Raw genomic sequence first — 144179 nt, forward strand, 5'->3', positions numbered from 1 at the left:
GTCTAATTAGATATTGGTTTTATTCCCACAGTCTGTGTGCCACTATTACCCAGCGTATCTTGCAGGCAGGTTACCATGTACATTGAAGGGTAGCTGTGTTGGTGCTAACATTTTTCCTTTGGTAGCTTGCATGGTATTTTCCAGTACCATGCACTGAACAATAATACAAATAATACATAGCGTTGAAGGCTCTATGTAGGCACCAGCTCAACTTCTTTGTGTTCAATGAGTTGTATAGGTGTTGTAGTGTTGTCTTCAGAAATGAACCTTACCAAGAGTTTGTGGAGAGCAGTCAATATTCTTGGAAATAGCCTGGATTGTTTGGGAGTTCTAATAGGACCCCTTTGGTCAACAACTAGATTAATTGTAACCCATTCCTGGTACTGGAAGCGTCATTTGATGACAAGAGATGATCAAGGAAGGCTCTGTCTCTGCCATATTTTTGCTTATATCATTTAGATGTCTTCATATATGTATATATTTTAGAAATCTTTTACTGTATTGGGTTTCCATATAATCCCTCAGTTGGCCCTTAATTTTAGCTGTCCCTCCCCATATTCACTCCCTAATCCCCTTTCTCTTCTCCATCTCTGATCATGCCACCCCGTCCCCTCCTCATGTAGCCATAACTATCTATTATATTTATTTTTCCTAGCGAGGCCCATCTCTTTTATCTAGTCCTTAGTCTATGCCTAACTTCTGTAGTTATACAGATTGTAGCATGTTTATCAATGACTTAACAGCTAACATCGACATATAAATGAACACATAGCATATTTGTCTTTCTAGGCTGGTTTACCTCCCTCAGTATGATTTTTCCTAGCTCCATTCATTTATCTGCAAATTTCAGTTTTAAACAGATGATTAATATGGTAACTGGAAAAACATTTAAGGAACATATGTCTGCACAATTGAATGGAGCTGCATTGATTGACTGGCTATCTTTGTTGCTATTCTAGTACTGTGATAAAGCACCACAGCCAAGTCAACTTACAGAAGAAAGAGTTTATTTGGGAAATACAGTTCCAGAGGGTTAGGTCTGTAATGAGATTAACAGGCAGCACACATTGAGGTGGGAGCTGAAATTTGAGAGCTGAGTGCTCACATTTTGAAATACAAACAAGAAACCAAGATAGTGCACTGGAAAGAACACATGACTTTTGAAACTTTAAAATCAGACCCCACCAGCATAGTTCCTCCAGCAAGGCCACACCTCTTAGCCTTCCCAAATAGACAGCAACTAAGAGTTAAAGATGCAGGCACCTAAGGATATGGGAAATATCTCATTCAAACCACCACATTGGCTACCAACAGCATTCACTGGCTTGATGGTAACAGCCCAGAACTCCAAATCTAGAAATTAATTGATATGATTACAAAGCAGTTCTGATGAAATTGCAAAGAAAAACATGTAAATCCAGGGCCAAAGGATGATGAGGATCTGAAATTGATAAGGAAAAATGTTGCAACATGGTGAAAATAAGCTGAATATACTGAAAAGGAGTTCTCTGCAAAAGCTGTCAAACAGAAGGTGATTGTCAGAGACAGAAATCTGCAGCTTAGACAAATTCTCCTTTCCAAACAGCAGTTGCTCCACCAGACAGCAGCATTGCCTGAAATACCATCTTATTATGCTTGTTTTGGGAAAGCCTGCTCAAATAAAAGTCCCCATAACAATAGCACATGACAAGTGCTCATTCTCTTTCATATGTGGCTAACAAACAGCTAGAGTCCATGTCCATTGTATAGTCTAAGCAAAAATGTGTCTAGCAAATAAAGTGGAGAAAAATATAATCTAGATATGAGACTTTATAATAAAATGCATAGAGCTTCTTGACCAGTAGTAGTAAGTAACAAATATTCAGATAAATGATAGAAAGTTTCATTCTACTTATATAATAAATTAATTTTAGTTTGATAGGATGTAAAACATATCAACAACATCAAGCTGAACTGTCTCTCACCATGGCTAAATTTTCCAACTTCCTCCATATCTCATTGTGGTATGAGGTACCCACTTGTCATGCATACACACTCAAAGGTTTTAAATTCCAGTCCTGTTCAAATAGTTTGCTTCTGATGTTCTACCACGTACTTTGTGTTTCTGTTCATTCTTTAAAGTCTATGACTTTTGAAATTCTTATGATAATACAAAGAGAAGAAAGAATATTATATAAAAAACCTGTGAGTAGGTTGGGATTCTGAATCTGATTATATTGGGTCAACAGTTGTCCAAAACCCTTAATCAGGAAATCATTCGTAACCACTTTACTTTTCAAATGTGTGTGTGTGTGTGTGCATTGTGTGTGTCTGTATACACCTTTGAAATTCTGTATTTCAAGAATTTGCTCCATCCTCACAAAATAATATACTAAAATAGATCGAAAAAAAATCCTAAGAAGACCTGAAAATATGGGACGCAATGTGTGGTGATTACAAAAAGACCTCTACCATGGATCCAGGTCTTCCTTCTACACCGTGTGGAAGGAAGCCTGATGAAACCCCATATAGCCAGGAGGCAATTAGATAGAAGATAGTTTTCAATGGACACATTGGAAACTGAATTTCAGAGGGGTAAGTATATGGAAAATTAAGAAAATGTTTATCCTTGAGTCCTTGTACATATGCCTGAAGATTAATCAAGGGAGTTTTGCCTGAGACACTTCTGAAAAATTGCCTGTGATGTCCACACAATTGCAGGCCGCTATCTGTGGTCTCCGCTCCACAAAGCACCCTCATTTCACCAGGCTCACCTTGCGCTGAAGTCAGGCCAGCGGGTCTGCTTGGAAAGTAAAGTTTAAGGCTTGACCACAAACATCTGGAGCCACATAAACACGTGCGCGCGCACACACACACATTGTTCAGCTCAGTGGAGTCGTGTAAACACGTGTGCACACTCACTTCGCTCAGTGGGTGCATTTGACCAGGGGGTGGAGGAAAGACGACCTACACAGAATCAGTTTGTTTTCTGAACATTTACATTCCTGGTTTACATTCTGAGTGCTGGGACATTCTAATGTTGAAAATAATCCTGGCCTGGGGCGGGGGTCCATCTGAGGGGAACAAAGCAGAGCGAGCAGATTTCTAACCAGTAATGAGGGTTAGAAGAAAGGAAGTGGTGGACACCTGAAAGTGGGAGCGAGAAAAGGAATCTCAGACTGAAAATATGAACAGGACTCAAATGCTGACTTAAATCGCGAAGCTGACGACGACACAGAGTACAGTCGCCTGTACCTGCTGCCTGCTGCTGAGAGATTCCCTCCTCACTCTCCCCACATTTACCTGTCATCTTGCCTTCTGCTTGCTGGTGAATTGTTAGTTGTTTCAGGAAAGTACATCTCACTGAAAAACTCAGAGCAAAATCCTAAAGTTAAAAGCGGGAAGACAATTTTGGTAAGATTCGATGCTGGGGACAAAGCATGTCTTTCCCGTGCCATTAGCCGGCAGCTGCCTGAAGAGGAGCAGAGAATGAATGGAAACCCCGAGTGTGGGCTGGAGAAGCGGAGAGCCTAGAGGAGAGCTTGCAGGGGGTGGGGGTGGGGTGTTCGTCAGTCTTGCGACCCGCGACGTCACGGATCCTGGGGACTCCTGGAGACTATAAAGCGCGCCTTCCGCGCCGATCTCAGCTCTCTAGCTGCTGCCTGGTAGCTCCTCCCTGGCAGGACCCAAGCTGGAACAGTCCCTGGTTCTTCCCTGCCAGGCAGAGACGCAAACTCCCAGGACTAAGTGTGGCCCCTGCTCCGCATCCTCTGCCCCATCACAGCATCCCAGGAACGGGTACCTTCCCTACTTGCTACCAGGCAGTACCCGAGACCGCCGTGCCCAGGGGTTGGAGAACTTCAGGGGAGCCGGCTCCGGCTGGCAGCGGGAGTGTGGCACGTCCCGGGCTGCAGACTCTGGCCATGGCTTCAGTCCCCACCGCCGAGAGCTGGACCGACGGGGCGGCAGGCGTGGGAACGCAGGCAGAGAACCTGAGCGCTGGGTTGGGGGTCACTGAGTGGCTTGCGCTCCAGGCTGGCAACTTCTCCTCGGCTCTAGGGCTGCCGATGACATCCCAGGCACCTTCCCAGGCCCGGGCCAACCTCACGAACCAGTTTGTGCAGCCGTCCTGGCGGATCGCACTCTGGTCGCTGGCCTATGGCTTGGTGGTGGCTGTGGCAGTCTTTGGAAACCTCATCGTTATCTGGATCATCCTGGCCCACAAGCGCATGAGGACCGTCACCAACTATTTCCTGGTAAACCTAGCTTTCTCCGACGCCTCCATGGCCGCCTTCAACACCTTGGTCAATTTCATCTATGCTCTTAACAGCGAATGGTACTTTGGCGCCAACTACTGCCGCTTCCAGAACTTCTTTCCCATCACAGCGGTGTTTGCCAGCATCTACTCTATGACAGCCATTGCAGTGGACAGGTGAGGGGGAGTGGGGGAGGGGGCGGACCAGGGCAAGAGGAGCAAAATGGGACAAGCAGTCGGTATGGTTGCAAAAGAAATAATGACCCAAGGGGGCTTTAAAAGTGAAGGAACTACGAACCAGTTTCTCCTCCCATGACCCGTGCACTCCAGCCCCATCACCCTGGGATAGGGCACCTAGAGGGACCGCAGAGACAAATGACTACTCATTCTTGGAAATCTCTCATTCCAAGTAAGCAATCAGCTAGAATAACGGAAGTATTGTTTAGAATTTCTGCTCCGTGGAAAATTAATTTTTTGCCTTTCTTTTCTCTGTTGGTCAGTCACTATGCTGGCTTAAGAAAAAAAACAAAACAAAACAAAAAACAAAAACAAAAAACACAAGGAGTCTCCCATCCCCCTGCCATGTTTTTCCAGAGTCTTGGTCTTAATCATTCTCTGTTCTCTAAACCTGCCCCAAAGTCAGCACTCTCCTGTCCTCCCTTCCAGGGTCCAGCAGAAGCAGCAAGACCTTGCTAAAAGTCTTGTCAGTTTCCATGATGTTCCTGGGTAGATTTAACGTCTGGTAATCCAAGGAAGATTCGTGGACCTGGAAGGGTGTAATGAATTTTCAGAATATATAAAACATTAGACACAAAGAATAGGTGGTTCATGGTTCTTTAATACACACACACACACACACAGAGAGAGAGAGAGAGAGAGAGAGAGAGAGAGAGAGAGAGAGAGAGAGAGAGAGAGAGAGAGAGAAAATGTTCTTCACCTAAGGTGGGAACTCTGAAATACGCAATTAAAAGCTTATTAAATCTCAAATATTTGTTATTCTATTCAGGTTTTTACAGATTCCCCATGCTTTTGTTTTTCCTTATAGAACACTAGGAAATATGCGGGCTTGTGGAAACACTGATGAACCCCCTTGTTTGTGAAAGCTGGTAACATTTAAATTCGACACAGCCTACAACCAGGTGATCTTGCATTCGGCTTAGTGATTGGCACTTGCATGAGCTTAATGCTTATTTTAGCAGTCTCAAGATTCTGTGAAAAGGTTGCCTTCTTACCTTAACAAACATATTATAAATACTATTGCTACACTCATTTGATTTTTTGAAATATTGAACAAAGAGGTTTTTAATAGTGTAAAGCTATATACTCTTTCTTATGCGAGGCACACATTGCTAACCTGAAGGAGCAATGGATAGATGTCTCTACGTAGGATAAACAAATGCACATTTTAAAGGTCTTCAGTAGTGTATCATCCCCTTTCCGTCTGGCTCTGATCTTCCACACTTTTCTGCTGGGGATAAAAGTGATTGCAAAGACTGAACAAAATCAGCCCAAAGTTTGAAAAGGTGAAATCCCCCTTCACCTTGCCCCACAGAGACAGAAGTGAATACTTCTTAGGTTTGCATATCATCCTTTGCTGTTTCGTTCTGGTTTCTTTTTAAACAAATCTCTTATGTGTGAGTGTTTAACGTTGTGACGGGGGAAGAGGCGTTGGCATATCATGCCACAGAATGATCATAATCCTTTTGAAGTGCTAACAAGGCAACACACAATTTGATGGAAATTTGAGTATGTGTAAAATTGGTTTCTGAGAAGGAAACAATTTTTTCCAGTTTTATCTAGTCAACATTTCTTAGACAGATTTGGCATTATCTTAACTGATCATGCGAAGCTATTTCATTTTATTGAATGACTTGAAATAATATGACTTTATTACTTATTCTTTCTATTTATTTCATAGGGAGCATCATAAAACTGACTCTAAACAAAAACACAGCAATCTGTTATGAAATTGAAGTGTGCTCTGAAAGTTCATGTATTGCAAATCTCTTGTTTAAGCTGTTATTTAAAATACTCTTATTTGAGCAGATGATTTATTTTAAAACTATACATGTAAAGAAGACCCTATTTGAGATAATTTTTTTGGTCAAGGAGTACAACTCATTAAAATTCTTTTTGCCACTCCATGGATCTTTTCAACAATGATATCTTATCAAACACAGACTGGGAGAACTGACCCTGTAGTGTTTGCGGTCTTACCATAAAGCTTTGCAAGAGCATCATGACTTCTCAGGTTACAATTGCATGGATGTACTGCAGCATGTAGCTGACATCATTACTAACTATATATTTTCACAGAATGCATAGTTTCTGGTATAATTAATGCTTTATTTAAAAAATAACCATAAAATTTAAATTATCTGCAATTGATTCTCATTAATAAAAAAAAAATATGTCACCAGGCATATCCAACCGGTGGCCGTCAGGCTTCATGCATCCCAGGATAGCTGTGTATGGGGCTCAGTGCTTATGTAAATGACAAATAGCATCATATGTATGCGAAAAGGTGGAGCACCCCTGATGTAACTCAAACAACAGTTGTTTCAAGGTGAATGTTCTCTATTGCAATATAATATAAACCGGATTATACGATACCATTCTGAATGGAAAACATACTCACTTCGATCTGTTTCTTTGTCAAAATTAAAAGATCCCCTGAGCGGGGAAGGAGAATGAACTTTGACATAGACTTGTAGCTTTCCATGAGCTGCAGCAAATGTTTGCAAGGCTCCTGCGACTCTTAGAAAACTCAGGCTTGAAAAGGGTTATTCCCTTATGAGGAACTGACAGTAACGGACATACATCTATTCAGTAAAAAGGCATTGTGTGTCTTTGAAAGCCATTCTGTGCTTTCAATTGATCGCTTTATATTTCCATTCCGTAAAGGACTCCACCAAAGACTTGAATGTGAGATCACAGGTTTTAACTTTCTACTGATGTGTGCTGCTTATTACATTATTAAAAATTCCTGAAAGCCTCTCTTGCTGCCTGGAAGGCCGCTTTCCTATCAGCACTGTCATCTGGATACTCAGGCCCCAAACTCAACGTAGAATTGCTGGCCACTACCGTTTCTCCAAATTTGCCTTTCTGCAATAAAACATTTGACTACAACACATATCTTTAAAACGCCAAATTTTCCAAAATCGTGCCAAGAAGCAAAGATTCAAACCACTTCAGTCTGATTGGAACTAGTGCTCCTCCGAGCCTCTAAGCTATCATATCTAGTGGTTAGCTGTGAAGCCTGTAGTGATAGTTAGATCAAGATTGCATTTAGACTGTTAGAATCTAGCACTTATTTATACCACATGTGTTTCATGAAAACACATAGCATGTTCTTCATTACCTGTGTTTCAGTTGAGAATGTCGGAGGTATAGAATCACTAAGAGAACAGTTAATACAAGAAAATGTGATTTTTGTTTAGTTATTGCGTACAGCACTTGATTTAGGGAGATATAAGAAATAAATATTTTCTTCTATTTTCTAGGCATGTAATTTGAAATGAAGTAAGAAGTTCTAGGAAGTTTTATTTTTAAAATATAGTAAAGGGTGATCACAGTGTACATGGCCTAGTTTGAGCAGAATGCTTGAATAACTTTGTAATATTTAATTCACTTATTCTTCCTGATAAACTTTGAAAAGATAATTTCATATGTTTCATGCAACTGCCCCAAAACAAAGTCACAGCAAAGGATACTTTATGTTCTTTAGATTCAGACACATACCAAAATTCATAATTACTGAAAGAAATACTTAAATGAACCAAGAAATAGTGTTTATCTGAATAAGCGAAAAATGAACTTATTTGCTTTCATTTGTTTTTAACAGAGATCTTTGGTTTTCCCATCACATGGTTAATTCATGTAAATTATTCATGAAGTGTTAGAGGGTGCTTCTAAGACACTTTGAACAAATAGAAACTTACAATAATAGAAAAGAGTTGCTCTAAAGAATGACTCTAAAGATATGTTAAAGTTCACATTATTGCTAAAAATAATATATGTTTAATGATTTTGTAAATGTTTCTAGAAATTTTTTTTTTTTTTCGAGACAGGGTTTCTCTGTAGCTTTGGAGCCTGTCCTGGAACTAGCTCTTGTAGACCAGGCTGGTCTCGAACTCACAGAGATCCGCCTGCCTCTGCCTCCCGAGTGCTGGGATTAAAGGCGTGCGCCACCACCGCCCGGCTAGAAATCTTTTTATCTAAATCAAGTTCTCTTTTTATTGGAGTTGAGATCCCTAAGCCGATTTTGCTCTACTCTTGAGGAAAGCCAACATCTCTACAGTTACAGTTCCTTACCATTATTCCAGTTGTACATGACACAGTATTTAGTCCATAGATGAATTTGCTGAAGACAATGTAAAAATCAATCACTTGATATCATTAAATTATTTACGAAATAGTAATAAATCCATGTTTTGGGCAATATTACTTTCAGGAAATATCATAAACCTTTGGCTTTCTTGTTGTTCTTTTATAAAAACTTTAAAAACACTTTTTGTATCTAAAAATTATTTATCTCTAATGATTAACAGTGAAGGTTCTGTTTCAGTGCCATTTGTAAGGTTTATTTTATTTTCAAGTGTTTGTGTGTGTGTACATGATGTAGGTGGGTCTTCTATCAATCTGTTGATTTCATTGGTTAATTAATAAAGAAAACTGCTTGGCCTATTAGGTTAGAAAATAGGTGGGTGGAGTAGACAGAACAGGAAGATGGAAGTGAGGTAGATGGCTCAGTCAGATGCTACGCCTCTCCTAAGTTAGACAGACTGCCACGCCTCTCCTGAGAGAGAGAGATGTGATGAAGCCAGCCACCAGGTCAGATGTGCTGAATCTTTCCCAGTAAGACACCATTCGTGGTGTTACATACATTATTAGATATGGGTTAGTCAAGATGTGAGTAAGAGGCTGGAAATAATGGGCCAGGCAGTATTTAAAAGAATACAATTTGTGTATTGTTATTTCGGGTGAAAGCTAACCATGCGGGAGCCAAGCAGGATGAAAAGCAGGCCCATAGCTCCTCACTACATGTACATGTGTATGTGTGTGACATAGACACATACGGACATGTAGGTGCCCACAGAGGTCAGAGGCAATGAATCCCCTGATTCTGGGAACTAAACGTGGTAGCCACTTGCTGCTAACTCATCTCACCAGTCCCGTTGTTACCAGTTCTTATGAAATTAATCATGAGAACATAATGAAAACAATAATGCATATTTATTCTTAGGTGAATATGTAAGATCAGCACAACTAAGCTAACATCAGAAGTATGTTATATAACTCGGAGAACTTCAGTTGATACCAAGATTATACTGACAACAGGAAGTAAAATATGCCCCCACATAATCTGTAGTAAATAGGTCCCACTGAGGCATTGGACATATAGCTGCGTTTCAATAGGCATGGCTTTCAAAAACAAACCCTTAATATGTAACATGGCATATAAATATAACCCAAAGGTAAAAAGAAAAGAGAGAAGTAGAGCATTTACAAGAGAAGAAATAAAAATGTCTAGCAAACATCAAACTTATCCATTGCTTATACTCAAAATTTCCATTTCCTTATCAGTTATTTGCTCACTGAACTGCAGAAACCTGATTGCTTTTCCTATTCCCATTCAAAGAACCATCGGATCAGTTCCAGCAAGTATGTCAGTTCTCTGACCTTCCAGACCACTCAGTAGGACTCATTTAGGGACTTCTGCCTACAGGCCTCTCTCCAATTTACAGATTATCTGGTCCTTCCTGCCTCCCAGACCTCCTCCCTGGCTGCATTTTTGAAATCCCACTTGCATATTACATTTTAGGTTCTTCAATTCCAAATAAATGAGTCTGTTTTTATTCTTCCTTTTATTTTCTTGTTTGTCCTCAAGTTATCTCATCCAGACCTGGGATTATGTTTATCACTTAGGAACAAAGTGGGGGCTTTGTTTGTCTGTTTGTTTTTATATCAATCTAGTTTTCTTTAGATTATAAGTAGTACACAGATACCATGCAAATGCATATAGGTAAATTAAAACTACTTAAAAACTGAGAGTGGAGAATACTGTGTGTTTACACATACATGCATATCTGTATATATTTATCTCATATATATATATATATATATATATATATATATATATATATATACAAACATGAGACCTGACAGGGATAATGTGGTATTGGCTATCGGAGTAAAGGGTCTTAATGACTTTGGAAACTTCATTATCAAATAATCTATGTCATTCAGCCTCGTTTTTAAGGCATCTTTTCCTAATCTAAGGCCCTAAGCTTCTTGATTGACATATATAAAAGAGGAAACAAGCTGTAAATGGAGGCTGTGCTTTCATTTCCCTGCCACCCAGATCTGAGTAATCACACAAAAACTGTAGTAATGACAACAATGCTTGGCCAAGGGCTCAGGCATATTTCCAGCTAGCTCTTGCATCTTAAACTAACTCATTTCTATTATTTTATATTGTGGTTTGTTACCTCATACTTGCTTCTTGGGTGGCTACATGGCATCTGCCTGACTCTACCTTCTTTCCCCCTGCATTCAGTTTAGTTTTGCTGCCTAGCTATATTCTGCCCTGCCATAGGCCAAAGCAGCTTCTTTACTAACCAACCAATAATAATAAAACATAGTCAGAACATACAGAAGGAAACTGCACATCAACAAACTAGTATCATGGCGTACATTGTCTATACACACAGTACACCTATCTTAAGTGCTAAAGAATATCTAATACTTAGTTTTGAGAAATGCATTGTATGGATCAAAAAAGCACTATCTTTTACCAAAATTATCACTAATAGAAAATAAGTTCTCTACAGATTTTTTTTTGTTTTTTTCGAGACAGGGTTTCCCTGTAGTTTCTAGAGCCTGTCCTGGAACTAGCTCTTGTAGACCAGGCTGGCCTCAAACTCAGAGATCCGCCTGCCTCTGCCTCCCAAGTGCTGGGATTAAAGGCTTGCACCACCACTGCCCAGCTTCTCTACAGATTTTTAACTAGCATCTATGTGACTGGACAAAGGCATGCATAGCATCAAGCAGAACTCAGTGAAAAGCTCTCGAGGTATTGTTTTTATGTGTGAGCAATTTCTGGGTGGTCTCATCTGACTCAACGGCAAATGCAAGAAAGATAAAATACTGTTTTCTCTAGAAATATTTGTCTTGCCTTCAGTTTGAACACAGCATAACAAGCAGGAAAAAAAAAATAAAGTTGTCGTGCTTGGACAAAGCTTTCCAAGTCCTCTTCACTCCGGTCGCCATCTGTCATCCTGATGCATCCACTTTCCACTGTACAGTCAGACTCTCCTTAGAACCACTAGTTCAGAATTAACAATACAGAGACTTATTATTAGTTATGAAAGCTAAGCCTGATCTTAGCTTAGGCTTTTTCCAGACTAGTTCTGATAAATTAACCTGTTTCTATTGGTCTACATTTGGCCACATGACTCAGTTACTTCTCCTCTGTACAGTGTGTCTGACTTCCTTAGTGTCTCGCTGGTACCTCTCATGCTGCTGGATTCATCCCTCTCTTTGCCCAGAAGTTTCACCTGTTCTCTCCTGCCCAGCTATTGGCCAATTAGCTCTTTATTAAACCAATCACAGTAACACATCTTCACTGTGTAAACAAATATTCCACAACACCACTGTAGTATTTAAATTTATTGTTTCCATAGATCATTTAAAGAATCACATGCACAGTGAAAAATAATTTTGTGTGTGTGTGTGTGTGTGTGTGTGTGTGTACACATGCATACATACATGTGTGCACTTCTTTTCTTTGCAACATATTTTCCCTCAGTCTATAGTTCATACTGGCCAGGATCTTAGTATATCATCCATGGCAGACTTCAACTTCTGATAATCTTCCTAATTCAGTCTTTCACATGCCAAAATTCTTGCCATACACTACCAGACCTAAGGGGGAAAAAGCTCTTAATTCCTACTCTCTGTATACATGTTATCTTTCTGCATGTTTTTGGCCTATGTTTCTGTCTTTTACCTTCCCTCTCTCCCATCACCTTCTTTCTACAGTGTATGCACTTGAATGGAGTGAATCTACATGCATTGTATGTATGCATACACGTGGATATTTTCATTTAATTTAATTATTATAAGATTATCACACTGTTGTATCATCTTTAAATAAATCTGCTGCTTTATTAGATATGCAATACAATTTTGGTTTCAAAATATAAAAAGTTTCTTTATATTATTAAATTTTGCTTTAATTTTTATTTGTATAGATTATGCATGTATTTGAGGTAAAACTCACAAAACAAGTGATTCACAAACTTAAAATACCATTTCCAAACCTCTTTTATGTTCAGGCTATAGATATTCAATTGCATAGATCACAATGTGTCTGGATGTTGAAGACCTTATGATCTCCCATATATTACCTTTCTTCTGATCCCTTTTCCATTTCTGGAAATAATACAAAAAGTCACCCAATTATTAAAATAGCTTACAGTCTATTATATTTTATCCCACTTCCCTCATGTAAGTCACCCTCATGTCTTTTAGTCTACTCCATCAGCCTTCTAGGGGGTCTCTCACATTACATCACAGAATGATGCTTGGGAAATAGTCACAAAAGTGTGCTCCTTATACTGCTGCCTTGGGTCCTTCAGTGATCCTCACTGATTTTATGGAAAGGCTCTTCTAATCTTTGATTCAAAATGCCTAATCTGTTTCACAACTTCAGTTTCTCCTTCTTTTTCAGTGATACCATTGTTTGGCCAACAAAACCTTTAATCATAGTTTTCCTGCTTCAAATTCTCCAATTCTCATCAAATGTACGCTTTCTGTGGGTTGCATTTCAAATGTCATTTTCCAAAAGAAAATGCTTCCCGAACTTTATAACTTAAATTTCATTTTTTTGGCGCACGTCGTCATAACAATTGTCATAAGCTAGGCTTTTTATTCATATTTAAGAATATTTAGTCGATTCCCTCTAACAGTCTTACAGATGCAGTGAAAGCAGGTTCAGTAATCAGCATTATAAGAGCTATAAGTTATAAGAGGAATCAAATCAATGAAGATTAAAACAACTAAATTGCACTAAAAATTAAAATATGAAACTGGCAGAAGGCCATGCATAGTTTCTTACACCTACAATCTCAGCACTTGGAAGGGGAGATATGATTGTTGTGAATTCCAGGTCTGGCTGGGCTGTAGTATGTGAGCCTGGCTCAAAGACAGGAAAGAAAGAACTGACCAGTACACAACAAAGATAGCCTTCTTATACTTATTTCAGTGACGTTACTTTTATTCTGTCTTAAAAGCATCAACTATTATTTCATATACCTTAACCCAACATAAATCATGTATAAATTAGCAAAGATCTTTCAGAAGTGCAGCGCAGTTTGCCAATGCAAACATCATCGCAGGTCCTCTGCAAGAGCAGAAAGAGCTATTAACTGCTGAGCTGTCTCTTCAGCCCCCACGAATAACAATGGACTTCAATAAAAATCCACATTAAAGGATTTTTCTAAACCAAAAGCTCAATAATGCTGCACAAATGAAAATCGCAACAAAAGAGAATAAATAAATACTGGGTCATCTGGAAATGAAAGTCAGTGAAGAAATGAAAACTTCTAAGTTGAAATATAGCCCAGCTCTTCAGTCATAGGGCCATGAATATAATTGTAACAAAGCCATCAAGAGTGTTCAAATTTCTTTTATCCATGGCCCAGAATTACTTTGTTTGCAAATGTCTTCTTATACTGGTTTATTTTTATGTCCTCTGATAACATTCTTTTTAAACTTTTTAATTAATTTAATTGTCACTTACTTATTTAGAGTATGTGAGGTGTGTGTGTGTGAGAGAGAGAGAGACAGAGAGAGAGAGAGAGAGAGAGAGAGAGAGAGAGAGAGAGAGAGAGAGAGAGGACCACTTCTCAGGGTTCAGTTTGGTCATCAGACTTGGTGGTAGGCACCTACACCCATCAAGCCATCACACCTGTGGAGAGCATGGGTAACTGGCAGGACTTTTACTTTCTTATGGATACATTTCTTTTTTTTTTTCAAAAACCTATATTTAAAAGTGAAGGCAAATGCAGCTTTTTATTATCAATAGATGTTTTTCTTCAGATTCACAAGAAACTGAAAGCTCGTGAGCCTTTGCTTTACTCTTTCTGTTGAAAGTTCACTGCTAAAACATCAAGCAGTGGCATTGACTTGCCATAACCCATGACTGTAACAGCAGAGGTTGACCATTTGTGTCCATTCCTACATACTTCTAAATTATGCCATGAAGATAAGTAATGACACATTGTATAGCGTATTCCATTTATTTTTTACAGAGATATGCTTCAACCATCGCCTTAATAATTTTTAGAGGATAATAAAATAAAGACTTAAGGGAAAATTACTACAAACAAAATATGGCAATTTAAATTAAGAAAATTGTTCCACATTCATCATCACCGTCACCATCATCATCATCATCATCATCATCATCATCCTCTCATAACAAGTTGACTACTCATAATGTACAAATGCTTTTTATGTTTGCCAGTTTCGTTCTCTCACTTTCTGCTTCTATTGGCTGCTAATTGGGCACTACTAATGTGTTCCTAGATTTGCTTTGTACACTTTTGAGGCAGTATGTGACTTCATATTGTATAATTTTATTTTATCTTTGATTTACATTCACTAAACTTACCTAACATGGTAGCTTACATTTTTATTAATCCCAGAAATCAGGAGGAGTATGTAGGAGGACCACAATTCCCAGGTCAGCAATGGCTAGGTTGAGCTGGAAGACATTCTCTATTGTATAAGAAGATACCATCTAAACTATCCTCACCAAAAAGAAATCCACTCAAAATTTATTTTGATTGATGTAAAAATCTAGGCTGTTTAATGCATGAATAAGTTCATCAACACCATCATTTCGTAGAATGCTCCATCATTACAAAAGAACTCCCACCTTTGGTCACTTTGTATTCACACCCTCACCCTCTCCTAAACCCTAGCAGTGACTAATCAATCCTCCTTACCACTTGGTCTTCTTGTGAAAAGGTCATATTAACATAAGCATTCAGTATGTGATCTTTGATACTGGGTGCTTTCGCTCCCCAGAACATCTCTGGTATTATTTAATGGCCTGAATAGATCAGAGAGCTGTTCTCACATTCTTCTTTATTGCATCCCATTGTGCAGCTCTCCTGGAGTTTGTTCACCCACTCTCTGTGGGACACTTAGGGTCTCCTAATTTGAAGGAATTATAAAGATATAAATATACACATCTGTGGGCCTTAGTTGGCTATTTGTCGAACAACTCGTGGGCTTTGATCTCTGGGCGATCAGTCCATGTGTCTGTTCCTATGTCATTACCACACTCTGATTCATCTGCACTTTTAACGTGATTTGTAACAAGTCTTTTAATATTTTCAGCTTTTTTATATCTAGAACCTTTGAGTTCCTACATGATTTTAGACCGAGCCTTTATATTAAGGAATTGGACTCGGAGATTTACAAGTATAGTGTTACATGTTCTGACCAATTTTGAGGACTTTGTCAGTTGAAAAGATTGAGCCTTTTGGTCCATATTCATTCCTTATGTTTCAGTTCATTCAAATCTTCTTTAATTACTTTCAGCAGTGCTTTGTAACCTAAGTAAATGATCCCTGCATTTCTTTTTGTTAATGTTTATCTTAAGTATTGTTTTTTAACCATAACCTTAAGTACCATTTCTAAAGTTTGCTTTCAGATATTCCTTAACTGGTCTATATTTGGCATTTGTCTTAATAGTTATTTGGTCTGACATTAGTGTAGTCAGTACAGCTCTTTTTCTTTTTCCTCCTTTAGTCCAGCGTTATCATGGTGTCTCTTTCCCCACTGTTTTACTTTCAACCCACTAGTCTGTATGAGTTTGCTTTTTAGTGCATGTGGATTTGAGATAACATGTGGTGTTACTTTCTTTCAGCCTAAAGACCATCTTTCAGCATTTATCTAAGGTGGGTATGTCTGAGCAAATTCTCTCAGTCTTGTTTAGCTGGGAATTTCCTTAATTTAACTTGCAGCGCAAGGTATGTTTTACATTCAGATATATGATTCTGTTTAGCTTTTTAAAATAAAGCATGAGGTTGAGGTCAAGGTATTTTTTATATATGGATTCCCAATTGTTCCCAAATATTTAGTGAAAAGACTGCCATTTGTCCATTTAATTGCCTTTTCACCTTTGCCAAAAAAAATCAATGAGCCGTATTTTTGGAGGTCTATTTCTGTTCTCTTGATTTTGTTCCATTGATCTTTGTCTGTACCAAATCTTCAGTCTTGATTACTGCAGCACAGACTGGGTCTTAACATCTCGAAGTGTGATTCCTTCTACTTCAATCTTGTTTGCACTTAGTTTTCCATTCTGCTTTTTAACCTTTTCATAAAAGTTTGAGAATGAGCTCATACCGTTAACAACAAACTCCTACCTTTATAACTGCACTGAATCTGTAGGTCAACTTGGAGATTATTAACATTTATCATGCCAAATCTTCCAATGTCTCTTCAGCATATTTAAGACTTTTTAAGATAGCATTTTGTATTTTTCAAGGAATAGATTTTGTATATGTTTTGTTAGATTTGTGAGTGAATGTTTTTAACTTGTGAAATGATATTTGAAGTTTCTGTTTCAATTTGTTTTTTGCTAGCATATAAATATTCTTGGTATTTTCTTTATTGATCTTTGATGATCTGACTAATGAGTTTTGGATTTATTGATATCATTAAAAGTATTAGCGAGAAGAGAGATATTATTTTTTCCCTTGAATGTATGTGTCTGCCAGTCCTTATTTATGTTTTAATTCACCACAAGCCCAATGTTTAACAAAGGTAATAAAAATGGAAATTCCTGTATTATTCTTAGAGTAGTAAAATGTACAGCAATGTATCATTGAACATGTCATAAAATTGATATTCTATAGACTCTTTGAGATTTAAGAAATTATTTTATATTTTAATGTGCTAAAAGTTTAATACATGAGTTTCAAATTTAATTAGATGTTTTCTGTATCACTTTATGTGTTCAAATGGTTAGATTAAATTGATTTTTTAAATAAAGTACCACCCCAAATATTTTATTAGTAGTAAAAGGGACAAAGATGATAGAGTTAATATTTGTATAAATAGAAGATTTATTAGGTTGACTTACAGGATGCAGTCTGGGCATTCCAACAATGGCAAGCCCACTTTGGAGAGGCCCAGAATCTCATAGTTGTTCAGTCTAAAAGGCTGGATGTCTCAGCAGTCCCAATACGGCACTGAAGGCCTGCAGAACTCCTTGGAGCTTCTGGTCCCCAGCCTATGCTGCAGTTCCTAAGTTAGTTCTAATATATGTGAAAGAATGCCATAGCAACAGGATAGATGGACTTGTCAGCAAGAGTAACGGCAAGTGGGCAAAAAGCCAAGTTCTCTTCTTCCGAGTCTTTTCATCTAGGCTGCACCAGAAGACACCCAGATTTAGAGGGGTTTTCTTTTTGTTTTGTTTTGTTTTGTTTTTCGAGACAGGATTTCTCTGTGGCTTTGGAGCCTGTCCTGGAACTAGCTCTTGTAGACCAGGCTGGCCTCAAACTCACAGAGATCCGTCTGCCTCTGCCTCCCGAGTTAGAGGGGTTTTCTTGCTTCAACTATTCAGATAGAGCAACTTCCTCTCAGGTATGCCCAGCATCTTGTTTTTAATTTGCTTATAGATACAGCCAAACCGATAATAAAAATTAGCCATCACAATTAGATATGACAGACATAATATTACCTAAATTGCTCTAAACATTTATTAAATATCCATCTGCAACTTCTGCCATTGTATTGTTCAAGACTGGTGCTGGAAAACTAAGTGGAGCCCAGGTTCGTCATCATCCGTGTGGCTGAACCTGGACTGCCATTTTGTCCACTTGATAGGCATAGGCAAAGCAGAGTGTGGAGCTGTATTTTAAGTGAGGTTTAGGCTTAGGCCTTGTTGAGCTACACATTGTACAAACTAGGAGTTTCCCTTTGGAGAAGCTGAGCTGAACAAGAACCTAGTAGTAGTGCAATAGTCACCACAAGCATCAGGGGCATTTCCACCCTAAGTCTCATATGCTTTGTGTAAAATTAATCTCCCATTCTTGTCCCTGGAAACCACTGATCTGGTCTATTTTCTTATTCTTTCATGTTTTGTTAGTACCATACGGTAATAACAAATCATACAGTATATAGTTTTTTGATTCTGGCCTATTTTTTTTACTCACCCAGCATAAGGCTTGTAAGATTCACTCATGTTTTTACATGTATCAGTTGACTTTTACTGGATACAAACTGTTGATGTATTCATGATCTCTCTTAAGAATATAAACAAAACTAGTATAAGTATTTCAGGATCTGGAGAGATGACTCAGTGGGTAGGACAGCCAACTGCTCTTACAGAGAGCATGGGTTCCATTTCCAACACCCAGATGGCTGCTCACAAATGTTTGTAACTCTAGTCTCAGAGGACCCAATACCTTTTCTTGACCAGGCACATACATTGTGCAAATAAATACATGTAGGCATCTCATACTCGTTAGATAGAAATGACTCTTAAAAAAATAGAATGATTTCTTCTTTCTTGTTCAGTTCACCTTCCTCTCTCCTTCCCTCTTTCTCTACTCTTCCTCCCTTCCTCCCCCTCCTCTCTCTTTCTCCTTTCCCAGTGCTTTTCTAATGAGTCAAATAGTCAATAACCTAGTGTCCTCTTGGAAAGACTTTCCTCCATTGTAATTCAATTACCCTGTAATCTCATTTGCTTAAGAAAAGTTATGAATTTGTAGATTATATGAGATTTTTATATTCAGAGTGTGAGTCATGTTGTTTGTAACTATGTGAAACTGTCTGAAAAAAGTCTTACTCTCAAAAATTGCTAACATTTCCACTGGTGCAAAGGATTCTGGGAGTAGTGCCTAAGAAAGAGGGGAAATTCTCATAAATAACCAGCTCTACATAAATGAAATCTAAAACAACACTAAGTATGGTGTCTTTGAAAAACTCTGTTAAACAGTGAGGCTTACTGGACCCATCCTTACCACGAGGGAAAAGGCACAGGACATGAAAGGCCCTGCTGGGTTTGTAGGATAATGACCTTGCTCTTGTGATTCAAGCTTATATCTAACACATCTGCTCCAGTTTTAAGAAGAGCTAGCTTGCAATTTGAGGTTTTGGTTCTTTGTGTGTTTGGTTAGTTTGTTTGGTATTAGTACAAAGTGAATTTTAGTAAATTTCTTTAAGAAGAAGGCTATGAACACATTGAAGATCCAGTTCAATGTATTTTTTGGATTTTCCTAGAAGCAACTTAAAGATGAAGACTTGAGCTGATATTTTTCATTTGGGAATTTGGTGATCATGCCAAGGGTTAAACACTTTCTCAATAATATTGACCTCATGTGGAAAGGGGACTCTGAAGAAATTAGAAGTAGAGAAAAAATACAAGCTCAGTAAATGCAATGAGACTTTCTTATTGGATGAGAACTAGTTTACAGGTCCTCGTTCAAGGAAGGCAGTTTCATCACAAAAACTACTGAGTCCACTTTTCATTAAAGAAATACTTTAAAGGTGCATAAAAATGCAACCAATAGTAAAAGTACAAAATCTAAAGAGAATATCCACAGTTTCAGAATGGCAATTCTAACTGTGAAGAAGTTCATTGAGATATACATAATACAGAGAAAGTCAGGGTTCCCTCTTGGGATTCTTAGTTTCATCAGCAAAAGAATTTAAAAGAAGGATTCAAATGGAACCACAAAGGTAGTTCCATGAGGGCTTAAAAGAAAAACTGCAAGGCAGACAAGCTGTAAGTCTTTGACTGCTGCCCAAAGGGAAATGGAAGCGGGAAGAAAAAAGCCATAGCATGTAAGCTGGTATGGATGTCACACCCATGGTCCACAAGGAGCCACATGATGGGAAGAAAAGCTTTAGAGAAACAGTGGAGAATCTCAGATTGTTGAAGGTATTGGGGAAAGCTCAAAGAGTAAGGGAAGCCTGGCTATACAAGAGAGAGGGAGAAGAAGGGGTAAAGTTGGGCTTTCTGAATAATTCAGACAGGTAGACCCTTACGTGGCTGAGGTCCATAAGTCGCTGCTGACTGATATTTATTAATATTACTAAATATTAATATTTAGTAATAGTGGTAGCAGTGTAGTAGTAGTGTAGTTGTGCGATAATGGTAGTAATAGTAGTTTAGTAGTAGTTTAGTAGTAGTCTAGCAGTAGTGTAATAGTGTGGTAATTGTAGTAATTAATAGTAGTGTAATAGTAGTGTAGTAGTAGCATGATAGTAGTAGTGTCATAGTAGTAAACAAGTTTTAGGAGCTGGGAGTCTTCCTTAGTGTTATAACTTACACTGAGCATGTACAAAACTCTGGATTTAAACCCCCCAAAACACACAAACACATGCATACACATAGGCAGACTTGAATTCTGAGAATAAACACTGTTTGTTGATGGAACAAGTCTTTGTCAAAGAGATGGGGAGGGAAAAGGAGAAGGAAAGGGAAAAAGGGGGTAGAGAGAGCCATAAATAATTGGAGTTTATTAGGGCTCTGTGTCTAATTTCATAATAGATGTTGGTTTATATTTTGCTATCTTTATCTGGCTTTGGCATCAGGTTAATATTTACCTCAAATATGAATCATAAAGAGCCTCTAGTTTTCAGTTATGCTGCATTTTACCTCATTCAGTGTTATTTTCTTTGGGTGTTTCAGTGTCTAAGAGTGGAACCAAGTACTCCTAGATGGATATTTGGATGTTTAATAAACATGGTTGTCATTTAGAGTGAGTGGTCTATAGTATTAAGGAATTTCTCTATTCCTTCTAAGGAAATATCTGCAATATTTGCTTATTTTTCAAACTTGTCTCCATAGTGATATCACATACTCTGTATAGAATTTTCTGTGTCGCTTGCTCTTCATGGAATTGCCATTGTATTATCATCTTCAGGGATTTTTCCAGAGTCAGCTTTCAGGTTCACTGATTTTATTCAAACTTTATTGATTTCCTTTCTTTTCTCCTGCTGAATTTGCTTTTCTCTTATTGTTCTCTAGTTTCTTAACATTATAGCCTTTATTTAAAGGTTTTAGTTTTACTGTCTCTGATATTAAGCATTTGGTTCTGCTTTTCACCTAAGCGTTACTTTAGGTGATCCCACTGGTTTTTATATTTTTATATACCTGATTCAGTGCAAGATATTCTTTTAGAGTCCTTTGAGAATTCTTTGACCTATCTTGTGGCAGGCAGACTTTAAGATAGTTCTTGTTATCTCTGTCTCCCAGTCATATTCTTTTAAAAAATTATCTACTGGTAAGTGATCGATCTCTGATTCACATCTAACCAATAAAATGTGGCAAATGACATGTTGGGGAATATTATTTTCAGATGTGTGACTTTTGCTTACACTGTGTTTGTTTAACTCCGTGAAACTGTGTTACTGTGCCTGTCTAAAATACTCGATGGCCCTAATAAAGAGATGACTGGCCAATAGGGAGGCAGAAATAAGGATAGATGGGGCTGGCAGGCAGAGAGTATAGATAGAAGGTAAAACAGGGAGGAGAAAGAATGAGGAGCAATCCATGAGAACAAGGAGAGGAGGGCATCAGGGGCCAGTCACCCAGCCACCCAACCACCCAGCCAGCCACAAAGTAAGAATGAAAATAAGATATACAGAAGTAAGAAAACAGTAAAGGCCCAGAGGCAAAAGTTAGGTCAATTTAAGAAAAACTGACAAGAAACAAAACAAGCTAAGGCCAGGCATTAATAAGTAAGAATACGTCTCAATGTGTGATTTATTTGGGAGCTAGGTGGCAAACCCCCAAAAGAGTAAAAAAAAAAAAAATCAAAAAGCAATGACATAAGATTGTTATCATGATAATTATCTCACTTTATAACTCCCACCTCACTGGCAGATGCCCACAACAGTTGCCTTTTTTCTATTGATGACTAAAGAAACAAGTTTTCCATGAAACTTTTGGACACAAGAACATTTTCCTGACACCCTTGCTAGGGTGGACATAGATGCTTTATTAGTCAGTGTCCCAGATGTAAAAAAGCTCTATTTATGTGATCTAAGTAGAAGACAGAGTGACATTTTCCAAGATTTCTGAATGATAGAAATTGTAACTAATTGAACCTGGGTTGTTTATACCACTGAGTTGGTAGTAACAGTTTGTTGCGTGTTACATAGAACTGAGATATAAACCATTGAGTTGGTCCAGTGTGTTGTATAACATATCAACTGGGTTATAGCAGAGTTTTGTGTAACTCCTGAGTTTAGAGATTTTCCTGTATTGTAGCTTCCTAGCATAACGATTGTCATCTTCATCACTACAGTTGTGACTGCTTGAAAATGGCTTTGAGATTGAGTTTGTGCACTGTCAACATTCTGTTTAGGAGGAACAGAGGAGGATTATGGGACCATTTCTTCAGTTTCTCATGCCCTCATAGCCAATTGAATATAACTCCTAATTTCTTGTGACGATGTAGTCATATGGTGACTTTATAAAACTATAAAAGCTGGATACTCTTAGTGCAACACATTGCTTATGTGTTTCTGGTATAAAGAAATTTTCTAAGATGCCTGTTTTATAAAATTATGGAATATACAACTATGTACAATGCATTATATTTGACTACGTTTGTATCTTATATATTTCCCATACTCTAGCCTAGCCTTTTATTCTTGTCTTAGAGTACAATCCTTCTACTGATTAGAAATGTTTATGGGGATGTAGCTTATTGGTAGATTGCTTATATAACAAGGTCCTGGGTTTGAAGTACAGGGAGAAAGAGAAAGAGAGAGAGAGAGAGAGAGAGAGAGAGAGAGAGAGAGAGAGAGAGGAGAATATTGATAGAAAGTTTAAAGTTTTACTGTCATATTGTGCACCAGGCTACCAGACAACAACCTCATATACACATAGGAATCTTTATGGTCTATGTGTAAGCAAGTACACTCTATGATGCCTGGGAATTTGGGAATGGCAAATGCACATTTCAGAAGGCATCCCATGATGATAGGACTCATGACTTTACAAGATGGATGTGTAAAATAAATTTCCAACATTATATTTAGGACATGAGAGAGATAATATTTTGGATAAATTTTGTAACATTGGTAAGTAAATGAAGTAGAAACATCCCTCAGTGTACGAGAAAATAAAGTTTAATGGAAGAGGGGATAGAATATGCAATGTGAGCTCTTCTTCTGTTTTAATGCTGTTACACTCTCAGTTTGGAAAGTTAATTTTAAATATCCTGTTTCATCAGTTTAAAATGCAGACAAAACAGGAGAAACCATTTTTTATGATATTTTATATGCAAGCATAGCAAGAAAACCAATCGATCAAAATAAAACATTTAAGGAAGTGAGAGAATAAGCTTAGAGAGAGAACTACGGAAGCTGCCAACAAATTAAAATCTCTTTACAAGATGTTTTCAGGCTATGGTATCAAACAGGTGGCTAACAGAATAATTGTCGGCTTTCTAATCACTCTATTAACACTAAGTGAGACTATAAATGAGATTCTTTACTCTAGACAGTTAAAAAGATCTTCACATGGTGAGAAAACAAAGCTGGAAAAAATCTATAGCGCTCATCAATAATCTCAGGTAATAGAGCAGTTAAGTAAAATCTGCTGTGAACTGAGAAACCGGCCTTCTAATCAAGGTTCCATTCTTAGCTCCACTGTAGGGAACAAATGAAATGCTATTGTGTGTAGCAATGATGGCATGATCACTGAGTGATGGAGAGAGAGGTGTTCCTTAAGTTACTCTGGAAACCTTCCAATGGACAGTCATGAGGGAATGGGCTTATAATAGAAAACACTTGTCATGCAACCCAAACGGCTTTAAATATTTGATAGACAACAACACCAAAATATTTTCCCATTTTAATATGAATGTCTCAATATTCTATATTATAGAAGATCTGATAATATGGCAGAACTTTCTAGTTAGCCATGGATATATTGCCTCTTCTGTCACTGAAGTCTGTATTTTATCTAAAAAGGCAGAAAGAGGTTGATAAGCAGTGGTCATCAATTTACACAAAAGGATGCTTGTGGGGTTTGTTTGATCCATGCATCCTCCATCTCTGGAAAAGGAGAAAGGCTTGGACATCAAAAGAAAACTTGTGTCAAACTGTGGCTGATTAGCTAAAAGTTTTTAAATGGCTGAATATGGAATACATTTTCTACTGAATCCTTAAGGGAACTTATCAGGCTAATAAATCACCATGGATCGTATTTGCCCGAAGCTTTAAACCCAGAAATATGTAATCAACAATTAAAGATAAAATAGAAAACTAACTGTTTCTTAAGGTATCCTACCACATGGCAGAAAAAGATTTACATTTCCCCAGTTGCTCCATAGTCTTTCCTGAACGCCAGGAGAACAACCTTGAATTCTGCTCTCAAGCACCTGGCTTTGACATACTCTGGCAGCCAAATATATGCACAATTTGAGAAATGTTAGAGAATACTTTCAATTAAAGGGAACAAGAGAGGCAGAAAAGAATATAGTTGATTAGCAATATAATAATGTGTTTCTCCTGGCATGGAACTTAGGATGTTCCACACCTAATTTTATCACTCAGAACTACTCCATATTGAAAAAGAGAAACAGCAATGATAAACTTGCCACCATCAAAACTCTTAATATGGTGGGGTTTTCCTCAACTCCTGAATTCCTTGTGGATTAAATTCACATTCAGTCTCCTACTTAATTCTGTTAAGGAAGAATTTTCATTATAAACTATCATTTTACCTACTCTTAGCATAATCCTCTAGAGTCATCATTACTTTATAGAATTGGGATTGCATAAATTTAAAATCGTATCTTCTAAAGTTTAAAAGCATCTTGTTTTACTGTTGCTAAGCAAGCACAATTCAGTGTTGACAATTCATATTCTATTCTCCCATCCAAATTCCTCCAAACTCACAAGAAAACCCTTGCTGTTGCTGTTATTGGCCATTTTTATATGAGGTTTGAATTTACATCATCCCCCTTCCCGTTGCTCCAGTCAATTCTGCCTGTGTTCCTCACACTCCTAAACTTCAAAACCTCTCATTCTTTAACAATAGTTTTACACACACACACAAACACAAACCTGTTGCAATTTCCAGCTCTTGAAAACAAGACATGATGGTAGTGTGAATGGGTGACTGAGTGGAAGTTTTGAAATTATTTTGTAAAATTTGTGCTATAATCAACTGGAATAGGTCATGAAAATATAACTAAGAAACAAGATCAACCACAGGAACAGCTTCCCCTTTGATCTTTATTATCTGAGTTTTAAGGTTTTTTTTTACTGCTTTCTCCACTTTAACGTTTAAATAAACATTTGTACCATCGCAACTTAAGGACTAATACAATTTGGAAACTCTACTGATAACCTTGATATCTATGAGATTAAGGACAATCTACTGTGACAGCTTCAAGGCTGCTCTTCATTTCAGAAAAGAATTTGGTATATATAGATGTATGTTAAATAAAATTACGAGAATTGACTCCTTCTACACCCAGTGAAATTACAGTGTCTTCAGGTGTAGCATCATTTCCATTGAATTACTGAGCCCTGGAAGTGCTTTTCCATGAAGTCACTGAACACTGGAAGTGCTTGTATTTGTTGCATTCACACTAGTGAGGCCGTTTCCATGAGCCTAAGCACGCATTTCCTACATCCACACTGGTGAGGCCATTCCCATGATCCTAAGCATATATTTGCTGTATCCACACTGGTGAGGCAGTTCCCATGAGCCTAAGCATGCATTTGCTGCATCCACACTACCGAGGCTGTGGATGATTACGAATTTTCCCATGATGCAATAGAAACTCAACTTATTGAATAACATGAAAGCCAAAACTCTATCCAGCTTGACATAGTCACCACAGCTGAATTCTTTTGCTACTTTGACAGTGTGGGCCACAGCCTTTGCACGGGGTTTTCTCTCCTTGTCATGCATCTAGCTATTATCCATGTTACCTAACCCTAATTTTTTATATAAAAAATTAAGCCAGAAGAGGCATAAAAGAAATGATAATTGATGACTGAGAATATAGCTTAGTGGCAGTGAGGCCCATGCTTGACTCTTGGCCCTGACCAAAAAAAAAGGAAGGAAAGGAAGGAAGGAAGGAAGGAAGGAAGGGAGGGAGGGAGGGAGGGAGGGAGAGAGAGAGAGAGAGAGAGAGAGAGAGAGAGAGAGAGAGAGAGAGAGAGAGAGAGATAACAAACTGAGATAACAAGCCTGTATTTTCAGGCATTCAGTAGGTACCTTTTCAGTTCCATCCAGAATACATTTATGAATTCAGATAGTGTTGTAGGCACAGCACCAAGTAATCAATACTTCTACTTATATGGTTTCCATTGATCCTTACTGCACCCCTAAGGTGTGGATGTTCCTATTTCTATTTTTAAAATAATGAGGCTGAGTTCCAAATGGTTAAGCAAGTCTCAGAATAGGATTTAACCCTAGATCTGCCGATGCCTGAGACAGTGCCACAGTTCTCCATCTGCGCTACCTGTAAAAGCAAAATCCTTATCAATTTAAGTTCTAAAACTCATCCATTAAAGCACCTTTGAAGTTCCATTTTCAATTCCAATAGTGAAGGAAATGACAGGACACTCTTCTTTTTTTCACCTAGGTATATGGCCATTATCAACCCTTTGAAACCAAGACTGTCTGCCACGGCCACTAAGATTGTCATTGGGAGTATTTGGATTTTGGCATTTCTACTTGCCTTCCCTCAATGTCTTTACTCCAAAATAAAAGTCATGCCAGGACGTACTCTTTGCTATGTGCAGTGGCCAGAGGGTCCCAAGCAACATTTCACGTAAGTCTATTTTCCTTAGTCTAATTTCCTGAGACAATTTTTGACTCAGTCTATCAAACACTTAAGAAAATGAAGATGGGGGGGGATTATGCAGTTATGATCCAGTAATTCACTTCCTATACTACTTGGGCTGCTATACTACTTGGGGAAAGAAATATAAAAATACACTGTGATCTGATATGCTGATTTGGAAAACTACAAGGTTTTTAATTGGAGAAGTGATGACTTCTGTTGGAGAAGCACTAGCATTTCCTAAACAGGGTGGTAAAAGCTGGAAGCAACGTGCCAAGGACAGCAGGGTGTTATTGACTGAGGAGCTAGAAGTGGGAACGAATGCTCAGTGTGTTGATTGCTCTTTTAGGAAGCCTGGCTGCAGTGGAAGGAAGTCCTGGCAGGTGTTTTAATTTTGTTTTGCTTTCATATGTTTGTATTTGTTCATTTCAGCATGAAAAGTTATGACCACTAAATTAAAAAAGAAATAGGTATGCCATTTGATAGAATTGGGATTTCATATTTTAGACCTAACTTGAAAAAAAGTAAAAGAGAAAGCCAATGTAATTGTTTAATTTGATTTTTTTTCTGTTCCTGTAAATTTAAATGAACTTGTTTGTTTTCCTATCATTGATGACATTTAAAAATAATAAATGTTGCCAGGAACTATCAATTTTTTGAGACAAGGTCTCTCTATGTAGTTCTGGCTGGCCTTGAACTCCAAGAAATATGCCTGCCTCTACCTCCCAAGGGGTCAAAGAACTATGCAGCCATGCCTGGCCTGCAGTCACCTCTTCTGAAGTTATTTTATCCAGCTCTGATCTCCCAAAAGTCCAGACGTATTTTTTTAAGGGAGTAAAAAATAGTTTATTCTGGAGCCATTTTGAGTGACCATGACCCATGAACACAGATTTAGGATACTCTAAATTCTATATTCCAATGTGGAAGAAGCTTCATTAAGTTTTATGGAACAGAAAAGGACACAAATCAAGACAACTTTAAAATACATTGGTGGGTACATCAGAGAGATGGATACAGAAAGGTGGGGGAAAGTTTTCTATAGGCCTAAGATGCTATCTGACATCATCCTTAGCTTTCAGGCCGGTGGAAGCTCGTGGCCTGCTAAGTTAATAGATTCCAACTCATTTTCATCTATTGGTAAAAAGATATTAGATCAGAAAGAGGTGGGCAATGAATGTCCGTTCTAGAGGACGAGAACTAGTACAAGACCAGCCATGACTTCTTTTAGGAATCTCCATTTCCAGTTTTCTCTCGGCCAAGTGGGAGGCTCTAATAAAGAGAAGGCAGGCATGGTTATTAATCTGTGCCAATACTACCTATTATTATGAATAATCCTACCTAGAGCATATTATTATTCTGAATCACCTCCCCATTGATTTTAAATCAGTACTTAGCTACCAGGATGAAGATAGGCAAGGAGGTTGAAGATTTCTTGTACGGTGTCCTTCACTCACAGAATCAACTCACCTGGGCTCATAGGGGCTCACAGGGACAGAACTGACAACTAGGTAGCCTGCATGGGACTGCCCTAGGCATGCTGTGTTTGTTTTACAGTTGTGTAGCTTGGTCCTCTTGTGGGACTCCTAACAGCAGGGACAGGGGCTGTTTCCAATGCTTTCCCAGGCTTTTGGGACCCTACTTCTCATACTGGGAGAAATGGAGGGAAGGGAAATTGTGGCTGGGATGTAAAATAAATAATTTTTTTTTAAAAAAAAAGATTTATTTTAGAAGACGAACCACCGTTATAAACTCATTAATTAAAGTCTTCAAAAGACAGTAGAAACCACATAAAATGCAAATATGTGTATAAACCAGAATATTATAGATTATGCTTCCATTTCTCCCTAATGACATCCTTGTTGCTTTCATGGAAAAGTACAGAATCATAAAATTATATTTGGCAATTTGTAAAGCTGTGTGTTTATCACGCATGGTGAGTTTGTTATCTGAGTTAATAAGGCAATCAAACGTACCATGACTGTGGAGAGATGTGTGCAATGTTTTCACAGGGTTTTTCTTTTGGAAATCAAAAGAAGTGCACAATGTGGCTCAGAGTGCCTCTTTTCATGCAGAAGGAAAAGTATTTTATGAATGTCTGATGTCACCAGAATAAATAGAATAGTCTCGTGTGGCATAAACATATCACGGCTGACATATTCTTTCCTTCACCCTTACCTTTTAGGATTCACCTCAATAGTTTAGCTCAGCAATTACTAAATAAAGGACAACAGAGTGGGGGGTATTCACCTTTGGTTCTAAGTGAAGGGACTGTGCATATATTAAGAGAAGACTTCATTTATAAATTTTCATTAATAAGCTACAGGTTGGAAATGAGCAATTAAAACATTTGATACATGACCCTAGGTTACAATGCTTGCATGATATTTTGATAGGTTTGTGAAATGAAGACAGCAAGAAGATGAAAATAACGGTTTGCATTTGTATTATGATTTAAAGCTCAACAAATTCAAAGTCCCGTATGTCTCATTCCAAAGTAGTCTTCAGCATTCATGTGTGTGTGTGTGTGTGTGTGTTTCTCTGCAGGTACCACATCATTGTCATCATCCTGGTGTACTGTTTCCCATTGCTCATTATGGGCGTCACCTACACCATAGTTGGAATTACTCTCTGGGGAGGAGAGATCCCAGGAGACACCTGTGACAAGTACCATGAGCAGCTGAAGGCTAAACGAAAGGTACTGTCCCACCTAACTGCACCTAACTGGTGCAGACTGGGTCCCTTCCGAGAGGGAAGGGAGAACCGACTGGTGTCATTTGATACGATGTACGTTCATATCCCGTTTCAACCTTTCCAAATGCCTTCTGTGTTCTTGTTACATAATCTTTAGGTTGCTGCTGGCCTCCTGCGGACCTCGGCCCTGAAGATCTGCTCGTGTCTGTCTGTCTGTCTGCAGTAGACCTTACATCCTTACAGCTGTTTTGTCGCTCGCCTTTGTGGCTCGTTCTTAGTACTCCCCCCGAAACTGTCAAAGTTTTTCTTAGATGGAATCTAGCTGATATTTATTTCTGCATGTGTAGCTGCTTTTTATGGTGCTCAACCAGAGCTCCTCTGCTGTACTCTGAAATCTGCTCAAACTTGCCTTTATTCCCCGAGTGGCACAGCTTGCTAAAAGTTAAAATAATGGAATTTTCTCCTCCACCCTGTCTCCTGTCCCTCACTCTTCTACCCCCTTCTTCTCCCTCTTCCACCCCCCTTCTTAATCCTCCCCCTCTGTGTTCCTTCCTCCTTCACCTTCTCCTCCTTCCCTCCCTCTGTCCTTTCCCTTCTCTCTTTTACCTTCCCTCCCTCTGTCCCTCCTTCTCTTCCCTTTTCTTTCTTTCTCCTTTGTTTGTTCTTTCCCTTTATCAACAACCTTATACATCTCCTTAAGGAATGAGTATTTCATCAGTGGTATTATACACATCACTGAATGACTTGAAAATTTTGTTTCTGATCATTCACATTAAATATTAAAATTACTCAGAAATAGGCTTTTGGCATCATTTGATAAACATGTCAATCATTGTTATTTATTTCATTTAGGACTTGTGAATATTGGAATATTACCTACCTTATGAGAGTCCCTTTAAAATCTTGCTATCTTAAAACATCTTATCTACTACTGTCTCATTAAAAAAAAATCAATCCAAGTTTTAAAATATCATGTAACAAATTACTCCATTTTGACACCATATCCTTTACTGACAAATGATGCTAAACAAGACACATCACATTAATAATATACACAATCTTTTATATTTGAAATTAGAAAGTAAGACCACTCTATTTCTGACTAGCTACAGATATGAAATATATATAATTTTTTTGAAAAAAATTTCATCTTAAAAATTATATGCCAAAACAAACTATCCCTTTATCAACTGAGAAAAAAAACCTAAGACAGGGAATGTTTCAATGGGATGCTCATAAATCTTGATATTCTTTGAAATCTTTCATTATTATTACTATCATCATCATTATCATTATCATCATTATTGGGGAATACCACTGTGTGTCACAGGCTCTGTATGGGAGTTTAGAGAACAACTTTCAAGAAATCCAAGTGTATTATTATTACATATTTTAATTTTTTCATATACATGTAATATTTTTCTAGGAAAAAATAAAATGTCATACTTGTTCTTTTATTTTAATATAAAGTCTTACTGAGAACAAAACCAAGAGGAAATTTGTCTTTTTTTCTTCTTTACCATTACTGGTAAAAATGAGACATAAAAGTTTCCTCGATTTTATTGTCTACACTTAGTAGTTGGTACAATACCAACCAAATCTGGAACATTACTTTTCTAGAATATTTTAGAAAAGAGGGCACTTAAAAGTTATGATTCATTTATCTATCTCTGAAATAATGTAAAATGACATCCCAATCATACATACTTCATAGTCATATCTTGTCTCAACCCTAGATTTCTTCACAGCTTATCCATGCGTCTAACTCTCTATAGTAATCCTCATTTTACCTAAATCTTAAAGTAAAGACATCTCTTCATTTCTTCTTGTTTTAAAAAATAGCAGCTGAGCCGGGCGGTGGTGGCGCATGCCTTTAATCCCAGCACTCGGGAGGCAGATGCAGGTGGATCTCTGTGAGTTTGAGGCCAGCCTGATCTACAAGAGCTAGTTCCAGGACAGGCTCTAAAGCTACAGAGAAACCCTGTCTCGAAAAATCAAAAAAAAAAAATAGCAGCTGAATTAATTTTTTCTGACACATAATAAATGTGTATACTGTTGACTGACAGGTTTCTTTCTATTCCTTTTTAATGCCTATTCCAAAACTTCCATTTCTCAACAAGTTTAGTGTACTTGCTGTATATACTTGTTTGGAATACATGTTTTGAAATTACATAGAAAATAAATAAATAAATAAATAAATAAATGTGTATATAAGTGTGACTGACTTCTAAAAACATATAGAAATAAACACACCTTAAATATACTTAAATAAAATTAGCTAGCAGGCATGTTGGTTCGTGTAATCGCAGCACTTAGAAAGCTAATGTCAGAAGAAAGCAAATTCAATCCCAGTCTGTCTACAATGAGTTCAAAGACAGAAAAATTTCAAAAGAGAGACTGAGCCATTCTTTCCATCTCTGTCTCTCCTATAATCTTTAGAGTTGTGTGTAAGACATTATATATTTAATCCTTTGAAGGAAAGCCAATACATTGACTTTCTAAGTTTATGGGACCTAGTATGTTCGATACTTTAAATGACAAGAAACTTTTAGGTAAATTGGGATTAACCACCCCTTCTCAGTTTTTACATATATATTACCTAAAGATATAAATTTTTAGAACACTGGCTGTAATCAGCTGTGGGTTAAAGCCATTAGTCTTGGGAAACAAAGTAACACCCTCCCCCCATAAACAACACATCAGGAACATTATAGTGTTGACTCAAAATTGGTCTATGCTTCATGGACCTATGGAATTCAAAAAGATCGAAGGGGCACAGTAATGTCAGAAACTACACCCATAAATCTTCACCATCATGACTGCCTAAAAAATGAGCTAAACAAGGACAATGAAAATAGACATGCTAAGTGGCGGGAGGAAAGCCCAAGAGAGCTCAGTGCCTGAAAGAGGGAGAAATAGTCTTCCCCAGGGAAGAGCACACCAATTGATCATCACATACCAAATGATCAGCCCTAAAAACATAAAAATAACATTTTACAGACTGAACACACACACGCGCGTGCACATGCACGTGCACACACACACATGCACACATATAACAATTAATGAAAAAGACCATGAATTTGCAAGAGAGAAAAGAGGTATGTATGGGAGAGTTTGGAAGTAGGAAAGAGAAGAAGGAATGTATGTATTATATTAATCTCAAAAAATAAAAGACATAATAAAAAGAAGATACAAAAGAGAGCTGAAGAGCACTCTGTATTATTGTCCCAATATTTGAATCACATGTGAAAAACTGGACTTTAATGGAATAAAAGTGTATGAGCAACACAACACATTAATAAATCTTCTTATGTATATTTTACAGTTTCAAAAAATTGATATACCTTATAATGTAATTAGTATGTCTCTAATTATAGTAAATAGTCTGATTTAAAATTTTGTATGTTACACACATATTGGACTCCAGCACTTCAAGGAAAAGTATACTCAGCCAAGAGCAAAATATAAATATCAAACACGTAACAGAATTGCCAAAGTTGACTGCATTTCTTTTTCTGTTTTTACCCTCAATGTCTATTGGTTAAAAATCCTGTCAAAGTTCTTTTTTGAAGAATACAGACTATTTTGCACTCTACTATGATATATAATATTCAATTTAAAACTGAGGTGATATTTTTATAAAGTCTTAAGGAAGATGGCTTTCTTGCTGTATCGCCTTTTGTCAATATGCCATCGGACTACTTCAGTCCTATTGTGAGAATAATATACTACCTGGAAAAGTAAACTGAACCTTGATTACTTTCTTCTACTGACTGGGAGACAGAATCATAGATTTTTGGCTACTGAAATATTAACTAAAATTTCATGTATGAAAACTATTAAAAGTACTTAACTCCAACATAATTCACATCATAAGTACATAACTAAGCTAAAAAATTATCTCTGTGGTACACGTGTGTATGCTTGTTTGGGTGTGAGTATGTGCACCTTGTATGTGCATTGTGACAGTAGAGGTTGTTATCACATCTCTTTTTCTATCACTCTTCACCTTATTTTGGGAGAGACAGAACCTGGAACACTGATTAACTAGACTGTCTGGCCAGTGAACACTAGGATTCTCTTGCCTCTGTTGCCCAAGTCTAGGATTATGGATGGCACATCCACCTGATCCCTTAAGTAGATTGTGGAGCACATTCATCTGGTCCCTTAAGTGGATGGTGAAGCACATCCACCTGACCCCTTATGTGGATGGTGGAGATCCAAACACAGATCTTCATGCTTGTGCAAGAAGCTGCTGAGCCATTGCCCAGACTCTTGGAAGTTTATTTTTTGATTTAATAAAACAACAACACATGGAAATTTAGATATTAAAGGTCTAGTTCTCAAACCACAACCTGACTTAAAAGAACTGTTAGCATTCTAGAATCCTAGTTCATAAGTAGGATCTAGAATGATGTATCCAGTACAATACTACAGCTTCACAAATCCTCTAATAATTCATTTGGCCTTGTGTAAAAAAATATGGAAGGCAACTAACATCTCATATTTAGAGTGTTTTGGTAAATAAATGAAATATGATATTTAATCTTTTGAGCGTCATCATAGTTTTATTCAAGTATCTCTAAAACAACCATGGAAATTGTCTCAGAGTCATTTGTAATGTTTCATTTTTCTGACATGAGATCTTATCTGAAACAAGCTAAATCCTCGAGGCTAAAATTGAATTCATTCACTTTGGAAATAGAGATGTTTGTTTTCAGTCTTTCTCGCATAATATTTTCATAAATAAACCCTACCTTTTCTTTCTAATTTGAATGAGAAAAAAATGTAGTGACATTTTCCTATATGTGACTTTAAGATACTTGGCAGTGACAAGATGCATCCCATAACACACGTGTGACTGAGACAGAGGAATCCTCCTGGAATCTTAGAATTACTGTTTAGAACATTATGCTAATTAGCATTGTGCATGCAGGACCCTTGAGACTCAACTTCCCAAGGTTCTATACCTGGTACCTTTTGCACATCATTTAGTGCAAGACATTAGCTAAGACATTCCCTTCTAATGCTATGTTGTTCTCTTCTTCATGTAGACAGCCTGAATGCTGATGCAGAACTCATACTCATATACAAATATCTGGTTCTAGTAATTTTTTTCTGTTAACTGAATGAGAAATTTTTAGGATTCCTATGAATTTTTATCAAGACAGAATCAAGACAAAAGATATAGGTTTTCCAGACACTAGGTTTCAATAAATGAATTTTAACATGAATAGAAAGGGGAAATGCCCTGAGACATCTTTTGACCATAGGGGCAAAGGCAGCAACCTTAGGAAAGGGTATATTTTACACTTTTCAAATCTAGTGGTACCATCTCTTGCTCTTACTTTAGAAAATACCCATTCAAGCTTGTTGAGCAAAGAAAGTGAAAGTGTATTTCTCTCTCCACATTTTAATTCCCAAGTCATATTTTAGGCTGTTAAATTGAACTTTGGTTTAATAGTTTTTGTCTTTTAACTCCCCAGAAATAACACTGAAAGTAACAAAGTATACTTGTACTATCAAAAAGAGAACTCACCACACATTGTCATCTGTAGTACAGTGCAGCTCATTTTTTTACTCTTTGAGGGCGGCCACCTAGCTCCCAAATAAATACACAGAGTCTTATTCTTACTTATGAATGTCTGGCCTTCATTTGGCTTGTTTCTAGCAAGCTTTTCTTAAATTATCCCATCTACCTTTTTCCTCTGGGCTTTTATCTTTCTCTCTTCTATCTACCTTTTTTCCTTCTTACTCCATGGCTGGTTGTGTGGCTGCATGGCTGGGCCCCTCCTTTTCTCGATCCTCCCTCTTCTCTCTTTTCTTGGGCCTAGATTTCTCCTCCTATTTATTTTCTCTGCCTGCCAGTCTTGTCTATCCTTCTCCTCCCTAGCTATTAGCTGTTCAGATCTTTATTACACCAATCAGGTGTTTTAGGCAAGCAAAGTACACAGCTTTACTGAGTTAAAGAAATGCAATATAAAAAGAAGGTAACACATCTTTGCATCATTACACAAATATTCCACAACATAAGCAAATGTAATACATCTTATGCTAATATTCCACAACAGGAAAGAGAGTAATTGAGCAACTGCTGAAATGCTGGCTTTTTGAATATGCGAGCATCTTTTTATCTGGGTTTTAGCAGTCAGTTCAGTTCTCTATACTTCCGTTTATTTGCTGTAAATTAGGAAAAAAAAAAAAACACTCCATAGACTGACTCCATGGCTTAGAATGTAAAGATACTTGCCACCAAATTTGCCAACCTCAGCTGGATCCCATAAGAGAAAGAGTGTCCACAAGTTGTTCTCTGATCTCCACACATGCAAAATCATATACAAAACTGGGCATATACTCACACAATAAATAAGCTAAATATAATAAAAAGAACTTTTAGGCTATGGTGGTTACCCAGATCCATCTTGTGTTAATATCATGAAGAGTCCCAAGTGCTATGCCTCACAGCACAGTGGTGTGCCTGTGTTGATAACTGTCTTACATTTCTATACCTTCATGCCACATTCCTCCTTATGACCATGCATTTTTATCCAAAAGTTTGTTAAAATACCTGTCTTGTCATTTTTATTAGTTTTTCTTTACAGTAAACATTGTTTTCTGAATATATTTTCTCTTTTGTCATTCCCTACTGGACCCTGAAAAATTGTAGGAATATCCTTTATTATTTTTAATCATAATACAAGGATATGTTGTTAAATATTATATGTCTTAAGTTTTAAGTATATATAATCATATAAGTATATGCCAACTATTTTAAGAGTAAATTTTCTAGGAAAACAAAGTTTAGAGATGAAAGATAACTTTTGAAGTTTCTACCTTGTTTCAAAACATCTCCAACAACAAGAGTAAATATCATAGAAATTTTAGATAGAAAATAATGATTGTTTATCAAATATTTTTCACTCAGTTTTTTATTTTGTTTGGACTGAAGAATCAGTCGGCCATGTCGGAATATATTTGCTTCACATCTTTCTGAAAGTATGCAAATAATTTAATCCAGCAGAGAAAGATGAAACATATGGTTGGCTCTTTTAAAACTGCATTCTTTCGGTGGAAAAGAACCAAAAACAAAGCCACATACATCTAAAGCTACTGGCAGGACTGAATCTCATTACCACTCTCTGTTTTTAATTGAGACAATGAAACTTCAGGACAAATAGCTGTCTGTGCACTCTGGCTAGCTTCCTCTGCTGTGCCTTGTGCTACAGGATGAGATCAGAGAATGCTTTGCCGCTGTGCTGTGCATTGATTGCCAGCACCACATGTCTGAATCCTTTGATTGACTAATCTCCCAGACCTCCTTGGCTGGCAGTGGGAAAGATTCATTTTGGAAAGCCTGGAAACGTTTCTGTGTTTCCTTCAGGTTTTCCATTAATCCTTGAAAAGTAAAAGTGTTTCTTCCTTTATTAAAATGTAAGAAAGAGTAACTCTACTTTAAAAGATGCATATAGGTCTTGACTTCTTAACAGTGATGTGAAAAGATTTCCAGAGATTGTTCTTGGTATCTCACATTTTCAATTACAAGTTCAGGGAAGGCAGAATCAGATCCAGGCGTCATGTATTTCTATCAAAAATAAATCTTAACACATGAGATATATAAAACAGGCATAATTCTCAGTACTTCAGGATATGCTGTAACTGAACACAATGTGTTCTTGTGATGATAAATGAAAATTAAATATAAGCATATATAAGACATAAAAAACTAGTAGTGAGTGATTTATTATCTGCAACATGCAAGAACACAGAAGTTCTTTCCAAAGCAATACTCCCCTTGGACAAAGAAAATATTTACATAGAGACTGGCCTATTCCTAAGTAAGCTCACTTTAAGATCATGGAAATTAAAGTGCTAGGAAGGAAAGTAGCTTTAATGGCTTATTAATACAAAGAGTCAGCACTTAAAAGTGCCTGCCTCATGTAACGGCTAGCAGTAGGTCCTGGGTCATTTTATTCCTCATCCTTGAGCAGGTCATGGATAGTTATCATTCCTATGGGTGATTGGGAGGGATAACTTGCCTCTGGATGACAGGCATGGTTGTGATAGGAATGCCTTACCTCTGGATGATGGGGATTATATAGTAGATTATATAATAGATTATATTATGGATGATAGGTGTGCTCTGTCTTTCTAGTCAGAGGACTGAAATCAAGTTGATACTGACTTGGAAGCTTCATCCCTACCAGCTAACTTTCCTAGTGCTGGAAAGTGCTATCTCTTATTGGAGGAGCAAAACAAACATTATACGTGAGACAAATTTTTCTACCTGATTTCAGCTGGTAGTTAAACCTTGAAAAGGCTAAATTTGAGATTAAAGCTGGGGCAATTCAAAATAGATTGGTGCTCCTGAGAAATTTACATTAATGAAAAATTTTATTAATAAAATATATTAATTATATTACAAGTATAAACATATAAATGATCATTATATCAAAAATATAAAATAGTTGTAATCCTTAATGTATTACATATGTTTTTGCATATGTTTATGTGGATGAGTATATTTGTTTTATCTCTACATGTATGCTTGTGTTCATATATTGTTTGCATGGTACCAAATAGGCTTATAGGTAAGTGAGCACACACATAAATTAACACTGTTAAATTAATCCAAATACTTACAGTCTATATGATTTAAAAATATTTGACAAATAGATTAACTTAGACTTTTTGGGAGAATAAGGATTGATGTGCATGGAAGCTCGCAGTTTCAGTCTCAGATCTCAGGAAGCAGAAGTAGGCAGATCTTCATGAGTTCAAGGTCAGCATGGTCTCCATAGTGAGATCAAGATTAGCCAGGACTACATAGTGAGGCCCTGTCTCCAAAAAAAAATAATAATAATAATCTCCTGACAGCATTGTGATTTCATATGTACATCTGACCTGTTGTGTCCAGAAAATACCTTTTCCTTGTAGCTTGGCTGTGCGTTATTGAGATTATAATATAGCTACATCATTTCACCCGTCCCTCTCCTCCCTCCAAACCCTACCATGTATCCCTTCTTTCTCTCTTTCAAATTTATGGCCTCTGCTTTCATTAATCGTTATTACATATCACATTCACATTTGTTAGCATTTGTTTCGCCTGAGTTTTCGGCCAGTGTATCTGTTTATTAGATACTTAAGTTATTCTGTTCATATCTTTCCATCTTTACAGGAGATCACATCATTTAGAGAAAGAGAAAGGTCTTTTCATAGTAGTTAAAAGAATCATCTTAAGTCTTATTGAGCGGGACTCAGGTAGAGTTCATATGTTAATGGTTAGGCATACATCTCATTATTTTGTTGAGAGACGTCTCACACTGTGACTGTTTCTTTTTGGCTATCCGTGGAAGGAATCAAGGGTCAGCAGAGGTCGGACTCCAGGTGTTCTGGTCCTCCTCATTAAAGTGTGGAATTCTCCAGCAGTGCTGTGACACCTTAAGAAAGTCTGCAGCCAGGGTCTGCAACGGTTAACTGTCTCAGAGTAGAAAGCTCAAAGGCAACAGAAGCCTTGCTCTGAGGCCAAGGAAGCTCAGCATAGCCATTTGTCTTACAGTGACATCCACAATTAACCTGAGCTTCTTAAGCTTTAAAGAGGGAGCAACCTATAATGGTATACTGTAGTCTTATGTTGCTAACATATGTCTGATAATTCAAAATTGTCTTGCTCTTCCTCCTTCAAAATTGCTATTAAAAAATTTAAAACCACATTGGAACATGTAATTTCATATGCAAAAGCTATTAATATGTTATGTAAAATATGCTCTATTGGTTTTTCCTTGGGAAAATGATTAGGTCTAAATTGGAAATTTCTTAAAATGTTTTAAAATATAAATATAAATAAAAATGAATCAAAGTAAGGCTGGAAGGACAAACAAATAGTGAGAAAAATATAGAGTCAAAGAACAAACGTATGTATTTTTAGCAAAGCAATTTTCACAAATACATTTTATACAAATTTTTGTCATAAAATAAGATTTTTGTCTTAAAATAAGAAACAAGGCTTACACCAGTAAAATTTGAGTATAAAAAAGATGCTAATTAGCTGTCCCTGGAGACTTTTCATCTCTGAGTGCTTCTATCCTTTACATCCCATACATCATGGGGCAGTCATGACTTCACTCCCAGTTGCTGGTGTTCCCCTTGGCTGACATGCAGCTAGAAGAAGCAGTATCTGGTCCAGATATTTGGTCCAGTACCCCGAACTCCCCATCAGACAATAAAACTTTGCTTCACATTTAATGAGATTTTTCTCCTGCCTGTGTCATAAGAACTTCTAATACATCATTTCCCAGAACTCTGAGACTAGGCAAATTCAAACAAAATGGGTATTCAGAAAAAGCCTGCAATAAATGCTAAAATGTATGGTTGTCAGCAAGAAGAGTTTTATAATTAATGGCCCACGTCGAGTTGATTATACAGTGGTTTCTTTCTACTGATGCGAAAAGCTCGAGTTCCTTCAGAACTTTGACAAAAATGCTGAAATAATAACCAAACTTAAAGCACCCGAATTAAGAAAAGGGGAGACATCGACTTGCTGTTCAGATTGCAGATGTGCCTTCTTGTGGTCCACGGTGCTGGGACAATCCAGGGACAGACGGAGATTGCTTCTCTCCACTCTACCGGTCTTGCAGTTTACAGTGAAGCCCGAAACAGAGTCCAAAGCTGTGGGGCAGCTAATGGACTCTTTCCTATGGGAAAAGGGACCCAGCTTGACCCAATTATATCAGGTTTTCTTTTTCTCTATCATCGGGTGAATTTTTTATACCTTTTTCTTAAGATAAGCTCTAACTTCTGCATGCCTGCTAAATATGCCAATTTTGTTTTTGGTTATAAGGAGAGGCAAAAACTTGGTAGTTGAAGGAAGTATTCCTCTTTAGAATTTAAAATATGTCCTCTGTCCTGCCAGGGCTCCAGCCCAGTCCTTTGGGCATGATATCACTCTTTACAGTATGTCTCTTATCTCAGGGGAATTAAATAGCATATAGGGAAGAAAGATTTGGTTATGAAAAAATTGCATGACAATTGTTAAATGTTCCCACAGTTTATTAAACTTACTATAAAAAGTTAATCTCCAGATTTGTATTATTCCTATGTATTCAAAATGACAACGGACTGGCTTTGATTTCATAGGAAATAGGTGCGATTTCCTTGACATTAGGAATAAAATGAACGTTGCCTGCAACAAGCAGACACCAGTCACATACGTAAGTCTACCTTGGCCAAGTTGCATCAAAACCTCATAAATATTGGTTAAAATTTTATCTATTGCCCTAAATTACCACTAAAGTTTTACAAAAGTTCACATCTATTTGCATGGTTTGTTTATAAAATTCTGATAGCTGAGATGTTTCCCTTGCCTCTTAATTAAAAACTAATATTTCTTATATTTATGGGTATGTTTTAGTGTTTGACCTCTGTATATTTAAGGAAAGATTAAATTGAGCTAATGACATATCTACTTTGCTACTTTATTACTTTCTTCTTTGGATTCTTAGCAATTTTTAAAAGTGCAATATAATCTCACTATAGTCACAGGCTGTACAATAGACATTAAAAATATATTTTTCTAATTGAAACTTGTGCCTTTGACAAACAAGCTTGTTTCCCAACCCTTCTCACCTCCAGTAACTATTCTACTCTTAACTTCTACAGGTTTAACTTTTGCCCACACAAGTAAGATCATATGATGTTTATCTTTCTGTGCCTTGCTTGTTTAACTTAGTACAGCATTCAATAGTTTAATCCATATTTTCTAAAATAGAAAACATATTTCTTTCAACAAGGTAAAAGTACTCCATTGAGTAAGTGTATTACATTTTTAAAACCATTCATCCAATTAATGTATACATATGTTGACTCCTGATCTTGACAATGTTACAATGTAGGAATTCCAAGAATGCTAATTTCAGTAACTTTGGATATATATATATATGTGTGTGTGTGTGTGTGTGTGTGTGTGTGTGTGTGTGTGTGTTTCTGTGTATATATACATGTATGTGTGGATACATATCTCCAGAAGTGAAATTGCTAAATAATATGACACTACTAACTCTAGCTTAGGGAAGCACCAGTATACCATTTTCTGTAACGGTATACAAATGGACATTCTTGCTGTTAGCATACAGGGTTGACTTATTTCCACACTGTTAATTTTAATTCTTCTGTAATAACAAATGAGGGTCATAGATCACTTTGGATCACTCTGTGTCACATTCACTGGTGATTAATGATGCAGTACATTGTAAGTGAAAAAAACCTACGGCCATCATAAAACTTGATAAGAAATTAGATCAATCATAACAAGAGACTTGAATAAAAACAAATATATGTGTCAGTAGAGGATATAATGAGCTCAGAAATAAACCCACGCTTTTATCATCAATTGATTTCCATGATAAAAATAATGTTCTTTTCAAAACTGACTAATGAAAATTTATCCACATTCCAAAAAACAAAAACAAAACAAAAACCCTGAACTCTTTCACAAAATTAACTGAAAAAAAATAATAAACTCAAAATGGACCAGAAATGTAAGCACAGGACTTGAAACTGAATCTACTAAAAGAATTTGTAGCAAGGAATCTTTGGACAGTTGTTTGGATAACAACTTTTTATTTTCTTCTAAAAATATGTGAAATAAAACCAAAAATGGTCAGGAAGGACTTCACTGAACTAAAGAAGCTCTTGCACAAAGAGGAAAAGGGAGATGAAACTTACACACTGGGTGGACAGATTCACATACTATGGAGATAAAACGTACACACTGGGTGGACAGATTCACATACTATGGAGATGAAACTTACACACTGGGTGGACAGATTCACATACTATGGAGATAAAACGTACACACTGGGTGGACAGATTCACATACTATGGAGATAAAACGTACACACTGGGTGGACAGATTCACATACTATGGAGATGAAACTTACACACTGGGACAGGTCACATACTACATACCTCATAGCCAATTCACATTTGAAAGATGGTAGGATCTCAAACCAGTCAATAACAATTTGACAAATTTCAGCTGAAAACTTGGAGAAAGGCATGAATAAACATTTCCTAAAAGAACACATCTAAATGGGCAAAGATATAAAATGTACATATTTTCACTAATCTTGAGGAAATGATATTCTTCTCTAGTCTTGATAGTCTTTGGATCATGTTTCTCAACTAAATTGATTTTGTTTTTTAATTTATTTTTTATTGCTTTATAAATAATACCATTCAAAATCTCCACTTCCTCCCCTCCTCCCACTTCCCTCCCATTCCCCCACTCACTCTTTCTCATCCCCCTCCAGTCCTAAGAGAGGGCAGGGTACCCTGCCCTGTGGGAAGTCCAAGGCCCTCCCCCCCTCTATCCAGGATTAGAAAGTTATGCATCCAAATAGAATAGGATCCCAAAAAGCCAGTACATGCAGAAGAGACAAATCCCAGTGCCATTACCATTGGCTTCTCAGTCTACCCCAAATGTCAGCCACATTCAGAGGGTCCAGTTTGATCTCATGCTCTTTCAGTCCCAGTCCAGCTGGCTTTGGTGAGCTCCCATTACATCAGGCACACTGTCTCACTGGGTGGACCAACCCCTCGCAGTCCTGACTTCCTTGCTCATATTCTTCCTCCTGCTCTTCAACTGGACCTTGGAAGCTCAGTCCAGTGCTCCCATGTGGGTCTCTGTCTCTATCTTTATCTGTCACCAGACAAAGGTTCTATGGTGACATTCAAGATAGTCATCAGTCTGACTATGGGACAAGGCCAGTTCAGGCACCCTCTCCTCCACTGCCCAGCTGTCCTAGCTGGTGGGAATGCAAACTTGTGCAACCACTTTGGAAATCAGTGTGGTAGTTTCTCAGAAAATTGGGAGTCAGACTACCTCAGGATCCAGCAATACCACTCTTGGGAATATACCCAAGAGATGCCCAATCATACTACAAAAGCATTTGTTCAACTATGTTTATAGCAGCATTATTTGTAATAGCCAGAACCTGGAAACAACCTAGATGCCCCTCAATAGAAGAATGGATAAAGAAAGTGTAACACATCTACACATTAGAGTACTACTCGGGCGTAAAAACAATGACATCTTGAATTTTGCATGCAAATGGATGGAAATAGAAAATACTATCCTCAGTAAAATAACCCAGACCCAAAAATACGAATATGGTATGTACCCACTCATTAGTAGATTCTAGCCATAAACAAAGTACATTGAGCCTATAGTTTGCAATCCTAGAAAAACTAAGTAATAAGGTGAACCCAAAGAAAAACACATATTATCCTCCTGGAAACTGGAAGCAGACAAGATCTCCAGGCAAAAGTTGGGAGCATGGGGGTAGGGGTGGGGTAGGGTGAAGGGGAGAGGGGGAGAGAGAAGTGAGAAGGGGAGGGTTGGAGAGAGCTTGGGTGAGTGGGACGGTTGAGATGGAGGGAGAACTAAACTGATTTTGAAATAATCTTTTTTTTAAAGAAAGGAACTATTGTGACTTCCTTGAATTTCTGATATCAGACACACACCTCTGCTCAGTGTCACACATTAGAGAGAACATGAGCTATGAGTCAGGCAGGATGGTTTCATACTGAATCTTAATCTCTCACCCTCTATTTCTTATTTATAAAATTCTGAAGTGTTCTTTTGCTTACTATTTTTATAATGGTATATGAACAAAATGTGCAAAGCGTTTGATACCTAATGTTCATAATATAGGAATTTTGTCTATCTGCTCCATGTTTGTTCTGTGAAACAAAAATAAACCTGATTATGATTTTTAACTAAAATCGTAGTGGCAGAGCCATCCATATAGCTGCTTTTGCAGGCTTTGCTCCTGTGCCACACTGAGTAGAGCTAGCTCTCCAGCTGCACTTGGGGGTTTTATTTCTGTGCCACACGGGGTACTTCATTTTGTGGTTTAAGTAGACTAAGCATCTGAATGCTAAGAGTCACATGAAAAAAGCAATGGTATTATTTTCATTTTAGAGATGTCTTATTACATGGGTTTTAAAAAAAGCACAGACTGCTGAGTTAAGATTCAAAATTTTAACTAAAGGAGTCTCTCCGTAAAAACGACTCTTAACTTCCTTTATGCTGCTTTCAGTGATAATGATCTTCCTATATCTTTCTCAGTGGGTAAGGTTGAGAGAGTAATTTTTTATTTATTTCATTAATTACTAATAAAATTACAAGTTTATTACTTCTTTTAGCCTATAAATACAAGTGACAACATTTTTTTCTCTTCAGTTTCTATTACATCTTTCCCCACTCTTACAACTAACTAGTCCAGTATAACTGGGGAAAAGGAGAAAAAAATGTACCACTGTTGACTTACATTTGGCAAATATTCCATATATATGATAGTATGAAAGAAAAAAGAAGAAGAAGAGAAATATTGATCCTTAAAGTATTGACATGTACTATGCCAAGGCATTGTGTTCTATGTAGTAAGTATGTCTTAATTATTCATATGAAGGTTCATGTATGTATTCATATATAGTATGTTATATAGTTTTGTGCACATCAGAAGTCTACCTGATGACAAAACAAAGATGATGTCTGCAATTATCTAAAAACATGTAATTTTAAAAGATTACCAATTCTGTAACCCGTTTCTTGATTTTTAGATTTTTAACTATTTCATTCATTTTTAGATAATATAATTACTTCATTTGTTCCTTCTGTTTCATTCTCCAAAGCCTCCCATATACTCCTCCTTGATCTTTTTCAAAGTCATGACTTCTTGTTTCATTAATTGTTGTTACATGCATACATATATATCCCTAAATACATAAGTAAAACCCACTCACTCTATATAACATTACTTGTATGTGTATGTTTATAGGCTAGCCATTTCTTAGTGGATAACCAATTAGAGAGCTCTTCCTGACTTTACCATCACATTAAGATCTCAGTTATATAAAGGCATACATATTTAGAAAGTTGAATCCAGACAGGGTAAGCACAAAATGAAAGGGATCAATGTGGAAAACTTTTAAGAGGGTCATGATTTGATGACTGTTTAGATATAGTCGCTGAGAGAGGAAAGGAAAATATTCTCTTTTATGTTCAGTTGTTAATAAAATGGACACACCACTGAAACAGAGTAGAAAGTCAGAATCAGGTTGGTGGCCGATACCTGCAATCTCAGCATTTAGGAGGATGAGAGAAGAAACTTAATTTCCTGAGCTACATAAAGCTGGGAGAGATAGAAACAGAGATAGACTGAGAAGGAGGGAAGGAGGGAAGGGAGGAGAAAGACAAAAAGGAAGGGAAGAAGAGAGTAAAAAGAGGAAAAGATAGAGAGACAGAGACAGGGGGTGAGAGAGAGAGAGAGAGAGAGAGAGAGAGAGAGAGAGAGAGAGAGAGAGAGAGAGAGAGAGAGAGAGAGAGAGAGAGAGAAAGAGAGATTGCTCTGGGATAGGGAAAGTGAGCTACTCTAGGACAACCCAGCAAAGCTGAAATGACTATGTACCAGTGGGAGCATGTACCAATCTATACCTTCCAGAGGAGAATTGATGGTAACCTAGTGTGTGTGTAGTCAGATTTTCTTTGGACCACCAGCTCACAAATAACAACCCAGAGACTTATTACCAATTATGAAAGCTTGACCTTAGCTCTTATAGTGTAAATTAACCTTTTTTTTTTCCACTAATCCATGTTCTGCCATGTGGCTCGGTTACCTCTCCTCCGTACCATATGTCTGACTTCTTCAGTGTCTCGCTGGGGTCTCCCATGCCTAGATGTATCCCAAGTTCCTCTCTTTATCCCAAAGTCCCACCTATTATCTCCTGCCTAGCTATTGGACATTTAGCTCTTTATGTGCACAGGTTCGTATTTACCTAGTTTCTTCCTTGATTAAAAATTTTTATAAGAAGAGTCTTTTATCACACATCTAAATGGCAAAAAAAAAAACATGAATACAATTACCTGGCCCACTAGGAATCATGAACACCAGTCCATTCATGTACCCTCCACCAGTCTCCTAGCCCCTGGAGCTTAGAATAGGGGCAGGGACAAAAAAATATTATTTTGCTACACTATGTGTATTTTCTCATAAATTTTGCATTTTATTTGTAATTAAGCAAAAGAAATATTTCCAAACAATATATAAAATCCAAGTAGAAATTTTCCTTATTATAGTGATTACCAGTTAGAAACTGGTTATATAGTACCTCGAGGAAAAAATGAGTTAATACTGACTGATCACGCATATATTTGGGGCTTTCAGAAACAGTAAAGTTTGTACCTCCTGCCTTGTATTTCTGGCCTGTTAATTATACGGTTTGCATGGATCACAGTGTGCTGCCTCTGAACTTCTGATCCACTGTCAGCAGGTATTGCACTTGTGACTCTTTATCCAGCATGGTGACAGACTGATTAGTATTGACAAATAACTTTTTATTTTCTTTGACCTCTATTTTTAAAAGATTGTTTGTTTGAAAAGCACTTGCTGAGTTAGAGGAATAGTGTGATCACAAAATAGAACGAATACAATTGAACCCTAAAACGGCAATGGGTCAAGAAATTATCAGCCTGTTTTCTTTTTAGTGGCTCAGGAAACTATCCGGCTATGTTTTAGTGGCTCAATCAACAATAGAAATGATCACAATAAAGTCACAGTAGTAATGTAATCTAGACAATGAACTTCTGTTATATTTTCATTTAGTCATTAGGTTTATAAAATCTAGATACACTTTTTTCATATGTTGTGTTTCTTTTTAAATTATTTTTAATTAAAGTAATATCATATATCAAATCACAGTTGGCCACATACATTCTCTGGCTTAGACATATTAACACTGTGAGGTAATGATGGTGTAATAAAGGCTTGAAGTGTTTGACTTGATTGATTTTACGGTCAAGTAAGTAGAGGAGACTGATTTGGAGCTCTGTCTACTACCTTTCCTAGTGCATTACAGATAAATGAATGTCAAGAAAAAGGGGAATGGATGAGCCGTTAAAGATGGGAAAGGGTCTGGAGAGATGGCTCAGTGGTTAAGAGCACATACATCTCTTAACAGATAATATCAGTTTGGTTCCCAGCATCCATATCTGCTGACTCACAACTACCAACACACCAGTGCTTCTAGATTTCTAGGGCACCTACACTCATGTGCACATACCTACAGACAGACAGACAGATAGACAGAAGCACACACACACACACACACACACACACAAGTAGGAATAAAATCTAAGGACTGGAGAGAGCCTTGGTGGTTGTTGGTCCAGGAGACCCAGGTTCAATTCCCAGCACCCTTATGGCAGCCACCAATTATCTGTAACTCCAGTTCCAGAGAATCCAATGTCCTCTCTAGCCTCCCAGGCACTGCAGAAGATGAATCCAGGCAAGATACCCACACAGAGAGAAGAAAACAAAAAAAGAATAGAAAAGAAAAAATTAAAGGATAAAATATTTAAAAAATAAATAATAAGATGAAGAAAATCATATGATACTTATCTGTGCAATATATTCTCAAATATATTGCACTCTGTGCAATATATCTCAAAATAAAATTTTAGAACTCATAATTCTTTTTTAAACTCCATCTCTTTAATCTTATTGTCTGTGCACTTAATGATATATTTTCCTCCTTGGAACCGTCTCTTAGCTCTCTGCCCTCTGGTATTCTGTAATTATATTTTAACTAACTTCATCTATGCCATCATTTTTAAGCTTTTTTGTATCCTGAAAGAAAAATTTTTGTCTTATTGGGGATTTTTTTTATTGGCCTCCAAACAGAACTTTCTTGCCTCACATGAGATCCCTTCCAGTATTCTCTCAGCTCAGGTACCAGGCAGATGCCTGGGTGTGCTGTTCTTTTGTTCCATCTTCTTTTTTCTCTGTATCTCTAACTCTTGCTGACCATCCTTGATCCATTTCTCAACTCTACTTTTTTTTCTATTCCCTCTTGTTTGCATGTGCCTTTTTTGCATATACATGGTTGTATATGGTCTACATGCAAGTCAAGGTGTTCATGTGGAGTTCAAAGAGCAGCCTTGGGTATCAGTCCTCCCCCTCTGTCTTGTTCTGAGATAGATTATCCTTGTTGTTTAATACTACAAACACAAGACAAAAGGTCTACGAGCATCAGAGATTCTCCTGCCTCTGTCTCATGCTCTCCCACCTGACTTTACATGGTGTCTCGGGGTTCAAAATCAGATCTTCGCCCTGGTGTGGCCAGTGCTTTAACTTCTAAGCAAACCCTGATTCCTCTATTCAAGTTTTTACTGAGAAGTTGAACACGTCATTAAAATACAAAATGACAGCAAATGCCCCTCTCTTTTACACTAATGTGAAACGTGCCCATCTCCATCTCAGTCACTACTCTGCCCACAAACAAAATGCCTTCCGTATTCCCAGTATTAGTTCCCTTCAGTCTAGATGAAGAATATAAAGACAGACATCATATTTTCTGTCACATGATGCACAAAAATATTTTAGATGGTCACAGTTATTTACCCTATTTTTTTAGATGTCTACCAGTTTTCCCATTCTATTTCATTTCATCAGGTATCAGAAAAGTTTTCCTCTATGACTTTGCTTAGATATTAGGTCCTCTAAGGATTCTATTTTCTTGCACATCTCCAGCCTTTGCTCCTGGCATTCTCAAGTTCATGAATTTGTCAAATCATTCAAATGTCTCCCAACACATCCTTAATCTGTTTATATTTAGCAGTCTCATGGTGATTACTTCATGTCCTTTGATTCTCAAGAATTATCCTGAGGTTACTTCTGCCTAGTCACTTTGCCATTCTCCAAAAGAGTGTTAGTCTTTTTATAAACTTCTGAGATAGGATTCCCAGAGCCTGCTCTTATGGTTATCTGAGCCCAGAGAAGTAAAATGATTTTTACTGGCACACATGAAGAACACACACAACCTCCACACAGTGTTATCAGCAAAAGAAAATAGCATCCTAAATCAAATAAAAATGATCCGTATTGACCCCTAAAGGGAAAAGGAGCTTGAATGTTAATTTAAAAAATGAGACCTTCAAATGCTACCCATCTTGATGAAAAGGAAAATCAAGTCTCTTAATGCAAATACACTAAGAGCTGATAAATGCCACCATTGATCTGCTTCTGTTTTTACTTCCAAACTTGGTTTTATAGAAAAGGAAAAGACGTGACTTTTCTTCCTTAACTGCAAATACAAGTCAGTTCTCTGTCTCCTCAACATCTTTGCACAGTGAGATTTCATGGTGCCCTTCTTCACACACTGCAATTGAACCAGGATTTTTACCAGGAATGGCCCCACATAAAAAACCCTCTAAATGGTGTCAGGAGGTGATGAGCTAGTTAGTTTCCATACATTTATAGCTCACCTGAAATACAGTGAGCAGAGACTGTCTTGTTGCTGTTTTATTAGCCTCATCTTGCTGAAAGGTTTCCTAGAATTAGAGCATATTTAAATACATGACTCAAGATGAATATTTTACTGTACCATTCTCAAGGTAAAAAGGGAGGCTTAGAGACACCTTTGCTATCAAAATTTTAATATATACCTAAATCACAAAAGTTGCTTTTTATTATAAACCAAAAGAAAAAATTCCATAAAATAAGCAGAATGGATTATATTCTAATGCATAAAATGATACTTTTTAATTTCTTTGGAGAAAAAGAATGTCAGTGTGCTGGCAATTTAATAACATAAATCAAATTATAACTTTTCTGAACTATGTGGGAGTGCACATGCATTTCCACCTGACTAAAGAGCAAGGTTATATTATTTGAATGGGAATAAAGCATGTAATTATGTTTATTTAAATTTAACAGAAGGAAAAGGCATTAGTGTATTCATTTTCAATCTCTTTTTCCAACATAGATAGACCACAAATTGAGGGTGAACAGATCCAGCAAATGATCTCACAGTACATCCATCTTTAATTTTGACCTTGAACTCTTAGATTAGAAAAGCATTTATTTCATTTTGCTTTGAGTGTGTGGCTCCTTGGAGCAAGGGAAACCCTTACCCATTGCCTTCTTGTTGGTCCTTCTACATCTGATTCTTCCTCTGTCTGCCCCATGACTCCATAGCAGAGCAGAACTCAGCGAGTTAGTTCTTGGGTCTTAATATTATTGGGACCTTCCAACAAACTCCATAAAAGTGATGGATAGGATCCATGTCACAGTTAGACACTGTGACTCAGCTGGAGATGAGTGTGTAACTCACGGGTGAAAAGCTAAGTCCTCTGATTCTCAGATAGGGAATTTCAGAATATTGTAGATTTCTTTTCACCCTTTACCTTTTTTTCTACCTCCAAGGATTATGAGGTTCTGGGAAATGTTTTCCTTTCCTGATTGCAGATTCTCCAGGATTAAAGATAAACACTTTCTTTCAAAGTTGGGATGACAATTAAATCTATTAGTCCCTATTCAAGGGAGGAATCTTATAAAACTAAAGTATTAAATGTGAAAGCTTATAGGTCACATAGAAAGTTGAGCCTAGGGTCTTGGTTTCTTTATAAACACAGTGTTATTGTAAAGCAATTATGATCAAAGGATATAATATTAAATAAAGAAAAATAATAGTCCATTTGTGTATATGTTCCTATGTAGCTCAAGTGGTTATTCTTTCCACATGTCCAAATACACAAAACAAATGGCTGATAAAGATTAATTGAATTTGGCTGAAAAATATTTTTGAAACATTTTATTTCACTCAGTTCAATAATTTTGGAGTTCATACAGTGGATACACTACAGGCAAGCAGTGGTGATGTGAAGTTGGCTAAACAGTAAGTTCTCTCTGTTAAACTGCTCATAGCATAATTTAGGGAAAATGGATGGTCTTATTTTTTTATTTTTTATTGATTTTATTGGCCTATACATTTTTATCTGATCCCCTCCCTTCCTCTCCCTTTCTCCTCTACCCTCTCCCATGGTCCCCAGGCTCCCAATTTACTCAGGAGATCTTGTCTTTTTCTACTTCCCAATGTAGATTAGATCCATGCATGTCTCTCCTAGGATACTCATTGTTGTCTAGGTTCTCTGGGGTTGTGAAATATAGGCTGGTTTTTCTTTGCTTTATGTCTAAAAGCCACTTATGAGTGAGTACATACAATATTTGTCTTTCTAGGTCTGGGTTACCTCACTCAAAATGATGTTTTCTAGTTCCATCCATTTGCCTGCAAATTTCAATATGTCATTTTTTTTCTGCCGTGTAGTACTCCATTGTGTAAATGTACCACATTTTCCTTATCCATTCTTCAGTCATGAGGCATTTAAGTTGTTTTCATGTTTTGGCTATGACAAATAATGCTGCTATGAACATAGTTAAGCACATGTCCTTGTGGTATGATTAAGCATCCCTTGGGTATATACCCAAAAATAGTATTACTGGATCTTGAGGAAGGTTGTTTCCTAATTTTCTGAAAAATCAGCATACTGATATCCAAAGGGTCTGTACCAGTTTGCACTCCCACCAGCAATGCAGAGGTGTTCCCATTACCCCACCTCCTCTCCAGCATAGGTTGTCATCAGTGTTTTTGATCTTGGCCATTCTTATAGTTGTTAGATGAAATCTCAGAGTTGTTTTGATTTGCATTTCTCCAATGGCTAAGGATGTAGAGCATTCCCTTAAGTGTCTTTCAGCCATTTTAGATTCCTCTGTTGAGAGTTCTCTGTTTAGGTCTGTACGCCATTTTTTATTGGATTATTTGTTCTTTTGATGACCAGTTTCTTGAGTTCTTTGTATATTTTGGAGAAAACCCCTCTGTCTGATGTGGGGTTGGGATGGTCTTGTTCAACAGATATTTACTCAGTGTCATGGAGTCTGGTAAGTTCTAAGGACACAAAGATGAATGATACATGTGCCCTCCTCTGCACTGGAGGAATGGAAAACATTTTCCATGTTAGGAAATATGTGTGTAGAAAGAGTGATACGCTGTCTCCTTAGACATCACCCTGTAGTGCCTGAAGAGAGAAGGGAAACAATGCAGAGAAGAGACCTGAGGCAACTCCCACAGGAAACTGTTTTACAAAGACCACTGATGGGGAGGGAGTATGGGGCATGCAAATCACATAGCCGTGCTTCACTGTGAAAGCAAGTAAGATCGTGATTTACACATCTTGCTGACTCAGGTCAACAAACACTGTGGAGAAATAGCTTCCATTTTAGCGACAAATCTAATTTTCTGCCAGAATCAGTGCTGGAAAGAATAATCTTAAATATCCTGTATTTATGCAACTTCAAAAGGAAAATAAATTAAGGCTATACACTTTCAAGATGAAAGGCCAGTTTCAAAAGCACATTGAAAACTTAAATAACACGAACAAGTCTAACCTTCCCCCCATAGGAAAAAAATCGCATTGAAGCAGTAGTTGGTGCAACAATGTATTTATGACCCCAATATATTAAGCATACCATATATATATATATATATATATATATATATATATATATATATATAGTCCCACTACTCGAAATAATCCAGATTTCCCTTCTCCCTCTTTACTATGATTTTCTTCTTCTTCTTCTTCTTCTTCTTCTTCTTCTTCTTCTTCTTCTTCTTCTTCTTCTTCTTCTTCTTCTTCTTCTTCTTCTCCTCCTCCTCCTCCTCCTCCCCCTCCCCCTCCCCTTATCCTTATCCCTCCCTCCCTCTCTCTCTCTCTCTCTCTCTCTCTCTCTCTCTCTCTCTCTCTCTCTCTCTCTCTCTCTCTCTCTCTCTCTCTCTCTCTTTTCCTGGTCCCTGTTCTAGTTTTATGACCTAACCATATAAAAAAGATGTGAATTTTAAGTTTGGCTTATTTTGCCAAACAGTTACATACATTTTTCCACAAATGCTGTGACATCATTTATCTTTGTTACTAAACCAAATTCCAGAGTACATACACACATTTCTTTATCCATTCATCTGCACATAAGCTGGTTCCATATACTCCAAGCATTGCAATTAGTGCAGCAGGCATATACACGGATATATAAACATATCTGTGTTACATGGATATGCACCCAAGTGGTACAGCTGGGTCACATAGTAGGTCCACTCTAGCATTGTCAGGACTTCCCCAGGAGTGCTCTAGTCTCTGCGATAATCTACATTCCCACCTGTAGTTAGTAAATATTCCCACCTGTAATGTCTAAAGTCCTTCCTTCCTCACATCCCTGCCAGAAGTTATTGTCATTTTCTGTCTCCTCTTCTTCAGTGTTCCCTGAGGCTTAGGTGTGGGAATAGTTTTTTATAAATGTATCTATTGGGACTAGACTCTGAAGCTCTGCATTTTGATTGGATGGAGTTTTCTGCAATGCTCTCCATCTGTTGCAAAGACAGGTTTCCTTTGTATAAGGTGTGAGGACGGCAGTTACTGTGTGCATAAGAATGAATATTTAGAAGTAGCTGGGAATGACTGGTCTAGTAAAGTGGTGGTTGTAGGGTCTCCTTCAAAAATCTATGATGTCACTATCCCTAGTTAATTATCTAGGTTTCCATTAACACTCATGGTTTTCCTCTTTCTGAATGGGTCTAAAGTTCAAGTGAAGAGCTGTTGGTTACTACCAAGGCATGTGTTCCACTACTCTACCCTTAGAGTTATCATTCCATGCTGGCCATTGTTGTGGTTAATAAACATCATATAAAAGACTATAGGTTGCTTCTCTCCTTTGGAAATTTGCATAATGTCATAAAGCCAGAACTGTAATGCATATCCATAACATAAGCATTTGGGAGGATGAGCAAGGAATAACACATGATCAACACCAGCCTTGGATACAGAAAGACGTGATGCCTCAACAAAACAAAAGGGGGGAAATACTTGTCAAAAATGGTCCACCTCACCTGGCAAGACATGCCCACTGTTGCAATAGTGGCATGGACATCCTGAAAGTAACCAACCACCAACCACTTTTTTATTGGATTTAAGTCCAACCCCATAAGATGAAACCAATATCTGGTACCATTATCAGGACAAGAACCTATAGCTAGGCAGGTCATAGACCCTAAGGGAGAACCTATTACTACTGTTTTGCTAAGTACACCTAGTATGAAACCAGCTCTCAGTGGTTTATCATTATACCCAGATTAATGCATCTCTCGACTCTCATCATCTGAGCTTCTATTTGATGTAGATGGTGATTAGCATAGAGACCAACAACTGACAAAAGCACAAAAAGTCAAAGACTGCAGAATGTTCAGTCCTAAATGGAACATACACAACAATCCTTTCTCCCAAGGCTCAAGGATCACTGAGGAAAAGAGAGTGGAGAGAATGTAAGAGCCAGAGTAGTGGAAGACTACAAGCAAACTGTATTTTGTGGACACAGTGGGGCAGCTACACATATGAACTTAGCATTTGTAAAAGCATGCTATGTTGTGCACAAACCCAAGGCCAAATCCCAGCTTGGAGACGGAATTTGGACAGGAAACCCTACCATAGCTGTGGAACTACTGGTGATCGTTAGCCAATAGGTAGGAGAAGAGGAGTCAGTAAGAGTGACGCTCCTAGTAAGTATGTCAGGCTCTAGTGGAACGCCACACATACATGTATATTTAAGCAGCAAAAAAAATGGTCACTAATTTTTTAAGGGTACAACATTGTATATATGGGGTAGGGGAATTGGATCTGGGAGAGTTGAACCAGGAGGGGTGACAAGATCAAAACACAATACGTGAAATTCTCAAAGAACTAATAAAAATTTTAAAAACTCCTATTCCTATTACAAGACTCAATTTATACTGTTACGTATTTAACATATTTTGACTATATGCACTATGAATATGTATATTTATTACATGTTTGTGTTTATTTAGTCACATACATACCTCCAAAATAGGGAGTACTTTTAAAACTATATTTGACTTCAAAAATATTGGATGCCTCCAAACAAAATCAGTCACAATATTTATCATATTTGGGAATTTCATCTAAAATAGGTTCTTGAAATTGGTCTTATATTGATCACTGCAATACTGGCAAATAAGTCCATGTCTATTGCTTAACAATCACGAGCATTGCGCTGGTCATCATTTTCTATTTCAGTCCTCTAACAACAAACAAACTGTCAAAGGTGAATCCTTAAGTGTGATGACTAAGAAGCATTGTGGAAAAGGCTCGCTCTTCAATCTAAGCTCAAGTGACAGATTCAATTTGATTTGTGAGTTGTATGAAAACCAAGACTAATCTGTCTTCACTCAGAAAACAAACCTTCTGTGCGCTTGTCATCCTTTCTTTACATGGGCATTAGCATGGAAGGCGGATCTTGTGAGAAAGATCACATTTAGCCTAGAAGATACCAGAGTGATAGGAAGAGTGACCCTGCTCTAGTCTGTGCACTGCTGCGGGAGGGCCTACAGGCTAAACCACCTAGGAGAGCTGCGTTTCACTAAGACCCTATACAATGATTTACTTTCTATTTTTCTTGGATGGAACCACATAGTGTACTGTCTATCACAGACATCATATTTAAGATACTTGCTCAGGCTACCATTAAAGAAACACCTCAGAATTATTGCCTTAAACTGCAGATTTGTTTTCCTACAATTTTGAAGCCTTTGAGTCTGAGATTAAAGTGTCATCTGGCCTGATTCCTTACACACAGGAACAACTTTGTTTCTTCACAGGGTCACTCATCCCTCTCTGTGTGTTACCTGTTAAATTGGAACAACACCCACTCCAATGACCTCATCTTAATTTAATGGCCATCTGTACAAACACAATCATATTCTTGAGTTACTGGAAACTAAGACTTTAACATGTGAATGTGAGATGGTTACAATTCAGTCCATACTATTCTGGGTTCTAGTTCCTCCCAAGTCTGTCTTACATGCAAAATGCATTTATTTTATCAATTTCTAAATTCAAATTCAAACATATACATATGCACGTATATAATCTTCCTTGAAATATGGATTGAACTTGAAGGAAGATCTCCATTCTAATTCTAAAATTCTTTCTGCCTGCAGACACTGTTGTGCAACAGTTTTTGCTTCCCAGATGACATATTCCCTCCAGAAGAGGGGGCTCAATGAGACTCAGGGGTCACATGTCTAGAACCGAAAAATTCTTTATGGCCCTTGCCCCACAGTGTACAAAGAAATAAATACCTGCTTAGGGAGGCAACAGGCCAGGTGCAGACAGAAGGTTTAGCTGTGAGAAGAGACTACATGGGCCTGTGGACTGCTTACAAGATGCCCAGAAAGCTCCAGGCTTCTGGAGTATTCACCAACGTTGGGGTGAACTTTTCATAATACATCTGATATTTTTAGGCACTCCTGCTTTTATAAATAATTCCTTTATTATACTTCAATTAGTAACCTCCAAAAAAAACTCAATGGTTTGCCAGCTTGGACATTAATATAACCATTATTTGGAGCTTTTACAGGTTCCCTCTAAGGGGTGAAGAAATGTGTGTGTGTGTGTGTGTGTGTGTGTGTGTGTGTGTGTGTGTGTGTGTGTTTAATCTCCCCAGAAAAAGTTTGTCACCTAACAGTTCTGATACCAGGCAAGTTACCTGCTTCCAAAATACAGAGGCAGAAAGGTCACAGGACATATATTTCCCCTCTAAACAGGAGAACTCAGGAAAAGAATAAGGATAGGCTCCAAGACTCCTAGCATTTTAAAACATTTATTGCATCGGCTCCCCGCATTTCATGAACAAATTTCACATTTATTTTTCTGAATTGACAGAATACCAGACTGGAAAATGCAAATAACAAGGTTCACTTTCTCCAATTTCTGAAGGTTAGAAAGTTTGAAACATAGTAGAAAAAGATCTATTGTATTTAAATGACTGAACAAAGTTCTCTAGGTCTGTGTGCTTGGAATCAGGATGGCAAGAGAACCCTGTTAACCCTGTCTTCCTTCCGTGTTCTTGAAGGGAAACACAGCCAGGCCACAGAACAGCTCTACTGTCTGACTTGGAGGATGCCCTTCCTTGTTCGGTCCCATCTCTGTCCCCAAATCCAAAGTTGGCAGATTCTCTACTAGCAAAACCTTCCATGTTTCTGCCATTGACTGAAACACCTGATTAGGTCCTTCTGTAATTTCCTGTAGCCACTTCATCAAATGACCATGTGGCCATATGCCTATATTCTCTCAAAAAAAAAAAAAAAACCCTCCCACATGTTTTGTGATTAGATAGACTCCTAATTTTCGTCTAAGATTTCTTCTTTCTCTATGTCCTCTCACACCTTGCCAGCAACTGCAACGGAACCTAGGACACACATTCAAACTTTATAATTCCCTCTTGTTAATATTCAAGCTCCCCGCCTACTCTACTTTTCACAAAAGCCAGAACATTATCTGGTTATATTATTTGCCAGATAACAAAAATTGTCTTTCCTGCATTGTCTAATAACACTGTTTGCCTTTTATCAGAATTCACCAGATACAGCTTAAACATTCAGATCCAATGAACGAATAGTCTATCGATTGTTATACATGTACATGTCTGGAATTATAAAACCCTTCCCTAGTGTTCTAGTCTCTTCATGAGCCCTCACAAAAAAACCTTTCACATCTGTTTTATCAATGGTCTTAGAGGAAATCCAGGCTCTTGATTATATATCAAAATCCCTTGAGCCAACAAAATTCCTTGGGTCTGGTTTCAAAGCGTCTGCATCCCACTTTTCATGAACAAATTCCACATTTATTTTTCTGGAGCAAAAGAATACCAGACTGAAAAATGTAAATAGCAAGGTTCACTTTTCCACAATTCTCAAGGTTGGAAGTGCAGGTGAACGAGAAGCACAGGCTGCTTCTTCTGAGGCTATTCTTCTTGCAAGAGGGTGGCCATCTGTGCCATCTGTTCATGCACACGCTTTCCTGGGGACGTGTCTATGTCAAATCATTTCTTCTCCCAAAACTACTAGTCATGTTGAATGGAGCCCACTATCAAGAATTTTAACAGAATCACATTTGCAAAATGTCCATCTATCCAAATAGGATCACCTTTAAGAGACTAATATACAAACATCAAGATATAACAACCTTTGGAGGGCACATAATGCAGGCTAGGGCAGATGTTTATAAGTTATCTATAATTTGCTATCATAACCCCATAAAATCAATCTCTATTCCCTTTGCTTTAGTGTATTTTTATAAATGCCACATATCTCCTTTCTATGGCTGTATCCTGTTAATTATTTTGATATCATGATATCTCAGAACATGATCTAAAAATGATGCATAGTGAACAATGCCTTGGGTAACTGTGAGAGAGGATCCAGAAAACAAGGCAAAGGACCCTTTACCTCAAGTGCATTTTGTTCTCCGGGTGGTTCTTGGACATGACGTCTTGCCTTTTGTGACAAATATTTGCATTTAACTTATAAGACAAATTTATTCTTGTTGGATGTCAGAACATAGCAACAGAACCCAATCTGTCTAAAGGATATGCTGTGAGCTGTCCTCAGTGTTCCCTGAATGGGGCTATGGCCTTCTGCCTAGCTTTTGTGCTTTCCCAGGTAGCTTCTCGAGTATGCGCCAGGCAACTGTGTTTAAACTGCTCTGTCCTGAGGAAGTTCTGGGGAGGGGCTGCTCTTTAAATATTGACTGTGTGCTTACTGGTGTTCAGTTACATTTTTTTTTCTGAACTCAAACAACCATCCTTCAATTCTTGTTTTTTTTTTTTTTTGTTACATTCATATATAAAAGTACACGGAAACGGAGGTAAAACTGTCTACAGCATTAGACTGTAGCCCTCCGCCTTTCCTCTGATCCTCGGATCACAGGTCTCAAAGACGGATCTGCATATATTAGTGAAATCCGGCAGACAGATAGTGCTAAAATCTTACAATAGTCTCAAAGGCTGTGTTTCCAATTAGAAAATAAAATGACATTAAAGTTAATTGTGACTAATAAAATAAAGGAAAAAGGTTGCAAGTACAATATGTATGTGCAAATATTCATCTAATACATGAGTATAGGAGAGTATAGGAGTTGTCTTTTTTCATGTGGGCCTCATATAACTTACTACAAGCCTTGGTTATGTAGATGTCCATGTTAGTTAGAATTAGAATAATGTCTAATTCCTAGATGACCTTAGCATTACTATTACAATATCCTTATAATATATCTATATCCTCAAATTTTCTGAAATAACTGACAACATTCAGAATGATTTTCTTACTTGGAATGAAAATTTTAAGCACTGCCTTTGAAAATGAAGTGCCCAAACCAAGATTAAGTAACTGGTGGGATAGTATTTTAAATTTAAATGTTTTCTTTTTGTTGCGTTTTACTAGTAATTTGTAATTCAAATAAGGAGACCAGTATTTTTCAAAGCAATGTCCACTTAGGTTTCTAACACAGAAAACAGAAACAGGAAGGAATAGAATATTGGTTAGTTCTATGTGCTCTGTGGAGAGCTAATTAAAGTTTTTCACACAGGATTAACTACTTTGACATTCAGAATGCAAAATATTATACTGAAAAATATTACTCCAAGATTTTTTTCTAGTAGTTGACAGTTATTTTAATTTCCTAGACCAATTCTTTCTTTGTGGCCTAAACCTGAAAAAACATCCATCCTGCAGTGACTGAGCATAAGAGACAAGAGGAGCTGCCAGCATCTCAGTCTGTCCCGTGCAAGGCACCAAAATCTAACATTTCCTTCCCCTTTGACACATGAAGAAGTAGGTCCTTGTCTCACTGGCATATGACCTGTGTTTCAGTTCTGCATGGTGGTTGAAGTGGATTCTTAACTACTAAAAACAGGTACTAGGCAGGGACAATGGTTCAGCTGGTAGATCTGCTTGCCACAAAGCCTGAAGACCCGTGCTGGGTCCCTGGTACCCACACAGTAGAGGAGACAAACGCGTATGCCGTGGCACACGTGTGCCCACTTGTTGGGGGAGACTGCTCGTTCCTGCCCAGCTGCTAAGCCCTGAAATAATCACACTGGAACTCTATGAATTACAACACTGCTTGGCCTATTAACTTATGCATATTTCTAGCTCATGGCCTACTGGCAAGGTTCCAGCTGGCAGCTTGCGTCTTTCTCCTTTGGCAGTTCCTTTTGACTCCGCCTTCTTCCTTCCAGCATTCAGTTTAGTTTCCCCGCCTAGCTCTATTCTGTGCTACCACAGGCCAAAAAAGCTTCTTTATTCATTAACCAAAAACAGCAACACATATATAGAAGGACTTCCCACACCACCCACACACATTCAAAAATAAGTTAGTGGGTGGATAGATAATATAAACCTAAAGTAAATAAATAAAAGCAAACATCACAGCCTTTTAAGATCTGCGCCACTAGTCTGTGCACCCTTCTCTTGTTGCTGGTAAAATCCTCGACCACAGACAACACAGGATGGTAAGACACAAACACTGCCGTGGAAAATCCCATTGCCTCAGAAGCAATATACCTTTTTCAACTTCAAAAAATATCCAACATGTTGTCATTGGCTCCATCAAGCTTTAATAAAGAACAAAGGAGTAAGGGTCTGAGTATAAGAACCCTACCTTCATCCCATAAAAGACAGCAGTTCAACCTTTTAGTTTTTAGTTTCCTCATGAACAACAGAGAGATCATAACCTGTTGAAATGTGTAATGCTGAATTAATTAAAGCATGGTCCTTATTTGAATTTCCCAAATACATGAGTAAGAAACATGAAACTAACTGCAGAAATTTGATCTTCAGATAAAAATAAAATTTAAACAATGGCGATGGGCTTGGTCTCTACGACATGGACGGGCTCTGTGTGAGCCTTGTCAGTTTGGTTGCTCACCTTCCTGGACCTGGGGGGAGTTGGGAGGACCTTGGACTCAGCATAGTGTAGAGAACCCTGATGGCTCTTTGGCCTGGAGAGGGAGGGAGTGGGGGTGTGGGTGGAGGGGAGGGGAGGGAAGGGGGAGGAGGAAGGGAGGAGATGGCAAATTTTAATAAAAAATAAATAAACTGGAAACAAAAAAAATTTAAAAGACAAAAAAATTTAAAGAATAATGACAAAAATCAAATGACTTGGAGAGCCAATGACAACATTCTTTGAGCTATTGACCTGGATTTTCTGTTCTAATGGCCAGTTTCCCCTGAAGTTAGCACTAGTCACCTGTACCATGCAGCATTTAGACCCTAAGAGAAGCATTACCATTCGCATTGACCATTTCAGGCTTTGTCTGTTTCTAGAATAATGTCTCTCATGATTCTTAACCTTGCCAACTCTCATCTAAATTCACAACTTGTAGTCAAATGGCAAGTGGAGTTTATAAATAATGTATTTTTCTACTTCTAAGATGCCTCATGGGCCATGCATCAGGTTATTCCTTTGAGTTGTGTTAATCTGACTGTGGGTATATCTTATTCTGAACTTATTATTTCTAAATTCCTATAGAAGTATGAAGAGATTTCAGGTGCCTGGGTAATGAGAAGTATTAAAGGAGATAATCATACTGATGATACAATCAGTGTGTGATGTTTTGTTTCTAGCTTTCTTATAGACACATAGATAAGATTTTAGTTCAATCATAGAGACATAAAACATTCTTCCGTTCATTTCCTTTCACTCCAACTGTTGCTCATCATGCATATATTTTCTGTCTATTTTTTATCCCCAAATACATTAGAGACTGATCTTGTGTTGGGTTATCTCTGCTTTTCATGAACTCAAGGGCAGGTAGAGGAGAAATAAAAGTTGGCATTTTGTGATACTTTTCCTGGGGAGACACAATACATATTTTATTGACTCCAGATAGAGAACCAAAGACAGACCAGAGTAATGATTACACCAGAGTCCAACTCGGTGAATGAGTGAGTTTATTCAGGCTACTTAAGGGAGTATGGATAAGGCATTACTCTGAGAGACAAGTCAAAGGCAGCCACATTACTGAAAAGCTCACCCCAACACGGTGGGTGATGTCTTGCTCATGAAGGCTGCATCCCTAGATCTCTCTGTATGGCTTACAGTGCCAACTCAACATGTCATAGAATCTCTGCTCAAGTGATTGTTGAATGCTTCTATAACCATGGGGAAGGGCCCATGAATCTTATAATTTTCAACCTCCCCAGATGTGTGAAGTTTGTTTGCTTATTGAGTCTTCTAAACTCACCCTCTTCTTCCTGGAGGCCATGTTTTAACTTAAAACTTTTCAGAACTTAAGGAACCTCACATCAATATAGAATGTTCTAGCTATGAGGAAATTGAACTTCATCCCTTTCTCCAGCTCTTACGTTCTTTGGTTCTCTTGTCTATAGTGTTTTCTGAGCCTTACAGCGGTATTGTAGATAGCTATAACTGGACCCTTCTTCAGGGGAGGAGATAAGAAGGTATGACATCAATGATCACAGATGCCGGGAGTCTGAAGAAAGGGATAGAGCAGAGTCATTTATTGTTAAAATGGAGAAAAAACTTATAAGCCCTCCTAGCACACAGGCCTTCTGATCCATTGACAGTTGACATCGCGCATCACTCCTCTTTGGTTAGGCATGATCAGGACTTCTGACACCACCAGGCAGACTCCAGGTTGGCTCTTCTTGGCCTAGTAGATCTTAACTTCCTATAAACAGCCATCTACCATCTTAACCACTGTGTGTGTGTGTGTGTGTGTGTGTGTGTGTGTGTGTGTGTGTGTTGCTAGCGATTGAACTTGGGGCCTCTTGAATGAAAGGCAAGTGATATGCCACTGAGCTACACCATCATCTAGATGCACATCCAAAGGTAGGCATTGGACCACTATGCCACAGCCACAATCACTTCTCATGGTTTCACCAGTGGTTACAAGTCTTTATGGTAACCCGTGACTTCCACGACTGAAATTGACAACAACTAACAGTGAACAGTGAGAGTATAAGCACAAATGTTTTGAAAACATTTTGGTAGAGACATAACACCCATTTAACAAAACAGTAGCAGTACCCCCCCCCCTCCACTGAATCATAGCTTACAGTATCAGATGTGAATTACCTCCTGTGGAGCAAGCCTTAAATTCAACCAAAAAATTGTTGATTGTAGTCAGGCCATCATTGCACCCGCAGACATCCACTGCATGGTACTTTGGTACTGCAGCATTCAGGGCTTGTAGCCAAGTAGGACTATTGTTGATCAGCACAGCATTTGGAAACTTCAACAGTAGGTTCTTATCAGCTAAGTCTGGCATGCCATTAACAAGAGAGATAATAGCCTTTATGATTTGTGGGGCCTTGGGAGCCTCCCTAAATAATAACTCATAGAAAATCAGCACACCTCTGACACTGTAATTTTTGTTCCTCAACCCTATGTATAATAGCTTCTAAGACTGGGGACGCATGACACAACTTCCATTCACCCCAGATAGGATACAAATAGCAGATAAAAGTAATAATTACAGTGGAGTTCAAATCAATAAAACAATCAACTCATTTGTGGTGCTGAAATTAATATGGGCAACGAGTTATTTATTGAGGCAACTCAAGGCAACTGCATCCCCAAACACTGACTCAGGAAAGCTTCATCCCCTACAGTATCTTCATGACTGGAAGACAGAAGACAGGTCAGATCTCTTCTCCAGCAACCGTCTACTATTTCTCTAACCTTGGGGAGAAACCCCAAGAACTTGCAATATTTGACTTTCGGAGATATATGGATTGCTTACTCTTTAAGTATCCTGCATGAACCTCCCACTCTACTTCCCTGAGGAAACATTTCCAGTTAGAATTCCCTAAACCTTCAAGGGCCTTTCTTCAGGGAGGAAGATTTCAACTCTAAAGGAATCGGTACACAATCTTGTCCTACTCAAATGGAATCTTCTAGATATTAAATTTCAAACTTACAGAAGCAAAAAAAAAAATGAAATTTAGTATCCAAGAAGATTCCTTTTGAGATTCTGTGAGAAAGACGGGGACTCTCCTCATTCTGAATACAACATCCATCTCTGAAAAAAATGAAATTTACGCCCTGGCAATGCTGAGGCATGCATGGACAGCCCATATATGGTGGTTCTGTTGAACTTATCCATATTGAGCTTCCTGGTCTAAGTTGATGAGGACGACTGGCCAGGTCTCTTCCTAGAGAGGGCACCAGATCTCATTACAGATTGTTGTGAGTCACCATGTGGATAATTGGAATTGAACTCAGAAAGTTTGGACGAGCAGGCAGTGCTCTTAACTGCTGAGCCATCTCTCCAACCCCTACCTACCAGTAAATGGCACTAACACAAATCAACCATATAAACCAAACACTTACTTATAAATTGTAAGTCAGTGAAATTTCCTTAGATTATTATATTAATAATCACTGTTCAGAGACAGTATCTCTACAAAAAATACTCAGACAGTTGCCTAGTGAGCACAATATTAACAAAATTTAAATGGTCTATAACTCTGAGAAGACTATTACAAATAATGAAGAACCAGTCCATCTCTTGTAGAATAATATACCTTCATAATGGCTTGGTTTCCATAAATATATCTTCACCATTACACATTCCATGTTATCACAGACTAAACTAGAGCCTGCCTTCCTCTCCACGAGTTTTTATAAACACATTCTTAGGTCAATTTTTGGGTGTGCATGGTACAAAGTATCAAACCAAGCTCTTATTGTGCATTCTAGACAAATATTCTACCACTGAACTACCTCCCTAGCCCTAGGCAAGACCAGTGAAAAATACTCATTCATATTTGTGTGACTGTCACTACTATTAGGTAAAGATGAAATTGTGGCATAACATACCTTTTGATATTTAGCTTAGATAAACCTGTGTGTATGGATATATATAGAGAGAGGGAGAGAGTTACCATTTACAGTGCTTCAGCTAGTCATTAAGTATGCTATATATTTTACGTATTTAGCTATATTGCTTAAAAATAATCTGTTGAAAGTTACTGAAACTATTCTAATGACTTTTTAACTTGCCCACGGTGGTTTTACCCTTCCTTCCCAGGTTGTAAAGATGATGATCGTTGTTGTGGTGACATTTGCCTTCTGCTGGCTGCCCTACCACATTTATTTCATCCTCACCGCCATCTACCAACAGCTGAACCGGTGGAAATACATCCAGCAGATCTACCTGGCTAGTTTCTGGCTAGCAATGAGCTCAACCATGTACAACCCCATCATCTACTGCTGTCTGAACAAAAGGTAAACACAGTACTGCTGGCACGGGTCTCTTAACACTTCCGCCTTCCCTGGAAGCACACACATGTCACTCTGGTTTCTTGGTGCTGCTTTAAAGTACAGATATGGGAGACAGTATAAGAACTCAGAGGGGAACACAAAGCTTGATGCGGGCTTTTTATACTTCACAGAATGTTCCACCTTAAAACTTGGGTTCTCGAAAGTGTCAGCACAACCATGGTTCTCAACCTTCCTAACACTGCAACCGTTCAGTACAGTTCCTCATGTGGTGATGAGTCCCAACCACAAAACTTTTTCCATTGCTATTTCATAACTGTAATTCTGCTACTGTTATGAATTGTAATGCAAATATCTGTTTTTAATGGTCTTTGGCTACCCCTGTGAAAGGGCCATTAAACCCCCAAAGCTGCCATGACCAATAGGTCAAGAATCACTGCATTAGAAGTTTTCACTGGGTGGTTTTTACAAAAGACAACTTCTCCCCTTAAAACCTTTAGAATTGTATCTAGCATTGTAAAAGAATCCCTCATGAGTGAAGGCTTATCCACAATCCCAAAGACATGAGCGTTCTTTTAAGAAATAAGATACACTTTCTATAGGAGGGGATATAATGGTGCACATGATGGGCTTGGCTAAGAAAGTTCTCCTATCAATATCCTTCAAAATGGGTATCACTGTCAAAGCAAGAATTCCTGTCCTGCCCACACAGTCTTGCAGAGTGACAGAGAGGGTGTAGTTTCCATGGGGTGACTAGTGAGAAGGTTGGAGAGGTCAAGAAGAAGATCTTTTTAAAGACAAATCATCGTTGTGCCATGTGTGGCGGCACACGCCTGATATCTCCGCCGCCTAGAAGACTGAGACGGGGAGACTGTGAATTTGCATTGAGCAAAGGAGACAAAGTGAGATCTTGTCTTTAAATAAAGCAGGAGCCTTGATGACCAATGTAATACTGTAAAGAAGATTAACTGTGCTCTCCATATTTTAAAAAATTAAAAATTCAAAAACCAAACCCCACTTTGTTAGTACATTGAACACAAAGGGGAGTAAGGCAAAATTCCACATGGTTGACAATTCCCTCAATAAACCAGTGGACTTTATAGACCAATAGAAATGGTTCTTTATGTAGATGTAAGTACTAACTTCCTAGCTTGGGAAGACACCAAGAGACCTGTGCCATAAGTTGGTTAAATACTTCATTCTTTATAAACTAATTGCATAAGCCATACCTCAATTTAAGCCACTGTACAAGCAATAAATCTGTTTTAAATCAACTTCATTTAATGATGTAGAGTGAGAAGGATTTCACATATTTACAGATGATTAAGTAAAACCATAAATATTAACAATTAATTCTAACATTAAACGAGTCAAATTCGTAATTGTGCGATTGTTTCTGGGAAAAAAAACTTTCGAAATATAGTATGCCATTTTTAAATACTTTAACTTACCAGCCTCATGCAATTAATTATGTAAATGTATGAGATTATTGCCAACAAGCAGTTTCCCACGTTGATAACCCCATGCTTTTTCAATTTGATGAATTATCTCCCCATTGATGGAAATGATTTTTTTTTTCAAACAAGAACTCACTGAACTGATTCTGTAGCACAGACTTAAGCCTCTGTAGAATTTGGCTAAATTCAAAACTAGCGTTAGCCTATATCCTTTTTGAAGGCAGCTGAAGGAAATGCCCACTTGAAAACAACTTTTCTCTCCTGCCTTGCCTCCCAGATTCCGCGCAGGCTTCAAGAGAGCATTTCGCTGGTGCCCTTTCATCCAAGTCTCCACCTACGACGAGTTGGAGCTCAAGACCACCAGGTTTCATCCCACGCGGCAGAGCAGCCTGTACACTGTGAGCAGGATGGAGTCGGTGACCGTGCTGTTTGACCCCAATGACGGGGACCCAGCCAAGTCCAGCCGGAAGAAAAGGGCGGTCCCCAAAGACCCAAGTGCCAATGGCTGCTCCCGCAGAGATTCCAAATCTGCCTCCACTACGTCAAGCTTCATAAGCTCACCCTATACCTCTGTGGATGAATATTCCTAAATCCGTGTCCTGTGGTGAAGGCTGCTATGGCGCCTACGTCCCCCATTGTCCTAACTGTGTAAAGCCCTGTTCTGGGTACTTGAGGGAGGCAGAAGGGCAATTATTGGGTAGCGATACTTAATCTGAGAAAGAGGGACTATAAATGTAACAAAACACACCAACATATCAGCCAGTACAAAAAAAAAAAAAAAATACTGAGTCTTCAACTTACTCTTTAAAAACCTTTAGGATCATATGCAACAAGCACGAAGTATGAATCAGAAAAATGTCCTAAGTGTCCAGGGTCTGTCATTTAACAATTGCAGTAAGCCTTTTCCACACAGAAACAGCACAGAGGTTTTCTAAGAGATTGAGGGGGCCTTAAAACACAATGCCGAGCAAAGGCAACCAACACCTGTGTAAAACGAGCTCTGCATTGCTGTGCAAACCTAAGAGCAGATGACTGATTTTTCCCCCACGAGTGATTGATGGGTAGTCAGCCTCAAAGAATAGAAAGATTTGGAAGTCTTTGCTCAAGAAATATCCCTTTGTTGAAAGAAAACTTCCAGAAATTCCCTCCAGGACACTGAGCAGAAAAAACTATCTGCCCAAACATGCATGTCTTTCTCTTGATTATTTTTTCCAAGAAAAATAACTTCAAAAGGAAAAAAGAATCATTATTTAATTTTGATTACTATGTGTTTTGAGTGCTAAAGTAAGTTGCAGTCAAATTTACGACCTTAAAGGACAAAGAAAATTCTTGCAATTCTCTTTACTTTTTTTGTTCACACACACACACACACACACACACACACACACACATATATATACACACACACACACATACACATATTATAAGCTATCAAGCCAGACACTGGTATCTCCAAGTCCCCAAGCCAGCTGCTTCCCACTGCAGTACAAAGAACAAGTCACAGTCATTGCTTTATTTTGCATCATGTAGTCCTTCTCCTGTTTTTTTCACCGGGAAAAGGGGGGCCAGGAAGGAATATCACAATATATTTCAAGTGTAAGAGTGTAAGTCAAGTTACAAAAGGACGTGTTGAAATGTGTGTGTGTGTGTGTGTGTGTGTGTGTGTGTGTGTATCAGAGAAGACACAAACCTGTGAGTCTCTGGCCAGGAAAGGAGTCTGCCTAATAGTCCGGGAACGTGAGTAGTTACAGATGAGCCAGACGACAGCATGCATACTTCCAGAAACAAAACTCTGGTATTCTGTGCTTAGGTAACAGAAAGTCGTTCTAGAAAGAAACGAGGTAGTGACACTTGTATGGATGGATGGATAGATGGGTGGATGGATGGATGGATGGATGGATGGATGGATGGATGGATGGATGGATGGATGGATGGATTGGTGGATGGATGGATGGATGGATGGATGGATGGATGGATGGATGGATGGATGGATGGATTGGTGGATGCACACATGCATGTATGTTTCCCTTTCTAGACAAGTTCTAGAAATATATATATATTATATATATATATAATGTATATTAGTATTTTTTGGAAATCTCCTTTCTTGGTCTTATAACTTCTTCCCTTATGAATTTATGTTTGGAATATATTGTGATATTTCCCTTTCTCCAGTTTTGGGCTATGTATGATTTTCTGTCCTATGTAGGCATATTTCTGGGGCCCAGAACAAAAGAGGGAACATCTGAAAATGCAGATGTGTCTTCCAGACTCTGTTCCTTACAAATCATCTCCTTCGGTTTCTACAACTATCTGTCCACAAAACCACAAACCTTCTGGAAATGAGTTGTGCCCTAAAACTTTGTCTTTCCAAACATTTATGTGGATTGTTAAAACTATCTGTCTAAAATAATTGCCTTGATGGTAAATTGTGGTGAGTTATCATGCCATTAGTCTCTGGGCCTCATGTCTTCCTTGAAGCCCAAACCACAGATACATGATTGTTACCCAATTTCAAGTGTCTAGAACATCAAGTCATACATTGTTTTGTTTATTTTAATAATTCCAATAAACAATCAGCAACCAGATACAGATATGAGTGCACAAATAAAGCACTATCAAAAATGAATGCAATGACTTAAAGGGTTAAATTTAAAATGAAAACTGAAATAGCAGGTGGTCATACAGGCTTGTCACACAACCGCTCGGCGATGTCCAAGAAGCTTTGTGTGCATGTTTCAACCTAGCAATTGTACTAAGTATCTCACTGTTTGAATATAATGTTTAAAATGTTCATTCTTAAAGCATGTAAGTGCTTATCAAATGTAAAGTGTCATGAGAAAACCTGATATGTGTCATTTTCTTCTTAAATTTCCAAATATGTAGAGCTGGTATAATTATACACAAGGTACATGAGAACACAGCCAGCCTTGGAATGCGAATGTGAAGTTTGGGCTTCAAATTCAATGTAGTCAGTCACCCCCAAAATACACCTGAAAACCATAACTCCTGGCTTTCACATTGGGGAAGCTCAATAGGATTTTCTAAGACCTCTCTGAGGTGATTTGCCATAAGTGGTTGTTATTGCTTTTGTTTGGATTTTTTAGTAGATATGTTGCTTCCTTGTTCACCCAGGACCCTCCCTTCTACTGGGACTGCTGCCCCTGAGACCCACACACTAGCATTTTAGGGCCTATTAAGGCAAACTGACATCATTTGCTCCAAGTTCAGGGATAAACCAAGACTTAAAAGGCAGACATTTTTAAGTTCATAAGTTTAAATAATAAGAGGAAACTGAATAAATGGATAGGGAAAATATAATAAGCCCTTTTCATTCAAGTTCAACACAGACCTGCAGAGGAAAGCTCTGGAGGTCTCCTTCAGCGATGCCAACTTTAAGATGACTGTGCTTGCATATTTAACAGCGTTTACTTGACTTCTCCCCCAATCTATATTGGAATCCAGTCTACCCTCTAATGGTGAAGTTCAGACCCAGTCTCTTTTTCAACTCTTCACAAATACTGACTTAGAATCCTAAACAGGTGGCTAAAATATCCCAGGTTTTTTATTTTAAGTATCAAGGGAAAAAAACTAAAATAGTTTGAGGGAAATATAAAAAATAATTAACTAGTGTTTTAAGTTTCTCTTCTGAGAAAGAAAAAGTGAATTAAAAATGAGCATCTTGTGTTGGTATTTTACATTTATCCAAAGGAAAGCAACAACCCCAGTTTCTATGGAATATAATCGAATCTATCTTTAGTGTTTTTGTAAACTGCTCTATTATTCCACCTCCCAAGATAAGTGTGCTGACATTTCTAACCCAGCAGTCAATTCACATTCTCTTTGGTGTCTGGCAGTCACTTAGAAACAGGTACCTGACCAAATTCAAAGAGCTCCCCTCCTTGCATTGTACACCAAATGCCAGAGGGCTTGATATCAAACCCAAGAAACACAAAATAAATGTGAAAACAGAGCTGGCCAGCTCTGAATCTGAACTGGATTTTTGTTACTGCATAATTCCGTCAGAAAACCTCTAATTGGTGTCTGGACAATTATTCCATCAAATAAAATGGTAACAATTTAACAATTAAGAGAACAGTCAGCTTCCTTTGCCTTTGACCATGTGCCAAAAGTTAAGGAAATCAAGCATGACTCTGGCCATGCAGAATAATAAGATTGGAGTAAATTCCCTTCAGGCCAAACAAAGATCAAAAAGATATCCATTAATGCTATACAAGGTCACTAATTGCCTGGTTTTATACATATTAATAAAAACCATGTGTTTATAAAAAGTTCACATATATGCAACTTGTAATTACTTAAGAAAATATTTTCAGGTTGTGATAGTTATACTAGGTATATTTAATAAGTCCATACTCTTTGAATATGTGGTAATAGATGGCAACATTCATTTCTATGTTTTCATTTAAATTCATTAAAATACTACGAAAATTGTTAATCTTTAATACCTTCCTTTATGGCTATTAAAGCATATTCTATGAAGAAATCTATGAATTCTAAGCACACTCAACCATCTGCAAACTACATCATTTTTTCCTTGCTTTTCTTTCCTCCTGAAGAGTTTTCCACGTTGCTTTGATTCAGGAAGGAAAGAGTATTTATGAGAAGCACAGTTATCAAAATGTAGAGGATATTCTTTAGAGGGCAGAAACAGAGGAATTGAATTACTCTGTGTGTGTGGGCAAAGGCAGAACATTGGGTTTCGGAACTGTGGCCTCCAGGCTTCCCTAACTAAGAGAGTAGAATTAGGTCCAAGCTTAGTAACAGCTCTCTTGCACTTTGAGGAAACCATTATCTGTTCTAGGTTCAACTGAAATTATCAATAAAAACAGGAAATAACAGTTTCCTGGTCATGCTATGTGAGGAATATTCATTAGTACATGAACAGGACAGAGCTAAGCAGAGAAGTATATTTAAAACAGAGATGGCTCAGAGGTTAAGAGCACTGCCTGCTCTTCCAAAGGTCCTGAGTTCAATTCCCAGCAACCACATGGTGGCTCACAACCATCTGTAATGGAGTCTGGTGCTCTCTTCTGGCCTGCAGGCATATACACAGACAGAATATTGTATACATAATAAATAAATAAATAAATATTTTAAAACAGGGACGCTCTTTTTATCCTGTATCATTGTCTCCCCATGCTAAGTTTTTTCAGGGCCTTTCAGTTACTAAAGTAGAGCTGTTTCCACAGCTCTAAGGTCCTGTGTGCTGTATATGAGCACACATAGCTTTCACTATGATCTCTGGCCCCATCTACACCAGCATTTCTGTTCTGTAACTGTGCTAAGCATGCTTCCACAAGGAAGACTCTTACACTAGTTACTAATTCTGACTAGGGTCACTAGCCATACCCAAGTTACTTCCCAAGATGGTACTATGACTGCACTGCCACCAGAATCATGGGGCAAAATCACTATTATTTGCTAAACTTTCATTCCCTAAACCAGGCACCCAGCGCTGCCCCTAGAACTGCTATTGCTTGCATGTCTGGAAACTAAGTCTTGGACGACTGCTGTACCAGTGCTCTTGGAACACACTGGCTGGTTTTGTTGTTTTGCTTCATGAGCTTCCAAAGCCCAAGTCCATTGCGTCAGTCTGGTGTTGCCTAAGCTAATGTTTGTTCCTTGTCCCAAGAGTTTCTACTTGTAAAATGGGACACAGGATCTGCCTCATACACTGGAAAATCCCCTAATATAGAAGGAGGGTTATTCAACAAAAATAACAAGTCTGTAATAAATGCCTGAATGAAAACAAATTACTTTTGAGTAAAGTGGGTGTCTTCAGTTGGTAGAAGAACAATTTCTAATATTCTTTTTATTCACCCATGGTAAATCACACTTAAACCTAGATATTTTTCTTTTTATTACTACACAAATAACAAAAGTATCGAATAATATTCTGAGTTATGAGTATTCTGTTTAATTAGAAAATACCTGCAGTTTTTCAAGGTTATTGTTATCCTGACTTGCAAACATGAAAAACAATTGCTATGGGTTTTAAAGGTTAAAATTGCCTGTTGATAGGCAGCCGATACCACAATTAGGGATAATCAGCATAATTACTTCTAAATAGAATGTCACTTTCACAAAGGTGCTGTATAAATTAGAAGGTAACCTTGGCCTTCACACATCCCACAGGCAGTGATGAACAACATAGTATCCTCGCAAAGAGCTTGTAGCTGCTAGGTCTGAGTTTTTGGAACATAGTACAGACCTCCTTTGACTATGCATCTTATTATAAGGCAGTGTTCTCACTTTACAGCAAGATGATCACGGTGCATTCTAAATGTATTGGAAAAGCCACAAAAAAATGGTCCTCATCTATGAATAAAAAGTCATTGGAATATTATTCTACTTATTAAAACATTGATCTGGTCATAAAATAATATGACTGTTCTACATATATCATAAGGCACATCGTACCCCATAAACAATTATTATTTTTCAAATGAAAATAATCTTTTAAAAATTCTGCTTCTTACTAAAAATATCGATCAAACTAAGTTTCTTTCCCACCACCACCCAAACAAGCTGAGAGTAAAGCTTTATGGGCCTAAGAGTCCGAGAGGGCAGATGAATTTTAATGACTTCAGCTCCAGGGGTTGTGTCGATGAACCAGGCTAAGCATAACACAACAATAAGCTTCCATTTTACTCTCCACAAAGGAGGCAGTTTCAAATAACATAGACTTTATTTGGGAGAGTATCATAAATTCTTTACATGTCAATGTACTTGGTATGGGTGGTGTGTAAAGTACATAACTGAATTAATTGATTGCAGAAGGTGTACCAGTAGCAACAAATTCTCAACATACAATAATTCGCTGAGACTCTAAAACAGAGAAACAAAGTAGAAAATCCACATGGTATGGGGTCCAGCAGAGACTCTGTATGAAGAATACAACAGAAAAACAAAAAGGAATATTATGAAAACTATATGATGCCAAATTGAAATACAGAAAATTTTATCTGATAAAATTCAACACCCTTTGATGATGCAATCCTGAAAAGCCTACATATAGAAGGATCATACCTCAAAGGCTGTCTACAATAAACCCACAATCAACATCATACTGGATGATGAAAAGCTGGAACATTTCTTGTTAGATTCAGAACAAATCAAAACTCTACGTTCAGCGCTCTTACTCAATGGGGAGTCACAAATTTAAACTAGAGGAGAAGCAGTAAAAAGCACGCACATTGTCTGTGGTCAAGAGAGGTTTTCTTGATGAGGAGAGGGCGAACGTCGGCAGGGATTGTGATGATTTAGTAAAATATGGTTGTGGGTTCGCCATCAACCACAACTTCACTAGCACTGAGGAATTAGCTAGGTTTCCAGTGTGCAGTTTCTCTTTTGTTGAGCAGCCCAGAGACTACTGCAGAAAAAAACCACAACCAATCAAAATGCAGAGTTGTGGTGCCCAGGACCAATGGATGCATCTACAAAACACTACCACACCTCAGGCTCAGGGAACACTCGGGAAGGGAGGAAGGGAGACGATGGAAAGACTTAAGAGCCAGAAGAGCCGGGAGTTTGCTGCGAGGTTGGGTCTCCTAGTAATGTCTGAAGCTACACCCATAAAGTCTCACCAACACGGTTGCCTAAACAGGAGCTGAACAAGGATGAACAGGGCACAAACAGACATGCCAAGGTGAACAGGAGAAATCCCACAGGGCCTCAGCCCTGCACTGAAAACTACAAGCAACTGAGGAAAGCTGAGTCAGGAGACGGGCAAGAGCCGCCCTCCCCAGGGAAGAGCCCATCAGTTGATCATTAAGTGCCAAATAGTCATCCCTGAAAACATACTTACAAATAACATTATGTGGACTCAACATGTTATATTTAGGAATATATGTATATACAAATACATCTATGTACCCAATAACAATTAGTGTAAAAAAAAAAACAAGAATTCAAAGAATTAATGAGAGGGCTTGGAGGAACAAAAAGAAAAAGATAAGTGTTGTAGTTATATTATAAGCTCAAAAATTAAATATTGAAAAAGCTTTCTAAGAAATAAAAAGAAAAACAACAAATGCTGGTAAGAATGTGGGAATAAAAGTATTCCTGCATTGCCGGTGGCGGTAAAATTAGCAATACTGTTAAGCAGAAGAGCATGGAGTTCCCCGACCCCTCCCCGCAAAAAACTAAAAATAGATCTTCGCCATAAAGTCAGCACTCTCATTTCTGGAAATATAGCCAAAGGCAGTGAAATCAGCATAGCAAAGAAGTGCCTGGACATGCATTTCCACTTCAGCACTATTCACAACAGGTAAGACATGGAGTCCACCTAAGTAGCCATCCACAGGAAAAGACATGAGTGCACATACATACATACATGCACACACACACACATCCACACACAGAGTGAGGTACCCTTTAGCAACAAAGAAAAGTAAATTACTATCACTTGGAAAATAAATAGATGAGCTGGGCGGTGTTGGAGCATGCCTTTAATCCCAGCATTAGGGAGGCAGAGGGACGAGGATCTCTGTGAGTTCGAGGCCAGCCTGGTCTACAAGAGCTAGTTCCAGGACAGGCTCCAAAGCTACAGAGAAACCCTATCTCAGAAAAAAAAAGAAAGAAAGAAAAAAAAGAAAATAAATAGATGGATCCAGAGGATAACCAGTCGTGTGAAATATTCCAAACACGGAAAGACAAGTAATACATAATGTATATTCTCTTTCATATGTATAAGTTTAAAAATGTTGATCTAGAAGTAGAATGTTGATTACTACTAGCTAGGAGGAATATTTGGAAAGAAACAGAAAGGATTTCATTAGTTTCATTATATGCCCATGTAGAAATATCACAGGTTAATACCAAGGTACCTTTGGCTCCTCATTGTATTTCACTGACAAAGAATTAATTGCATGATATCATCTATATGCAAGGGTTCGGAGTAGTATATTGGATCACTAGGCAGCTAGTTCTCAGCAGCAGCTTTGCATTAAAGGAGAACAACATAACTCTTCAGTGAAAATCTGTTCTCATGGTAGAGATTCTCCTTTGGCTACCAAATATCTGAGTATGATGTGTGCTCAGTGCAGAACCTACTCCATCTTACCTCAATTTTGACATCCCCAAACAGCATTTGCTGACCTCATTCAACTAAAAAATTGGATTAAGTACTTGGACATAGCCACCTATAGCACTCTATCATCTAAACCGGCAAGCCATGTCTTCTACCTCAGATACAATGGACAGTGGTGGAAAAGATAAACATAAATGTAATCATAAACTAAATTCCAGACAGAAAATAATGAGCAGTATGCAGCAGGCACCGGCCTAGAGAAGCAATGAAATTCCATGTGATAAGTGTTGTGCACTCCTCCTCTAACGGCAGAAGGTGTGTTCCAGTATCAGGGTTTAGTGAATGTCAGCCTGAAAACACATGCTTCATAAAGATATGTTTAAATGCAAAAGTATACAACTTTAGCTTCTCCTATTACTTGTTGATAATTGATATTAAAACATAAAATATTAAAATAAGTCTATAAATAAACATACAAAATAACTCTTAATAATAATATTTGTTTTTATACAATCATATAAAATGTCTTAATATCTGAAATGCCCATAACATTCTATTCAGTCAGGTTTTTATATAAGCAAAGGCATTCCATAATAATATAGAAGATTTAGGTGCCTTGTAAAAATTTGCGTTTAGGTTTCGTAAGAATGTATATAAGAAAGGCAATAGGAAGTGTCATTCTTTGCCCTTGGAATATGAAAAGCCTTGAGGCTTACAGCCCAAAACTCATGTAAAAAAAAAATCAAGTGACTGCTTTGAAAGCCCTTTTGACTGGTTATGTTGACTAACGTACACATGTTCTGGAATTGAAAAACCCACCATCCTGCCCGAAGTTCAGAGAGACGGACACTTCTTTCTGTGTATTAGCCTTGCGTAGATTCCTCCTCTGGGAACTGAGGAAAATACTGCATCAACAAGACAGTCATTTCTCTTTTCTGCCTGTGGGAGTCCGTGGGAATTCTGCTGTATAATGCAGTCCACCTACTTCAAAGTGACTGACTGGACCTACTAAGGATGACCCTGAATGGATGCGGGTGACAAACACTGAGAATTGCTAAACACAATACAGTGGTACTGCTATACTCCACAGTGGTCACGTGAAATGTCACTGTTAAGAATGGGCTTGAGACCACTGTAATATTTCAGTGTGTCATTTACCATTCCACAGAAACAAATACGCATAGAGGACATAAACATCCATGATGGGTATTACTAGAGCATCAAGGACTTCATGACATAGTCCTAGGGATTGCTCAATTTATATTATAACGCTGCCAGCAGAAAATATGTATAAGATAAGACTTAAAAATCAGGTCCAACTTAGTAAGAATTTTTAAGCTAACATATTTATTTCAACAAGAATAGTACATTATTGTCTTTGTTTACTTTTCTGCTAAAACAGGCAATGATATTTTGATTGTTTATGAATTTTAACCGTGTTTTTAACATCTTATAAACAAAGAACTTTAAACATCTTGCCCAAATTGCAATTTGTTACTGATGAGAGGTGAGTCCAGAGTTTGACTGCATAACCTAGTTACAGCTTTGACAACTGTGTGCAATTCAGCCACACAAACCTGAAGGAAATGCTATGTTCGTCTGTCTCTGAGTCTAGCAATGATCCAGCCAGGCTCATCTTGAAAGGGCAGGTGTTTTGTATCTCACGCAGAAGTTTGAAAGCAGATGAGTTACTAACTCCACACATCCCCCAGTGTGTGGCATTTTTAGAGAGTGTCTGATTAGTTGGAGTCTAGATACCTTAAATTAGCCCCAGCACTGGATCTTTTCTCAGCCTTGGAGTATCCCAGGATAATTCTAAGTTGGGACATTTAAATAATAATACAACATTCACAGGAGAAAATAGCAGAATATCAGCTATCACTTCTTCCAATATGGAAAGAAGATTACTCAGAACATTTGACAGATATGTAATAAGAACAAGGGTCTCCATGCTATCATTTTCTTTTATTAACTTTTTATTGTTCCTTTGACAACAATTGCTATCCATGACAAAGACACTGATGATTAAGACAATAGACCCTGTTGAATCTATCCTGCTGAATCATCAAAACGCAAGTTATAGCAGTTACAATGGTCAACAACTGACTTCAGTATGATCTAGTAAGTGATTAAGAATCAATGGCTAAGGTGTCATGGGAGCAGGCCAGGAGGAATGTCTGTTTCCCTGGAAGAAGCAGTAGGAAGAACCTAAAGGGCTCATTTTCTCACGAGAGAAGACTCCTGAGCTGAATCGTATAGGGTGAGCAGAAATGTCCTGGGAAAGGAAAACTCCAATCCCAGAGCACAGTGTGTAAAAAGACAAGGCACCCACAATTTCCCATGCTACTGAACACCTCTAAAGTTAATGGAGAAGCGAACTAAAAATAGTCATCATTAGGCAGCATACGAATTATCTTGAGGTTTGACAGGACAAAACAATGAATTCCCTCCACCAGGACAGTCATTCAGTAGCCTCTGTCACAGTGGTTCTCAACTTTCCCAGTGATGCAACCCCTTGATACACTTCTTCATGTTGTGATGACCTCCCAACTATAAAATTATTTTCATCACTACTTCATAACTATAGTTTTGCTACTATTATGAATCATAATGTAAATATCTGATACTTCCAATGGTCTTAGGCAACCCCTGTGGAAGATCCTTTCACACACACACACACACACACACACACACCTGCCAAGGGGTTGCAACCCACAGGCTGAGAACCACTGCTCTATAGCATCAATTTAGCGAGCCATCATGGGACAGAACTAGGCCCTCTGAATCCTGGTGACATTTTGTGATTTGGTCTGTTTGTGGGGCTCCTGGCAGTGAAATCCAGGATTTATTCCTGATGCATGAACTGGTTTTTGGAGCCCATTCCCTATGGTGGGATACCTCATTCAGCATTGATGCACGGGGGAGGGTCTTCAACTTGATATGCCAGGCTTTGTTGACTCCCCATGTGAGGCATTACCTTCTCTGAGGAGTGGAGGGGGGATGGAGGGTAGGGAGGTGCAGAGAACAGAAGGAAGAGAGGGAAGGGGAAATGTTTGGTATGTAAAATTAATAAAAAATTAAATAATAAAAAATTGAAGTGAGATTTTAAAAGGTTACCTTGTTGGTATTATTTTTGAAGCTAAGACTGAACTTAATTACTTGCTGCTTTACTTCATATTAATTTTGCAAGGAAAGTCCTTCATGATGCTTGTGGCAATGAAATAATTTGTTTATGTTCATCAGTAAGAGATTTAAATACAGACTTAATTGCATCATCACAAAATGTCAAAAATGATAACGGTCCACATTAAAGAAACTTCATAAGAAGGCTTAATGCAGTCATGGTCATCATTATTATTTGCATTTATCCAAATAAAAAATACACTTGACAAGAACAAACTTGACCTAAAACTAGTATCATTTGTATCTGTATCAGAACTCAGACACCAGCACAGAAAAACCAACACATCAGAAACACAAGAAAAAAATAATTTAGACAAACTCAAGTCAGCAACCTCAAGAATTTACCTTAGTGAAATGTCTAAAGTGACCATAAAAAAAGAAACTGCAAAACATTTTCAGGCCTTAAGTGTCTGCATAATTCCCTCATGTCTTCACTTAGCCTACAGTCACACCACTACAACAGAACTAGTCTACAGTCAGATCACTACAACAGAACTAGTCTACAGTCAGATCACTACAACAGAACTAGTCTACAGTCACACCACAACAACAGAACTAGTCTACAATCAGATCACTACAACAGAACTAGCCTACAGTCAGATCACTACAACAGAACTAGTCTACAGTAAGATCGCTACAACAGAACTAGCCTACAATCACACCACTACAACAGAACTAGCCTATAGTCAAATAACTACAACAGAACTCCTATATTTTGAAGTCTTCATTTATGATTTCCAAAGTCAGAGTACAGGAAATGTGAAACTTTACAAAAACAAACATTAAATTCTCATTTAAATGATTAAATACGCCTTAGCCTTAAGCACAAGTTAAACATATGCACAAATGTCCATTTGTAAATACTAATTTATGAACTCAGAATTTGATTCTCATAGACTTAAAAGAATGTCTAGCATTGTCTCTTCAGCATTTTGTGATAGTATGTGTTCTACTCTTTGCAAATAATTTTGCAAAAATATTTTGTCTCTTTCCCTCAACTGCACATAATAGATCATTAGTTTCTATACAGCTTTATCTTTACTATCTTAGGTTCTAAATTATGACAAGTACTCGACAAATTGTATTAAATCTTTATTAAGTCATAACTGTAAGCCATTTCCATGGGCTCTCTTACTGACTCCTCACATCTTCCCTGAGAGGGAGGTCTCAGTTATCCTCGTTTGAACTCATACAGTGTCTGGGAGCTTGCAGTATCAGGACCATGGCACCTCTTTTCAATACAAAGGTAACATCTCCACAAGGAGTGACCTTCACATAACAAAAACCCATTGACTGCCATAAAATGAAAGAAAACTGAGCCCCCAAAGATTTCATCAAGCTGTGGAGACTTTATGTGAATTTAATTAACTTTCGGCAAAGAGTCCAAGGTCCAGGAATAACGCTGTATGTACTCATCTGTTTCAGCTGGTTACTTTTTTACAACTGAAAATAATAAAAAGCCCAAGTCTCTCTACGAAGGTCTTAAATGTAGCATGCTTGGACAAACTGAAAGGCATCGTTTAACCTCTCTGAGCTCACCACCCTGTGATCTGAAGCCTCACACATCCGTGTATTTTTGCTTAAATGCTCTCTGAGTGGAGCTTGGGGAAAATACTTGCTCGATGAGTTTTAACGAAGAGTTGAAGGGAGAGGGTTGGTGTTGTCTGTACATTAAGAGGCCATAATATGGGGCTGGAGAGATGGCTCAGAGGTTAAGAGCATTGCCTGCTCTTCCAAAGGTCCTGAGTTCAATTCCCAGCAACCACATGGTGGCTCACAACCATCTGTAATGGGGTCCGGTGCCCTCTTCTGGTCTGCAGGCATACATACAGACAGAATATTGTATACATAATAAATAAATAAATACTTTTTTAAAAAGAGGCCATAATATAACTCAACACGTGGGGTGTTATCTCAGTGAGAAATACTTTAGAATTTATGCAGCATAAGAAAAAGTAAGTTAGGACCTTGAGAGACTGAAAACCAGATCATGGAGGCCCACAGAGGACCATGAAGCCCAAAATAATGTTTGGAGACTGTTTATATTGATTATTACTTTCGATGGCTTTGAGGGGTAGTTTGATTTTCCCAGGGCCCTTTCTTTATCAACAGAGGGAAAAGTGAATTAAATGACTCAAGACTTCCCACAGCAAGACAGAGGCCACTTGGAGACCGACGCTTTATGCCTATTTTGTCAGCCTTCCAAGTGCTGGGTGAAGGTTCCTTGTCTCTTAGAAACCATAAACAGCACATAAAACAAATGCTAAGAACCTCAAAGCTCAAAAGAAAAGTAATGAGGGAAAAATAGCCACTTCTCAAGAATTTCTCTAAGCCAATTTTTTAGGCTCTGTTTCTCATAAGTGTTTTATTCCATTATCTCTGGTCAAGATAATTGGATTGGCTTCAGACCAATAAAGGGAAAGTAAGATTTAAAAATAGGTCTCACCAAAATGACTGCCTAAATGCAAGCTGAACAAAAACAATAATATTAGTTGTGCTGATGTGGAGGAACAGAAGGTCTCAATACTACTCCAAAAACTGCAAGTGGGTAAGGAACGCTGAGATTGGAAGGCACAGTCTTCCCCAGGGAAGAGCACACCAACTGGTTATCCACCACCAAAATGATTAACCCTGAAAACATACATACAAATAACATTACGCAGACAGAGCAGGCTGTACTTATGTATTTATGAATATGCATGCATGTATGTATGATGTATGTGTATCTGTATGTATGTATTTATAAACAATTTATAGAATATATATATATATAATGAAAAAAGAAGCCATGAATTTGAAAAGAAGCAAGAAGATGTATATGGGAGGATTTGGAGAGCAGTGGAAATATAAGTGACATAATTATGTTATAATCGCAAAAAAGAAAATATATTTTTTAAAAAATCAGGTGTTTCCAATTGGCTATCCCTGTCACCAAGCACATCTTCAGCTTTCCGACCATACTTCCTACCAAAGCTCAGATAACACAGTAGAAGGGGAGGCAGAAGGAAAGAGCACAGAAGAGGACGGGGGGGTGGGGGGTTCTGCAAAACACTGTCTTCTGGACATTGCATGACTATTGAATTCATGAACTCACACCAGGTGTGGTTACCTGCACTAGACCTGCCAAGATGAAGCCAGCCAAAATTCTAGCACAGATAGAGAAGGAACTCTCCAGGCCTCACCCCTTGCTAAGAAGCTATTGGCAGATGATAGTTATTGGGAAGGGGAGAGCTTCTTTCTTGTCTAATATAAAACTATCAACAGAAGATTAATTTGAAAAATACTAACAATGCAATAAATTGTCACTAATAATCATTTATGGATCTGGCTATGAATCCATTACCTCACCGGTTCGATTAAGAGGAGTCAGGGATTTAGCCTAGTGAGAGAATGCCTTTCTTGCAGGCATGAGGATCTTGTTGCAATCACTCACAATGACCAAGTAAAAGGGTTCTAGTTACACCACCACCAATTAAACCCAGCTGAAGAGCATGACTGATGTTGGAAGTCACAGTTGAAACAATGAGAAGGAAAATACTAATATCAATATCAGAATTAGGTAGCCTGAGAATGAAGGTGACAGACTAACGTATAATGAAGGTTAGCCGTGCCTGCCATGACAAATATCGCTGGAGTTTCTTCAGGTTGAAAGTGCACGCAATACAAATGAATAATTTGGGCATTTTTTTCACGAATCATACTAGTTTTTAGAGTCGGAAAATCAAAACTCTGTTGGAAAGCCTGTTTCCACCACAGATACATTTTCAAGATGTTGATGACTTGCAAAATATTCACTTGCCTCAGTTCTTAAGAGCTTCTTGGAAGCAGACATTAAACGAGTGAAATATTCAAATACATTAAGCTAAAATTTATCTTATATCAAATGAAATTCTAAAGTCTTGCATAAAGCAAAATAATAAATGACAAGGTTTTTTCTCTTATTTTTAGAAACAGGCAACCATATTTCTATACTAAGCTGGCTTATTGCTATCTTGAGGAGTACTTTTGCACTTTACAGGTCACAGAACATTCTTCTAGAACTAAAAGTTATCTCAGAATTCATCAAGATTCAATCAATGAATTTCCTCCCAGCAATGAGAACCAGTGATGCTGTTTTTATTTAAAAATTCGTCATTGCGAACATACCATGTGTAAGGTAGAATCGTCCTTGTGATTCTTGAAAACAAGGTTACAGTTTTGTTTTGTTTTGTGTTTTTTTTTTTTTTTTTTTTTTTTTTTTTTTTTTTTTTTTGGTTTTTCGAGACAGGGTTTCCCTGTAGTTTCTAGAGCCTGTCCTGGAACTAGCTCTTATAGACCAGGCTGGCCTCGAACTCAGAGATCCGCCTGCCTCTGCCTCTCGAGTGCTGAGATTAAAGGCGTATGCCACCACCGCCCGGCAAGGTTACAGTTTTATGTATGGTTTACAAAACCATACACCCTGAATGTTATATATCACTATGGATACAAATAAGTACTTATGAATGATAAAAATCTAAATAGAATTATCTTACTCCATAAGAAAAGAGTGTTTGAGTAATGACTTATACAGATATGTCAGAAAGTCAGGAAGGGGCATCAGACACTTATGACTTTACAGTTTAGCATGTAACCACATGAGTGCCACCCTGTGTGTGCTGGCATCCCTGGGATGGAAGGAAAAGAACTGAAATGTCCACAGTGATGAGGATGTGGAGGATGCAGAACTCCTGTAAACTGCTAATGGGCAGCTCCTAGGAAAATGGAAACCTTCCTTCAGCAGATCAGCAATATCACTATCACAGTATCAAGTGATTCTACTTCTGAATGCACATTCCAAAGGATTTAAAGCATCAACTCAAACAGATATCTGCACTTATATTCAAAGTTGTACCATTTCATTGAGAACGCTTGCAACCATGGTCATCAGTGAAACTGACATCACTTTCTTCTTCTTCTTCTTCTTCTTCTTCTTCTTCGTCTTCGTCTTCGTCTTCGTCTTCGTCTTCGTCGTCGTCTTCGTCTTCGTCCTCGTCGTCCTCCTCCTCCTCCTCCTCCTCCTCCTCCTCCCCCTCCTCCTCTTTTTCCTCCTCCTCTTCCTCATCCTCCGTTTTTTGGCTATATCTACCTGTTGTTGCCAGGGAGATAGTGGGTTTATAAAGCTAGTTTGATAATGTTTCTTCCTTTTTTATTTGATGGAATTTTTTGAAGAGTGCAGATGTGTTAAAGGCTTTTTAAGAGCCTGAAGTCTCAACAGAGGCAGCAAAATTTTCTAGGAAGGAAGGTATACTGGCAAGAAGTTAGGCCATTGGGAGCATACCCTTAATGAGATAACTAGGACCTGCACACTTTCTTCTTCCTCTTTGCATCCCTCCCCAGGTTCTACTTACCTGATTACTCATGCCCACCATTGTATACTGTTCTTCCAAGGGCCCACAGAGAAGGAGAAGAGGACCCATGAGCTGAAACCTGTGGAATCATGAGCGAGTGAATCCTGACTAACTCCATTAACTCTCACTAAGGCCCATCAGTCTTTGATGTGCAGCCTCCTGTGGCAAAGAATGAGCCAGATGGAACAGACAACCACCTGAACCCTGTCTAGGCAGTGATACTCTACTTAATCTCCCACCTATAAATGCACATGTCCACCCTTCTAAAGTTGAGACAATTACATGCAGTAATTTGTCTTTAAAGTTCACTGACTCCAGAAAATAAAAATTCTTCTCAAGGTCCATATACTAAAAATCCCAACTTAAATGTTTCCAAAAAATACTGACCTTACAGCTATAATAAGTTTGCTATGCTCTCAAAATATAGCTTTCCAAAGCAATATTTGAAGAAAGCTTTAAAATATATTTTAATTATTTCACTTTATAAAAGTTTGCGATTAACTGTATTCCTCTTTCATTTTATCATTGAAGCTTCCTCTTGAGCCATCTCTGTCTCATAAAATAAATATTCTGTATCACTTTTTAATAACAGAATGTTACAATTTTCTCAACAACCTCAAGGTTAGATTGGAAAATTAGGATGCATGCCCCCACTGTTTTGCTAATCTATAAGTGATGGCTTTAGGTGGGGTATTGACTTGACAACCTGTGCCCAGATAGCTGGTTAAACATTATTCTGGAAATGTGGGGATGTTTCTTGATGATAGTAAAATTTAGGTTGATCAACTAAGTACAACAGATGGCCCTACATAATGTGGGCTTGTCTCCAACTCACCAAAATATAAAGGTAGAATAATTAATAACTCACATTCTGTGTCTGTTTTCAAGTGGGGACAACAATCTTCTGCCTCTGGAAAGACTTAGATAGGAACAGTGGCATTTGCTCTCCTGGTCACCAGACTTTAACTTGGTCTGGAATTACACCACCATCTCCTAGGTATCCAGCTTCCCCTGGGTTAACTAGGACTGCTCAGCTCCCAGGATGCTTTACAATACTTGATTTGGTCTTTTTGTTCAACATGCATTGCGTTCTAATGCAAACTGCAAATGTGGAATCAGGGCAAAGGGCAGATATATATTGCTTTGCTTAAACAATCCCAATAAAGTGATGTGGGATTTCCCTCTGTATGCTGTGATTACCATTAATGGATAAAGAAACTGCTTTGGACCTACAGCAGGGCAGAACTAAGCTAGGCAGGGAAAACTAAACTGAACGCTGGGAGAAAGAAGGGTGTAGTCAGGGATGAGCAATGAAGCTGCCAAAGACAGATGTCAGTTGGAATCTTGCCGGTAAGCCACAGCCACATGGTAATGCACAAATTAATAGAAATGGGTAATAATAATATGTAAGAGTTAGCCAATAAGAAGCTAGAGCTAATGGGCCAAGCCATTATTTAATTAATATAGTTTCTGTGTGATTATTTCAGGGTTAAGAGGCCGGGAACCAACAAGCAGCCTGCTGCTACAATAAGAAACTGGCTTAAACAAAATTCAAAAAAATTAAAAATTAATTTTGGATGAAGGAGCAACCTCCAAGGGAGCAGGCCTGAACCAGCAACCTCTGTGGGACTGGGCCCAAGCCAGCGACCTCCTCTGGAGCAGGCCCAAACCAGTGACTTCTGCTGGAATAGGCCCAAATCAGTGACCTCCATAAGACCAGACTCAGGCCAGCAACCTTTGTGGAAGCAGGCCCAAGACAGGAACACCTGCAGAAGCAGACCCAAGTTAGCCACCTCCACCAGAGCATGTACAATGGAGAAAAATGATGAGTTGGGTGGTGGTGGCGCATGCCATTAATCCCAGCACTCAGGAGGCAGAGACAGATGGATCTCTGTGAGTTCAAGGCCAGACTGTTCTACAAGAGGTAGTTCCAGGACAGGCTCCAAAGCTACAGAGAAACCCTGTCTCAAGAGAGAGAGAGAGAGAGAGAGAGAGAGAGAGAGAGAGAGAGAGAGAGAGAGAGAGAGAGAGAGAGAGGAAAAGAAAAGAAAAGAAAAGAAAAGAAAAGAAAAGAAAAATGATCTTACAATTTCATTGCTTGTGCACATACGGTGCTTTTGTCTTCGAGAAGAAAGCATTACTCAGAAGGTCAACAGATCAACTAATTTTATTTCCAAAGTATCTAAAATAAAAATTAGAATAGCCTGTTTTAGGAGGTTGCTTGTTCATTTCCAAGCCACCCAGACTCCCAAAATAATCACACAGAAACTGTATAATTTGAATCACTGCTTGGCCAATTGGTGCAGAAGAATTGTCTGTATTCTGTCAATCATGTTTTAAATAAACACTGATTGTCCAGGCAGGAAGTATAGGTGAGAAAACCAGGCAGGAAGTAGAAATGATGCAATGAGAACAGGGGAATTCTGGAAAGAAGGAAGTTGATTCCTCCCAGTCCTGTGCAGACCACCAGAGAAGCAGTATGTGACCTGCCAGCTGAAAAAGGTACTGAGCCATATGGCAAAAATAGACCAGAATAATGGGTTAATATAAGTCACAAGAGCTAATAAGTAGCCTGAGATAATGGGCCAATCAGCTTTTTAACTTATGGAGATCTCTGTGTGATGTTCTTTGGGGCTTGCTGGCTGTGGGGTACCAGGTGGGACAGAAACCCCAACAAACAAGCCAGCCCTTCATGTTACAGCCAATCACTTAAGTGTATTGCTATCTAGCTTTTACCTCTAGAATTAACCCATCTCCATTACTGTATATTTTACCACAACGCTTGTGGCCTACGGGTTAGGTTTCAGCATGTCTGTCTCCGGCAGGCAGCTCTATGGCTTCTCCCTGACTCTACCTCCCTCTTCCAGCATTCAGTTTAGTTTTCCCCTCCTAGCTCTGCCCTACCCTATCACAGGTTCAAGACAGTTTCTTTATTAACCAATGGTTTTTGCAGCATACAGAGGGGAATCCCACATCAATAGCCAGCTTGATATAATTTAGTGTTTCAAAATGATAGAAATAGCAGTGTATAGTATTGAGAGCCCTGAAGCTCAGCCCTCCCAGTTCCTAAGGTGCTCACACTGACAAATCCAAAGTCTCTGCCTGATAATGCTCTAAGAGTTGTCTTTTTAATAACAGCAATTGAAACCAGGGTTTCAAACATCCCAGGCAAGCACCGTACTACTGAGCTATAACCACAGCCCTAAATTAAGATTTTTAAATTAATCTACACTACTTCACCATAATCTTCATCACCCTGAATCTATACTCACAAGCCCCTACTAAAAACTGAACAGCAGCCCTTAAGCATATATAAACACAACCTTATTACCTAGAAAACATCATTTAAAATTTTAATAGATGCAAAAAGTATGTCCTTGTGTTAGTCACATTAACACAATGTTCTTCTTCATAGGACATTAAGTTACTACATCATTTTAAGAAGTGTTTTCACAGGGAGGTTATTTGTGAACAAGTATATTGATCTGAGCTGGCAGACATTAACTTTCTTTCTGAGATAGCTTCATTCTGCGATGATACAATTTTGAGCCAAAAATATGATTGCTAGAGGGAGATAGTTTCAGGCAACTTTAGCAGCGTCAATCTAAAGAGATTAAGGTAAACATGAGGTTTATTACCAGCCTTTGGGGAAGTGGGGGGCGAAGGAAATGGAAACAAAGTAGCCAACTTGAACACAGAAAACTCGGAGCCAAAATATAATCCTAAATACTTCTCATTTCCAGAAAGCAGCATTTTTTAGAATAATTATAGATTTTCAAGGTTAGACTCAGGAGCTGTCAAGGGTTAAGCTTCAGGTTATGAAAAGATTGCAAATGTGGAATGTAGATTTCACACACAAAGCCTAAAAGCAAACCAGATGTCACCCTGTCTGGTTTTTTACCCAAACCCACGTGCCTTATACTATCATACAAAAAGAGTTCTAGTTTATCCATGAAAAGCTAGCTTTTATGGGCTCCATGCTACAGAGTATCTTAAATTTTGCTGCAATCTTATTAAACATGAACCAAACGCAGATTGCATTATGGACAATCACATGGTCAGGTTACAAAATAAATCATTCCCAAAAAAGGCAGAGTTAACAGAGACTCTGGATGCCCATCTTCCATCAAACATGAGAAATAAGGAGCAAATAAGAGAATGAGTGTAGTGGAGGGGCTGCGGGCCGGCTTCCCGCTGCCCGGCTCCTGGCTGCCCAGCTAGCTTTACCCAAAATAACAACACACAGATTGTATTCTTTTAAACACTGCCTGGCCCATTATTTTCAGCCTCTTATTCCCATCTTGATTAACCCATATCTAATAATTTGTGTAGCACCACGAAGTGGTGCCTTACCAAGAAGTTTCTAGCGTATGTCCATCTTGGGCTGGAGCTTCATCGTGTCTGGCTTCTCTCTGAGGAGAGGCATGGCAGTCTGTCTAACTTAGGAGAGGCGTGGCATCTGACTGAGCCATCTACCTCACTTCCTTCTTCCTGTTCTGTCTACTCTGCCCACCTAAAGGCTTGCCAATCAAATGGGCCAGGCAGTTTCTTTATTAGCCAATGAAATCAACTCAAACAGAAGACTCTCCCACATCATTTCCCCTTTTTCTGTTTAAACAATAAAAGAAAGGCTTTAACTTTAACATAGTAAAATTACATATAACAAAATAGTTATCAAGTAAGAATTAGTTACAATATTATATCCATTTTATCTTTTATCATAACAAAGGAAAACTTTATCTATCCATTCTTCAACTCCATCAAAGACTCCAGAAGGATATAATATTACCTAAGTAAATAAGAAATAAGCAACTTACAAAACTCTAGAAATGACAGAGACATCTCGCTGCCTGGACAGTCACCCAAAGTTCCTTTGTACTGTTGGGGCATCCATCTTCAGCCTTCAGACCCATAGTATCCAGAGACGTTATTTCCATGAAGCAGGAAATTTCAAAGGCAGTTCAGTCAGTATCTACTGTGTCCTGCAGAATGTCTCACAGACTCTTTCATGAGTCGGGAACCCCAAAGAATCATCTCACATTTAGGCAAGTTCAGCAGTCCTCTCTGTGGGTTCTCTGTGTATCTTTGTCCTGGAATAACTCTGCAGACCAGGCTGTCCTTGAACTCTCAGAGATCCACTTGCCTTTGCAACCCAAGTGCTGGGATTAAAGGCGTATGCCACCACACCTAGAAATCACAGAGATCTGTCTGTCTCTGCCTCCCAGGTATTGGGATTAAAGGTGTGTGCTGCCACACCTTGAAGTCACAGAGGTCAATCTACCTCAGCTTCCCAAGTGTTGGGATTAAAGGTGTGTACCACCACAACAAACTACTTCCTTTTTTTTTCTTTTTTTTACTTTTAAGAACTTTAACCTTTAGCCTGCATATATTTTTAACACAGTGTAAACCACTTAGACATTTTCTTTGACTTTGAATTTTTCTTTTACTGTATATCTCTCTTTCTGACTACATGAGTCTTTACTTTACCAAACAATATCAGTAGGATTAAAGCTGTGACTTTGACGGCTAGATCCAGCCCATTCCCTAGCTTTCCAGCCTCATGGCAGAGGTACCACAACTCTTTGGCGGTTCAAGGTCCCTGCCAGCAAGCAAGCTGCAACAGTGTTAAACAACACTCAAAAGCTCCATAGTCAGGACCGGCTGCTTGAAAGAGTCAGAGTTTGCCCTGGCAGAACGGCCCAGAAAGATGGCATTTTAAAACGACACAGCTTTTTTCCTGCTACGGCTGAAAACCGTAAAGCATGCAGTTGATTTTCATCAACAGCATTTAAGTGTTTCGTAGCCGAACCTCTTAAAAGAGCTGCAATGTTTTGCAGCTGAAGCTGAGTAAGGAAGCCTTTCTTAGATGAGAGTGCTTGCTTGCCAGACCTGAAAAATAGAGCTTTACTCTATTCTTTCCCAAGCTTTCTCAAGCTTTCTGCGGATTTGGTTATCCACGTGGGCGCCATTCTGTAGTGGAGGGGCTGCGGGCCGGCTTCCCGCTGCCCGGCTCCTGGCTGCCCAGCTAGCTTTACCCAAAATAACAACACACAGATTGTATTCTTTTAAACACTGCCTGGCCCATTATTTTCAGCCTCTTATTCCCATCTTGATTAACCCATATCTAATAATTTGTGTAGCACCACGAAGTGGTGCCTTACCAAGAAGTTTCTAGCGTATGTCCATCTTGGGCTGGAGCTTCATCGTGTCTGGCTTCTCTCTGAGGAGAGGCATGGCAGTCTGTCTAACTTAGGAGAGGCGTGGCATCTGACTGAGCCATCTACCTCACTTCCTTCTTCCTGTTCTGTCTACTCTGCCCACCTAAAGGCTTGCCAATCAAATGGGCCAGGCAGTTTCTTTATTAGCCAATGAAATCAACTCAAACAGAAGACTCTCCCACATCAAATGAGGATGGCATCCATGACACAAGAATATGCAGTAAAGGAACAAGGGAAATTTGAGGAAAACTACTGGAAAATTTGCTTTCTCAAAAAGAAAATTCTTCCCTTTGTGCCTTTTACAGGAATCCTATAAGCCTACGTGCTTTGTGAGTGACTTGGTGAAAATGGGCTGAAATAATTGCTATTCCTGTCCACTTTGAGTTCAGATGAAGGCAAAACTTGAACCATTTGGAATTTTGTTTTCATTTCTTTAGACTTCATTTTGACTCTCCTGGGCCCCTGGAATTAGTCTTCTTTAGAACAAATGACCCTGGACCAAAATTTTATCTTCTGCTAGAAAGAGTCACGAAAGTGCTGTCTTTGCAGCTATAGAGACGGCTTGGTGAGTTAAAGGTTTGCTGTACAGGCGTGAAGACCATAGGTCAGATCCCCAGAACTCACATAAAAAATCCATGTGTAGCAAACCTTGCCTGAAATGCCTCTAGGCACTAAGGAGAGAGAGAGAGAGAGAGAGAGAGAGAGAGAGAGAGAGAGAGAGAGAGAGAGAGAGAGAGAGAGAGAGAGAGAGAGAGAGAGAGAGAAGGAGGACCCCTAAGGGCTTACTAACCATCCAATCAGCTGCTCCAAGATCAGTGAGCAACCCTATCTCAATACATAAAGTGAGAGAATGAAATGTTTAATGTTGACCTCTGGCCTCCACGTTCACACACCTGTAGATATGCATCTACACACACACACACACACACACACACACACACTTATATGGATAGAGTTGTATATTTCATAAAGACTTCCTTGGATCCACTGCCAATGTCTCATGCTCACTGGACACTGGAAAACTAAAATGAAAATATAAGCTTACTGGCAAGGAGAAAATCAATTTGGCTTAATTTTGAGTTTTAAGAAAATAAACATTTAGTCAATATATTAAATAGATTTTTGTCATATTTGACGTAGTAATTGACCTTCCTAAAGCATTTCTCTGCAAAATAAATTCCCAGTGAAGGCAAATGGACCATGGACTCACTCCAGATGGTTTCTTAGGGAAACGACATCCGGAGGTTGATTTTTTTTTTTCAGCCTCTCTGAGATCATTTGAGATTAACGACCTGGTTTTGTAGGAGAATTCTGTGAAACTCAACACTGCAGAATAAAGATAGAAGGGATTTGCAGATAATTAAAATAATATCTGGATGCCTCTTAGAGATTTTATAACCTAATCCGTGATTCCTAGGCTTTTATCCAGTCCTTTGACAGTTGATTTATGCAGGATGACTAGCTTAGTTGTAAATTTGGTTTGTTTTGCTTCAACGCTGGTTCTTCTAATCTCTCATCTTCTCTTTACCAGAGTCTCTCCTTTTGTGAGTTACTTACACTTAAATTAGAATTAAGCATGTGGCCGCAGCATAGAAAGAAAACATTGTACAAACTCAGAATTTCAGCTAATATCTCAAAACTGGGGGAGAAAAGCACACAGTAGGGGGACTACACTATGAGAAATACGTGAAACCTAATAAGATACTCATACTTGTCCTTGGCAAGTCCAGGTAACACAAAAATGAAGGAAAAATAGACAAGCAGACAGGGCATTTGGGATTCTTCCCAGTTTAGGATTACCAGAGGAGCTGGCTGTGGCATCCAAAACTGTCCACCTTCAATGGCATCCAAGCCTGACTCCTTTTCTTGGACAAATTAACATTTGCAAATCACTTAGAACAACATAGCACACAGTTGTAACAGTTCTTCTTCCCTAAGTAATGCTGCTGTTACTACTATTTCTTCAATAATAATACATCTTATGCCAGCACCACTGTGTCTACTCACATATTCACAAATATTTAATGATCAAATCATTTTTCAAGCTATTATCTATGAAATGCATGGAAATAAACATTTGGGAATGAAGTTAATGTCTCAGTGAAGAATATCTTCATTAGTTATAATCCATAAAAAACCCTCTGAGTCATAGTTTTGAAAAATACATCCTGAGATAGTTTCCAAGCTGAAGTTTTCTAACGACCATCTTTTTAGTCCCTGCAAGCAAGCTTTAATTTGTTTTCTAATATACATGACCTTGACATTTGTCATTATAAGCAGGATAAAAGACCGCCACCGTTTCACATTAGCTAAGAAGCAGATCTGTCATTTAAGGCAGAGCATAAAAATGAAGGTGACTCTTAGGCGAGATAATCATCTATGGAGCCTCCAGCTAATAGAGTATTCTCAAGAGACGAGGGGGCGTGAGTGAGCAACATGGAACTTCATCAGGCCTCTGAATGACTCAGGAAAGGGGCAAGCGACTGCTAGTGACTTTGTAAGTATTCTCTGCCATTCTTGAAATCCCAGGGAAAGAGTCTTATGCACATACGTCCTCTGGTAAACTTTCTCTTCTCTTTCTGACCACAACAGTTTTGAAAATTAGAACAAGGAGACGGCTGAGTTAGTCTCTTGCACTCTCTCTGTGACTCTGAGGGAAAAGGTTACTATCTTCCTAGTTCCTGCCTGGTGTGGGAGGTCCTTCTGTATATGTGTTGCTTTGATTGGTTAATGAATAAAGAAGCAGTCTTGGCCTGTGATATGGCAGAGCAGAGTTAAGCAGGAAAAACTAAACTGGATTCTGGGAGAAAGAAGGCGGACTCAGTCACCACTGGGAAAAGTCATCGGAACCTTGCCGGTACACCACAACCATGTGGTAATATACAGATGTAAGAACTAGCCAATAAAAAGCTAGAGCTAATAGGCCATGCAGCGATTTAATTAATACAGTTTCTATGTGGTTATTTCAAGTCTTGGCAGCCAGGAACAAACAAGTGGTCTCCCTACAACAACTGCCTTTCAAAGAGAAGACTCCAGAGCCTTGAGAAGGACAGTTTTTCCATGTCAAGTTGGCAATGAGTGTCTTAAAAAGTTTATAATCACAAGAATTTACAATCACAAGGTTTCCACTTCTGTTGTTCATTTCTGAGATTGTCATTTAATTATATTTAACCCTTTCCTTAACTCCCTCCAAACCCTCCCACACACCCCTCCACACTCTTCTTTAAACCCACGGCCTCTTTCTCACCAATTGTTATTGTACACGTATGTGCATTTGTATATACACCTATATTCCAAAAAATAACTTGTTGTGCCCATATAATGTTTTTTTTTAACTGTATGATTTCAGGACTGACCCATTTGGCCCTGGACAAGCAATTGGTGCACTCTCCGTTCAGAAAGGCCACTTCTCCTGCTACCAGATTCATATGGTTTCTAAAGTAAATGCTTTAAAAAGGGAGGTGTTCTGATGGCTAGACTATCTATGAGAAAGAACCACTTACCTAAGGTTTAGTGAAGGTGGGGGCAATTTTAAAGCCATGGTGATCACGCCCAAGGCAGTGAGCAACACAAAAAAGTATCACTAAATGACATACCATAATACTTTCCTCACTTCTTTGCTTATGTAACCTTCATTGTGTGCCCTCAGCCATTTGTTCTCACACTGCCAGCCCTGGATGATTCTTCACATTCCATCTATTCCCCCTACTGCCTCAAATACTTAGCTCTGAGCTTACAGAAGCAAGAAAATAATTTGTCGTCAAAGCCCCAGCTGGACCCGAGGCTGGCTGCTCTCAAGTATTTCCCATCTGCCTTATATTCCTTGCCTGTCTAGTGTCCTTGATCTTTAATCCGCATTGTAAACCATTCTATCTAATTTATATCTTCTTTTCCCTCGAACTGTCATTCTCTTGCTGACTCCACTTCTACTTCATTTTACCCTAACTACGGCTAATTTCAGCCTATTTCAAAATAACTTCTCTATAATACGCAACATCTTGACTACAATCCTCGCTTGATCCTAACTATACCCTATAAACTTGTTTGTTGTCTGTGTGTATGTGCTACCAGAGCAGATGTGGGTGTCAGAGAACAATTCTCTCAGTTCTCTCCTTTCACTTTCTGGGGTCCACGGATCAAATTCTGCCTCTCTGACTTACCGAGAAAATGCCTTACCCACAGCGCCATCTCGCCAGCTGCCTATTCTCCTGCTCTCTTGTGTAATGATGCTATTCTTGCTTTAAAAAATCCCTTGAAAGGAACTCATTAATCTCTAATTTACAGTGAGAAGGTTTTTCTCTTTCTTGTCTACCTAGTGCAGTTCCCTTATGTATTGTTTTATATAAATCAAAAGATCCCACTCATTGGACCCACAAAATGGACTTGTGCTATGCACCCTGACCACCACTCCTGATGGCACCTTAGGGAAAGTTTGGTTGCTGTAAAGTCCCCTTCTTTCCATGTGTTCCTATCATTATTCTCGAATACGGTGTCCACACAAACAGACAGCTGACACATTCTCTCCAGTCTCCAATGAAACTGTGTACAGATGTGCCCTTGTGATTTGGTCTAATGAAGAGGTGAATGGCCAACAGCTAGACAGGCAGAGGAGAGGTGGGATGTCTGGGGAAGGAGAGAACTCAGAGAGAAAGAAAGGTGGAGTCACCAGCCAGATGTAGAGGAAGCAGAATGGGCAAAATGGAGATGAGGTAACAAGCACGTAGAAGAACATAGATTTTAAACTATGGGTTATTTTAAGTTATAAGAACTAGTTAGAATCAAGCCTGAGCTAAAGCCAAACTTTCATAATTAATAATATCTCCATGTCATTTTTTGTGGGCTGACAACCCAAAGAAAAATCTGTCTCCAGCACTGAGAGATCTGGTAGAGATTCCATGTTCCTAGAGTATTTACTTGTACTTTCTGACCTTTGCCATTCTTGGCTATAAAATAAGAAAGGGTTGAGTTTATTACATGAAAATAATGGCTGACTGATCTCTGAATCAGTTCACTGTAGCTATCATTGACTATGATAACCTCCAACATGCATTTCTCTCTGAAGCTAAAGATCCTTTAAAAAATCACAATGGTTATTTACCACTACACACAATTAAATATTTAATTTTGTTGGACAATATCTTTTTTTCTTTTTCCCATTGATCATTTCTTTTCCTTTGTAACTACCAAAAATTATACCAGTTTTATTAGGTTTTCTTTCTACAACTACTGACTTTGCTTTTGCTCCTCGTGGGGAATGCCTAACTCTACCTGGCCAAAGTTTAGTCAGGCCCCTGAAACTTTGACTAAGCCATGTGTAAATTTTGCATATAAAATCCAATTTGGACAAAAACTCTACTAAGTCAACAGAAAGAAAACTCCCATCCTCAATATTTGATAACCCTTGATGACTGATGGTTTCTCTCCTTCCACCACCCACACATGATTTCTTACCAGCCTGACCTATTTACAGTTAGAATCCTTTTAGGATAACTTGACAAGACTATCATTGATGTTTACTAGTTATGTGCCATCTACTGGCTTCCACGCTGTTCTTTAGCTAAAAATTCCTCGTTGGCCATCCTTTTACTGAGTTCAGTTATATCTTGTTTCCTTGTTGAAGACCCTATTGCATTTCTGTGGTCCCTGCCTATTACAATACTACTCTGTAAGGTTTTCTATACAATATTTTTTTTTCTTTAACAACCTAATGGGTTCAGATTAGCTTATTTCCTACTTACCATAAAATGTATCTATATTAATACTCCTTCAGTCAATCTATCTACATATTTACTCAAGAAATACTAAGCATCTACTAGCTGCTAGATACTCAGGGTTCAGTGAAGACTCAAACACTCTGATATGACAGGCAATTATTGAGTAAACTATCCTGAGTTTTCAGCTGTTACAAAAGAGATAACTTCCCACAGGAACATAGAATGTTCTGTTCCTTATAGCTTTTTTACTAGCATTGTCGTGCTAGCATGCAGAGAGGTGAGTCTTATTGTGACCCATTTGCACACATATCTGTCATTATACATTGTCTTTAAGTCTTAATAATGATTATTATCTGAGTGGAGAATGAAATGAGCAGCATGCGATGCAGAAAGAGGAGCATATATACAGGGCTCAGGGAAATGGAATAAAGAACAGAGGTGAGAACACCGAACAGCACTGAGAGCACCATTGAGTCACGTGAAGCTTTTCTCTCCCTACTCCCTCATAACTGAAAACATAGGTGCCAATTGCACTGTATTTCCTAGTCTTCCTTACAATGAAGTGTAGCATGTAAATAAGGTATTTCTATTAGGGTAAGAGCAGAAATAGGCTTTGTTCATGTCTTCATTAGGAAAAATTACATGCATGACTTTCTATGCCCTTTATCACCCTTTTACAAAGATTGTTAGGTAATTTGTTTTGCTGCATAAAGACCTACTACAAATTTCTCAATGGGATTATAATGTCTCTCTTAATAGTAAATAGCAACACAAATTCTATTTCGCTTCCATTCAACAGCCTTGGAAGCCGGATATGTGAGATGGAAGAACTCATGAACCTGGAACCTAGTGTGGAAATGAGCACTTGATATCCTGAAACATCTGCCCCGAACCCTGTAAGATCAAGAAAACCCTATTTTTTTAACTTTTATTTTACATGTTTGTTTATTCATTGATTTAGTTTTGGCTGAAGAAGAATGGGATATTTTCTGTAGAACTTTGTAGGCCACAACAATACAGGGAAGCACTTGGCAAATATAAAGACAAGGAAAAATCAATGATACATAGAACATTTCCAGATAGAGTAATTGGATGAAACAGCCTCATGATATGAAATGATGGAAAGAATACAGAGCATTCTTTAAACTTAGAATCATAAATTCAGTCTTATGAATATGTTTTATTTTAAATATCTGTGAATATTCAAACAGGAGTCTTAAGTAAGTACACAGCCACATAGACTGCTTGTGAGAGAGAGAAATGACTGGATAATTCCCAGCTCTTTTTCATAAACCAAATTTTCTTGTGACATCTGTCTCCTACACATCAATCCTGTTCTTCTGCATTATATTTAAAGTTCAGGTAAAGATATTAGTGACTTCACACCATTTAGAAGAGTCAGTTCCCTACTACCTGGTGAGAACACGACTTTCTTACCAGAAGGGTACCAATCTTGGTGGGTTTTTTTTTGTGATATGATGTTCAGATTCTTCATGTCTTGGTCTTGAAGAATTGAGTAAGCCTCCTCAATTTATTGATACTGGGGTTTAATTTACAAAAGAACAAGAGGTAATCAAAAATGGACGTTTTTTGATTGCCATGCTTAGGTTATATAATGTTATATTCATTGCAAAGGTATCATCCCATGATTCTCTCTGTTAAAACCACATGCATGAGAAGCATCCATAGTGGTAGTTCCCAAGAGGATTTAAGATACTTCAAAGTTCACCCTGGAACAATCTTTCTGTATGCATGCACATCTTTAGTAGATTCTTCTACTGAGTTTTCACTCCTCCATTGTGCTTAAATTTTTTTCTGTTGGTTGGACGCTCAATCAAAGCAGTCCAAAAGGGTAAGTGTACTTTAGGTGTGGATCCTGGAATTAACCTTCCTATGACTCACAGTAACCTGCCTCTGGCCCTATCTTCCTTCATCAATGCCATTCCGCCTGAAACAACTGCCCAATAGTGACATTTCAGTCATTCAGTGTTTGGTCTGCGGAGGTATTTGGGATCCAAGTTTTTACTTTGTATTTCATTTCCTTTTATGATTACTATCAATATTGTTGTATGAATGAATGTGATTCCCTGAAATATTACCATATTTGCATTCATTATGTATTGCTTTTTGAAACAGAGCTGGCATCTATCAAGACTGAAAGCATACATATATCTATAGGTATCAAGGATGCAGCATAGAAGTCAATTTTTCCGTGTGTTTGTAGAAATATACAGGTGAGGTGCTGCCCTCTCTCATCAATTGCACCTGTATATGTAATAAACCGGTATTGCCCATACTACATACCTGTAGTTTCATAGTTCACATATTAATGTGTTATGTACTCTTAAAGGTCAAGACTTTTTTCTAGCATGCACCAGATTCTTGCCAGCCTTTTCTTTAACTTTTACTAAGTAAATTAGCAGAAGCTATTTTCCTAGTCTTCTCTTCATATCCTCTGTTTTGCAGCTGGATACATTTTAGAGCTTAGTTTTAATAAGAATTGCAAACTTCCACATCTGTTGCTAAATCACAGTCTTTTCTCCCATGTGTGTGAAGGAAAGAGAATGTTATTTCTTGGTATTGCCTTCATTTGAAGTTATTTGCTTCCTTTAATGGATATTTGAAGTGGGATGATGCTGTATTTCACAAACTAAAGGAAAATGTTCCTGGAATCATAGGGAGTTCTGAGTATGGAAAATATAAGACAATTTTAATATGTTACAAATTTTAATGCTATGGGCCTAATAATAACTTCTCTAGTAAATATTCAAATATAATTACATAAAATGAAATTAGAACTTCAGAGATAATGAAATTAACACATTCAGCATGGTGCTTATTAGATTAGCATTTGGTATCATTGTAAAAGACTATTCAACTGGACATAAGCTAGAATTTTCTCTGTGATAGGTAGTATACTGATCCTTCAAGACACTCTCCATATCCCAGATCTGGAAATTAGATGTCACTATGTGTTACAGACTGACTTGAGATTCTCCAGGATTCACATATTGTAGATTTGACCCCCATTGTAATTATATGTTCAGGAGGGTGTTTGTGGAAGTAATTAAGGTTGTAAGAGTGGGACACATACCTAACAGGACTCGTGTCTCTAAAAAAAGGACAGAAATATTTTAGGTATCCTGCCCAATTCCACTCCCACTTCTCTCTCTCTCTTCCTCTCTCTCTCTCTCTCTCTCTCTCTCTCTCTCTCTCTCTCTCTCTCTCTCTCTCTCTCTCTTGCATAGAAAAGATCTAGAAAGACCAAAGAAAACAGCTGTCAACAACATACGGTCTCACCACCATCAAACCCTAATAGCAACTTGACTTTGTCTTTCTAACCTCTTAAACCGTGAAAAAAAAATAAATTATTTAAATATTTTATGGACATGGCCCTATGTATTCGATTGTGGAAAATAGTCCAAAGAATGAAAATGGTGAGTTTTGAAGTCAGTCCCAACCGAGGAACATGTGTAGCCTACAGAAAGAAGAAAATGGATCATCTCCTTGGCATCCAGAAAAATGCCGTCTTCCAGGGATTTGATCTTAGTCAAGTGAGTTCAGTCAGAATTGCAGTTTACAGAACTTTCAGGTAATGAATTTGTGTTGTTTCAAGCCACCAAATCTAGGAAAACATGTTGTGATCACATGCCGTATCTTCCAGGGGTAAAAAAAGAAGAAAAAAGGAAGATGAGGAGCTAGGTTTGTGACCTTACTTCCTCATCCTGTCTAGCTCAATATGTGATCCTGAAATCTTACTTCTGGGCATATGCCCATAGGAATGAAATTAGTACATATAAGAGATATTATAGTTCATGTTAATTAAAGCATCATATATATAATAGGCAAGTTATAGAATCACCTACCTGTTAATGCATAAATTTAAAAATGTGAGCTATACACAACAGGATACTATAGATCCCTTTAAAAAGAAGGAAATTCTGGCATTTGAAACTCTGAGTAGAACTGGAGAAAATACTGCTAGGTAAATTAAACCAAACCCAGAGAAACAAATACTATGTGTCTTAAATTTTTTTAAAAAAAAAATCTAATTTCATAGAAATAGGGATTCAAAGGGTTCTTTTAAGAAGCTGAAAAGGAAAGGGGAGAGAGACAAAGGAAGATTTGGTTAAAGAAACAAAGTTTAAGTTGATTGGAAAAATAAGTTTTAGTGATCCATTGCGTCACATGGTGACTGTAGTTCATGTATTTGCATACAGCAAAATCATAAAACATATTTTAATATTCCACTATGTAAAAGAAAATTTTGAGCTTGAAGAATGCCTCAGTTGGCAAGAAGCTTGGTGCTACACAAATATGACAACCTGAGTTCATATTCCCAGCTCTCACATACACCCAGGCGTGGTAGCACGTGTCTGCAACTACAGTGCTATGAAGTCCAAGCCAGAAGTACCCTGGAGCTGGTGATTAGCTATACTTCCTAAATCAATAAGATTTAGGTTCAGTGGTCGATCCTATGATGTGGGATTCCCCTCTGCATGTTATGAATATGCTTTATTGCCATTGGTTAATAAAGAAGTTGCTTTTGTCCAGTGGCTTAACAGAATGTAGCCAGGCTGGAAAAGATATAGAGAGAGAGTAGGCAGAGTCAGAGAGATGCCTTGTAGCTGCCAAAGGAGAAAGACAACCGTGGGAGCCTGCCAGAAACTTGCTGGTAGGCCATGACCTCATGGTGATACACAGATTAATAGAGATGGATTAATTTAAGATATAAAAGCTAGCTAGCAATATGCCTAAGTGATTGGCCAAGCCATGTTTTAGCTAATACAGTTTTTGTGTGATTAATTGGGGTCTTGATGAGCAGTCTCCACCTACAATCCTATTTCAGAAAAATGAAGTGTTAAAGATGGTTAACAGCCATCCAGATGAGTTCTTCCAGATGACCCAGCTTCAATTCCCAGCACCCATATAGCGTTTACAGCTGCCTATAACTCCAGTTCCAGGATATGTGACACCCTGTTCTGGCCTCCTCAGATACTGCATACATGTGGTGCATATAAATAATTGTCTACAAAACACACATACATATAAAACAAATGAATATTTTAAAAATAATGTAGACAACAATTAGAGAAAGATATTTACAAAATCTCCGTCATTACATACCTATGTGCACAGACAAAGACAAAGACACATATACAAGCATACACTGCACACATGCACAAACATAGGGTTAATTGCTGATACAACGGATGGTAAGTAACTTGATTGACTTTTCATACAGATGTCAAAATATCATATCTACTCTAAAAGTTGAAAATAGAGAAGAATTTAATGAACTTGAAATTCTTAAAGTTACATGAGGCCTGGAGACATGCTGGTCTGGAGGATGAGGAAAGGACTTTCAAAGAGCACAAACTATGTCAAAGGTTAATGGTGCCTAGTGGGGCCATCGGTGAGGATACAACAGCAGACAGCCCTTCCCCTTCCACTGAATCTGTCAGTAGTAAATAACAGAGCAGTGAATGGTAGGGTAGCCTGGCCATCTCTTTCTTCCATGCTTGACTGTGGAAGGGACCAGTTCTCACACAGTCTCAGAGCAGGTATCAGCTGTGGCCTTTAGTTCATTATTGCAACAGGTGTCCCTTGTCCACAAAAAGATGGTTCAACAGTCTTTTTCCCCTCTCAACCATATCTTACAATGAATCCCCACCCTACCTTGATTCTGCCTCATGTTCCCTGGGCCTGATAGAAGACGGTCTTGTTTACAGTGTAGCACTCATCCATCTCTTAACCTTTTAAAACAGAATTCCTCTACTCAGTCAGCAAATGGGGCCAACAACTGACAGGTGGGACTTCAGGAAACCAAAGCTCTGTGCACAGAGGAAACAGCCGGCTGAATGAAGAGATAGCCCATGGAATGACTGATGAACAAGTAAATGATTACTCAGAAGAGTTTGTAGGGGCAATGGGTTAGCTTTTTGGTCAGCGTAACACAAGGTAAGAGTCATCTGGGAAGAAGGAACACAGCTATAAATATGCCTCCATCTGATTGGCCCGTAGGCATGTCTATGGGCCATCTTCTTGATAAATAACTGATATTGGAGGGCTATAGTGGGCAGTATTAGTATAGTGGGAAGAAGGTCCAGGGTTGTATATGAAAGCAGACTAAGCGAGCTATAGATAGCCAGCCAGTAAGCAGTGCTCCTCCATGGCCTCTGTATCAGTTCCTATCTCCAGGTTCCTGCCTTGAGTCCCTGCCCTGCTTTCCCTCAGGACTATAAACTGTAAGATAAAATAAACCCTTTCCTTCTTAAGGAAATTTCGATCTGTGTTTTGATCATGGCAACAGAAAGAACACTAGAGATAACAGACAATACAGATGTTATCTGTTTGACCACAACATATTTATAAAACAATATATAATAATTTCTACTGATAATAATGAATACCAATGTAAGAATCTGCACAGAGTTCTTTATAACACAGTATCTAGCCAAATAGTAATAATTCAATACAACCTAATTACCACCATTAATTATTAACATAAGGAATGCTTGAAGCTAGTAACAGCTCCCAGTGTATCTTTAGTTTTATATGCCCTAATATTTTGACACCCAACCCCATTAGGGTCTATGTGTCATTCTCAAATCACTGTCCCATATTCTGTCCTACCTCTCATGGAGTTGGGATATGTAATCAAATTTTGTGCTTTCAGAAAGATATAGAGCTATCAAAACTCCTATAGAGTCAAATCATTTTTTCTAAGACATTTACCTAGAGAAAGTATATCTAGAATTGAAAATTTAATTATGGCATTTAGTCTAAAGATGTTGTAATATATAGTGTTCACTTAAAATGACTTCAAGTTTGAATCATGAGACCATTAAACTGCCTGCTTTGCCATCACCATGTTGTTCAAAAAATCAAATTTAATGCATCTTGCCTGATAACACACCCTTCTGAAATATATGTGGTGATTTTATAAAATATTAGGGAAATAGTAGAATCTAATATTGAGTAATTTCATGGAGTGAAATTCATTTCCTACATTGTTAGACACAGGCAGTTTAAGGAATAATGGCAAACTCCAATCCAAATCCCGTCATCATTACAAATGAAAACATTCCTGAATCTCCTCAATACGTAAACCATTGGTTTTTATCACAGCTTTAAAACCTTGTCTCAAAAACCACAGGAAGAGAAATGATTGAGGAAAATATCCAACACCAACTCCTGGCCTTCCCATGCACACAATCATGTGACATTCAATACACAAATCAGTTAAGATATTTTAATTAAAAGTTTTTGGAATATATAACTGCTATGATTAGAAACAAAAAACATTACTCTTTCATAGTTTCATTGGGTAAATTCGCCTATTGCACCATCATCAAGAGAATCAAACCAAGCAATCTACCTCCTGCTTAGAGCAGAAATAGAAAACAATATAATTTGGGTATTGGTAGGACTTATCTTTTTTTTGAGTCAGGGTTTCTCTGTAGGTTTTTTTTAGAGCCTGTCCTGGAACTAGCTCTTGTAGAGCAGGCTGGCCTCGAACTCACAGAGATCCGCCTGCCTCTGCCTCCCGAGTGCTGGGATTAAAGGCGTGCACCACCACCGCCCGGCTCTAGATTTATCTTTTATCTACTATTATTCTATCTGTTTTAGTCCTGAAGCTATAAATGATACAAGAAAATCTCTAAAGATATGTCTTACCATATGTCTCTCTGTCTCTCTGTGTGTCTCTGTCTGTTTGCCTCTCTCTCTCTCTCTCTCTCTCTCTCTGTCTCACACACACACACACACACTTACACACATACACTCACGATCACAGCAGAGTTGATTTTTTTGTTACCATCTTCTCTCTGTAATTATATGCACCTTTCCAATTCCACTGACATAGGCTCCATCCCACACTTAGGACCCAGCCAGCCATGCTTCTTTGGTTGCCCTGCATAGAAAGCTTATTTTGGTATTCATAAAGTTAAGGATATCACTTAGTTCTTAGAGCTCCTTTTCAAAGCTCACATCTTGCTCAAAAGTGATCCAAACCATCACCTTCCTCTTCCCTTCAAACTACTTTTTCCAAGATATCACAAGTTTCCAGTGAGAGGATGATTTGAGTTCATCACTGCGGCGTTGTTTTTCATCTACTAAGTTTGTTCCTCTGGAATCCTAACATTAATCAGCATCAAGGACAGGATTAAAATAAAGCTCCAGTTATAAACACGCTGATGCTTTCATCAGAGCCTTTATGAGTCCCTTGTTTTGTAATAAGTAACTATGCCAACCATCTCCAGCACTTGACTGTGACCTGAACTCCTCCTTCTGAGTCTTAGAGCCCAAATTCTATTAATCCACTTCACATAAGCTATCTCACAGTATTGAGCACATTTGGTACTAAGGAAGGAAAGACCTTGTCATTTTTCAAAGAGAGAAACGCATGAGAGTAGGGACGGGGGAGAGAGCAGGAATGCAGGAGAAGAAAGGTGAAATCGAGGCATTCTTTCACCGAAACACATTGAGCACTATGTGTGTAACAATGGGAGTTCATCACTGATCAAGTTTAAGCTCCTTTTCTGGGATTCAAGAACTGGTGGCCTCGTTTTTTAACAGTTGGTTATATTAAGAAACAATGAGTAGAGAAGAAAGTGATTACAGAAAGACCAGTAAAGTCATCATTTAAACCTTCAAGGAAGGGCCCACTGGCCAGAACAAGCACTGATGGGAGAAGTGGGGTCAGATTGTGAGTCATCCAGGACGGTGAGAAAATAATAAACATGTATGACAGCTGGCAATTCTTTCTTCTGAATCATAAGCAGGAAGCTGAAGCAATGGACTTCAATTCGATGGTGTTAAAATATAATCAGTAAATATTTTAAAACCAGATGCCGGCAACTCACGGTGGCTGGCTATAAAATAATTCCCTAACACTCTAAATAAAAGCAGTAGGAAAATCATATTAGGAAATCCAGTGTGTGGGGCAAGGGCAATGATACCTGCTTCCCTCTCACCGTTTATAATCTATAATAAGAGAGTGTAGCTCAAGCTTAAGAGAATGAATGTGTTTCCATGAAGAGAGAGGGATGTGTGAGGAAATGAGAAAAGAATTGCTGCCTGACGCTGTGTGATATTTGAAGTTATTCTTTATGATCACCTTGCTTTTTACTTTATTTATAAGAATAATTCGTTAGCAGTGAAACAGTCATTGAAATAAATTTCTAAATGTCGTCAGTGAATTAAACATTAAATGAATAAATCTGCCCATATTGTTTTTAAAGTAACTAAAATATAGTTACTTTGTTTTAGCTGATTTGGGAAATTTTGTTTTAAATTCTAAACAATGCCTGCTAATCTACACTTGGGCCCCGTTTTAAGATTAGACACAAATATGTTGTTGCTCTTTAAAATTCCAAAGAATTAAAGAACTCAGACAGAAATAAATAAGAAATAAAAAAGAAATAAATAAGTCAGACAGATACGAATTTTTCATCAGATTAGGAAATCCTTGTGACCAACAAGAATTCCAGTTCCAGGCTGATTTGGTTCATTGTGCCAGATACCTTCAAATGTATTGTCTGTTTAATATTTAACCATCTTGAGAAACAACATTTTAAAAGTAAATAAAAGTAAGCTATTTTCCTGATCATGTGACTCGTACCTGGCAGAAATAATATTCTCAAATCCAAGGCTTTCCCATATTTCTAAAATGTTACCAAGAACAGTAAAAATTAAGGGTGAAAATTAGTTTCAAATCATAAATAACAAATTGTATGAAACACTGATTGGGTCTCTCTCCTGAGAGCAAGAAATAACCCAGGGTCTGACGGGCAGTCATGATGAGAGCTAAAATAGGCCTGACAGTCATCTAGCCCGTTTGTGTGGCTCCCCTGGAACCACTCAGAGAAGCAGCTTCAAGACTCTTTCAACAAGATAATAGAACGTCATTTCTGTCCCTGTGGTAGAGATACCTCTGAGCATATGCTCACTCTGTGGGGCTCGGTTCCAGGGTTTGCTTCGCAGTTCAAGATCTTTTTGGTGGAATTAACCATCAATATTGTTAAGGCTGCAGATGGGGCCCTGTAGGGCAAAGGAAGCTGAGTCCAGCAGGAAAGTTAATAAGCTGAGAAATATAGGCTAATACTGTGCCGTGGCTACTCACAGACAGAACTTCTTAAGGAATGTGGCTTGGGGAAAAAATGAATTTCCTAATATTTCCCAAGTATGCATGTATGTATGTATATAAGATAATATTAATGATAACATAAAATGAGGAAAAGAGATTAAACAGCTTTCCTTGGTTAAAAAATTAATGATAATAATAAACCTGGAAGGGGGAATTTAAAGTAATTTCTTTTCAGCATCTAGATTAAAAGTAAAATAAATTTTTATTATTCAAGTAACAGAAAACCAACTCTGAAAAATGACTAATGTAAACAAACACACTATAAATGTGCCGTCACCTTGTCACCTTCCGTCACAAACACTACCGCTGCCGTTAGCAGTGTTATGTGTGGATGACACACATCAGCGTCAAGGAAAGCCATTTTGAAGAAAATGATTAGAAAGCTTAAGTCCAAGTGACTAGACATAGAGGAAGAAAGCCAGAAACACCATCCCAAATGCTCAAGAATTCCTTTCTATCACACATGGTCCTGGCTTGTATCTTTAATGGAATTGAGCTCTCATTCCCAATTCCTACCCTAAAACATGCTAGAAAAAGCATTTTGGAAATTCCTACTTTATTAGATATTTTCCATCATAATAATTAAATATACGTAAGTCCATGTTTCTCAATGTTCACCAATATAATTACTAAGTATTTGCTTGTGGTAAGGAAGAAGAATGAGGAAATGCCTTGTCTGGCTATGGCAAACAAAGCTGCTATGAACGTAGTTGGGCACATGTCCTTGTGGTACGATTGGGCATCCTTTGGATATATACCCAAAAGTGGTATTGCTGTGTCTTGAGGAAGGCTGTTTCCTAATTTTCTGAGAAATCACCATACCTATATCCAAAGGGGCTGTACCAACTTGCATTCCTGCCAGCAATGCAGGAGTGTTCCCTTTACCCCACATCCTCTCCAGCATAAGTTGTCATCAGTGTTTTTGATCTTGGCTCATTCTTACAGGAGTAATATGAAATCTCAGAGTTGTTTTGATTTGTATTTCTCTGATGACTAAGGATGTTGAGCATTTCCTTAAGTGTCTTTTAGACATTTTAGATTCCTCTGTTGAGAGAGTTTAGGTCTGTACTCCATTTTTTACTGGGTTATTTGTTTCCTAAATGTCACTTGACTGAATAATGGATAAGGAAAATATGGTACATTTACACAGTGGAGTACTACACAGCAGAGAAAAATAATGACATCTTGAAATTTGTAGGCAAATGGATGGAACTAAAAAACATCATATTGAGTGAGATAACCCAGACCCAGAAAGACAATTATCAAATGTACTCACTCATAAGTGTTTTTTAAACATAAAGCAAAGAAAACCAGACTACAAATCACAATCCCAGAGAACCTAGATGACAATGAGGACCCCAAGAGAGACATACATGGATCTAGTCTATATGGGAAGTAGTAAAAGACAAGATCTCCTGAGTAAATTGGGAGCAGGAAGACCATGGGAGAGGGTTGAAGAGGGGAGAGGCAGGGTGGGGCAGAGAAAATGTATAGTTCAATAAAATTAATAAAAAATGAACAAATAAACAAAGAAATACCTTGTCTGTGAAGAATTTATAAGAAATAATAAAATCAATTAATAATTAATCTGCTTTTAGTCAGATAAGGAATACATGCCTGTAGTCATTGCACTCAGGAGGCTGGGGCAATAGGATCGCAGGTTGGGGAAAGCCTCAGTTACATAGCAAATTACAAGCCATTCTGGGCTGTAAAAAATGACCCAGTCTCAACAAAGAACATTACAGGACAAGGTAGCTCCGTAAGTAGAGTCCTTGCCTTGTAAGTATGAAGACTTGAGTACAATCCTCAGAACTGGGTGTAGTGATATGTTCTTACAATTCCAGCACTGGGGAGGTGCAGACAGGCAAATCCCTGGGGATCACTGACCATAAATGATAGCCTCCTTGACAAACCCAAGGTCAGAGGAACTGGGTCTCAGAAACTATGACAGGAGAGGGAAATGACTCCGTGGTTAAAGCACTTGCTGCTAAGTATGAGGACCAGAATTAACTTCCTCCAGATTTGAAGTGCAGTCACATGAGTAAAGGTTTGTCCTAGTTACCTTTCTGTCGCTGTGGTAAAACCTTAGAAGATAGAGAATTTAAACTATACTGTCCCTGTTTGTGCTCTTCGAAAAATCTGTGTTCTTTTCCAATAGCTGGTCATCTGTTCTATGCGAAGGGTTGTTTGTTTGTTTGTGTGCATTCTTTATTTTAAAGTTTGGGATATACACCAAAAAAGTAAGACATGAACAATTTTCTAACCTCTAACATTGACACCCTATTGGGACCAGCAATAAACAACAAGCATTAAGAAAAAATAGCTTCTACCAGGTAGGAGAGCACACAGTTGCTGAAGCAAAGAGAGGGATAAGACAGATTGAAAGTGCCCTGGAGGTGAGGAATGTTCTGTGAATCACAGTGGGAAAAGAACAACATCAACAAAACAAGTCCCAGCCCTTCCCCAGCTTATTTGACTACAGAGCACATACTACGCTCCTAAGAAACTGAGGTTCCATGGAAGACACTTCAAGAAACTATGGCCTGCTTGTCTTCCATTACCTCTCCATTAAGTTCATATACTGCTTTATGAAGTGGATACCTGAGTTCCAGAGAGGCTATTTTTGCCTCATTTGGTAATCCTTCTCACAATGTCAATTATAAGAATTTTGATTATAGGGACAAATTGTTACTTACTTAGCAGATTTGACACTTGAGAAGCCTCTCTGTATAACACAACCATTTCCAATAATACTCACCATGGGCAACAAATAAAAATAATGGTAACCAAATTAGCTGTTTTTGAATAATTTACAAAATTTTGAATAAGTTGCATAAAATATGCTGGGAAAAGAGGTGGCTATTGGAAATGAGTTCGTAGAAATATCTAGCTTCTGACTCATGGAGACGAGTGATGGGGATAAATAAAAAAGCACAATGACATATATGTATGAAAATGTCACTGTCACACCCATTAACTTGTTAACTTAAAAGTAAATTTTAAATAGAAAATTTGGTTTGTGAGTTTTAGGCTTCAGATATATAGTAGCCACTTAAATCAATATATTCAAAAAAAAACCACTTGGATAGATCATCCTGAATCTGAGAGTGTAGATAAGGACAGAGGTATTTAATTTTGAAATTGCCAGCACTGAGTCATTGTAACTAAATATAATAGCCCAGGGAAAGGGTACAGACAGTGATGGAGTAGAGAGAGATCACTGAACACAAGGAGACTAAAGAAGACGAATAGTCCAGTGAGCCGACTCAGAAGGAATGCATGCACACTTCACACTGATGCTCCTGAGTAGGAAGATGCAGGTTTATCAGTGTGGCTGTCGCTGGTGCCTTGAAAAACAAAGGAATCAAAAGAGATGTTGGCAAGGTCTAGGCTTCCACTAAGCAGATGAGATGGAAGCGCACTGGAGTTAACTGATGGGTCAGAGGTAGAAGAAGAACAGGGGAATGTGAGTTAGGACAATTTTATATAATATGAAATACTATATTTAGGAAATGGGCAGAGGGTGGATTTTTTAACTTATTTTTGAGGGGGCATAACACAACACTCACATGGAGTTCAGAGGTGCACCTGTAGAACCCAGCTTTTCCCTTTACTAACACAGGTCCTAGCTATTGAACTCGGATTGACAGGAGGGGCAGAGGGTGCCTCTTCTCACCAAGTTATTTCACAGCCCCAGGAATACATGTTTTAAATGAATGGTATAAGAGTCTATCAAATACAGGTGAAAATAGCAAAGATACAAGAAACTGAAAGGAACTGGATTCTGAAACAGAAATGGGAAGCAGTGACATTCACAGACTTTAGAGAAGGGTAATGAGTATGGGACATGTTGGGTCATCACTGTAGCGATACGGAGAGGAAGTACTCACTCCTAGAAGTTGGCATTTTCTCTATGGAGAACAAGAAGTTCTTCAGCTGAATATTGGAGGGGAGAGATGAGTCAATTCATCAGACAATAAATAGTTTGGGAGAATAGACAGGACTCAAAACTTGAATAAGGTATTAATGAGAGTGTGATAGGAAACATGAAAAGTTTTATAATCAGAAGAACACAATTAACTCGTATTGTAGAGATAACTGTGGGGGTGTGAATGATGGGATGGGGAGCAGTTGAAATACAATAATTCATAGTTGAAAATGGTCCACAGTAGGGCACTTGTAGGATTTTATTGAGGTAGTAAGGAAGAGAAAATTCTAAGAGTCAGAAATAATAATTGTTATGAAGGGGTGTGTGTGTGTGCATTTATTAATCTGTCTTCAACTAGATAAAAGCTTCATCATATCAGAGACTTCACATAATTTGTTTATTGCTTTATCGCTGTACCCAAGAGACTCAGGAGCAATATTTGTGGGACAAATGAGTATACGTATAAATAGCAGGCTTCTCAGAAATGTTTACTGAATTCAGTTTCCTGAACTCAAAGTATCTTATTATAAATAAGAAAATCATGCTTCTGCTTCTTGGTACATCTTGGTCTTCCCTAACATTTTTGACAGGGTCTCTCAGTTTTAATACTTTTAGTTTCAAGTCCAAGTTTTTAATTCCTTCTCTAAACAATGGTCCATGATGACAACAATATGAAACAAATAATATTTACATCATTGTGATGGCTAGTGTCAAGTGTTAACTTGACAGAATCTAGAGCCATCTGTGAAGCAGGCCTCTGAACATGCCCGTGGATGGTTATCCTGATTGCACTTACTGAAGTGGGAAGATGCTGTCCACTGTGGGTGGCACTGTTCCCTGACTGGGATACTGGGCTCGTAAATGGAGATAGGGAGCAGAGCAGCAGCAAACCTTGATCACCAGTGCATTCGTGCTTTCTGCCCTTTGACCTTGAATACAATGTGACCATTTGCTGTGAGCTCTTGATGCCTTCCCTTCCTCTCCCTAACAGGCTGTACCCTTGTCCTGTGAATGGAATAAACCTTTCTCTAATCAGTTGCTTTTGTCGGGAGACTTTATCACTGCAAACAACCACATAACAAAATTCTCCAAAACTTAACATAATATTCTACTAGGTTAAATTATATACTTATTTGTGAGTTTATCTTCCTCTACTAAGTACAGCAATTTTTTGCCATTATTGGTTTCTTTTCATGTTCATATCCCCAACTGTCTACAAAGTTCTTGGCATAGAGAAGGTTAAGTTCATGATTCTCAGAGGTAGGATATTGAAAGAAATACAGAAAATTGTAATCTTAAAAAGCAGGTGGACAAAATTAAAGAAAGCTGAGTCAAATTAACCCTCTATTCTTCACTACGAACTTCAGAATTAGGAGTTGATCACAGCTAGATCTAAGCAGTCTTTCTCAGGATAGAAATAACAAGACATGATTAAGTGTATGTTACTGCCATTTTGGAACCTTGAATGACTCTTGCTGTCCCCCCCCCCCATAATTTTTAATGAAATAGAAAAAGAGAAGCTGGGTCTGATGATTAAGCGGCACTGGGCCTGCTGCAGCTCCCATCCTGAGAAAACCTTAGTCACTTATACAACAAACTTCCTTGGAGAGACACAACACAGGCATCTCTACTCATCCCAGAAAGAGAACCAATGGCAGACCAAAGATCACACCCAAGTCCAACTTGGTGAACCAATGGATTTTTATTGGGGTCACTAACAGAAATACGAATGATGAAATAAAGCTGACTCAAAAAAAGCAGCTGTATCACAAAAGCCCACCCCAACACAGGGACAGTTTGTGAAAGCTGTAACCCTAGAGCCCTCTGCACAGCCTGCAGGCTGCTCTCCTCAGCCTAATACATTCTCTCTGGAGCTTGGATAGTCAGAGTCTCCTCCACCAGCAACTGCTTACCCCTACTATAAAACTGAGGAATGACCTTTGAGAATCTACATTTTTTTCTTTCCTAGGCATGTAACATTTTGTCTATTTCCTGAGTCTCATGAACTTCCCCATGCCCCCTGGAGGGAAGACTTTAACTCAAAGAAACTACTATACTATAATCTCCCTACTACTGATCTCAGTCCCTCTGATGACCAGCCCATAAATCTCCTGCTCAGCCAATAGGAGCTTAGCTCTCATCAACTTCCTTCATTTAAGGCCTAGTAATGAATGGTAACTGGCCCAACTACTTTGCCTATGTAAGGAGCAGAGTTCTATAGCAGTTGTTATTTAGTATTAATGCACTCTTTGAGTCATCTTAAATTGATAAATGCAAGGTTTCCTCTGACGGATTGTGCATCAGTGTTAAATGTAACTGTGGTGAAAATCTTGGTGCTCTTTTGTTGAGATTATCATTTCCTGCCCTCTACTATCTCCATTACAATTTTATAGAAAATGTCTCTTATCTTAACATTCCCAAATAATGAATAATGTCAAACCAAATAATTCTATATCTCCTACTTGGCTCCAGGCATGAGTCTAACCACTTTATACATATAATATTGCATATATGTTGTGTATATATGTATATCATATTGTATATGTGAGTATTCCTAACTAAATTTTGAGGTGAGTACTATTTGTGTGTGTGTGTGTGTGTGTGTGTGTTATGAAATCATAAAAAGAACCATGAAAGGGAAAGGAATATTAGCGAGAAAGAGAGGTAAAGAGAGTATATGGAATGCATGGGATGTGAAAGAGGGAAGGACTCCTGCAGGAAGGAGGGGAGGAGCAAGAGTAAGACAAGAGAGACAGGGAGAACAAGGCAAAAAAAAAAAAAAACAGTAAGAAAAAAGTTGGAGAAATGGCTCTGTGATTAAGAGCACTTGCTGTTCTTGCAAAGGATTCTGGTTCAATTCCCACCGTACCGGTGTTAGCTCACAAACATCTATAACACCAGTTCCAGGAAATCTAACATCCCCTCCTGGTCTCTGCAGGCACCAGGCATGTATGTGATACACATACATACACATAGACAAACATTCATACACATAAAACAAAATCTAGTTTTAGAAAAGTAGAATGACAAAAATGTATGAAAATGTCATGATCAACATTATTTTGAATGATAACCTTAAAAGATAATTTTTAAGATGAAATGAATCATCTAAACATAAGATGAAACAAACAGATAACCTCAGAAAAATCAGAAAGAAGAGACTAATACCAAAGGCTAGCTATGCAAAATGTAACAAAGAACATCAAAGTTAAATCTTACATGTTCCATGTCTGGAATCACATTTCACTATTTTTCTGTAACAACAGAAAAAATACTCAATATTTTAACAAATATATTGTATTTCCTCGCTTATTATCTGAAACACTGGTCTCTCTAGTCAAGTCACCTAGAAGGGCAATTCTATACCACTGTAATACCTCTGTAGCTCAGACATGCCACAATCTCCAATGCACTCACAATAATAAAAATTTGATTTATGTATTATTTCTGTGTAACGTTTAGGTTATACTGCAACTGTTCACATCATGTTGCCTAATCTGGACGCTTTTCTATTTGCTTCTTTATGAAGAACTCTAAATGTGTTTTCTGCCCGATCTAAAGATACTTCTAAGGAATAAAATACTGTGAATCCATCTGAGAAGAGTACTTGCTTCTCATTGAAATGCAGGCCCAATGTATTACAAAATGTAGGCAGGTTAACAATAAAAATCAGCTTCAGATACACCTGAGGAAAGCTGCCTGAAGGTTACACTGATGTGTAGTCATAGAAAGATACATGCAAATGCAGGTCCTTCATCCCAGGAGGCTTGCAGGATGATAGTAAGAACGCTGAAGAAAACGAGATCAAAGAAAGAGGCGGGAACAGCTGGAAACAAACATGAAAACCTCACCATGTAGAGCCAAGGCAGAGTTCAGGGTCAAAAAGAGGTATTGTGGGTTCCTAAACCTACCCCCTAGCTCCCCAGAAGCTGACATCTTTGGACCCTTGCTGACTATGGAAGGTTTTTCAGTGGCTGGAACCTCCTCGTCACTCCCCTCTTTATCCTGGCTGCTTCTGGCCACAGTGTGTGTCGCAGCACACATAGGTCACAATAGCCCCTTAACATCTCGCCATTTCTCATCCGTGCCATATCTTACTTACTGAGACTGGCCCTGAATTTTTCTCTCCCTGCTAGATATATGGAGCTCATCATGGTAATCTCCAAGCACTCAGTGAGTCTCCTGAATGGCTGTCACTGAGAACGATGGGGGTGTAGCACTCCTCCATCCTTTTGGAATTCCGTATGTTCTACCATCTTTATTCTTTCCTTGTTTAACTCTATTTTGCCCATCAACATGTAGAACATCATGAAGACTTGGTTTAAACACTTGTCTTTTGCGGTTTTTCAGTGATCTAATTAGAATTAGGCACTCTTTTTATGATTTAAAATGCATACTAACTAGGTCTGAATTAAGAGTCAGTCATCCCTAAGAGTCCTGTGTTGAAGACATAACTCCCATCGTACTGAGAAGGGTGGGTCTTTGAGAGATACTTAGGTTTATTTGAGGTCTTTAGGGTCATTAATCCCCATAATGGGATTAATCGCCTTATAAGAAGAGACCACAGAACTTTCTTTCTTGGCCATCTGCAAGCCAGAGGAACGACCTTCACCAAGAACCTGACTGTCCTGGAAGAATTGAAGTCATGTATTTCTGTAGTTGAAATTGTTTCATTTACATCATTTTGTTACAGAAACCTGGGTTTCTAAGGTGGTTAGACCGATAAATAGATGATACGCACACGTATATAACCAGAGATTTCTCAGTGCCTGCAATAGTCTGGAGCATAGTTGCATGTGTCAAATGTCAGCTGTAAGGACAGAGGGAGAAAGAAAGATGGTGTAGAGAAGGGAGAGGAAAGGAGAGAAGTATTTCAGCCAGTCGAATAATTCTGTGATCTGAGAAACTACGCTCAAACATAAATTCATCAGATAGCATCCTGTGCTAGGCTGTGCTCAGTGATCTGTCTGATGGATGTGAATTTATCAGAAAAGCTCTGAAATCTTACAAACCCAGGAGTCTTCTGTCTGATATATAGTTCCTGTGGGGGGAAACGCACGTGCCAGGTGCTACATTATGTACTCTGTAACAATCCTCTTTAAGCTTCCCAAATACATGAGGTACATATTGCTGGTTCCTCCATACTGATTAAGAAATTAAAACAAAAGTCTGTACGTGGCCAGTTCATTGCCAAGCAGTGATAGAGATTCAGATATTTGTTCCAAAGTGGCATAAATTATAGTTTATCCCACATCCTTGATCACTTTAATTTCTGCCATCCCTGAACTTTTCTGCTGAAATCATCTTTTCTACTCCTGTTTTGTGTCAAAATGCCAGGTTTTAATTTTGTGCCTCCCTCTTCCAGCAAGACATACACAATGGCAGGCCTTTAAACTGCACTTTAGAGATTTAAATCACTTATATGCTAGACTTGGAATATATAATTAATAGACTATTTACACAAAAGTCTACTCCAAAAAGGCCACTCCTTCTTCATGTTATGTGTTATTAACAAGATAATACAGAGTGGAGTAAGATGCATAAATATCCTTTATATGTTTGACAGGAATAGAGTTGTGCTCACAATAAAACTTGTGAGAATACCATGCTCACTGTATCATTATTCAACAAACATTTATTCTCTGAGAGTCTCTGGTTGCTGGGCATAGATCATAGAGCTTTTTAAAAAGAAGAGCATTAAAAGGAAATCTGAGGACCACATCTAGAAGGAAGGGATGGAGAAGTACAACGTATAATTCCCGTCTTCAAGGTTCCAGTGTTTTATGCAGGAGGCACATGCCTGAGGCTGCTGAGGAACCGCTTTCCTCACGATAATTTATATAGCCATAAAGCTGCTTTGAGCTAAGCGGAACTTTGTTCTGAATGACCTTGTGTGTTTCACTGCTCAGCTCAGAGTCTAGCTTTCTGAAAATTCTTATATATTTGGCTAGAAACATCTTTAGTACTCAGAGTATTAAGAAAGGTTTGTCTTCTATAATACTTTAACGTTTTTAGGTGGGAATACAGGCTAATGGTTACTTACAATCTCTTTTGTGAGATGGTATAATTCAGCCACTAAAAAGTTCTAATTCACATGAAAATTACAAATCAAAATTCAGACAGATATAATTAAAATAATCATTATAAATGGCGAATTAGAACATAGTGTTATAATTACGAATTATATCTAAAGATGATCTGGTTCACACGAATAAAAATTAAAACCTGCAACCTAAAAGACCCAACAAATGTCTAAATAAAAAGTATAAAATCTCTACAAATAATTGCAGGTTTGGAAGTGGTCTATCTTGAGAAAAATTATGTAAACTGAAAGTTTCTCTCTTAAAGAGCCAGAGACAGGAAAATAGTCTTTAAAATAGGGAGCCATTATAATTCCCTGAATAAGGCAGTCACCAGTTGCAAACACACCAATCACATTGAGCTCATTTGCTATTTGACCAACATCATAGAACACAGTGGGGACTCAGCAGTTTCAGCCACTCCAGCAAATTCATTACATGCCTCAGCTCATCTATTCTAACACAATCCTAAATTACAGTAAGTCTCTTCAAGAGATACTAAGAAACTGAGGTCACAGATGCTGCAAATCATGCCCAGGATCACACAGCTCATAAGGGGAGGGGCCAAGACACAAAGGCTCAGTGACACAGCCTTCAAGATTATCTTAAAAGTGGACAGATTTAAATACCTTAATGTGTACCGGGAGCTCTGCCTTAACCATTCATGTGGCCTTGAGAAGTCACTGCAATGAGAATTTCATTTCCTTGTCTATAAAGTGATCGACAGCAATAACGATTGCCGAGATTTTTTTCCAGCCTTCAGTTTAGTGACTCTGGAATGGACTGGCATGCTCCCCAACACTGAACATCTACCAAAGGTTGACTCTTAGGAATTTATATTATGGTTAATGGCAAGGATCTGAAAACTACACAGATATTATAAAATTGCTCAAGAACGCAATTGTCTGTGCTCAAACTCCATTCTATAGCAATTCCGGGGAGAGAGGCAGAGTGGCAGGGAGACGATGGGTGGGAGGTGAGCAGATAGCTGCTTGGGTTTATGAGTGGAGAGATGATATCCTATCACCCAAAAATGTTGTAAACACTCTCTTGAATATTTTACTTCAATATTTGGCTGAGAGTTCAAAACGCCAAACCTATTACACGGAGCAGGATTCCAAGACCCAAGGAGTCAAGGCAGCAGCACAAATGTAAACGAGTGTCTTCTGCACTGGAGGAGACACAGATTTGTCCAAACACAAACCCAGTCTCTCCGTATTATATAATGCAACTTAGTATGAAATAGCAGTGAGCAAAACAATGTCAGAGCCACTTGCTAGACAGGAAAAACGCCGCTGTGTCCGGAGCAGCAGTGGTGGCAAAACAATAGCAGAGGGGTACCAGGTCACGCAGATCCAGGAGACCCAGGCTTGGGCAGCAAATGAGGTTGGATAGAACAAACCCAGCGGCTCTAAGTAGAGCCTATCTCTCTCTTGCTTGACTGCCGACTGGAACCAGTGTCCTGCAGTCACTGTAAAATGGTGAGAGAGAGCCCGGCGGTGGTGGCGCACGCCTTTAATCCCAGCACCCGGGAGGCAGAGGCAGGCGGATCTCTGTGAGTTCGAGACCAGCCTGGTCTACAAGAGCTAGCTCCAGGACAGGCTCTAAAGCTGCAGAGAAACCCTGTCTCAAAAAACCAAAAAAAAAATGGTGAGAGAGAAGAGAGAGAGCGGGGAGAGAGTTTCTTTTCGTTCAGCTAACCCTGGTAGCATTTATAAAGGTGTTACTCACCTGGCACTATGCTAACATATTCCACATATCATTTCATCATCCATGAAGTCATGATTATACCTACTTTAAAAGCAATGAAAATGGGGCCCAGAATTTAAGCGTTTTACCTTGTATACCCATATGAGTAAATAAGAAAGGAAAAGAATCCCTCAGCATTACATCTATCTATAATATTGACCTTAACCAAGGTCTTTCAATCAAAAAAGGGGTTTCATGGGATAACAGTTATAAAATTGTCTGTGGAATTCTCCTCTTCGTAATACTCTGGTTTCTCCTCAGCTCATATAAATTTTTTGCTTTTTACTCCAAAAGTCATTTCTGGGGCTCAAGAGATGGCTCTGTGGTTAAGAGCACATTCCTTCTTCCTGCAGGAGATCTGAGTTCAGTTCCTAGCATGTGAGCATGGGTAGCTATCAGCCATAGGACATGGATGCTGGGAACTGAACACTGTCTCCCATCACTAGTGACATTCCCCCTTTGTGGTCCATGTGCCACACTGAAACACTGTTGGCCAGTTTCCTGTACAGCTGTATTTGTTCAAAAGATAAGCTTTGCCATAGGCCCCTTCTTTTTCTCTCTTTACTTCCTGTTAGCCACGCTATGAACTTCTTTGCTCAACCACACTCCTGCCACCATAATATTGTGCCTCACTCCAAGCCTAAAGTAATGGTATGAAAAAGGACCCTGGATGACAATTTTCTTGCCCTCACCCACACTCCACGGCATCATACATACGCTACCAAGAAAACATCATTAGAGTCAGTGAACATATTTGCCTGCTTATCTTCTCTAAGAGCCCGGGTTAATGTTATCAGTTCAGTTGTGCCTAGGTTCCATGAGGCACAGATCAAGTTTCTACGGTAACTCAAAGGAAACCAATTGCAGAACCAGCTTCCTGTTTCTGATTACTTATAGACACTTTAACCAATGTACCATATTACATTTGGTTCATCAAAAGGCTTATCACTTAAGTTTTGTCTACTGAACTGGATTAACAGCATCTATCTAATCGTGAATGAGTGCCCCACAATCGCTAACACATTGAAGCAAGAAATGGAGTAGGATTGGGAGTAGAGTATGCTCTCTAGAGTTATACCCTAGAAGAGGAGAGCAGCTCAGAGCTGCTGAGCTATCAAACCTCTCAGTTGCTCTCCTGCTGCTGTGATAAAGACCCTAAGGGAGAAAGCAGCTTAAGGAAGATACAGGGACTATTTGGGTTTACACTTCCAGGTGGATATAGACCATCATGGCAGTGGCGGCTAGAAGCTGGCTGGTCATATCACACCTGCACTCAAGAAATAAAGTTTGAACCGGAAGTGGGGTCAACTCACGGCAGGTCCCCAGTGATTCTCCCCTTCAAGTGAGGCCCCACCTCTAAATCTTCCAAATCAACAGCACCTGTATTTAAACACCAGGTATTTAAGACATGGGATTATGGGCGATTATCCACACTCAAGCCACAGCAGAAGCCTTGGTGATATAAATGACAAGCCTCTGTAGACTTAAGGGGTTCCTTTGGAGCAGATTGGTAAGGAATCTGTCCCGGAGAAAGACTGTGCCTTCCCAGAAAAAAGAGACCAGTTAATATGTATATTTCCACAGCCTCTTTAAGATGCTTTAAAAAAAAAATAGTGGGGTTTTCATTAGATGACAGGCCGATAGTAGCCAGTTGGGAATGATGCGCTGGGTTTACTTTACTGTTCTTTAGCCTGTAGTACATATGTACCAAGATTGCTCCATACCCTATCAGATCCTTAGGAGCTTCTGTGTATAATTTCCATGTGTACTCTCTAGCCCCTTGAGCCAGTCCAGTTCTCTAAGTAACTGCTAAAGTCTGATCCAAGATAACGCTGACAACAAGGAGGTATGTAACTACATTATCTGTGTATTTCCCAGAACGGCCTGAGAAACGGCCCAGATCCTCTTGGTGTGTTTAAAGTCTTACATAAAGTAAGATTGTTTGGCATTAGTGACTTCAAATTCCCCCAAGTTTATAGAACACGAACCACCTGGACAGGTGCAATAGCAACACTATTAAAGAATTCTGGGTATGGGGGCACTGGACTTGTTTCTTCAAAGATGTTTTAGTTCTTCCAGTTTTCAGGGGGATGTCCTAAGGAGGGGATATCCTCAGTTGAGGGGATTCGTTCTTATTCATGAGGGCTATCCTTTCAACCAGAATCAGTTTTAATTCCTGATTTTATAGACTGCTAGCTATGAGGTAGAAATCTTTTCTCAGTAACCCGCAAGCCTGCTAATATCTAACTAGCTACCTAACAGTGACAATAAGGGACAGCTGTTTCCATGTGTGTCATATTCAGAAGTCATTGCTCTTGTGACCCTGAAAGTTTCCGCACTTTAATTGCTTTCTGTGACACTACCAGTCTCCCATCTGAGGAGCCCTGCCTACCTAAGCCTCAATTATGTTTGGCTACTTTGCCTTTATACCCTCATTTATCTTGCTGACACTTTGATTCACATAGATATTTCTTTATTTCCACTAAATACTTTGAGGGAGGAACATCCAGAACTTTCTAATGCCAGAAATACATGGCCTTGGGCTCCACGGGTTCTCATTTCATGTGGGCTTAAAGGCCCAGCTGCTCTGTGGATCTAATATTTTTTGTTAAGGAAACAATCGTAAAGAGACACAATATGATTTGCCCACTCAGAGAGCTCATCCGAGACTCCTTGAGAAAACATAGAAAAGGAATAACACTCAGCGTGGCCTTACAGTTTTATTTCTTCCTTCTTTCTTCCCGTTGTCCTTCAGATACACCAGTGAACATATGGAACAGAGTTTACCCTCCTATAAAAGAAAAGAGGTGACATTTTGGCCTAAAGATGGCACTGCAAGAATAATTTCCATTTTAAAGGACATTTGTCTCTACTGCTTAATTATTAAAATAAGGAAATAGCCAGGTGGTGGTGGCGCATGCCTTTAATCCCAGCACTCGGGAGGCAGAGGCAGGCGGATAACTGAGTTCGAGGCCAGCCTGGTCTACAAGAGCTAGCTCCAGGACAGACTCTAGAAACTACAGGGAAACCCTGTCTCGAAAAACCAAAAAAAAAAAAAAAAAAAAAAAAAAAACCTAAAATAAGGAAATATCTTAAGTCTGTACCACAAGCTGCACTACTGACCTTTATTTTGCATACACATTTAGAAGTGCACATTTAGGGTTAAAGATTGCTCAGTGCTATGGAGGATGGAATCAGACAGTCAAAAACTGGCCAGTGGGATTAGGAGGATGACTCAAAAACTAAGAGCATGCGCTGCTCTTGCAGATACCTCAGTTCAGTTCTTAGCACCCATATTAGCAGCTCAGTATTATATTATATTATATTACATTATATTAGCCTGCTTCTGCTCCAGCGGACCGAGCGCCCTCTTCTGGACTCAGCAGGCACCTGCATTTATATACCCATACATACACAGGATGTGGGAGTTTCCTCTGTATGATGTGATTACCATTAATGAATAAAGAAAACTGCCTTGGCCTGTTGATAGGGCAGAACAGAGCTAGGCAGGGAAAACTAAGCTGAATGCTGGGAGGAAGAAGGGTGGAGTCAGAGAGAAGCGATGGAGCCACTGAGGACAGACACTGGGAACTTTTTAGTGGGTAAGCCACTGTCATGTGACAATACACAGATGAATAGAAATTGGTTAAATTAATATAAGAGTTGGCCAATAAGAAGCTAGAGCTAATGGGCCAAGCAGTGATTTAATTAATACAGTTTCTGTTTGATTATTTTGGGTCTAAGCTAGCCAGGCAGCACAGAACCAACAAGCGGCCTTCTCCAACATACACACGTTTAAAAATAAATAAAATAAACGTTTAAAAATCTGGCAAATGATAATGATAAATGAAAACTACAAAATTGTTGGGGATTTTGTTTGTCTGGGGGATGGATGTATCAGTGTGTGCTCAGGAGTGTGCGTATGGTCATTGTCTACTTGTATGGTATGGGGGATGGATATGTGTGTGTCCTCATCAGTGTGAATATCATCTTTGTCTACTTGTGTGGTACTCCCTGAGGTGCCTGGTTTCAACAGTTAGATAGCCAGAGTGAAGAACACAAGCTGCTCTTCAGAATGTCCTCATTTCTTCCCAGGCAGAAGAGTACAGTACCAATCTTGCTTACAAATGAACACTCAAATAAAATTAGCTATAATCTTTGCAGTTTAAGGAGATTGAGTAAATAATTTAATTTAAATTTGTTGCTGGGAAAAACAAATATCTTCAGGCCTGCTAGCATGCTTTCCTGTGGCTTACTGTTAGACACCTAATACATAATCCTCAAGCTGTCTGTCTCAAATACCCTCCCTGACTTATTGCTAAAATAGAGTAATTTTGTTTTGCAAAATTCAGAAATTTTGGAATGAGAAGACAGAAAAGAAACATTGAATATGAGAAAGACAAAGAAAAAGTTATGGACAGTGGAATATATTTTGTCAACAAAGGTTAAAGAAAAATGAGATGCTTCTATATAAAAAAATATTTCTTTATTGACCATTTCACTCCAACCTGTAAAACTCCTCTATTTTCATAAAATAATAACCATTCCTGGGTTTAAAGTAACTTGGGACATCTTATTTTTTTTAGATTCTTGCTTCCCCAAATTACTGACCCCAGTAACAGCTAACCATAAGAGATATTTACTGGTCACCTTTTAACCCACCACACATGTTACCTCCCTAGGTATCCCTAGCAATGGTTGACTGCAGGAAAAATTTCAATACCCTCCCCTCCCCTCCTAATGCCCTGTAACTATCCTAACCTAAAGCAAACCATAGGTTCTGTTCTTACACTGGAGGCCTATACCCAGGTTTTCTCCAAATAACACCTGTGATGTCTTTGAATCACTCAACCTTTATCTGTGTTTTCTCTCTGCCAATATTAGGTTTCACACAGTAAGAGTCTTGTTGTAAAAATAAATAGCTCCAAACCAGAAATAGATAAGGACAAGCTCAGGAGGTTAAATTGAGCAGGGCAGAAAGACTGGAGAAACAATCAAGGTGTACCTTGAGGAGGAAAAGGAACCTGAACTGTACAGTGCTTTGATAAAGCTCCCTGCCATCCAGAAGCAATAGTTCCAGCACAATTAACAACATTTGCTGTCAGAATTCCTTCTGTTAAAATATATTTTAATTATTTAATTTAAAAAATTTAATCCCGACCATTTCATAAATGTGTGCAATGTATCTTGATCCTATCTATCCCCAGCTCCGCTCCTACTTCCCTAAACCCTTAACATGTCCCCCGTCCACCTTCAGGCCCTCTCTTTTTGTTATTGTTCTTTGTTGTTGTGTTTTTCTTCCTTTGTTTTGATTTGTAACCCTCTGAGTTCATACAGTGTACTGTAACGTTGAATGATCTTGCTGGCTTGATCTTACGTCATTCTTGTGCAGGCCACCATAGCTGATGTAAAGTTCACAAGTGCAACAGTCGCTATGTCCAGAAGGCAGCGCTTCGCCGCATTCATCTCCATCCCCTGGAGATTTCTTCTATCCCTCTTTGAACTTTCCATAAGGAGACACAGATGCTTCACTAGGGACTAAGCAATAAACAGTCACTTTTTCTTAGCACTTTAACCAATTACAAATTGCTTCATTAACGGCAACCTATGGCAAACAAAAGCGTCTCTGATCTGAGCTGAGAACAGCACTAATCCATGGGCATAAACATAATATTTAGAAGGTAGTTTGACACCATCTCCATTTAGTAAAGCATCAGTAGAAGGTTACTCTAAGGCCTATGACTTCTCCACCCATGGGCTATTTTGTTGTTGTTTGGGGGGTTGTTCTTTTTATTTTTTTATTTAAATAATTTTTTTTCCTTTACTTTCCATACCAACCAGTTTCCCCTTCCTCCCCTTTCCCATCTACCCCCTCCCATCAACTCATCTTCCATCTCCATTCAGAAAGGGGCAGGCTTCCCATGGGCTTGCACAAAGCATGGTACATCAAGTGGGGCCAGGTAATCCAGCATGGGGAACAGGTTACCAAAAGCCAGTTAAGTGCCAGGAAGAGTCCTGCTCCCACTGTTAGAAGCCTTGTTAATAGATCAAGCTACACAATTGTCACTCATATTCAGAGGTCAGTCCCATGTAGGCTCCCTAACTGTTGGTCCAGAGTCCATGAACTCTTACAAGCTCAGGTCAACTATCTGTGTGAGTTCCCCCATCATGCCCACCCCGGCTAATATAATCCCTCCTCCCTTTCTTCTGCAAGACTCTCAGAGCTCAGAAGAGTGCTTTTATGTGGATCTGCTGTGGGGAAAATGCTTTTGTACACTGTAAAGATTTGTCACTCATATTAGGTTAATAAAACGCTGATTGGCCAGTGCCCAGGCAGGAAGTATAGGCAGGGTGACCAGAGTAGGAGAATTTTGGGGAAAGAAAGGCAGAGTCAGTCACCAGTCAGATGCAGAGGAAGCAAGATGAAAATCCCTCACTGAAAAAAGCTACCAAGCCACGTGGCTAATCATAGTCAAGAAGTATGGATTAATTTAAGTTGTAGGAGCTAGTTAATGATAAGCCTAACAGTGAAACAGTTTATAATTAATATATGCCTCTGTGTGTTTTTTTGGAACTGAATGGCTATAGGACTGGGTGAGACAGAAATATCCATCTACAAATGGTGCCCAAACATTTGGCAAAAATTTCCATATAAAGCCTGAAAAAGCTTTAAATGATAAAAGGATTCTAGCCAGACAAGAACAAAGTCAAGGGCAGATTCTTGGTAATCGTCTTTTCTTCAGTAGGCTCTGTTTGCTGGCTGCAAGAAGTGTGTTCCTTAAAGAAAAGCTTCCTGACTCAAAGTTAGCAGCCAACACCTCGCAGCTCTTCTAAGAGGCCCTGCTACCAAACACTTAAATAGTGATTATGAGCAGCTGGCCTCAGGCTTCTTGGTGGTGGCATGTACCTTGAAACTCCACAGCGTTGTGCCAATAAACATGGTTCCCACCAATACCTCCACCATGAAACTAGACTCTCATAAAGCTAAGAAATGAGCCTGAGCCAGCCACCAAAACTGCAGCTTTAATCCTAACCATGCTGCTTAGCAGACTAAAGACTCTCTGACTCTATTTCCATCAGTTACTGAATTGAGTATCTCTGATGGTAATTAAGGACGTCATCAAGGCACCCTCTCCACTATTGCTAGGAGTCTTAGTTGGGGTCATCCTTGTGGGTCCTGGGGGTTTCCCTGGCACCTGGTTTTTCCCGAACCCCAAAGTGCTCTCCATCAAGATGTCTCTTTTGTTACTCTCCCTCCATCCTACCTCCAACCAACCTCCCACACCCAGCCCACCCATAGGCTTTTAACAACATTTACAATACCAGGCATGAGCTATCTCCTGTGTATCAGGCCTCTAATTCAATCAGAAATAAATTGGTAACATAACAGTCATGTCAATATATCTTCGTTGAGCATGTGTATTTTGCCTTGCAGGTTGACATTGTAGCATTCAGAATTCACTAACAGGTAATACCACTGATAACGTTTCTCCCCCTGTGGAATTCATAGTAGCACTTTTAGATTATATGAAAGCTAGCCAACAGGCAAGATGACTTCAGGTCAGTTCCAGCTTTCCTTTTCTATTTCCTTCAACCAAAGTGTGTCTTCAACAACAGGGTCATTTTATCTACTGGTAGGCAACCAAAAGCAAGGGCAGCATGTGTCATCTTCTAATAACTCATAGGGAGGTTTTCCACATCCATCACTAAATGATTGTATTTAATAACACACATCTTTTGGAAAAAACATGGCCTACCATGCATAGTCCTATATTCAATTTCCTTTTCGTTTTTCAATACATATTTTATTAGGTTTCAAACTAGTGGAGTTCCACGTGGTAGATTCAAAAAATGATAGATATATAAATAGATGATAGATAGATAGATAGATATAGATAGATAGATAGATAGATAGATAGATAGATACATAGATATAGATAGATAGATAGATAGATAGATAGATAGATAGATAGATAGATAGATAGATAGATAGATAGATAGATATAGATAGATAGATAGACAGAGAGAGAGGATATAGATACTTTTAGCTTTTGCTAACTAGCACACTGCCTTCTCTTTCCTTATCCTTCTGCCCCCAATCTCTGCTAAAACCTTTAATGCCTATTATTCCTACATAGTACTTAACACAGTCATGTGTTTTATTATCCCCTCACTACCAATGTCTATGTGCCCCACCTGCCTTTCTCAAGGGAAAAAATTATATATAATTTAATTTATAAAGAGAAGCCCCAGCCTAATTCAAAAATTACAACATTATCCCAGGAGAATTCTGGATTTTGTCTCTCCTAGGCCTATTCATTTGCTTTATAAGAGACCTGAAGAATAAAGCAAATCCTATCTGGCAGGGTTAAGAGGGCAGAAGGAGTTTACACCCAGTTTCTGAGGTCAGTGAAGCCCTCACCCCAGACACGTGTTAAAGTGGACGTTTGTGTTTGCAGACAGATCATCATTAGAAGCAGTATTGGTCCTTTGAGCAGAGAGGAGGAAGGTGGACTGTATTCGGGGAAACAACTTCCTACTCATATGGTGAAAGAACTCTCTGAAATTTCTTCTATCAGTTATCTTCTTCCCTCCCTTCCTTCCTTCTTTCTTTCATACAACCCAAGTCAGGATCTCACTTAGTCATCCTGACACATGAGTTCTGTGCTTACAGGTATACAGTAAAACACCCAGGTCAAGATCTTTAATATTACTTAAAAGATCCAATAAATGAACAAGGAACCACAATGCTGTGGTTTGCAAGAGTGCAGGCAAGTCGGACCTCTCACTTCCAAACACCACTCTCAGTACACTTAATATCTCACTTTGAAGACTTTTGAAATCTGTGTTCCCAAGGGCTGAGTAGCTATTGCACAAGAGTGATAAAATATTGTGTTAAAAGGCTGTATATTTTGCTTTTATTGCTTCCAAACTGGTTCATTATAATTATTTATTGGGGCATTAAAAACATAGAAGAGGTTTCAACCCAATGTAAGCATCACTACAAACCTAAGCCCGCAACCAAACAACTGACTTGTAAGAATATATGGAGGGTGAGTGCACAGAAAGAGGAAAGGTTTGGACCCTCTACACAAGCAACTATGTAAGCTGCCTCTGTAGTTGCTTATTTTGCTTTGAAATTGGTTGAATTGGCTAATAAAACAGGACCTGTAGAGAGTGTCTGGGTCATGAGTTACATAGTTACAAGTCGTTCCTTCTGCTTATCAGTATCTAAGAGTTAACCATAGCATGTGACTTTGTACCATGTATCAGCTAATGCAAATTTAAATCTGTTGCTGCTATGAGCAAGGCAATAGCAGTACAGTCTCACATTGTCTGGGGAATTTACTAGTTGTTCTGGAAGTTTTTAGTAGTCTTAGCCAAATGTGCTCATCACTTTGCATTAGGTAGAATTGTGGAAAGGCAAGTTGAGTCAGAAAACTCATTGTAATTAAGCAATGCCCAGCTTCCACAAAGGAAAACTCAAAACCATACTCTGTCTCCTGCAATTCCCCTGACCACAAGAATTACACTAAAAAGAGACACTCGCTTAGAAAACTCATTTCTGATAGACTGGCATCCCTGTTGTTTGGAAAACTTCCAGAGTGCACTGTGTATACCTTCTTAATTTAACTCTCCACTTTTCCATTCTCTGCATCTCCCTGTTACCCATGCTGCCCTGCCTTCTAGGCTGAATGCACAAGATTTCCACTTTAGCGTCTACTTCAAGTGCTTGACATTTTCATACATGGACATATCCCCCAGACTAATCCCTTCTCTGGGCTTTCCTGAAGATGTTAGAGCCATCTTCCAAAACAAAATTCACTAACCATGCTAATCTCTTGGTAAAGAAATTTCTGGAGACCCTACCCAGCAAGAATCCCCACAATGGGCCTCCTGAGTTTGAGCCCGGGTTTCTCCCCGGACCTACTAACTATATGAACTTAGCAAGAAGCTTACATCTCAGAGTGCATTGCCTTTACCTGTCACATGTACACAGGAACAGTGCACACCCCTGAAAACTCTTCTAAGACCTAACTGAGATCACCTATGAGCACTGCAACTCAGACTGATGAGTCCATCACACTGACGATTGTCATTATGGAGGGAAATAAGAGATTGACATATTTATCTTGTTATCTTATTTCCTATGTGATTCCTCAGTCATTTACAGGCCTGTTTTCCATGAGATTAGACTGTAAAGCAGATATACAAATTAGAGGAAACCATCATTCTCAAAGCTTTATTTATTTAAAATTTTTCTACATACGATACATTTGATCATATTCTTTCCCCTCCCCAACTCCTCCCAGATCCTTTCCACCTCCCTACCCACACAACTTTATATTCTTTCTTGCTCTCAAAAGAAAAGAAAACAGAACAAGCACACCCCTAGTAAAACAAAAGTTACCCAAACAAAACAAAAAATGCTCCCCCAAAAACATGGAGTACCAGATAAGGTCCCGGCAATGAGACAGCTGATAGACTGGCATCTATCAAAGGGGTCACAAAGTCCCACCCCTAACCAATAAGTTATTTGCCATTGGTACCTCCTGGGAAGGGGAAAATAAGTCTTTGCCAACAGAGTGCCACTGAGTATAGCACCACACATCTACACACATCTGCACAGGCCCCATGTCCTGGAGCAGTCAGTAAACACAAAACAAACTTCATTGTTCAATTTTTGGTTATGTTGCTATTTAATTGGCTTGGGCTATTGAAATCATATCGACCGGAAATCAATTTTTCTAAATGGCAGGACCAAGATGACTGAGGGAGGAAAGGATCTGAGAATCAAAGAGGAAGTTCCAGAAAGAAGAGCCAAGGTCACAGAAGACAGAACAAAAATCAGACCAGGAGACCTTGATGACTCTACTCAGGCAGGGCAAGTGAGGATGAGCTAGACAAAGGAGACAGAGAAATTGAGGAGACCAGAAGCTGTGGGTTACGTATGGAACCTGAAATGGATGCAGAAGATAACCCCTCTTGATTCTAGGGGAAAGGAGGAATTGCACTGAAACTTTGCAGTGTTACCCAAGCCAGCACGTATGTCTCCACAGAACCCAACAGAAGCCACCCTCAGCCATACCTAGCGGCTCTTGAAGCCTCGTCTCATCTCATCACCTATGGAAATTAATCTTTTCCAAAATGCCAGAGCATTCATAAGTTTTCTGAAACGAAAGTTCTGATCATCAGACGACAAGCAGAATATGAAGAAAGCCTCGTATGTGTGGGCGATCGATACCTGTTGTGTTCTAAACTGAATATCCCTTCGGATCAGCAGGGATGTTCGTGAAGTAAGCAAAGGCCGCTTACATATCAGGGAAAGTGGAAATGTGGGGAATCCTGGAAGGGGGATCCTCTTGATAGGAGTACACAGCTGGGGGTTGTGGTCTGGCCAGCCCAGGTGCTCCCGTCTGCCATGTTACCTGCAAGTGATGCAGAGGCCTCCAAAGTGTGATGAGATTTCATGAGTCATCACCCACACTGGGGCAGGCTCGTTGGTGATGCCGCTGCGTTTGAGGCTTGAGTCATCTCTGTTCCTGTGAGCAACCCCTCACCCATACTCCAGTTAGTAATCCCCGTGGAAAAAAAAAAATTGTTAGTTCATCAAATTGATCTTTGGTGCTGTCATAGACTTTAGTCTGTCATGATTTCCCTTTCTAGGGTGAGTAGGGGGTGTTCGTGTATGTGTATACATGCATGTGTGTGTGTGAATGTGCATGCTTGCATGCATATGTGTGTGTGAGCGTACACGCATGTGTGTATGTGCATGTGTGCATACACATGCGTGTGTGTGAGTGTGCATGAGTGCATTCATGCGTGCTTGTATGTGTGTGTTGCGTGTCCCAGAAGTCTCTCACATAATACCCCAATTGAGTTTCACTATTATACAGACTCCTTATTGCCTTTGATGCCTTATCTGACCCCAGAGCCTCAATCTTCTGAACGCCAGAGCCAACTAATTTCATATTGCTTCCCCTCTTATCTCCCGACAGAAGTCATCCAACTAGATCAGATCAACATTAATGTCTGTATTCCACAATGATGCCAATTAACGTCTCTATTGTGCTTCTGTGGTCCCTGTCTATTCAGAACCTACCCAAATTGTAGCCAATATTCAACTTTCTCCACTTTTTCTTCTTTTATTGATTTTTCTTTAACTCTACATTTTTCTCTGCTCCTCCCCCCCCCCTTCAAACCTCTCCCAAGGTCCCCATGCTCCCAATTTACTCAGGAGATATTGTCTTTTTCTACTACCCATGTAGATTAAATCCATGTATGTCTTTCTTGGGGTCCTCATTGTTGTCTAGGTTTCTCCACATTTTCTTTAACCAACTCCAATTGGTTACCATCTAGGAGTCTTGTCCATTTTCTCTGCTGATTAAGGAATTAAAGAGCAGGAAAACTCTCAGACACAGCAAACAACAGGTAACAAACTTTGTTATAAGTAAAGAAGCATGCACACAGAAGAAGCAAGGCACACAGAAAGACAGAGAGGAGACAAATGCACTCTCCCCCTAAGGGGCGGGGATAATAAGTGGTTTGGGTAGACTAGAATAGATGCTCTTTCCCTAATGTAGGATTCTCAGTATAGACAAGGAAAAGAGGCTAAATCCACAGCTTTGACTAAACATATCCAGGTTCAGCCTTGAATACATCCAACTGTTCTGAACTGGTCAGCTAGAAAAGGGTGTGTTGGCAGGATCCAGGATCCAAAGCCCACCAGTCCTTTGTCTCAGATCAGTGGCAGGGAAGACAAGCTGGAAGTTGGCCATCTTCATCATCCGTTTGTAGCTCCTTTACCTATCCGTCTGCCTGTCCGGGTTTTGTCTGGCTCTGCATCCCTCAAATTCATCCCTTGTTAAGCACTGTTAGCATTGAAGCTGGGCACAATTCAGTCCTTGAATATATGCTACCTTGTAACAATCCCTGTTATAGGCTAGGTACTATATTTATTTTTGTACACTGTGCCCTGAAAGCCTAAGTTCTAAGTCACATCGTGGGTGACAGATAAATATCTGTGAATTGATGGAGAAGATAGTGTAAGCATTGTGAGTTTAAAATCACATCAGGCTACACAGAGGATATGTTTTCCTATAATTCTAGCTATTTGCTTTTAAAATTTATACATAAAATCGTATCAGTACATTCAATGAAATAAGATGTACAAATGTTGTTTTCTGAAGAAGGAAAAATCAATGTATTTTCATGTATTTGATCAAAATGTGTTACATAAACCTTTTTGCTTTTTTTCCCATGGACAAAAATAAAATAAGCAAAGGGATGTGAAAATCAGTTAAAAAGCCCTTTCTGGCATAAAATTCCAGAAGCTGTGGCCTTGTCTACTTCTTATGCTGAGCTGAAATCGGCCTGCTTCTCGGTACCACAGAGAACACGCTAAACTGTTAATAAAATAAAAACAGTCAACAGATTAATAATGCGTATGTGGCACTCTTGTCTCTTCCAGAGCTGACCTAACAATTCCACTTATTTGCCCCGCGGAGTGAGTGTTGACCGAAATCAGTGATCAGGGAACTAAACGTCACAACCAGTTCCTTCGTCAGAGCCTTCCTTTCTATTTCCCTGCTTCTGAAAAAGGATAAGTAGGTTTTCCAGAATATTTCCTGCTAACTCTCTCTTGTTTTCCCAGGGAGACTCTCCAAACGTAAAAAGGAAATGAAGACTGGAGCTGATGACACCTGTCTGGCTCATTGTATCCTTTGTATAAGTTCTCCTTCTATTTACTTTTGTCTTAGGAAAGAATTATCATCACTTTAACAGAAAGGGGATCACAGTGCTCAATACAGAGACAGGGTGTATTATGAACAAATTCTGCACATCCTACAGAGGAAAATCTACAGAGAGCTATTTTTATAATCACTAGTTATTTGGAGAGAAAGAGAAAGAGATGCACTGCAACCGATTTTCATTAGGCTCCTAATAAAAGAACTCAGCCGTTATCCACAGACCCCCTACTAGAAAAACTGTGCTTTTTTTTTTTTTCCCTCTGAATCATGTTTACTGCTCTTTTTAGGTACCTAAAAACTATCTTAAGACAGCTCTGTTCACCATCTATGCAATTATTAAAAACAGCATAAAGAGATTTTATACTGGACAAACTCTTGATTAATAGCACCTTTTGCAAATGTACTGAGCAGGGCAAGTATTTAAATGAGATGGTGAGTGCTGATCAAGAGAAACGCTGCCAAATCAATTTTGTTTTTCAAAGCAGTCATCCTGGGAAAGTATAAATTATCCCAGTGAATTCCAATGAAGCTACTTTTTATCAGATAGTTTTATACCTCACTTGAGGCATTATCTTAATATTTAGCTCATAAATAATTATATAAAATATCTCACATTGCTACATATTTATGCATTTTGTTTTGAATAAAGTACTTTAATATCTACCTTGCTCCAGACATTTCTTTCTGACTTCTAAGCATTTCTAAAACTGAAATATATCCTCAAATAATAGAGATGAATTTAAAACACATATTTTCCAAAACAGTCCTAGGAGGAAGAGCTGCAAAAGCTTCAGACAAGGGAGACTGGCTTCTGCGAGCTAATAGCCATGCCTGACTCTGAAGAGGACAAGGTGTGCTTGTCTTCTGTTTGTTGCTATTTTGTTTCTTAGCCCTTCATGGCGTACCATTCATCTTCAGACTCTGCTCAAAATATTTAGACCTGAACTTTCCCAAATGAAGATGACTTAGCCCTGATATTTACAATCTATTAACTTGTAATAAATTGGGTCCTTCTTAAAAATAGGCCGCACTCAGTATCCCAGACTGACCTCAAACTCCTACTGGTTCTCCTCGTAAAACCTCCTTTGTGCTGGGATTATAGGTGTGTGCCACCCACTCAGCATCCAGTCGACCTATTATCATATTCTTTAGAATAGCAGGTCATTCCATTTCCATGTCCCCCTTAATCTTTCTTTACTTTGTAAACATTTGTTGGGGCTTGCAGTGTGTCTGAATGATACAGCACTTGCCTGTCTGTGAAACTCTGAATTCAATCTGCAGAATTAAATAACAAAGAAAAGGTAATTGTAGCCATTCAGATTAAACCATTCCTATGGACGTCCTGGTCAGGGAAGGATTTAATCAAATGGCATAGAGTCCTTCTTCCTCTTCTCTGCTTTTTCTCTTTTTCCTCTTTAAAGCTACAGTTTCTTTTTTGTATAGTTGAGGTTTTTTTTGTTGTTGTTTTGGTTTGGTTTGGGTTTTTTTTTTGGGAGGGGGTGGGGGACAAGGTTTCTCTGTAGCTTTGGTGCCTGTCCTGGAACTAGCTCTTGTAGACCAGGCTGACCTCGAACTCACAGAGCACCACCTGCCTCTGCCTCCCAAGTGCTAGGAGGCATGCACCACTACAGCCCGGCTGGTTGTTCTTTTTAATTAATATTCTTATTTGTATTTTTTATTTTTATCTCTTTTTATTTTGTTTTTAATTTTCCTTGAGGTGGGGGGTGGGGATTATTATACGGGTGAAGGGTGGATACAGAAGAAATGACTGGGATCAGGGTGCATGAAGTGAAATTCCAAAGAAAAAGTAAAAAAAATTATGTTAATAAAATAATACAATCTCAGGCTAACTCCTTACAAAGGTTTAAGAGGCGGGTACATGCTGAGTCCTCCCAGCTGGCTTAACAGCCTAACAGGTAGATAAACTCTCTTAAAACAATAGCTTTGCCATCTTTGTACCGTTGCATAATCCTGATTTTGCATGTTAGAAGCTAAGCATTTGGCTTGGACAGACGCTCTCTTGTATTTCAAGGGCTAAGACCATAATACCCACATTGCTCGCTGGAGAGTTGCTTTTATTAGTTTTTTTCTTAATGAATTTTTCAAGCGTCTATCAATCCAACTGAGATCTCCCTCGAAGAGATTAACTTCAATTACTTAACTACAAAAGGCAATAAGGAATGTTCCTTGCCTTATAAAGCGAAATGTCTTAATTGGAAAATGAAACCAGAGCTAACAGGAGGAAAACTGTAACAAAGGCCACAAGTGGTCTCAAATTATTTCTGCTTTTCTCCTTGACATCCTCATTCCTGCTTAGGTATGATCACCTCCGAGGATTCTGCCTCCAGTTCCTCAGCCATATTAGATTTCTCCATAACCCTTGGTTTCCATTCCTATAAAAAGAAAAAAGGTGTGGTGTGTGTGTGTGTGTGTGTGTGTGTGTGTGTGTGTGTGTGTGTGTGTGTGTGTATGGGCATGTGCATGTGTGTGCGTGTAGTGGCTGGGGAGATGGTTCAACGTTTAAGAGCATTGTCTGCATGTGTGCGTGCATGCATGCGTGCGTGTGTGTGTGTGTGTGTGTGTGTGTGTGTGTGTGTGTGTGTGTGTGGTGGCTGGAGAGACGGTTCAGTGGCTAAGAGTATTTGCTGCTCTTTCAGAGTATGGGAGTTTGACCCTCAGCATCCATATTAGGTGGCTCATTAGTGCCTGTAACTCCAGCTCCAGGGACTCTGACACCTCTGTCTCCTGTGGACACCTGCGCTCATATGCACATACCACTCACAAACACAAACACATATAACTAAAAATAAACAAATATTTTTTAAAAGTATGAATTTTATCCCCAGACCTCAAATAAAGGTAGAAAGAACTGACCACACAAAGTTGTTCTCTGAGTTCTGTATATGCTCTGTGATGCATGCACATACACCCACACACATATACACGCACATACACACCCATATACACACACATATACACGCACATACACACACGCATACACACCATCATCATCACTATCATTATCACATTAAGATAAATTTTGAGCACCAAAAAGAAATCTAGAAGAGAGCTCTAAACTGAGTCTTATGTATCAAGTATTATTTCATGCTCTGGTAATGTAAAATAGGTATTTCAAAACGATAACAAATAAGTAATAACAACTGATATTCTTCAAACACTTACCATGCGTGGTAGTGACTAAGGTGCTGCTTTAGGAATTGGGCTAATTGGTTTGCAGCACCTGACAAATGGTGCTGTGAAGACTTACAGAGGCAAGCAAACTAGCTCATTTAGCTACTGGATACACAGCTGTGGTGTACACAGGCCTGTGTACTCCCCAACTGAACCAAACTGCCTCCCAGCAGCAACAAGAAGCAGTTGATCCAGAAAACAGGCCAAGTCAACATGAAGTAATATTGAGAGTAGGTTCTGAGAGAACTCCCAGCTGTGATGCCCGGTATCATCTTAGACAGTCCAGTCTCCCGGGTAATTGCAGAGAGGTAGCAGATTGTGAGATCGTTCTTAAACTAACCCAAAAGTCCATTTCCAAGCTGAGCCTCCCATCGCTGTCCATCACTTCCACTACCTGTCCTAGACTCACAGGGAAAGGCAATCAAAAAGAATTCCAGGAGAAAGTTTTAGGGAAACGTTTGCTTTGCTGACTTTTTTTTTTTTTTTTTTTTTTTGGTTTTTTCGAGACAGGGTTTCTCTGTAGCTTTGGAGCTTGTCCTGGAACTAGCTCTTGTAGACCAGGCTGGTCTCGAACTCACAGAGATCCGTCTGCCTCTGCCTCCCGAGTGCTGGGATTAAAGGCGTGCGCCACCACCGCCCGGCTTTGCTGACATTTTTTAAAAAATAAAAGAGAGCTCCATCCTCTTCTTCTCCTTTTTCATGCCTTAAACATGAGCTGAAAGCCCGGGATTAAAACAGGACCCTGAGGCTTGAGAGCATAAATCTGAAGTATTAGAAAATGCCAAGGAAAGGAAAAAATGTAGGGGAGATTTGGATCTAAAGAATACCCGAGAGAGTGGAACACAATACAGCCCTCATCTGCCTAGCTTTGAGTCACAAGAGAATATACAAGCTGCTTGCTTGAGCCTCTATCTTCAGTTCAATGTATTCCTACAGGCAGGAGGCCTCAAAGAATTGCATCAATTTTTATTTCATTTCTTCCAAGTAGAAGGAGGTTCTACTCAACAACTCATAGATAATTCATTTTAGCCACTGTCCATTGTCTTCCTCTTGCCACCGGGTAAAGCGTTTTATGAGCTTAAAGAAGCATACATAAGCACAGAAAGATTGTAGACGCCCAACTTTTTGTACAAGTCAGTCTTGCACATACTTTTTAATGTATTTGTATTTCTGCTCACATAGGCCTCCCAGTGTTTTATGTTTGGCATTTTGAACTTGTGAAAAACAAATTGATTTATGCTAATTTTCAAAAATAAAAAGCAAAAAAAAGTGGCAGCATGGGCCTAAGGGAGCAGTTCAGCTGCAGGCTCCTAGGAATGTGTTCTTAGCGCATGAGGCCCTGAGCTAAAATGCTCAACAACCTCCGTTCCCCAAAACTCCTTGCTTTCTTTGAAACCAAAATAGATGTTGATCTAAAAATTCCAAGTGAGAAACTCAAGTGCTTAGGTTACCATGGCAATTCAATATTCTTATAATAAACTAATTGGCTATAAATTTTCAGCATCTACAACAGCTTCATCCATGGACTGGGTTACGATAATTTTTAGAAATGTTACAATCTGCAAGATGTCTTTGTTCACTAGTAGCCTGTTCTGATGTGTTCATTTGTTGTTCGTGTTAGAGTGAGGATATCTAGAACACAGGTTCTTCAACATAAGAATTATGTAAAGCACTTAAGAAAGACAGGGCAGATTTCTGGTCTCAAGTTGTAAATCCTGGCTCAGCTAATCTATGGCAAGAACAGCTGTTCTAAAGTATAGGAAAGCTTCTCTATTTCTTTCTGTCTAAGTTCTCTTTCCCTTGATTTATGAGTTGTAGAAAGACTATGTAGAATTTACGCATGTGGTTTTTAATAAATCAAACCATATTATATATTATAGAAAAGTTTTTATATTTGCTGCAGGGATATTTTCATAATATCACACTAACCACTAATAAAAGATGTTATCTAGAACACAGGTTCTAAGGAAATTTACATTACGTTATAACATTATTTTATTTAGTGACATGTATGATCTTCATTCATCATTACTTGTTTATTGATAGTTGTAAAAACTTGATGTTATATGCAAATTTCCAGTAATTCTGCACATCCAATTCAAGTATTTTATTAATCTGTTTTTTAGAATTCTTTCCCATAAAGATTATCTCACCAGAGCAATGCAAAATTCATAATTTACATTGCCATAACAGGCAAAGATTGTGGTCTTCTCCTGTACACTTTTGCCTCAGGAAGTCAGATTATCACTTTGCTTTTGATTTCTTGACTCGATTCATCCTATTCCTTTTCATTTCTTACATGTTTTCTGCTGTGCTCTATTAGTGACCTGAATTATTTATTTATGATTAGAAAGTACTTGCCATAAAAAGAGATAATGTAAACGTGATTTCTGCATGGTGGAGATGGACGAAGTGTTACTAAATATTAAGGGTAGTAAGAATAAAATAGGAGGTATTGAAACTATGGACTTTTCAGTGACGTATACCCGAGCAGGTACATTGTAAACAGCTCCCTTTATCTTCTTAAAAAAAAAAAAAAAAAAAAAAAAAAAAAAAGGTCTTTCTAATTACATCACTTTATCCAATGTCCCTTCACCTTACAGAGTTCTGCTTGCTATGACCTATTGCAGGTGGCATCTCTAATTTCAGTGTCATGTCATTTGCCACACATTTCATATTCCAAGCTGATAATGGAAATAACCTCCAAAGTAATTTTTGCAACATGATTTGCCTGCCTTGGCGTCTCTAGCCCACTCTCTGCCACTCACTGTGCCTCCTGCATGATCTGTCTGCATCACCCACACTATTTAAAGGGTGCATCATAAAGATGGCCTCCTCTCCCCTCACCAAGAGCACCAGAAAAGAGAGCTGACCCTGCCCCTCATCAGCTGCAGTGCTTGGAAGAGTGGCCCCTGCGCCTCTCCTGGGCAGCACAGTAAGAGCTGAGCCTACTGACAGGAGTGCAGGTGACCTGTCCCCCGAGAACGTGAGCATGGAAGATCTGGACTCACCCCTCATCTGCTATATGGTCATGTGGGTGGGGAGAGAGTGGGAGTACTGTTCCTGCCCCTCGCCAGTTGTAGCATTCAGGAGAGTGGCCCCTGAACTAGCCTGGGCTACACAGTAGAACTAGCACTGATGGTGTACCTGTGGGTGAGCCAGCCCTGTCCTTTGCTGCTCGCTGCATAGGGTAAGCTAGCTAGCTGGGGCGGTGCTGGAGAGGTCAGCCTGGCAGTGAGGATGAGGGAGAACTGGCAAGCAGACCAACCCAGCATCCATCCAGGCCCACAACCAGAGCTACAAGTTGACCCATTCCAACATCCACCGCATTATAATCTGCTGGAGCACCTGAAGGGGCCGGTCCTGTAGACCCAAAGCAGCAGGAACTCCATGACACAGGTCAACAACAGGATATCTGAGAGGAGTCCCAGTGAGGGCTCAGTATGGATAGTGTAGCAGAAACCAGAAGCCAGAGGCCTCGAATCAGATCAACGACTCATTACAATGAACACTTATAGGTACACAGAACTAAAGGGTCCACTGTGTGACTCACTATGTCGCCTTACAGCTTCCATGGCGAGATTTTTCTTTTCTTTTCTTCTTTCTCTTTCTTTTCTTTTAAATTTCATATTGTTTTGTTTTGGGGGGATTGTTGCAGGAGCAGAGGGTAGATGTGGGGATGAGGGGAAGATTAGTGGGATCAAGATGCATGATGTGAAATCCACAAAGAATTAATAAAAAGTTAAATTGGGGGAAAATAGAAGAAAGGGTGCATCATATATAGGAAAGCAAGAAGTGTGAGGTGGAGACGGGGACACTGGGAAGAAGGGAACATGCCATGTTACTATAACAAGTCTGTTTCATTCAAACGAGTTTTCAAAGCTCTGTGATGCATGTTTATTTGTTAAAATGTCTACCTCAAATCAGCAAAATTAAATTGCCAGAAAGTAGTAAGGATGCTTCCGGTTCGTGAGAAATAGGAGGAGTGAAGCCCAAGCAAGAGCAGAGTATTTATTTACACTCACAGTTTCAAGGTCTCGGGCGTCACGACGAGAAGGATGAGATGGAGCAGAACTGTTGCAGGATATTTGATCACACTGTGAACCCCAAGATGGAGCCATTTACTGAAAACACCTGTTTCTAGCTGTGGTGTGGCTCAGCCCTAGTGCACACCGGTGAGCCAAGAGCTTTCTGTCTAAACAGAGTAAACAGGATTAAATAAAGTCAACCATAGGTCAAGAGGCAGAGCAAGCAATCAATAGACAGGAGATAAACGTAGGATGATTAAGGAGAAAAACCACAGACAGCAAGAGGGAGTCAGGAGGACAGATAGAAAGGCTCACAGGAGCCGGGCGGTGGTGACGCACGCCTTTAATCCCAGCACTCGGGAGGCAGAGGCAGGAGGATCTCTGAGTTCAAGACCAGCCTGGTCTACAAGAGCTAGATCCAGGATAGGCTCTAGAAACTACAGGGAAACCCTGTCTCGAAAAACAAAAAACCAAAAAAACAGAAAGGCTCACAGGAAGTAGAAGGGAGGGGCACTGACTTGGGAGAGCTTGAGATGACATGGGAGAGAAAGAGTTTCTGGGACATTGACTGAGCGGGAAGGTCAGCTGGGAGGTTTCTTTGCTTTTCTGAGCTAGCAGACTTTGACCCCAACATCCGGCTCCCAAGTCCCAATTGAAAAAAAAAAAGTGAATGGTTGAGACTTTGTTAAAAACAGCACAGAGCAGGGAGGACCACATCACGGCAAACACAAAGTAGAGGGAGAGATGGTCTGCACATGCAGGATTCTTATCTCAAGCCTACGGGGATGGCCCAACCCTCACTCAGTGTGGGTTTGTCATTCCTAGCTCTGGAGAATAAACCCAGAGGCATCATCTACTAATTAATATCCTATGTATTTCTCGAACCAATTAAGTTGACAAAAAATAATCGTTGCAAGTGTCTAACAAGCAGCCCTGAGCATCTATGTTATTTTTATTATAAAGAAGTAAAAGTCAGAAATTCATGTAAAATACTTTTTACACTTGATAAAATGAATGAAATTTTTTTAGGTATAGGATGCACTGAAATATGCGTGTTTAGTTTTTGAAGCAGCAACTTATTTGAACTACTTCAAAATAAAGCACACAGCTTTTCCCAGATGTTTAGTATACTTTTCCTGAACAACTGTATATGAACTCTAGATAGGGTGCCAGTGAAAAATCATCCATCTTTTTGGCAACCCATTAGGAAACTGGGGGTGCTTACCTACTGGAGTACAAGTGACCCCCAAATAGGTGCAGCACTAAAAAGTTTCTTCCAAGTATGGATGATGACTTCCCATATCTGTTTAGATGAAGCTCCCTGTCAGCTAACATCCACCCTTGTTTACACTAGCTCCTCTGGGGATCAGAGACAGCCGGAGCAAAGTTACACACAGGTGGGCAGCAGGTGCTGGAAGGAGTGGCTGGAGTCTTAACCGAGGTCCTAACGACCCTCCTCTCCCACTCCTTTTATGAATATCAATAGGCCCAATCATGTCGAGAGTCTCTTGAGGGTAAATCACAGCTGTTCTGGCTACAACCCTAATGGCTTTTAGGCTGGGAGGACAGTGTTCTATGCCACCAGGAAACTGCCTAACAAGAAACCTTAATGATGAAGTGGTTATTAAGAACAGAAGAGCAGAAATAAAAGGCAGCTGTGCATTAAGCATTCCTAATTCAATTTTTAAAAATTATATCATGTTTGTTAAAATAAAGAGGGTTAATGTTAAAGAATAAATAGTAAAGTACATTGCACTATAAAAATAAAGCCAGGAAGCCTGAAGCCACTATGAGTTGAGAAGTTACCTCAAAGCCACAAAGCAAAGTTTCTTGTGACTCTGAAACACAGACAGAAGAATTCTGCTTTGAGGACAAATGGTTGGGAAAGCAAAGTGTATTATGGACTTATACTCTGTCGACAAGAAATACCACAAAAGCTGAGACTACAGAGCTATTGGCACAGAAATCAATGCCAGGAATTAATGTACCGGCATATCTAACTCCTTGGAATAAATGTCTGGCTTCTTGATTGGCAAGTTTCACATCAGGACTGAGGGACTGAAAAACGGTATCATGAAATCTTTCTCAGCTTGGCACGTTACACACATAACACACCTCTGTGCCACTGAAGAGAAACAGGTGTGCGCAGATGATTGTCACTGCCAAGGCAGAAGAAAGGACAAGGTGAACTTCAGAAAACAGCGCTAGTGTGGTGGTCAGACCAAATACCCCTGCCGGTCTCCTCACTGCTTCTTCTGGAGGGGAGGTAATAAGAAGGACATCGGTAAAAAGGCGAGGGTCAGTCCTGGCTTATATGTGTCAAAATGTTGTGCCCTGCACTAAGGGCAAAAAGGCATCAACCCTATCTGCTTCTACTGTGAGACAGGCCTGTAGAACAGGGAATTGCAGAGGGAAGGATAGGCTCCCCAGTCTGACACGGAGGGGGCTTGTGCAACAGTAAACTGATTCTTAATTCTGTGTAAAAAGGAAATGATTTTTATTCCTTCCTCTTTCTGATCGAATACTCTTTGGCAACTCTTGTCTTTGTTAACTACAGTTTAAGTATTTAATATCCTCATAGACACTTTGGAGAATTTTGACTTAGCTCAATTCATTTTAAAAAGAAAACATCCCAGGCAAACCCAAGCCTTCCTTTCCTAATGAGAAGATAGATCAGGGCTGTCTGGCTGCCTGGGAAGGAAAGAAGAGACTATTTCTAGCACACCTCTCACCAGCTTCCTCTCTGGTTTCTTATGTACTCATCACAAGGACAGGTAACGTAATCCTTGAAGATTCAAATGCCCTGTGCTTACCTGGATGAGGTCATAAAACTGCCTAGGAAGTATGTGTGTCCTGGGATGGCAGTGGTCTTATTTTTCTTTCTTGTATGACAGTTGTGCACACCCAGACTCCCCCTCATGTTACATGTGAATAGTTCAAAACAACACACACACACACACACACACACACACACACACACACCTGTAGATTTCTCACAGCAAAGCTCCCTGAAATCTAATTCTAGATATATTTTTTTCAACAACTCTTACCCTGCACCTGATCTTCCCTGCATAATCTGGCCATCTGCCCTGGGATGCATATGGCCAGTGAACTTAAATTAAGCCAGGCTCTCACCATTAGATCTATGGGAGCCTGAGACATTTTTACAAATTTACCTCCACTCTTTCTCTTCTTTCAAAAACAAACAGTATTTGTTTCTCCTGATCTGGAAAAAAAAAAAAAACCCAGGGGTGAGACAATCCAAGTCATTCCCTTAGCATATGAGACCAGACAGACTCCTTTTCATGCGCACATACTCAATCACAATCTAGTCCTCTTCAACCTTCAGTTCATCTTCCTTGCTTCCAGAGAAAAGACGCAACCTACCACAAGCACAGCATTCTCTGATGAAGTTCCTAGCAACAAGATTAAAGAACAGTTATCATGGATGAACTTTCTAACCTGAAGAAGAATCAGCACCAGGTCAGCAAAATATTCTTTTTTACAGATCAAACAAATGCTTTCTGAAAGCAGAAATGTTAGATGAACTAAGGAAAAAATACCAAGCATTAGGAAACTCAGAGACAAGCAAAATCAAGACTCTGAGTCACCCTAAGTTCACAGAACCCTGTGTGGCATTTGCTGTTGTGAAGGCGTCTCTGTTGAGCACTTCAGTAAGAGTTAAAAGAGCAAGCCAAGTGATGGTGGCGCACACCTTTAACCCCAGCTCTCAGGAGGCAGAGGCAGGCAGATCGCTGAGTTCAAGGCCAGTCTGGTCTACAAGAGCTAGTTTCAGGACAGGCTCCAAAGCTACAGAGAAACCCTGTCTCGAAAAAAAATAAAATAAAGAATTAAAAGAGGATTTGCTGAACCATCTTAGAGGATAGGACCCCAATAGTAGCAAACTACTACTTAGTATCCTTTTAGTTAGTTATCCTTTTCTGTTTATTTTCTGGTCATGTTCTTCATTTAAGAGGGGTTCTGACCGACCAGCCTGTGGAAGATGAAAGCAGTGACGTGTTCTTATGGGATGGAGAAGTTTTTAGTGGAGTACAGGTTGAAGCAGAAGACAGCACCACTCAGTGGCCTTTCTGCCTGTAAGAAGGAATCTGATATGTTGGCACTCTTCTCTAAAGTCCAAAGTCTTTTGGTCTTTTATATATTATCAAGCTGCTGACCATTACCTATGGTTTGGTATGGACTTTTTTGTTATAGCTGCTTTGACATTTTAGTAATCTGCGCAAGAGCTTTTGCCTCTCTTCCATTGGTGCCCAGGTATCTGAGCTTACAGACCAGTAGGAAGAAGTTCCAGCATCTGGAATTTTCCAAATTGATCTCAATTCTGTTGCTGTTTCCTGGTGTGCGAATTTAAAATTGTATCCTTTGAAATATGTTCCTAAGGAGAATGTTGCTGATGACCTGACTCAGACTCCAGCAGAATTACCAATGTTTCTATCAGTGGAAGCAAATAAAGACAAAGTGAACCTTTCCAAACCCACCACTCCCTTCAATAAGTTGCTGCCTCAAGCTCCATTGGAAACTCA

At 38.8% G+C, this 144179-nt stretch overlaps 1 protein-coding gene and 1 pseudogene across 1 annotated transcript; both read left to right on the forward strand.

Annotated features, from left to right (window-relative positions):
• Positions 1 to 3902: 3902 nt before the first annotated feature.
• On the forward strand, positions 3903 to 67811 carry Tacr3 (tachykinin receptor 3). The gene is made up of 5 exons (XM_038311925.1): positions 3903 to 4411; positions 26884 to 27072; positions 29629 to 29779; positions 65574 to 65770; positions 67499 to 67811. The coding sequence occupies exons 1-5, from the start codon at positions 3903 to 3905 to the stop codon at positions 67809 to 67811; spliced, it is 1359 nt and encodes a 452-aa protein (XP_038167853.1).
• A 75360-nt stretch (positions 67812 to 143171) lies between these two features.
• Positions 143172 to 144179, forward strand: part of LOC119800686 — a 2068-nt pseudogene continuing 1060 nt past the window's right edge.

This window comes from Arvicola amphibius, chromosome 14 (genome assembly GCF_903992535.2).
Source record: "Arvicola amphibius chromosome 14, mArvAmp1.2, whole genome shotgun sequence".
Lineage (NCBI taxonomy): Eukaryota > Metazoa > Chordata > Mammalia > Rodentia > Cricetidae > Arvicola > Arvicola amphibius.

What these genes read in the sequence shown, in the direction of transcription:
- Tacr3 (XM_038311925.1), top strand. Translation starts at nt 3,903, where the DNA reads ATGGCTTCAGTCCCCACCGCCGAGAGCTGGACCGACGGGGCGGCAGGC. An exon ending in ACAGCCATTGCAGTGGACAG is followed by an intron (nt 4,412 to 26,883) that starts GTGAGGGGGAGT and finishes TTTTTCACCTAG; the next exon opens with GTATATGGCCATTATCAACC. An exon ending in TACTGCTGTCTGAACAAAAG is followed by an intron (nt 65,771 to 67,498) that starts GTAAACACAGTA and finishes CTTGCCTCCCAG; the next exon opens with ATTCCGCGCAGGCTTCAAGA.